The sequence below is a fragment of the Triplophysa dalaica genome, chromosome 21, assembly GCF_015846415.1.
Source record: "Triplophysa dalaica isolate WHDGS20190420 chromosome 21, ASM1584641v1, whole genome shotgun sequence".
Taxonomy (NCBI): domain Eukaryota; kingdom Metazoa; phylum Chordata; class Actinopteri; order Cypriniformes; family Nemacheilidae; genus Triplophysa; species Triplophysa dalaica.
Window position 1 is genome coordinate 411019 of NC_079562.1, and position 128982 is coordinate 540000.

General features: G+C 41.1%; 15 protein-coding genes and 1 long non-coding RNA gene across 28 annotated transcripts in view; 8 read left to right on the forward strand and 8 right to left on the reverse strand.

The window, feature by feature from the left end:
• mafgb (v-maf avian musculoaponeurotic fibrosarcoma oncogene homolog Gb) overlaps positions 1-6865 on the reverse strand; it is a 31743-nt gene extending 24878 nt beyond the window's left edge. Inside the window, exons 1-3 of one of the 6 annotated variants that reach the window (XM_056734115.1) lie at positions 6842-6865; positions 4274-4419; positions 3505-3901 (exon numbers count right to left, since the gene is read on the reverse strand). The gene's annotated coding sequence lies outside the window, so the exon portion shown is untranslated. Of the gene's footprint in view, positions 1-2114; positions 2380-2405; positions 2774-3504; positions 3938-4273; positions 4605-6540; positions 6703-6841 lie in introns of those variants that run through there. The other 5 variants (XM_056734112.1, XM_056734114.1, XM_056734113.1 and 2 more) reach the window with 5 other exon arrangements.
• A 426-nt stretch (positions 6866-7291) lies between these two features.
• On the reverse strand, positions 7292-11911 carry pycr1b (pyrroline-5-carboxylate reductase 1b). Its single transcript, XM_056734110.1, has 8 exons — positions 11445-11911; positions 10778-10860; positions 10586-10656; positions 10119-10298; positions 9486-9707; positions 9118-9210; positions 8651-8814; positions 7292-8543 (listed from the first exon to the last, which is right to left on the reverse strand). The coding sequence occupies exons 2-8, from the start codon at positions 10842-10844 to the stop codon at positions 8381-8383; spliced, it is 960 nt and encodes a 319-aa protein (XP_056590088.1). The 5' UTR covers positions 10845-10860; positions 11445-11911; the 3' UTR covers positions 7292-8380.
• On the forward strand, positions 10863-13007 carry LOC130409909 (uncharacterized). Its single transcript, XR_008904942.1, has 2 exons — positions 10863-10978; positions 11904-13007. It is a non-coding gene; the product is annotated as an uncharacterized LOC130409909 (long non-coding RNA).
• Positions 13008-15498: 2491 nt separating this feature from the next.
• LOC130410592 (myeloid-associated differentiation marker-like protein 2) lies at positions 15499-16413 on the reverse strand. The gene has a single exon (XM_056735352.1). The coding sequence runs from the start codon at positions 16411-16413 to the stop codon at positions 15499-15501; it is 915 nt and encodes a 304-aa protein (XP_056591330.1).
• A 7222-nt stretch (positions 16414-23635) lies between these two features.
• aspscr1 (ASPSCR1 tether for SLC2A4, UBX domain containing) lies at positions 23636-33049 on the reverse strand. The gene is made up of 16 exons (XM_056735373.1): positions 32950-33049; positions 32409-32464; positions 32140-32254; positions 30918-31018; positions 30560-30602; positions 30382-30455; positions 29673-30138; positions 29111-29247; positions 28925-29006; positions 28755-28821; positions 28501-28563; positions 28217-28269; positions 26141-26192; positions 25871-25940; positions 24159-24355; positions 23636-23751 (listed from the first exon to the last, which is right to left on the reverse strand). Exons 1-16 carry the CDS (start codon positions 33037-33039, stop codon positions 23741-23743), a joined length of 1677 nt encoding a protein of 558 aa, XP_056591351.1. The 5' UTR covers positions 33040-33049; the 3' UTR covers positions 23636-23740.
• A 5241-nt stretch (positions 33050-38290) lies between these two features.
• On the forward strand, positions 38291-43769 carry notum1b (notum, palmitoleoyl-protein carboxylesterase b). Its single transcript, XM_056735109.1, has 11 exons — positions 38291-38633; positions 41022-41074; positions 41147-41242; positions 41813-41873; positions 41953-42011; positions 42100-42202; positions 42615-42806; positions 42914-43011; positions 43094-43241; positions 43326-43373; positions 43444-43769. Exons 1-11 carry the CDS (start codon positions 38344-38346, stop codon positions 43766-43768), a joined length of 1473 nt encoding a protein of 490 aa, XP_056591087.1. The 5' UTR covers positions 38291-38343; the 3' UTR covers position 43769.
• Positions 43770-44548: 779 nt separating this feature from the next.
• On the reverse strand, positions 44549-66144 carry tmc6b (transmembrane channel-like 6b). The gene is made up of 21 exons (XM_056734978.1): positions 65878-66144; positions 62814-62930; positions 60588-60706; positions 60353-60496; positions 59792-59953; positions 59606-59714; positions 59291-59375; positions 57444-57698; positions 57175-57362; positions 56948-57092; positions 56604-56759; positions 48892-49067; positions 48713-48803; positions 48537-48634; positions 48354-48449; positions 48193-48268; positions 47962-48095; positions 46486-46662; positions 46325-46403; positions 46143-46238; positions 44549-44936 (listed from the first exon to the last, which is right to left on the reverse strand). Exons 2-21 carry the CDS (start codon positions 62861-62863, stop codon positions 44919-44921), a joined length of 2454 nt encoding a protein of 817 aa, XP_056590956.1. The 5' UTR covers positions 62864-62930; positions 65878-66144; the 3' UTR covers positions 44549-44918.
• A 1115-nt stretch (positions 66145-67259) lies between these two features.
• Positions 67260-73482, forward strand: tmc8 (transmembrane channel-like 8). The gene is made up of 15 exons (XM_056734495.1): positions 67260-67406; positions 68958-69162; positions 69241-69389; positions 69587-69706; positions 69789-69841; positions 69942-70087; positions 70279-70594; positions 70679-70833; positions 70922-70997; positions 71245-71342; positions 71741-71921; positions 72565-72695; positions 72767-72919; positions 73010-73088; positions 73346-73482. Exons 1-15 carry the CDS (start codon positions 67355-67357, stop codon positions 73430-73432), a joined length of 2001 nt encoding a protein of 666 aa, XP_056590473.1. The 5' UTR covers positions 67260-67354; the 3' UTR covers positions 73433-73482.
• Positions 73483-73681: 199 nt separating this feature from the next.
• On the forward strand, positions 73682-83051 carry LOC130410088 (Fc receptor-like protein 5). 5 transcript variants are annotated; one of them, XM_056734500.1, is made up of 9 exons: positions 73682-73789; positions 74083-74109; positions 78430-78687; positions 78949-79245; positions 79580-79849; positions 80535-80837; positions 80974-81105; positions 81184-81211; positions 81303-83051. In XM_056734500.1, the coding sequence occupies exons 1-9, from the start codon at positions 73750-73752 to the stop codon at positions 81385-81387; spliced, it is 1440 nt and encodes a 479-aa protein (XP_056590478.1). In that variant the 5' UTR covers positions 73682-73749; the 3' UTR covers positions 81388-83051. The 5 variants fall into 5 exon arrangements, with proteins under 5 accessions (XP_056590478.1, XP_056590480.1, XP_056590479.1 ...); XM_056734502.1 differs by having other exon boundaries at positions 81187-81211; XM_056734501.1 differs by having other exon boundaries at positions 80977-81105; positions 81303-83050.
• A 534-nt stretch (positions 83052-83585) lies between these two features.
• Positions 83586-87005, forward strand: si:dkey-93h22.7 (cell adhesion molecule DSCAML1). 3 transcript variants are annotated; one of them, XM_056734497.1, is made up of 12 exons: positions 83586-83793; positions 83892-83967; positions 84057-84083; positions 84387-84686; positions 84766-85047; positions 85137-85409; positions 85722-86021; positions 86092-86193; positions 86280-86304; positions 86394-86454; positions 86755-86817; positions 86919-87005. In XM_056734497.1, exons 1-12 carry the CDS (start codon positions 83785-83787, stop codon positions 86973-86975), a joined length of 1575 nt encoding a protein of 524 aa, XP_056590475.1. In that variant the 5' UTR covers positions 83586-83784; the 3' UTR covers positions 86976-87005. The 3 variants fall into 3 exon arrangements, with proteins under 3 accessions (XP_056590475.1, XP_056590474.1, XP_056590476.1); XM_056734496.1 differs by having other exon boundaries at positions 83587-83793; positions 84054-84083; XM_056734498.1 differs by having other exon boundaries at positions 83594-83793; positions 83892-84164; positions 84263-84686.
• A 643-nt stretch (positions 87006-87648) lies between these two features.
• Positions 87649-91114, forward strand: syngr2b (synaptogyrin 2b). The gene is made up of 4 exons (XM_056734505.1): positions 87649-88205; positions 89856-90093; positions 90225-90361; positions 90435-91114. Exons 1-4 carry the CDS (start codon positions 87951-87953, stop codon positions 90660-90662), a joined length of 858 nt encoding a protein of 285 aa, XP_056590483.1. The 5' UTR covers positions 87649-87950; the 3' UTR covers positions 90663-91114.
• A 2122-nt stretch (positions 91115-93236) lies between these two features.
• tk1 (thymidine kinase 1, soluble) lies at positions 93237-95644 on the reverse strand. Its single transcript, XM_056734624.1, has 7 exons — positions 95500-95644; positions 95261-95292; positions 94823-94936; positions 94640-94733; positions 94071-94160; positions 93785-93904; positions 93237-93703 (listed from the first exon to the last, which is right to left on the reverse strand). The coding sequence occupies exons 1-7, from the start codon at positions 95563-95565 to the stop codon at positions 93527-93529; spliced, it is 693 nt and encodes a 230-aa protein (XP_056590602.1). The 5' UTR covers positions 95566-95644; the 3' UTR covers positions 93237-93526.
• A 119-nt stretch (positions 95645-95763) lies between these two features.
• Positions 95764-101613, forward strand: afmid (arylformamidase). The gene is made up of 11 exons (XM_056734623.1): positions 95764-96136; positions 97002-97092; positions 97594-97698; positions 99563-99611; positions 99802-99887; positions 100021-100093; positions 100212-100309; positions 100449-100527; positions 100613-100742; positions 100994-101098; positions 101187-101613. Exons 1-11 carry the CDS (start codon positions 96107-96109, stop codon positions 101214-101216), a joined length of 876 nt encoding a protein of 291 aa, XP_056590601.1. The 5' UTR covers positions 95764-96106; the 3' UTR covers positions 101217-101613.
• A 187-nt stretch (positions 101614-101800) lies between these two features.
• On the forward strand, positions 101801-108742 carry cant1b (calcium activated nucleotidase 1b). Of its 2 annotated transcripts, none has more exons than XM_056734622.1 (4): positions 101801-102141; positions 106648-107268; positions 107544-107747; positions 107875-108742. In XM_056734622.1, the coding sequence occupies exons 2-4, from the start codon at positions 106692-106694 to the stop codon at positions 108243-108245; spliced, it is 1152 nt and encodes a 383-aa protein (XP_056590600.1). In that variant the 5' UTR covers positions 101801-102141; positions 106648-106691; the 3' UTR covers positions 108246-108742. The 2 variants fall into 2 exon arrangements, with proteins under 2 accessions (XP_056590600.1, XP_056590599.1); XM_056734621.1 differs by lacking the exon at positions 101801-102141 and adding an exon at positions 103503-103869.
• Positions 108743-108744: 2 nt separating this feature from the next.
• On the reverse strand, positions 108745-112824 carry ogal (O-GlcNAcase like). The gene is made up of 16 exons (XM_056734619.1): positions 112607-112824; positions 112131-112182; positions 111925-112022; positions 111727-111857; positions 111468-111639; positions 111205-111303; positions 110803-111081; positions 110626-110724; positions 110289-110554; positions 110022-110196; positions 109864-109949; positions 109698-109790; positions 109543-109613; positions 109324-109444; positions 109121-109244; positions 108745-109045 (listed from the first exon to the last, which is right to left on the reverse strand). The coding sequence occupies exons 1-16, from the start codon at positions 112647-112649 to the stop codon at positions 108909-108911; spliced, it is 2046 nt and encodes a 681-aa protein (XP_056590597.1). The 5' UTR covers positions 112650-112824; the 3' UTR covers positions 108745-108908.
• Positions 112825-113375: 551 nt separating this feature from the next.
• Positions 113376-121603, reverse strand: LOC130410134 (peroxisome proliferator-activated receptor gamma coactivator-related protein 1-like). Its single transcript, XM_056734617.1, has 13 exons — positions 121328-121603; positions 119316-119426; positions 119099-119248; positions 118935-118991; positions 117498-118692; positions 117371-117421; positions 116547-116633; positions 115353-115869; positions 115077-115259; positions 114927-114993; positions 114731-114852; positions 114486-114637; positions 113376-113881 (listed from the first exon to the last, which is right to left on the reverse strand). Exons 1-13 carry the CDS (start codon positions 121412-121414, stop codon positions 113793-113795), a joined length of 2868 nt encoding a protein of 955 aa, XP_056590595.1. The 5' UTR covers positions 121415-121603; the 3' UTR covers positions 113376-113792.
• Between the last annotated feature and the right edge of the window lie 7379 nt (positions 121604-128982).

A 128982-nucleotide genomic window follows, 5' to 3' on the forward strand; every position in this document is an offset into this window, starting at 1 on the left:
TCCTCGATGATCAGCAGTTTTCACTCGTAAGCGTTGGTCGGCGCTCAATAACATTCCGTTTCAAGTACAGAATTGATCACATTACACTCTTTCACCACAGCACATCACAATTGAATTGCCCGACTATCACAATTAGCTGGAATTTTTATTGCCTGATTTCCGGTTAATGATGTAAACAGACTCTTAAAAGGGTCTAAACGACCACTTTCATGGTTACCCTGGAAATCAAACACAAACCTCACTAACAAAACACCACATCACATACCATCAATATGGAATCACTAAACCATCACATACCATCACTATTTAATCACATACCATCACTATTTAATCACATACCATCACTATGGAATCACTAAACCATCACATACCATCACTATTTAATCACAAACCATCACTATAAAATCACATACCATCACTATAAAATCACATACCATCACTGTGGAATCACTAAACCATCACATACCATCACTATAAAATCACATACCATCACTATAAAATCACATACCATCAGTATGGAATAACATAACATCACTATAAAATCACATACCATCACTATGGAATAACATACCATCACTATAAAATCACATACCATCACTGTGGAATCACTAAACCATCACTATAAAATCACATACCATCACTATTAAATCACATACCATCACTATGGAATAACATACCATCACTATGGAATCACATACCATCACGATATAATCACAAACCATCACCATAGAATTACATACCATCATATACCATCAAATAGCATCACTATAGAATCACATACCATCATTATTGAATCACATAGCATCACTTTAGAATCACATACCATCATATACCATCACATACCATCACTATGGAATAACATACAATCACTATGGAATCACATAGCATCACTTTAGAATCACATACCATCATATACCATCACATACCATCACTATGGAATAACATACCATCACTATAAAATCACATACCATCACTATGGAATCACATACCATCACGATATAATCACAAACCATCACCATATAATTACATACCATCATATACCATCAAATAGCATCACTTTAGAATCACATACCATCATATCCATCACATACCATCACTATAGAATCACATACCATCATATACCATCACATACCATCACTATAGAAATTAAATACGAAGAATTATTAAAATACAAACAAATAAACAAACATACAAACAATTCTGAATTTATTCACACTGTGATAACTGCAAGTGATGGTCAATTATTTTCTCATTTATTAAACAGTAAGGATGGTAAAGCTTGCGTCAGCATGTCTCAATGTTACCGAAATGCATCATAATATCTACATCTCAAGGCCTGCGATATTTATATTACATTAGAGAAATTGTTTAAAATGATTTAGTGGTGAAATCTTAAGCTTTTGTTGCAGAGGTGACTGGGGAAACTGGATATATTATTAATAAATAACATTCTCATTTATAAATGATAACATGTTGAATATTATAAAATATATTTATTTTTAAATGTAAATCTTCAGTTTTAGATTCCCTTGGTAAAATATGACGAATAGATGTGAACGCGCAGGTCTGATGTTATTGATTGGACGCTCTCTCTCTCTCTCTCTCTCTCTCTCTCTCTCTCTCTCTCTCTCTGCGCCTCGAAAGCTCGTCGGTCTCGAGCCCGTGGATGTTCGGTGTTGCCATGACTCCCCGGTGCCCGGGCTCACGTCAAACAAATATCAGCGATTGATGAATCAGCATCTCGCTCATCCGTTAATATCGCTGATGTGATCGTTTCCTCACAACACCGCGAGCGCGGTAACGGAATTTAATCCCGCCTGTTATATGCAGCGATTTACCAGAAGAAGATCAAGTGCATAAATCACAAAAATGACCCGCAGGATGAATTAATCTGACATGAAAACATGTGCGCTTTTACCGGTGGTATAATGTCTTATTTTGATTTTAGCCGCTGACGTTATAGTAATGACGTGTTTTTCTGTGAAGTCCCGTGCAAATACTACATGCACCTATAAGCGTCTACCATTACTATACCGTGGGACTTTTGGGTACTTTTCCTTCGTGTCCTTCACTCAAACTGTTGGCCGTATCTCCAAATTTAGCGCGCTCCCTACCTAGACAGCATCAAGAGAACATTTCGAGTCAGCGCCTCGGAGCGCGCGCGCCGATGACCCAAAATGCCGCTGGTTCGAAACGACTCTGATGTCCATCAATTTCTCTCTCTACGAGTACAAGATAAATGTCAGTAAATGCATATGATCAATACTCACTAGAACAATACTCATCAGAGTGCCATTACCACCTGACAGCATCAGCGCACTGTGGTAAGAGCGCAGTAGTTTAGTAAACCTGTGGAAATGTTCCGCTACTCTCGTCTAAAAAGCACAAAAATAGCAACGTGTTACCTCGAGCCCGGACGATCCGTGTCCCGCGCAGACGATTCTGATGAACCAGCAGGTTCCGATTATTTACAGATCTGGAGATCCGCGCGCGCGTGTGTGTGTGTGTGTCTAACCTCTGCTTTACAATACACACTCGTTCGCTCTCTCTCTCTCTCTCTCTCTCTCTCTCTCGAATCACACCGATATCTGCAAATGTTTTTATATCGTAAGCGACGATCAGAGCCGATGAAATCAGCCGCCGGGTGACTGATCACAGATCAGTGTGCGAGTGTGTGTATCGATGAGCCCTTTGTCTGCTCGCTGTCATCATGGCTCTCTCACTCTCTCTCTCTCTCTCTCTGTCTCTCTCTCTCTCTCTCACTCACTCTCTTTCTGTGTGTGTGTGTGTGTGTGTGTGTGTGTGTGTGTGTGTGTGTGTTTGAGCGGAATGACCCGATCGCGATGATTCAGCACGAGGCGAGCCCTTTAAAACGCGCGTCCCGCTCAACGCGCACACCGGCGTCATGTCGCCGAGCGTCGCAGAAACGCACATGAGCATTCATAAACACTGGTCAAAATGCAACGACTATAAACTTATATAATAGTAAAACATCCAGAGCTTTACAGTGTGTCAGTAAACTGGCACAGGTGCATGTCACTTTATTATTATTATATTGTAATAGCAGAGCATAGTAGCCTACTATTATAGTATTATAGTATTTTCATCCAAATTGTCATATTTTGTTAAAATAATACGTAACTAGGGCCTACAGTAATTTATAACGAATAACAATCTTAATGAACATAAAGCTAACATTTATGAATATAAAACAGTTATCTGTTATAGGGTTTATTTCGATGTTTTATAATTATTTTAAACCAGTTGTTTCTAATTATATTGAAAACGTGTATAATAACTTGATTACTTTTTAAGACAATTTTTTAATTAAATGTTAGTCTTGATAACAGTAAATTAGCTAATTCTTAACAATTAAAAGCACATAAATAGCCTCACACGCACGCGCACACACACAGTGCCGTGCACACTCAGCAAAACAGATCGCAGAACTGACGGATCTCGTCTCGCTCGAACAAGCGCGTTCTGAAACGCGAGCGCGCTTACCGGAGGCGTCACGACGCGTCTGGAGCAGCGGATGACGGTCCCCGGAAAACCGGACAGAATTCCGCGAGAGTTTGTTGCTGTTGTCGGCGAATTTGTGACCGTGTTGATCCTCCTCCTCTCGCGCTGGACCCAGACGTCATATGATGTTTGGTCACGTGGCTTCATTCATGAAGGATCTACGCAACGGGCAGCGCGACTCTTAAAGACACATTAACACACAATATTGGTATAACATAAGTAAACAATCATTTAACGGAACTGTAGAGTAAAGAGCTGTGTGTGTCTGTCATGTGTAGATTTGTGTGTTTGTGGTGGTCCACAGGAGGAAGTCAGTGTGATGATTCACAGCGGTCAGTTTGTCTTCCTGTCCACAGCTGCAGATGTATGGCGATGATATCTGTGTGAACACACCTCTCATTCCTTCACTGAACACCTTTTAGGAGAACATCAGTGACTTTTAAACAGACGTCTGGATCACTGAATCTTCAATTCAGAGTTGTTGAATTCAAAGTTTTGTCAAGTCAAATGATGGATGTGTGAGGACCTCCTATTGTATAAAGTGTGTCAATGGACATTCTCTGAACGCTCTGAATATAAGATCTGTGTTTGACACGAGGGCGAGTTATAAGAAAACTGAGTGAAAAAGTAATTTTTCAAAAGTAATTTTAAGTCACAAAAATGATTCACAAACAGGCAAAAGCCACTGGAGAATATCTGAAAGAATCCCGTATGTTTCCAGAAACATGAGCGAGGAGTTATCAGGAATTACCTTTGGAATAAAAGGAGGATTATGGACCTCTTCAGCGCCTCCTCGACTTCCAATCATACATAGAAATAAACAGCGGACCTGAGAACACACAACACAAGAGCAACAACAGTCTTCGTCTCACAACTCTGGAACTAATCCTGCTCATCCTGAAACACAGAGAGAGGGAGAAAGAGAGAGACAGACGGAGAGATTGAGAGAGGCAGTGTGTGTGAGAGAGACAGAGAGAAAGAGAGAGAGAGAGAGAGAGAGAGAGAGAATGAAGGTGTAAATTTAGCAGTAGACAGGATTAACCAAATTTTTACAATATCTGCAACCCTATCTGACCTAAAACCCACTAACACAAAACCAAACAAAAAGCCTGTAAATGAGAAATGGTTTGATAAGGAGTGTAAAAACCTTAGAAAAGAAGTAAGAATTCTATCAAATCAGAAACACAGAGATGCTGACAATGTAAACACACGCCAACTCTACCATGAAAAAGTGAAACAATATAAGGACACACTAAGGAAGAAAAAGAAACAAGATACACAAAACCAGATAAAAGCAATTGAACAATCTCTAGAAACAAATCGCTTCTGGGAACATTGGAACACACTTAACAAACCCCACCATGAAGATCTTCCCATTCAGAACGGAGACGTATGGATAAAGCACTTCTCAAACCTCTATAGTAAAATAACCAAGAACCATGAACAAACAAACCTACACAACAAACTATGCACTCTGGAGTCAACAATTAAAGATTACCAAAACCCTTTAGACTATCCAATTACACTCGCTGAGCTAGAACAAAATATACCAAAACTTAAATCCCAAAAAGCAAGTGGTATCGACGGTATCCTAAACGAGATGATTAAACACGCAGACCAAAAACTTACACTCGCCATCCTCAAACTGTTTAATATCATCTTTAGTACAGGTATATTTCCCACAATCTGGAACCAAGGTCTCATAACTCCAATCCATAAAAGTGGAAACAAATTCCACCCTAATAATTACTGCAGAATATGTGTAAACAGCAAATACTGCACATCCGATCATATATACACTCTTCGTACCTTAATTGACAAAGAAACAAACCAAAATAAAAGAAAGCTCTACTCATGCTTTGTTAACTTCAAAAAAGCTTTTGACTCAATCTGGCATGAGGGACTTTTTCTTCAGTTGATTCAATGCGGCATTGGAGGGAAAACCTACGACATCATCAAATCAATATACACCAATAACACACTTGCAGTTAAAATTGGCAACAAGCACACAGACTTTCTCTCCCAGAGTCGTGGAGTGAGACAGGGCTGTAGTCTAAGTCCTACACTATTTAACATTTACATCAATGAACTAGCTGGAGCTCTAGAACAGTCACCAGCACCCGGCCCGACCTTACAAGACACCGAAGTGAAATGTCTCCTGTTTGCAGACGATCTGGTGCTGCTGTCACCCACAAAAGAGGGTCTACAGCAACATCTGGACACCCTGCACACTTTCTGCCAAACATGGGCCCTATCGGTTAACCTTAAGAAGACTCGAGTCATGATATTCCAAAAAAAGCCCAGTAGCCAAAACCAACATCACCGTTTCAAACTAAACAACGTGCCCCTAGAACACACCAAGAACTACACATATCTCGCTATAAACATTAGTAAAACCGGAAACTTAAACAAGGCTGTGAATGACCTGAGAGACAAGGCACGAAGAGCCTTTTACGCAATCAAAAAGAATATTAAAATTGACATCCCAACCGTAATCTGGCTGAAAATAATACAATCAATTATAGAACCAATCGCGCTGTATGGAAGTGAGGTTTGGGGTCCTCTCGCCCACCAAGAGTTCAGCAGATGGGACAAACACCCAATAGAGATTCTGCAAACAGAAATTTGTAAAAACATTCTACGGGTACAGAGAAAAACTCCAAACAACGCCTGCAGAGCAGAATTAGGACTGTATCCTCTAATCATTAAAATACAAAAAAGAGCTTTAAAATTCTACACACACCTTAAGAACAGCGACACAGACACACTCCATCACAAAGCCTTAAGTCATCAAGAGCTGAGCCCAGAGAGAAACCCCTTCATCCAACTGATCTCACAACTAACTCTACAACCCCAAACATGCCCAAGTCAACGCCAAACCCCAGCCAGACTAAACCAAATGATCAAAAGACAAAAAGAGAAATATCTCCAACACTGGACAGAAGCAACAGCTCAGTAAAGTAAACTGGAATGCTATCTGTCACTAAAGAGAGAATATAAAGTGTCAGAATAGCTCACAAGCGTATCAGACCCTAAACTAAGAAAAGTGTTGAGCATGTACAGACTCAGTGATCACCAGCTCACTGTAGAGACGGGCAGACACAGACACACATGGACACCGAGAGAAGAGCGACTGTGTCCACACTGCACACACAATCAAGTGGAAACAGAGCTGCACTTTCTCCTCTCCTGTCCCAACTACACACACATCAGAGAAACATTCTTCCCCCAGTTTACAAACTTACACAAAGACTTTGACCAGTTTCAACAAAAGGACAAGATCTCATACATACTGGGAGAAAAGTCAAGAAGCTCAAACCTGCTGCAAGATATGTCAAGTCCTGCCACGACCAAAGAACAACCAGCACAACACAACACAACACTGACAGGACAACACACACAAACTGACACTGTCACCCTCATTGAGAACTTTAATTAAAACTCTTTTTCTGTTTATATTGAGATGTATATATATAGATTTTTACTTATAGACTTTTAATTTTATTCTATCTTATATTTTATCTTAATCTGTATTTATGCATGTTTATATTTAATCTTGTGCTTTGGCAATGTACATTTTCTTTTATCATGCCAATAAAGCTCCTTTGAATCTTGAGAGACAGGGTGAGAGAGAAAGAGAGAGAGAGAGAGAGAGAGAGAGAGTGTGAGGGAGAGAGTTTGATTACATACTTGCACTATTTGTAAAGCAAATGTTTTGGCAAAACCAATGTACGAGTGATACTTTGTGTCCAAAAAACATTTTGTTCACTGCCTTTGACCACATTTACGTTTATTCATTTGGAAGACGCCTTTATCCAAAGCGATTTACAAGTAGGAGAGCGTTTTTAAATACTTATTTGCAAAACACACCGATAAACATGAAGGTAAATTTGTAAAAAAACTAGCAAGGTTTCATTCCGAAGGTCACAGAATGTTTATTTTAGTGTTTAGATGATGGTTTGAGAGCAACGGCAAACGGCAGCAGATTATAACATATTCATTAGCTGTAAGGTATAGACCTTATAAACATGCTGTAAAAACTAAAGTTCTGAACTGATAAAGTAACTGTTTACTAATCGTGATTAAACTTTTGAGCAAAATAATGGTGATGATGATTTGACTCATAACCCTACAGCTTGAATTGAGACTCCAGAACAGATTGAGATCATTTAACTGTGAAGCAGGAGGGGAAAACCCTTGTTTGGTGCTAATGGAGGTCACGATGATGCTGTTAGATAACACAGTTTAAAAAAAAAAAACGTTTTAATTGTGTTATTTTGTGTTAGTTAGCTGTATTTGTTGAGTAAGTATGTCTTAAATCAAAACAAACCAAATACAGTTTGAATGATATTATCTGGAATGCACAATAAAATTCAAAAGAGATCTCATTTTGGAACCAAACTCTTCATTTGTTCTTGTCGTGAATAACACGTTCATCCTTCACTCTTGCTTTAATGAAACACAAACTGTTTCTCAGCGGAAACACAATTCAGCCATGAACAGAACGGACATCAAGCAAAAACAGACACAAGTGCATTATACACTCCTGTCTTATATCATAAGATGCACCATTTTCAAACATGACAGCGATATGAGTTCTTGAGGTCATTCTGACATCACTTCCTGCAGCTGTTCATTGGTGCGCTGAGATCCTGAGACTGTGTTTGACTCAACAGGTCTGTTGTGTGTGTGTGTGTGTTAACACTTAACTGGTTTGAAACTGTTTACATTGTGAAGATCAACTAACTACAGAAGCAGACACACGACCCATAATGCACTTCAGTTCACTCTGTGTGTTTGTGAATAGACTTCACTCCTGGATCATTTTGTGTTTTGTGGTGATGAGAGACGATGTGTGTTAGTTCTTCTTGACTCCAGTTCTGTTATTGAACAGATTGACTCTGCCCTTGGTGTTGACAGACGTTGAGGAGACGCCCGGCTGCTGCAGAACCTGATCCAGCGTCGTCTTCTTGATGGCAGCAGGTGAGATGTTCTCCTGGTCAGCCAGACTCTGAAGCTCCCTGAGCACAAAAAAACAACACAAAACATGAGATGTCACACGACCTTTCACCTTATGACACACGTGATGTCACAATGGGTGAAGGAGCTGATGACGTGAATGTTTTACTTGGTTCGGATGCAGGACGCTTCCACGGCGTTGATGAGGAGACTGCGGAACCCTCCGCTCTCCAGAAAGTGAAGCGCGTGGATGGTGGCGCCCCCTGGTGAACAGACGTTATCTTTCAACTGACCCGGATGCTGTTCTGAGTCCAGAAGCATTTTAGCTGCACCCTGAAAACAAAACAAGAGCAGAAATCACGGAAGATCAAAAACACAAGCTTTACAGTTCTATCTCTGTTTCTGAAAACAGCTGAAGTATTTAAAGATAGACTGACATGTAGCACAAACAATGACATAGACATGCTGAGTGTCATTTTAAAACAACTCTCCAGATTATAATTCTGTTTTTTGAACCTTAAGGTCCATCACAACATTTGACATCATCACAACTTTCTTTTCATGAAACGTTCAAGCACACGTCGTGAACCTTTATTAAAACATGACGCTACGTCTGTGAAGTAACATGTTTCATACCAGTAGCGCCTGTGCTCCCAGTCTCAGTGCCAGTCTCCGTGGCAACCCCATCTTCACCCCACCATCAGCGAGAGCATCGAGCGCTGTGAAAGCCTGTAAAATAAACACACCTTTCAGCCCGCACTCACTCCCAACATGATATATTAAACATCAAGTGTCTTCAGATCCTGGTGGACAGTGACACAATGACGGCGCTCAAGTCATGTCAAAGCCGTTTGAGTTTCTCTCTTCTGCAGAACACAAAAGAAGATATTTGGAAGAACAACACTGAACTCCACTGACTTCCACGAAACCATTTCTCAAAACATCTTCTGCTGTGTTCCACTGAAGATAGATTTACATCTGACTGGAACTTTATTCACACTCACGTAAGCCGGTCCGCTACCACTGAGACCTGTCACAGCATCGATGAGGTCTTCCTCCACCTCCGTACAGAAACCCACGCTGGCCATCAGCTGCTCCAGGAGTTTGCCGTCCTCCACGTCTGCATGTGTTCCTGTGGCGTAAACCGTCGCCCCCTCTCGCACCACCACTGGAGTGTTGGTCATACAGCGCATCACCTTCGGTGCCGTCCGATACTGAAGCAGTTTCTACAGAAAACACACAACATCATCAGTCAGAGAACAACTGCTCTACACTGTGTGTTAACACATCCACAACCTCAAAGTGCTCTCATGACACACAATAATGATGAAAGAGTCAGAGAGAGAAAGAACAAGAGAGAGAGAGAGAGAACATGAACGGATTCTCATCAAGACCTGTCAGAAAACACGTGTCCACCTCACAGCTCAAGAAAACACAACAATAATAATGAAAAAAAGATGAAAGCACATGAACTTTCTTTACATTTGGGACTCAAAGCTTAGATGCACCAAATAAAATAGAAAATAGATTTGTATGTTCCACAGAAAAAGTTTAGAAATAACACTCAAAACACAGCCGTGGCATTCTGTCTCATAAACACAACTGTAATGTTCACTGGTGATGTCAGAATCTCTCACCTTCTCAATAGAGCTGATGGTGACCCCGGCAGCACAGGAGACGATGAGATGCCGATCCTCAATATCTGGACCGATTTCATCCAGAACGAAGGGAATGATGTGAGGTTTGACCGCCAGGAACAGAACGTCACTCTTGTGCGCCGCTTCTTTGTTACTTGTGGTCAAATAGACACCCATTTTCTAAAGAAATCCATTAAAAAAGATGTTACAACTGTCAAATACACACACATTGACAGACACGCACACAGGCGCACACACACAGGCACACACACACAGGCACACAAACAGGCATGCACACACACAGACAGACACAGACAGACACAGACAGACACAGACACACACAGACACACACAGACACACACAGACAGACACAGACACACACAGACACAGACAGACACACACAGGCACACACAGGCACGCACTCACACACACAGACACACACAGAGACAGTGTTGAGTGTGACAGACCCTCAGACCGGAGACGGTGGGCAGATCCATGTCAGGAGCACTGGCTGTGATACGACCGGCAGTGATCACACCTGAAAAACACAAACACACTTCTTAAGTCCTCGCTCTCGTATGCTGAATGTAAACACACGGCTGACGATTCACGAGGTTAAAGTTCATCTGTGAGTACGGTCAGTACGACACGACTCTTACCGGCCGCTGTGAAACCTTTGACCAGCGCGTGTGCCAGCTGACCCGCTCCGATAAACCCAACACTCATTGTGCTGATGTCACACCTGCACAACACAACAACACACACACTGAATGATTATTCATCTAATCAATCAACAAGCTTTTGATGAGAAGTACCAACTTGTAAGTCGCTTCGGCGTCTGCTAAATGACGAAATATAATGTAAGTATGCCGTCACACTCACACAAGTTACAAAATATTCACAAACACAGACACAAATGTGATGTTTACAACACCATTGTGCCAAGGTTGTGTAATATGTACAATATATATTACATTGCATGTGTATTTATTTGTAAGATTTTAATCCTGTATACAAATACAGACTACGTGTAATGTGTTGTTTTTACATTTACGTTATAATGATTAAAGCACACTAGTGTTTCAGTTTATCACTCCAGTAAAGTTCATTTTATAGAATATTGACATTATGTGTGTCAACAGTGTAACGTTAATCACAGTTGTGTTGTGTTATTGTCAAACTGTTACAGGTTTATGTTAGACATGATTACAGCATCACTCACAGTCGTACTGACACGTCACATTGTCGCGTCACTTTAAATGAATAATCGTCGTATTCTTCATCATTCGTTAAACATCTGATGACAGTAAATGAATGTTTTCTCACCTTCAACGACACAACGAACGGAAGATTCTGTTCTGCTCGAGGTTTCAAGCGGTAAAACGTTAATTGTTGTCAACGTGGCTTCCCTCCACCATGTGCAACGGTAGCGCGCTCTGACTGACACACGAATCCACCAATGAGAGAAAGGACGTGGTCGCGTCGGTCCAATCATCAGTAGCATAGCGATATGAGGGCTGGGCATATGAGATAGCGACATCATTGCATCAGTTCCTCCACAATAAGTGACAGAAAGAACCAGAAGAGCCTCCCAAATATTTGGAATATTTGGGAAAAAACATAATAAAATAAAAAATATGACAAAAAGTGTAAGAGACACAAGAAAATATTTGAGTATGATTTTACTGTAGTGTAGTGAGAGTAATGCCAAGACTGTGGTGGACTTGTGTATGTATGTCTCTCTCTCTCTCTCTCTCTCTCTCTCATTAGTGTATGTTTCTATAGGACACTATACATCTGTCATACTGAAACCATCAAGGTCAGTGTGGTAACTTAAGAGTTATTTAACTATGTGTCTCCAACTGAAGTTATACTAATGTGAATAATACCATTGAGTTCATGCATACAAAAACACATTCTCAAGATATTCATCGAAATGCTTTTTTTCTGTTTACAGATGAAAGTGAAAGCAGTGGTCCTCAGCTTTCATTCGGTATCAATCTGTTACATTTGTGTATGTCGGCCGGGGGTCTTCAGAATCCAGGAGACCCTCCAGACGCACACACGCTCCAGACTGCATCACTCAACACAAATACCTTCAAAGCACATCACAATCCATCATACACGTATGATCCTGAAGGAACTCAAAGTCTGTTTATCAGTAGAGCATACTTCTCATGAATTATTAATCAAAGCATCTCTCATTCAAAGATCTCAGTAATGGTCCAAAATGCAGAAAAACACAGCACGTCCAAAGAAGATTTTTCAACAAAAACAAAACATGTGTTATTTTCCCCTAAGAAACACACAAAAAAGAATCAAATTGTCTAAAGTGTAATTTTGACACAGTGAAGGTGAACAATGAATGAGATAAACCAAACAAGAAAGAATCCTAATCTTCTCTAGGAATATTCAGGAAATCAGATACATTTGTAATAATATAATATAATTTTATTGGCACAAACCCTACTACAGTAAATCTGAAAATGAAGAGTTTGTTTGCAATGAAAATGTAAATTGCTTTTTTATTTATTTTTGTTTTGATTTGTTATTGCCCAAACTGCATTTGGGTTGTTTTGGTAAAGTCATAATAACAAAAAAAAAAATGTTTAACATACGAAGAAACTTTCTGTGTCACAAAATGTTATTTAGATTATAAAGAAGGAAAAAAAGAATGGTTCTATAGGAATCTTTCAGTAAATTCTTCTTTGGGAAACTACTGTGTGAAGAACCTTTTGTAACATTGTAACATTTCTGTAAACTCGCTCAGTTGTTATCAATCTTTTTTTTTTTTTAATCTAAAGTCATTAAGTGCCTCAAGTGTGTGTTGATTTAAGAATGTTTAGATGTTTATACTGAAAGACAAGAATAAAGAATAAGGGAGTTGTGTTTGAGTGTGTGTGTGTGTATATGTGTGTGTGTGTGAATAGTGTTCATGCCTGTGTGCTATATATACACCAGCACGCAGACAGCAGCTGTCTAACACATCTGATCCAGAGCCGTCTGTCTGCTCATGACTGTCTCACCTCACGCTCACTCAAGTTCAGACCTCGTGCGCTTCTTTTTAAATGAGTTCATTAAAGTCCGGCGCGTGGGCCTGCCAGAGCGTACCGCAACTCAATCGCTTTCTCTCTCAAATCCCCTCAGATTTATTAAAAATACCCAAATACATGAATCACTTCTGTGTGAAAGAGAAGGCAGGCGAAGCGTGGACGATTTCTGTCACTGTGATTACATACGGAGCGCGTGTGTCGACAGGGACAAATCCACAGATTGACGGCTTTTCTACAGAGGCTCATTTAGCTCGGAACAAAGTGTGTGTGTGTGTCTATATTCAGGCCGTATCTCCCGTGAACGGGGAAATGAAGTGCGGTGGCGGCCGGATTAAATGCTGCGACACAATGGAGCCAGTAAAGAGCTCTTGACATTCCCAGGCCGCACGTGTTTCCTCTCATGTGATGTGGGGTCTTCACTCCTGCTGTGGGGTCTTTTGTGTTGTCTGTACAGTCGACGGTCGGTCCAGTGATACTGGTTCTGGTAGGTTTGGATGAATAATGCCTTTAGTTTGTTAAGCATTCATTTGTATTCATTCATCTTGACTGGCTTTACTAATTAAACATATTCATGAAAGTCAGAGTCGGTCACCCATGATCAGTGTTTACGCTATTATAATCTGTGTCATCATTATTATTAGTATGCTTTTACCGTAGAGAGCAGAGTTAAGTGTGGTAAAACCATGTGGGGATCTGGTGGGCTTCGTTGGCTTCATCTCTTCACATCATGAACTGATCTGGTGTGACAGGTACTGAAGTGAAGCGCTCGCAGCCGTGCGTCCTCGGCCTATGATTGACAGCTGTCACCAGAGATCTCACTCACACTGTGACGTCTCCCTGCTGTGAAGACGCCAGCACCAACCATAACATGATCTACACGCCGGTCCCCCTCGGCGTCCGGCTCCGCTGAATCTGAAGTAGAATAGACGGACCTGAGGGATAAAACACACACACGTGGACACACACACACACTGTTGATGTCTAAGACTGATGAAGAGAGTCAGTGGCTTCGAGTCGCTTCTGGGAATGATGGGAAATGAAGGTGATGCTGTGGCACGCTGAGGCTCAGCTCAATAGCGGTCTGATCTGGACTCCTCAGAGCTTCATACGGTGATAATCAATGAAGTTTGGATCAAAATCTAAAAATGCAAAGATGTTTCAGAGATTGTTACAGCAGCAGATCCCAACCAAACCTCCTCTGTCCATAAATCCTGTACGATTCATTTCCAAACAATTCCACATTGAGAGAGCGAGATAGAGAGAGAGAGAGAGAGATAGAGAGAGAGAGACAGAGAGTGAGAGAGAGAGAGAGAGAGAGAGAGAGAGAGAGAGAGAGAGAGAGAGAGAGAGAGAGAGAGAGAGAGAGTGAAAGAGAGAGGGCGAACAAGCAAAAGGAGCGCAGAGTGATTCAGAAAAATCTACATCAGCCTTAAAAAAATGAGTGATTTTGTACATGATGGAGTCAGCACTCTGCTGTGCACACACACACACACTTCTATAAAGACCAAATGACACAAGTCTTATTTTATTACACAAAAACACATGTAAAAAAGAAATCATTGTTTCAGAATCATCTGAACCTAGCTAAACTAAACATTCACATGAGTGCAGTAAAGTGAGTGAGATGTGATCAGAACATCAGACAGATGAAGCAGGAGAAACATGACAAACACGAGAGAAGAAGAAGAGCAGAAGGTGTGTGTGTGTGTGTGTGTGTGTGTGTGTGTGTGTGTGTGAGAGAGAGAGAGATGTGATGAGTTTGATGTTTTGAGCTTCACTCCTGCCGGAGATCTGCTGATGGATCACAACATTCTCACAGAATCACAGCCCTCACTCATCTCATCATCTCATCGACTTCTGCTGTGTGTCCATCAATAAACAACAAATAATCAGCAATTAAAACCTTACTATACATTACTGATTTAACAAAACATTACAACAAAATATAAAAACCCATTGGATTTCCAGCAACTACTGAAATGTTTCTCCTGAGAAAAAGAGTCAGAAATGTGTCTGTCATGAGAGTTTGAGAAGAGATGTCAACAATCTGTCAAACTGAAAGATCTCAACATCAACTCAAACATTTCTCATCACATTTACTTAAAATCCAGATTATTTGATGTGTCCAATCTACACTAACTCACACCTCCAGACGTGTTTACACAATCACACTCTCGTTTATTTGAGGAGAAACATCTGAGACTTGGTTGAGACACAACTGAGATCATGAACAGCCACAACAGTCATCGATCAAACCGCGGTATGAGAATAGTCTTTATTTGTGGCGAATGAACATGATCTGAGAATGACGTGTTATGATGTGGACTCTACATGCGTGGAAACTGCCTCACAGATGTTTTCCTCTGGGAACAGACGAGGTCAGCGATGTACAGCGCGAGGTTAACAAAGCAGAGGACGGTCACGCCGAGTTTCACGTCCCATGAGCACTTGCCTCTGGGACAGCCCTGCGGTCTGAGGGGTTTTCCATACTTTTTGTCGAAACAGAAGATTGGCCAAAGGACGGCCGTGCTGAGGTACAGCAACACCGCCGTGAACGTGTACACCGCCACAAACCGCTGGAAGGGCAGCGGCAGGAGAGCGGTGCGTCCGGAGACGGTCAGAACCACCACCAGTACAGTCACGCTGAAACACAACACGAACACCACCACGCAGAAGATGGTCCCGCCGTGGCTCGTAAAATCACTCCCGTTGGCCAGCAACCCAAAAATGAGACATCCCGTGAAGCTCTGCACCACCTTCAGGATCCCAGACGCCGTCGCCATGTAACCCGCGGCGTGACCCGGTTTACCTCGGGACAGGTGCACCTCCGCTCCGTACGCCACACAAGCCGCCCAAGAGCACACGGTGACCGCGATCCGGAAGTTCCTTATCTCGCAGCTGTCGCGAGGACACTCGGAGCTCAAGAAGTACACGGGATAGACCGTGGAGGCCGTGAGGGTGAGCAGGATGGCCAGAGCAGCGAAGGTCACGGTGGCGTTCTCCCAGGACAGGGGAAGACACGTGTGAAGACGTGTCACGTCCAACACAAAAACCACTCCTGTGACGGCGAAGCATGAACTCCAGACCGCCAGGCAGAATGTCCCGTAGGTGGCGCTGTATCCGGCAGTGTGAACGACCAATGAGATGACGGCACAGCCCAGAGTCAGCTGACACATACGGGCCACTCCTGTAGGAGACAGAACTGCAGCTCTGTTTAACTGACGGCCGTCTGAAGCGTTCATGGCTCTGGATTTCTCCTCATCAAGAGCACATCAAGACTTTTGTCAATCACCAACTCTGAAAAAGGTTTTCTCTCAAAGTTCTTCTTTCAAAGTTCTTCTTTCAAAGTTCTTCTCTCAAAGTTCTTCTCTCAAATGTCTTCTCTCACCGGTCAGAAGGATGTTTAGTAAGATCTTTATGAAGAAACTGGTCGTTGAATTGAATCTGTTGGTCTGGAGATTCACACAATTGGCCTCCAGTGGTTTCAATGCGGCCCTCTCCTTCTGTCTCGTTTTGAAGCAAGTGACTCGAGTGTCACAAACCATAACTGTCAAAATCACCGGAGACTTTTCGTCTGATCACAGACACAATACATGTGCATCACTCCTCCATCCATCCGGTTTCTTTGGAGATGTTAGCAGCAGTCGATGTGAGACACGAGTGTTCTTCATGTGGCCGTACTGACTGCAGGACTTTCTCTCGTGGATGTCTGGGGGGGAGTTATTCCGTGAGGGGTGTGGCAGGGTGGAATGTGTGTAGGGTGAGCAGATGCCATCTATAGTCAAGCCTTCATAAAGATGGACACTCACAGGCTTTATATATAGACTCATCAGAGAGTCTCTCAGGGATTCCTCCTCACACACACTCGATGAACAACCTTTGGGCCATTCAGACAGAACGCGTCTCTGCGTCTAAAAACACGCTCAGAATTTATTTATTTTAAGCGCAGCCTAGATTGCAAGGGTCTCGAGACGTGTGTATCCGGACACGGCCACTAGTAATTAATGACCTTTTCAGAGTAACTTACCCAACACTGTTGTCATGACAACTTGATTCTGTAAACAGAAGCTGGCGTCGCTTGTCCCGTCTCCAAATTCTTCTGATTGGTTCGCTGCTTTTGGAACTGACATTGATGAGCAGCTCTGAATGCAAAAGGTTTTTTTTTCTTTAACTTGATGCCGTGTTCAGATTTGACTTCTTTATGACAAGAAAAAGTTGACAAAGGTGCGTTTTTTTAGCAACATAAAAAGCGCCATGAGTTCGGAGGCAGCGTCTGTCATCTAAGGCAGCCCATAGAAACATATAGGCAGCGGAAGTCTATTTAAATTACAAACAAAGAGCATCTTTGCAATAATTAATCACACATATAAAAACCACAATGCTAATTTATCGCTACACGTGCAACCAGAAGTTGTTAAAAGTGAAAATTAAACCTACATTTATACAAAACTATGCTCCACCGGGCGTTACGGCCGCCATTTTTTTATCGAGCTTGATCCTTGTCGGCCAAACACATTCCTCGCATGTTGTTATGGAAACGACAGGTTTCTGTCATTGGTTAGCTGTAAAAAGGAGTTTGACGTAGAGCGTTTTTTAGAAAAGCTGTATTTTATTCAACCCGAAAAGACGCTCTGAGCTGCAGAAAAAGACGCCGGCGCTGGCGTTTAAAAAAGCGCCCAGTACGATTTTTGAAAACACGGTTTACTCAATAGGATTATAATTTAAAACACACTCTAGCAGCTTGAAAAATGAAGTCAAGTCTGATCATGGCCTGACGTGGCGCTCGTGTACGAGACGCTTCTAAAGGCGCGAGCGTACAATCATGCACGTCCAACCGTGTGTTTACATAAAGAAACAATGGGAAAGATAGCGCTTTGGAATGGAAAAACGCGTTCTGTCTGATTGACCCCTAAAGAACCTTTGACTTCTGTTTCACAAAAGGTTCTTTGTGGAACTAAAAATGGTTCTTCTATGGCATCGCCGTGAATGATTTATAAGAGTGCACAAATATCGGAAAGAGTTCTTAAGAAACCTTCACGAGGAGTTGGACAACTCCTGTGACTGACATCTGTCAATCATTCTACTGCAATAAATGTTTAGAGACAGTTTGCATGACACAGCACAGGTGTGAACATAAAAAGAGTTTCTTTATTCTTCAGAACACAAATGAAGAGGTTTTGAAGAACAACACTGAACCCCATTGACTTCCATTTAGACATTTTTTTAAATATCTTCTTCTGTCTTCCAGTGAAGAAAGATTTGTCATACAGGTTGAAAAACACGTGAGAGAGAATCAACGTTGACAAAATTTTAACCAAAGTCTATACACAAGCTAGGGAGTTGTGAACTCATATTTAGAACAAAAACATTTGATCTAGAACCATAGAACATTTACTCAACACTCTAAACAGAACCGATAGTTTACAAGCCCTGTCAGTAGGAGGATTACAGCTGAAGCAAGGGAGAATGTGAACAACGCGAAAGACATTTTTATTAAAACATAGTGTAACACATCTCCATAAAAGGGAAGGAAGGAGTCGGGAACCGGAAGACATTTTAAACATTTAATAAATTAATATAACAGCCGGTGGCCCCTCACGGACGGCCGGGCGAACACGAACACGAACACGAACACGAACACGAACACGAACACGAACACGAACACGAACACGAACACGAACACGAACACGAACACGAACACGAACACGAACACGAACACGAACACGAACACGAACACGAACACGAACACGAACACAAGTTCGGGCCCGGTCCTCTCTCTTCGACGGTCCGGTCGCTCGTTCCTTTTATATGCTCCCTATCTCCTACGTGATTCGAGCCTGGTGTGCGCACAGCTGGCGCTAATTCACAATTACTCACCGGACTCGAACCACGGTCTCGCCCCGCCTACTCTACTACACATAGCCAGTTATTGGTTAGTCAAATAAGAGTTTTTTTTAAGTTGTGAAGGATGCTGAGGCTCAAGTGGACGATGACAGTTCATTCCACCACAGAGAAACCAAACGAGTGAAAGTTTTTGCAAGTGATTTGATGCCTCGCTGAGATTAAACAAGCACAGACTGAAGATGAAGGGAGGGGATGAAGACCTGAGCTCTGAGTTTAAGGGGTAGTTCACCCAAAAATGAAAATTCTGTCATCATTCACTAACCCTCAGGTCATGTCAGGCCTGTATAAATGAAAGATATTTGGAAGAACGTTGGTAATTTTCATCATTGACTTCCGTGGAAAGAGTTAAATGGTAGTCAAAGGTGCTGAGGGCTCTTTTGTCCCCTAACTGCTTCAAAATATCTCATTATGTGTTCAACAGAACAATAAAATACAATATTTTAATATTTGACTATGAAAGTGGATGATGTCCCAGAACTGAAAGTTGCTAAGATTCTACCAAATATCTTTCTCTGTGTTCACTGGAACAAACGCATTCAAACATGTGTGAAACACCCTGAGGGGTGTAACAGATGACAGATTTTTAGTTTTGGATCAACTGTCCCTTTAAGATAAACGGGTCCGGCAGCCGATGAAGTGAAATCTTCTTTCAGGACGATTGAACACCAGACGTGCTGCTGCTATTCAACAACAATTGAGTGAAATTAGGTGTAAAATACATCAAACAATGATGATGTTTCTCTCGACAGGTGACAATCAAATAACATCTTAATTCAACAGTTGTATGCTGGCCGGATGATGTTCTCAGTGTGATGTTGTGGTGTGTACTGCCATCTGTCGGACATCCTCAGAACACTCACACACCACCAGAGGGACATTCAGAATCTGCACACAAACCACACACATGCACACAAACCACACACATTGACACAAAACTCACAATAACACACGACATGTTTCATCAGATCGAAGGCAAGATTTCAGCTCTTCACTTATTTACTCTTGCATTCCTTTACAGTTTATTTAAATGTGGCAATGGTGTACTTAAAAACTAAATAGTACTTTATGTACTTGTCAAAAATATACTTAAATATGACTTTTACTATTACTGACCGAAAAAATGTCTGTTTATTTGCTCTATATTTGTATTCGATCTTAAATGGAGCTTCACTCTGTAATGAGGTTGGCTGTAAGCACTGATGTGTGTCACTAGTTACTAAGTTGTTATTTACTGTAATTAAATGACTTTTCCCTGGAAAATGTAAAGTAAGGGATTACTCTTATTTTTCTGTAATTTAATTACAGTTACTTCTGATGTAATTAAACTAAATAATGTATAATGTAATATATTCAATAGTGGAAATGACTCAAAATTATAAGTCTAACTTTAAAATGCATACTTTTCACATTTGTATAGTTTGGTCAGTTAATAAGAATCATTTATGAAGTTGTTTATTATTTATTTTAATGAATGAAATAAGACGTTTCATGTCTATTCTTGAATCAATTCTAATCAATGTTGACATAGGATATAGAAAGTTAATTTAAGTTATACAAAGGTCTTGTGTCAATAATAGTAATTTCTTTCATGGCCTTCAGTGTAGGGACAGTTGCAACATGTTATGATAACAGTGATGAAAAAACTGCTCATATTAACATAATACAATTGGAATTTTATGGAATAATAAAGAACTCTTCCAATAGCCTCCTGTACTCTCAGACTAGACCACAATGTAGCCTTCATTAAAAACAGCCTAAATATAATAATAATAATACAAAATAATAAACATAGTTAATTTCTCATTACTTGGAAATATGTTTTTCCATTTAGTCTTTATACAGTCAATTCAACTGTTCACACACAAACAAACAACACAGTTTAGAGAAGTGCGCTCAAGTATTTCAGTGCATTTTCAGTATCTTGTTTATTTTAAAACATTTTGCCAGTTTAAATTTATATGTGATTTGAACTAGTGGTGGGCCGTTAACGCCGTTAACGCAGTGAGCCTCTTATCGCGCGTTAAAAAAAATGTCGCCGTTAATCTATTCTCAAAGTTGGGTTGTGAGCTGGGTCTATACTACGCAAGCTATGATGACTTTCACCTTGATATTTTAGCGCGGATGTATACCAGCTTAACTGCACTGTACGGAGCGAGAACGAGATTTTTCAACACACGTGATTCGCGTCATTCGCGGAAGCAGAAGCCGCCTCATCATCTCATAAGCAGGGCTTCATTCGCGCGATTCGCGCAGCAAGTAGGTCTATTGGCTCTTTGCATTAACATATAAATCACTCGCGCTTGACACGCCATTCGCGTTTGGTCTGAACACAACATAACGTTACTGTGAAATTACCGCATCAAACGTGACGTGCTAACATGGATGCAGCTATGAAGCCGCCGGGTTTGCTTCAGGGAATATTAATTTTTAAGAAGCTTCCCAATAGAAACATCGACAAGACTAAGGTTGTTTGCACCTTGTGCAATGCGGAATTGGTTTAAAAAAAAACACTTTCTCTCAACAGGTAGTGGTCTAGCTTTAGTTGAAACCAGTAACTTTGTATTGAGATCTAATGTATTATGGCTCCTGTATGACATATCGCTTGTTGCTCCCTCACTCTTTGTAAGTCGCTTTGGATAAAAGCGTCTGCTAAATGACTAAATGTAAATGTACTGTAGGAGCTCTTCCAGTCTCAAGTACCACCTAAACGCAAATCATCCCTTAGCTAATGCGGAAGTAAACACAAGTTCATCTTATTGAACATAATTTAATTTTCATCACCAATTATCATAGTAGAACAGTTTTCTCAAGCAGTTTGTGATGCATTTTGGAAACAGGAGATGAGGCCCTGGTCTAATGCGCCACCTGGCTTGAGAAACCCGTTCTCAAAGACTTACTTTTAGTCATTATTTGGGTAGCACACATATTCTGAATGCCTTCGGCAGAATTCAAATGAGCCATTTTAATCTAGATTAAAAAAATTAATCTATGCCCACCACTAATTTGAACACAACTAAAGAGAAGAAATTGCAAAATTATGACATGGGATATTTGTATTACATTTGAATGAATGTTGCAACTGTTTCCACATATGAGAGTGTGTCATATGTGCGCATGTTACAGCAGTGTACGGTAACTGAAGGAAATACAAAAGTGTTGCAACCGTCTCCAGTCTGCCCAACTTTACTTGTAGTTGTTTTGATAATGAAATACTTGATTCACATAGTTTGAGATGCTGTTGTATTAATTGGCGGGTTTAAGTTTAAACAGTAACATGTTCAGCTTTAAACTGGAATAGTTTAGAGTAAATCAAACACCTACAGTATACGAAGTCGAATCTGACCTTCTTCATACACACACTGATCAAAGACATTTACTTAAAAAAAGTAAAACTAGTGTTCGCAGTAGAACACCTAAACATTTACTTTATGAATGCTAAACTATAAGTATGATGTCAAGTTCACTCAAACTCTTACAAAAATGAACCACGTTTTTTTGGTGTTAAAAGTTTAACCATGTAGGTTTATGTGCATTGATTACTATTGGCACATCCACTGAATTATACCATGGTAACCATGGTTTTACTACAGGAACCTTGTTTTTTAACAATAGTAAAACCATGTTTTTGGAGATGCTGGTCTAGTGGGTTAAACCACTGAACTGGTAAATCAAAGGTTGCTGGTTCAATCCCAGCAGCCACCACCAGTGTGTCCTTGAGCAAGACACTTTACTCCATGTTGCTCCAGGGGGATTGTCCCTTTAATAAGTGCACTGTAAGTCGCTTTGGATAAAAGCGTCTGCCAAATGCCTAAATGTAAAAAAATTTGTTTTAAACCACGGTTCATTTTTGTAAGGGAATAAAGAATTGATAAGTTTATAAAACATCTAGTTATCTTCAGTGTAGTTAACTTTTAGGCGTTCTTTCATCCATGAATAAAATGTGCTAATACAAGACTGTCAGCATCAGTAATAGTGTAGTTGCAAATGAAAAGTATTTGTAAATGAGCTCTTTCAATTAAAGTAGACTTCAAAGTGTTTTAAAAAGTAAAATGTGGGTCAATGTATTCTCAATCACTATTCATTCACTATTGCTGTTTAGGGCCCTTCACATGGTCAGCAGGTGCATTCAGTGTCTTCAGTTCTTCATCAAACGCATCGCTCCGTCTTCACAGAGCCGTCACAGCTGGACATTATTAACACTGAATTACACTGCTGGGGGCACAGACTTATAAACTGACCCCCACCACCACCCAGCGGACACTTTCAAGTGCTCTCAGACGGGCAGTGTGTTTGTGTGAGCATGAACACATCTACTGAAGAATGAAAGTGAAGAATGAATGAATGAATGAGAAATGCGGCTGCCGTTTCATTGGTAAATGACCCTCAACATACTGACATTAAGATCAGATCTTAATCACATCTGTCCAGATCCATCAAACACATATACAGTATTCATACTGATCAGACCGTGAGCCTGAGACGCTCAACAGCTCAAGAAAAAAAAAAAAAACTGTACAACAAAACACACGAGAGACAAAAAAAAAAGAGCAAATTTGATCGCCAATTGACATCAGGATTTTATTTGTCACACGGTGAATTATAGTGAAAATATGAATGTACATCTGTCATGGCACAGCTGTCCAGACATCAGTCACGTCTCCACGGTCACTTCTTACCTGAAAACACATGAAACACTCACCAGAGTCAGACACTCATGTGAAGAAGAGATATCAAGAGATCTAAGTGAGGGATAATCCACAGCTAGCCTTTAATGGGCCAAGAACCACCCCACCCAAAGCCGTGGATTATCACGCTTATACCATGGTCATTTGTCAAGTGAAAGGTGTTATTGATGTTAACAGTGTCATTGATCAGACAGGTGAAAGTGAGTTATTCTCGTCAGTCCATTTCAAACATTGATCAAACTGACTGGAGCTACCCGTGTATTCAACCGTTTTAAAGCACATCTTCCAGCCAATCAGAATCCAGTATGAAACATCATCACACTGGAGAAATAAAACAGTACACAATAACAGAATGTGTAAAACAGAATAAAGTGAGAGTCCTTATGAGATAAACACACCTGGCAGTTTCAGCCACTTGGGTACTTGACTGGGATCTGTTTTCACCGGTTTGTGCGCTGAGCTTTGAGAGTCTGACTCGTCCTCCACTGCCCTCTGCTGACCGGAGGAACCAGATGATGACACATCGTCTTCAAGAACATCTTCAGAGGTCACAGATGAAGAGAGGAGGAGAGGAGGAGGAGAGCGCGGCATACAGCTGTCAAACACAGACAGAGAGAATCTGGATTGAGAGGAAAATCACTTCATCATTCCTCATGTGTGTGTGTTTAAGAGGAAGTGCATGTGTTCAGCTCTGACCGCTTTCATGTGACTGATACAGGTCAAAGGTCATGACCTCTGGAGCGTCACGCCGGTGAAAATGCTTTCATCTCTCAGAAGAGACTTCCTGTGGGACTTTAATCTCATGTGAATTCATGTGTGTCAGGATGCTTGTGTAGTCCTCATGAACTGAGTTTATCTTCAACACTTTCTCATCGGACTGATGGGACGTCTCTTGTGTGTGTGTGTGTGTGTAAGACAGCGTGTCAAGATAAAAACAAGTTCAAAGTTGTGTTGCGTCTGAATGGCATCTGGTGTCACAACAGCACAATTATACACACGACCGGCCACAACTCAAGAGCTCTGTGTGTGTATGTGTTTACACATCAGACACAACAGGAAACAACATCTGCTTTGATGTGTAAGTGTGTGTGTGTGCTGGAGGGGTTTCTAGGAAAGCAGTCGCTATCTTTAGAGCGGATGTTAGAGGAAACAACCATCGGAATGTCACATTGTTCCGGAACCTCAAAGGAATTCCAGTGGGAAGAATGACGACGCTCCCAGAAAGAACACAATTATGTATGTCCGTGTGAGTAGTGAGTAGTAAGCAGTGTGTGTGTTTGTGTGTGTGTGTGTGTGTGTGTGTGTGTGTGTAGTAAGGAATGTGTCCGTGTGTGTGTAGTAAGGAATGTGTGAGTACTTGTACATCTATCTTTATGAGGACCAGTTTGAATTTTAGACCAGCAGAGTGAGGACTAAGAGAGTAAAGTGAGGACATTTAGGCCGGTCCTCACTTTCTGAGACCCCTTTAAAGAGCTGTTAGAGGGTCAAGACCTGGTTTTAGGGTTTAGGTTATAATCAGGTTTAGGTTATAATCAGGTTTAGGTTATAATCAGGTTTAGGGTAAGGGTCAGGTACTCACTTCTGATGGTTTGGGTAAGGGGCTAGAGATTGCATTGAGTCAATGTATGTCCTCATAAAGATAGCTGTACAAACATGTGTGTGTGTGTGTGTGTGTGTGGACTTGGCTTTTATATGTTAGTGGGGACCTAAACCTGAATGCAAACCAACTCATGGGGACCCAAACTGAGGTCCCCACAGGCACAAAAGCTTATAAATTGTACAGATTCATAATTTATGAAAATCAAAAAATGCAAAAGGATTTCTATGATCTTAAGGTTTAGGGGATAAAATATACAGTTTGTACAGTATACAACACATTACACCTATGGACTGTCCCCACAGAGATAATATAACATACGTGTGTGTGTGTGTGTGTGTTTGTGGTGTGATTCTCTTCTGCAGAGTTTTAAATGTTCATCATTCACTCATGTAGCGGAACATGTGCAGCTGTAGAATCTCATCAGATCGCTGGTGATACACATCCACAGAATTCTCTGCTCTGTCTGTTGTGAGCAGCTAACATTAGAAATACATTGAGATGGAGATTTACCCCGTGATGACCTCATCTGCCAGCTGGGCGGAGACACTGCCATCCAGCAAATCACTGCGCAGATAACACTCTGTGAAAACACACACACACCTGACTGTAAATGAATCTGAACTACACACTGAAGCTCCAGCCTCACAACATCACAACACTTGAACTATATCAGATGAATGAGAATCCCTCTGTTACCCAGAATGCACTCTGTGCTTCCAGTAACTGAGATTAAGTTGATGTCATTGGTTTGGACAGCAGATGAAAGAGATGTTAACAAACCTGTTCTCACATCAGAGCCAAAATACACCACAGCAGCGGGGAAAAGACTCGCCTGAGACACACAGACAAAGGATTTATGAGTCAGAGAATCTCATTAATGAAAATATTATAATTACATGATGATCAATCGTTTTTCACATTTTTTTTTTAACAATCCAAACACACACACACGTGAGCTTTAGCGGGGAGTGTGTTCTCTGACTGTGTGTGTGTAACATTCCTTCCATTGCATGATGGAAAATGAATACACAGTCTGTCAGCGGCTCAACAATTCTGACACACACACAGAGACAGAGAGACAGCTGTAGCGGTGTGTGTGTCTGTGGGGGGTGAATTCAGGAGTCAATCTCATGATGATGATGATGTTCAAATGAATGACAGAAATGTGAATCTGTTTAAAAATCTGGAAAATAGAGAAAAATATACATATATACAGTTGTGTTCAAAATTATTCAACCCCCACTGAAATTGATTGTTTTGGTCGGTTTGACATTGATTATGATCATTCAGTCATCCTGCTTACAATTAAATCAAAGAGGCACGTGTAGGTCAGACAAATATAACATAACATTTATAATGAAATAACCACAAATGTCTTTTCTGAGCTCACATCATTATCAGTTTTATTCAACCCCCAAGTGACATTCAATCTTAGTACTTAGTACAACATCCTTTTACAGTTATAACAGCTTTTAAACGTGAAGCATAGCTTGACACAAGTGTCTTGCAGCGATCTACGGGTATCTTCGCCCATTCATCATGGGCAAAAGCCTCCAGTTCAGTCACATTCTTAGGCTTGCGCACTGCAACTGCTTTCTTTAAGTCCCACCAGAGGTTCTCAATTGGATTTAAGTCTGGTGACTGCGATGGCCACTTCAAAATGTTCCAGCCTTTAATCTGCAACCATGCTCTAGTGGACTTGGAGGTATGCTTGGGATCATTGTCCTGTTGAAAGGTCCAACGTCTTCCAAGCCTCAGGTTTGTGACGGACTGCATCACATTGTCATCCAATATCTCCTGGTACTGAAGAGAATTCATGGTACCTTGCACACGCTGAAGCTTCCCAGTACCTGCAGAAGCAAAACAGCCCCAAAGCATGATTGACCCCCCGCCATGCTTCACAGTAGGCAAGGTGTTCTTTTCTTCATAGGCCTTGTTCTTCCTCCTCCAAACATAGCGTTGATCCATGGGCCCAAACAGTTCTAATTTTGTTTCATCAGTCCACAGAACACTTCTGTGGTTTGTCCACATGACTTTTGGCATACTGCAGTCGACTCTTCTTATTCTTTGGGGACAGCAAGGGGGTGCGCCTGGGAGTTCTGGCATGGAGGCCTTCATTACGCAGGGTGCGCCGTATTGTCTGAGCAGAAACTTCAGTACCCACATCTGACAAATCTTTTCTCAGTTCCTCAGCAGTCACACGGGGACTTTTCTCCACTTTACGCTTCAGGTAACGCACAGCAGTCGAAGTCAGCATCTTCTTTCGGCCACGACCAGGTAGCGTTTCAACAGTGCCCTTTGCCTTGAATTTGCGAATGATGCTTCCTATGGTGTCTCTTGGTATGTTTAACATCTTTGCAATCTTCTTATAGCCATTGCCCTTCCTGTGAAGAGTAATCACCTGTTCTCTTGTCTTCCTGGACCATTCTCTTGACCTCACCATGTTTGTAACCACACCAGTAAATGTCTAGAAGGAGCTGAGTATCACAGTCATTTTAAAGCTGCCTAATTGGTGCTTATTAGGCTTTATTGCTGCTCCCTGATATCCACAGGTGTTTTCAATACCTGATTGAAAACACTTCATTGAACCTCTGTTCTTCAGAGTGGTAGTCTTTAAGGCGTTGAATAATTATGTCAATGAAGAATTCACAAAAGAAACATTTACTACTGTATTACAAAACTAATTGATGTCATTTTAGTTGCATATGGTTCTTTAAGAAGTCCTTGTAGGATTTCATTCTGAATACAATTACAAATGTACACTAAATTCCCTAAAACCATTTACAGCATTGGGGGTTGAATAATTTTGAACACAACTGTAGATGACTATCCACACACACACACACACACACACACCTGAAACAGTGTGACACTGGGAGCCTCCAGAATGGTTTTAGGTGGAGCAACAACTAGAAGAGAAAAGAAACCCAAATTATACACAGACACACACCATTTGAGAAAATATCAGTGTGTGCCCTTGTGTGCATGCACGTGTGTGTGTATGTGCGTTTATGTTTGTTGCGTGCGTGTGTATGTTTTATGTGTGTGCATGTATGTTTGTATGTGCGTTTGTCCACCTGTTTGTGTTTGTGTGTGTGTGTTTTCTGTTTGTTTGTTTGAGTGTGTGTGTGTGTACTCACACAGGTAAAACTTCATTAGTGGGTCCTGCAGGTGAGATGTGATGAAATGTCTCAGATCACCGACTGAAGAAAACAAAATCAACATCACAGAACACTGAGACGGTGTTAATAAATCCATGAGTGCTGTTAATGTGCCAGTAAAAGATCACACTGAACTTTAATCAGTGACTAATTTATAAAGTATTCATCAATAAGATAAACAATATTTCAAATACGATGTCAAAGATTCAAGACAATCAAAAGTCCATTCTGACTTGTTTCCAGAGGTGTGAAGAAGCCCTGCAGAACCTGCCGGTCGGGAAACTGAACCCTTAACACCACCTGACACACACACATAGTGACATCACACGATCATATACCACCACCAATCACAGCAGCAGAACATCACATTATGATGTCATGATGATGCGTACAGGTGTCTCACCTTTGGATACCTGTCCAGCTTCTCCTTCATCTGAGCCTCTCTGAGAGATTTAGTCATGAGAGGAGATTCTTCAAGAGCTCTCCTAACACACACACACACACACACACACACACACAGGAAAGGGTTTCAGGTATATGTGGTGAAATCAATATGTTGCAGGAGAACTTGTGTGTGTGTGTTATTTACCTCTCACTCTTCAGCTGTGCAAATCTCTTCCTCACGTCATCCACCGTCACCTCAAAAAACTCATCAGGAAGTTCTGTGTTGTCATGGCGACGGGACCCTGAGTCCAGATGAAAGATCAGCGGCTCCCTGTCAACAGACTGAACAGAGCACATGTGACAGGTCTCATCCAATACCAGCACAGAGAGAGATGACATCATCAGAAATACAGCCAAACCAATCACATCCACAGGCCTGTGTGAGGGTTTAGACGGAATGATCTAGTAAATGTTATCATCATATTGTCTATGTGAAGTCCTCATAAACACAGCTTGTAAATGTGTGTGTGTTTGTGCGTGTGTGTGTTTAGAGAGAAACAAACACAAGATGTCTGGAAACTGTGAGTGCTTGTGTGACGTGATGCGTGATTGAATTCAGACACAATAAAAACACACCGTCTTTCTCTCCAAACAAATGGACAGCAGATGATATGAGAGACAGATGCATGAAATGAAAACAACAAACAAACAAACAAACAAACAGACATTATTTCAATCAAAGAAAGGGAAAGACTCCCGAGTCTCACTTTGACTTCATGGTTTGGTTTGGGTTTTTTGGCTTTAGGTGGGCTGGCGGACACAGATGATGTCCATGATGTGGGGGTCTTCGGTCCGCTCGTCCCTGCTCCCCCCAGACGCTGACCGCCTCCAGAAAATGGCACAAAGTTAGTGGGCGTGGCCGGGTGGGCGGAGCCGTGCTGTTGTTGGGATGTACCTGGCCGCTCTTCGTCTGTTTGTGTCACCAGATCCCGCCGGTCAGCAGCCGGTCTAGTTTTGGGTCGCACGCTTTGCTCTTGGACTTTTTTAGGCTCCTCCTCTTCCTGTTTGACAGGAAGTGTCTGGTTCACCGGGGGCAAGGCCTCCGGGGGTGGAGCATGAGTTTCCACATAAACAGGGAGGATGGATGTTTCTGGAGGAGGAGACAGCGATTCGGTTGCTTTGGGGACGGCATCAGTGAGGTCATCTGAAGCAGAGGCGGTTTTGAGCACGTATCTATCAGACAGAAACAAACCCACGGTTATTGAGGTTATCATCATTTACATTTAGACATTTATGCATTTGGCAGATGCTTTTATACAAAGCGACTTACATTGCTTTATCCTATACATTTGTTTTTTAAGTATGTGCAATCCCCTGGGATCGAACCCACGACATTGCATTGTTAACACAATGCTCTTACCACTGAGCTACAGGAATGCTACGATAACATGACAACCATATGACCTCACAGCTCACCGTATGATGGCACTTCCTCCCGTGAGACCCAGAGACTTCAGAGAGGTTTTCTTCAGCGCCGCCTCACCGCTGATCTGCAGAAGTGAACATCATGAAGCACACATCATCCTGTAAGTGTTTGATCCAATTTAGAGAGCGCATGTGAGCATGTCAAACAGCAGGCGACATGTAAACACACCTCATCTCTCATGTATACACACACTGGTGTGACTCCAGAAGGCCTGTGAAGAGAACACACGTCAGGAAGAGAACACACACGTATCTGCCTCAGCATGCTAAAATAAAACACAGTTGGACAAGATGAACCAGGGCGGAGTGTTTGGAAACAAAGCGAGGAGTCTGCAGGCTGGGGGAGGGGCCTCGGGACACAAGAGGTGTGTGGAAGCTTGGGGAACATGTTGAAAGAACTTGGCAGCAGTGTCTGGAGATCAGAAAAAGGCCCACAGAGCTTTCACACTTTAAAACCACAACTGGATTCTGTTCCGGGAGAGGAATGTGTCCAAGTCAACAAACTACAACACGTATTCACAGCACACCTGATCTGAGGAAAGTGTGTCAGGAGATCCCATAAAGTCTGCCCGCTGGAGAAATTCCCCTGAAGACGTGAGCCGTCCTCTAACTGCAGCGCGATACGAACCTGAATCACAACAAACCCAAAAAAAACCTTCATGAGAAACCTCCACTGGAGTGATCGTGATACATGTCATATGTATGGACAGTGTGCAGGGAAGTGAGTGTCGTCCAGCTGATCCAAACTACACTCTTTATGCCTGACACATGAGTGAGAAACACTGGCAGGAGGGTGAGGATACAGGTTACCCATCATGCTCTATGATCGCGCTCTTTCATCTCAGCGCTGTAAACACAGTCTTGTGAGTGAGACAGTGCAGATGTGAACAAAGCTATGACTGCACATCTTAGACGGAGACGGCCGGGTGTGTTTGGCCGTGGGTGGCCCAGACGACACGTGTGGATGACACCGGGGGCAGAGGGCGCTGAGCACTAATGATGTCATCGGTCAGTGGCCTACCGCAGACCCCCGAGCTCTGATGTCATACAGCACTTCCTGTGAACTCCACAACCATCAACAACACACCTCATCCATCACACGCTGAGGTAAATAAAAGTGTGACAGGAGGTAAACAACATCAGGAAAGTGTTGATGTTTCAGCTCCAATGTAAACAACAGGAATCAGACTCAGAGTCAAGATTTATGAACAGTTCATATAACAAATCATGACAAGAAAAGAAAATGAAAATAAACTAGACGTAAGGTAAATAAATCCTAAGGTTTTTGGACAAAAGCGTCCTCTAAATGACTGAATGTGTATAATCACCTATGTTGCAGAAGAGTGTGTGTCTGTGTGTGTGTGAGGGATAACTGTTTCACTCACAAATAAATGAAGATAAATAGATCAATGTTTTTTTTAAGTAAGAAACAAGGTTCTGAATATTTTTATATGATATTAAACCTCTTCTCTGAAAATAAGCCACGCACAAATCAGCGATGAACACAACACATCATTTCATAAAGATCTAATATGCACTGAACCATCGTATAACATATCATAACATCACACACGAGCGCCTTCTGACAGATGTAGTCCAATCAAATACACACAATTAAACAACACGTTTCTTCATTTGAAGACTAAACTCCACGTGTTTAATAGAGCATCTACACCGATGATGACAGAAAGCTCTTGACTCGTGTATGATGATGATGATGATGATGATGATGATGAAGGTAACACACACCACACTCTCTGCTCCTGGCTGATGACGTAAACATGGCACAACCTCCAGTTTGGCATTATTTGGCAGACTGGCAAACCGCCACTGGAGAGTTAAATCCACAACATTCCTCTGAAACCTGCAGATAAAGAGAGAGAGACAATGAGCTGGAAACACACGTGCTGCACAGACGTGACAGGAACATGTCAGTAAAAGTGAAAAACAGACACAAACACACTTATTTCAACACAATTCTATTGTGTGATGATGATATATGTTCAGTTTAAACTCACTTGAGTCCATATTCATCAGGATTAAAGCCGTGTTTCTTGCACACATCCTCAAGAACCTGAAGACAGAAATATGGCAGAAGTGGTATTAATATATTTCATTTTCGCTCATTTATCTCGTGTCACGCCGGCTCTGTCTCCTACACAATGTCACAACACTGTCTGACACTTGTCAAACACTATTCCTAAAGTGTGCATCTAACACGCGCGGTGGTTTGTGGGGACTTTTCTTTCTCTCCCCCCCACATCTAAACACTGTAGTTTGAGACGACAATAAATCATCAGTCATGACACATCAGATTTTCGTGTCATATCTTCTTATTACAGGTATGGTTATAATGATTATACAATTCTGTGATTGCGATGAACACGTATGATTGTGTATGGTAAGAAAACATGTGTTCATTGTTGTGTGATCGTGTGGATGAGTCAACAGCTCGTGTGTTTATAAAAGTCACTGTGAGTGTAATGCTAATGCTAAAGCTCTTGTCATGTCAAGCACATGTATGTTAAGTGTCTGTGTGTTGAATAAAGTATCTCTCACCTGCAGTAACGGGGTGTTTGGAGACACTTTCACTGTCTGTCTTCTGCCGTTCGGAGTTAAAACTGACACAGCTGCACCGCTCGCCGCCATGACACCGTGACGTCACCGATGTTTGTTTGACAAAACTTTATGCGTTTCTTCCGCTCCGACATGACGTCACTCGCCGTCTATCTTTTTTTTTTTTTTGTAATTTGCTATATATGTGTTAAAACACTTGATAGGTTTGATGTCGCTGAATTATTTACTATCGCTGGCTAACTTCGTAGAAACATGATTTTCAGAATTAAAGGGACAGTTCACCCAAAAATGAAAATGAAACCCTTTACATTTCATTGTTCTGATGAACGCAAAGAAAGATATTTGGAAGAATGTGAGCAACTCTCTGGTTGAACACAAAGAAAGACATTTCTTGGCCATTACTGACTACCGTAGTAGGATATTTATATATAAATTTATATATATATTGGTCCTGTTTAACACAAAATAAGATATTTGGAGGAATTTAGGAAAGCAAAAGTTAATGGTTTAACTACAACTTTTTACTATACTCTCAGAAATGTTAGAAATTGCGTTCAAACAAGTAAAGAAATGTATACAAGTTTGGAACAACTAGAGAGTCAATAATTCTGATTCATGACTTTGCATTGACTTGAGTGAATAAACAAACTGTTTCTTGTTCTTGTTGATCTTTCTACACGGGGTTATTTGCAGGATGCCTTTGTGTATATCAATGAATCTTTGAGTCAAACCTTCTTATCAGTTCCTTATTACCTTCTCATAAAGTCAGCAGAGCCTTTTCCAACACAAAGAACCCTTGTGCAACGAAACGCTTTTGTGGATTAAACATTATTCAACTACAGAGCCCAACATAGAGCCTTTGAGGGAATTTTACTGTAAAATGAAAACCTGACAGAGAGAGAGAGACTAAACTAAACTAAAGACTAATAGACTAAACTAAACAACGTGCCCCTAGAACACACCAAGAACTACACATATCTCGCTATAAACATTAGTAACACCGGAAACTTAAACAAGGCTGTGAATGACCTGAGAGACAAGGCACGAAGAGCCTTTTACGCCATCAAAAAGAATATCAAAATTGACATCCCAACCGTAATCTGTCTGAAAATAATACAATCAATTATAGAACCAATGGCGCTGTATGGAAGTGAGGTTTGGGGTCCTCTCGCCAACCAAGAGTTCAGCAGATGGGACAAACACCCAATAGAGATTCTGCAAACAGAAATGTGTAAAAACATTCTACGGGTACAGAGAAAAACTCCAAACAACGCCTGCAGAGCAGAATTAGGACTGTATCCTCTAATCATTAAAATACAAAAAAGAGCTTTAAAATTCTACACACACCTTAAGAACAGCGACACAGACACACTCCATCACAAAGCCTTAAGTCATCAAGAGCTGAGCCCAGAGAGAAACCCCTTCATCCAACTGATCTCACAACTAACTCTACAACCCCAAACATGCCCAAGTCAACCCCAAACCCCAGCCAGACTAAACCAAATGATGAAAAGACAAAAAGAGAAATATCTCAAACACTGGACAGAAGCAACAGCTCAGCAAAGTAAAGTGGAATGCTATCTGTCACTAAAGAGAGAATATAAAGTGTCAGAATACCTCACAAGCGTATCAGACCCTAAAGTAAGAAAAGTGTTGAGCATGTACAGACTCAGTGATCACCAGCTCACTGTAGAGATGGGCAGACACAGACACACATGGACACCGAGAGAAGAGCGACTGTGTCCACACTGCACACACAATCAAGTGGAAACAGAGCTGCACTTTCTCCTCTCCTGTCCCAACTACACACACATCAGAGAAACATTCTTCCCCCAGTTTACAAACTTACACAAAGACTTTGACCAGTTTCAACAAAAGGACAAGATCTCATACATACTGGGAGAAAAGTCAAGAAGCTCAAACCTGCTGCAAGATATGTCAAGTCCTGCCACGACCAAAGAACAAGCAGCACAACACAACACAACACTGACAGGACAACACACACAAACTGACACTATCACCCTCATTGAGAACTTTAATTAAAACTGTTTTTCTGTTTATATTGAGATGTATATATATATAGATTTTTACTTATAGACTTTTAATTTTATTCTATCTTATTTTTGATCTTAATCTGTATTTCTGCATGTTTATATTTAATCTTGTGCTTTGGCAATGTACATTTTCTTTTATCATGACAATAAAGCTCCTTTGAATCTTGAATCTTGAATCTTGAGAGAGAGACAGAGAGAGAGAGAGAGAGAGAGAGAGAGAGGGAGGGAGAGAGAGAGACAGAGAGAGAGAGACAGAGAGAGAGACAGAGAGAGACAGAGAGAGAGAGAGAGAGAGAGGGAGAGAGAGAGAGAGAGAGAGAGAGACAGAGGAAGAATGTGCGTGTGTACTTCTCTTGAATGGAGCAGGTCTCTCTGTTAAAGATTATAACTGGCACCGTTTGGTCTGATTGGAAAGAGATGCCACTGTGAGAGAGTTTGAAATAAATACACACAGACACTTGAGATTTGAGCTGTTTTACTGAAGGTGAGCTTGTTCACCTGTAGCTGATGATCAGTTCTCTCTCTCTCTCTCTCTCTCTCTCTCTCTCTCTCTCTCTCTCTCTCTCTCTGTCTCTCTCTGGTCTGTCACTCTCTCTCTCTCTCTCTCTCTGTCTCTCTCTCTCTCTCTCTCTCTCTCTCTCTCTCTCTCTCTCTCTCTCTCTCTCTCTCTCTGTCTCTCTCTCTCTCTCTGTCTCTCTCTCTCTCTCTCTCTCTCTCTCTCTGTCTGTCTCTCTCTCTCTCTCTCTCTCTCTCTGTCTCTCTCTCTCTCTCTCTCTCTCTTTGATGTCAGAAGATCAAAAGAATATAAATAAGTGAGGTGGAGGCCCCGGCCGCCCGTGTGATGAGGGAATGGGGGCACAGCGGCGGGTGAAGGGTGATGTTGTGGGTGTCAGTGTTAGAGATGATCACACTGATGGCTTTGAACAAACATGAAGTCATGAAGAGATTCAGCTGAGTGTGAAGACGGGCGAGTCACATTTGAAGAGGTGAATGTGAAGGCTCTTGTGAATCTTGTCTTGGTGTTTGTGGCCCTCAGGCGTTTGCTGTCGCGTTGCTGTTGTCCATCTGCAAGTCATTTAAGCGCATGTTTTTCCTCTTAACAGGATGGATTGTGATAGAACAGGAGGTATATGTCAAAGAGACTGAATCAGGGACAGATCCTCTGGAGGTGTGTGTGTGTGTGTGTGAGGGGGAGACTCTGCATCCCTTTGAAGTGCTGTGGAATGAATTCCACCCGGCCGGGTGTGACTCCCTCTCACAAGGATCTGTTCGGGCGTTTAACAACACAAACTGCAACAGCATTGGATCAAATGATGAACATTTGTGGTACACACCAACAAGTGTGTTTATTATTGTGATATTGTAAGTGAATGTGCAGCAACTAAAAAAATGACAAGATTGTTATACACTTTTTTTTTTGTGTGGAAATTATCTTTTATATTGTGTTGTTATGTTGATGATTGTTGTGCTATGTATGTGTTGTGTTGTATGCGTGTTGTGTTACATGCGTGTTGTGTCTGTTGCGTGTGTGTGTTGCATGAGTGTGTGTTCTGTGTGTGTTGTGTATGTTCTGTGTGTGTGTTGCATGGGTGAGTGTGTGTGTTGTATATGTCTTGTGTGTGTGTGTTGCGTGGGTGAGTGTGTGTGTTGTGTTGCCTGTGTGTATTGAGTGTGTTGTGTGTGTGTTGTGTATGTTTGTGATGTGTGCGGTTATCAGCACAGGAAATCAAAGTTCTGTTTGAACGCTTGTGTTTGTTTGACCTCACAGAGAAAGTCATTTAAACAAATTCATCTCATGTAAGTTTTTCCATTTCATTTAAAGCGTCTCCGTTAGTTTTGTGTTATTTGACTTGGAAATGTCCAGCAGAACACAAACTGTACAAACACACAGAGCTGACGCATCACATCCACTTCATATCTCACTTCAATCATCAGCTCTTCATAATGAACAGCAGTATTTCTACACAACACACAAACAGAAGCTTCTCAAACATCTCAACACACTACAGTGTGTGTGTAGACACTATAACTGGATGAATGACACATTCAATATAAACACAGAATCAAAACACATTCATCCCACTGACTGTAGAATGATTGAATGTCTGTAAGGTCTTCCTGAGATGAACATTCTCATGCTCATTTGTGTGTATTTATATTTGAGATAATTATTCACTCAAAAATGAGTTTTAATCAATCATTATAGTTTGATATAACACGTTTTATTGGTTTCTTCTTGTTCAAGGACATTTCAATGTGTAAAAATAGTGACATAAATCACAACGTTTGGACATAACTTAGTCCTTTTGTGTAGGGGCGACATCATTTTCATTGACTTTCAGTTCCCAGCATGCTTTGCTCTTATGACTGGATTTAGATTTTAAAAGTTGAATTGTGTCTTTTTGCAGTATGAACGATGTGGAGACTTGTTGGTGTTTATTGTTCTGTAATGTTCAAATTCAGAAGATGGAGGTCAGGGACGAGAACATTTATGTTGTTTGTGCATGCATGCAGCTTTACTCAGTGATGTAATTCTCTGCATATGCAGTAATATAAATGCATCACAATACATGTGTAAAAGTGTGTTTATTTGGATTATTAGGTGTTGCACTGAAGCATTCACCTTTAATTGGTTTATTTACACAAATGAATTGGGTAGAATGCCCAAGAAATGTAGATGAGCTTGTCTGTACAATTCACCCTGTTTGAGTTCAGATAAAGCGGTTCAATCGTGTGGAAGTGGGTGTCATAATAAAATTCAGTTAATCAAACCAATCGCTTGTGTTGCTTAGATGCATTGATATCATATTTCTATCAATAGCTTTATAATTGTTTTTATCGTGTTGATTTGTATTTTCTTTCTGTTGTTATTAAGGTTCATCTGACCTCAGTTTTAGTTCAGGTAATATTTCAAACTTAAAAGACAACGTTTCTGGGTTTTGTTTCTGGTTTATGTTTGGGAAACATCATTCAAGTAAGATATCTGACTGATTGATCATAATGAGACCTGCTTCAGTCGACAACACAACATTAGACATGTACAGTAGAGTCTGAGAGTCTTCACGCATTACTCCACACACTGAAGATCAAAGGGACACATGTGTCACTGAGCCCAGCCCCTTTTGACCAGCCCTCACTGCCGATTGGCTGACAGGAAGTGACCGCTCCCCCATCCCCAGCCTTCTGTGCTGATTGGCTGACAGGACAGCAATAAAGCAGCTGAAACAATAAAGCAGCCGAAACATCAGCCAGAGAGAGCAAGGCTGGATTCATGTCAGGATTCAAGTGTTGAGGAGCTCCAGATGATTGAAACCCATTAGTGATGAAGATGATGAAGATGATGAGTCGAGCTCTCCTGCTTGTGTTTCTCTTCAGCTCTGTGGACAGCCGGAGGGTTCGAGGACACCGGGCTCAGAGCCGACAGTCAGAGACGCCCGAGAGTTTTCCTCTGGATTTCACGGCGGTGGAGGGAAACATGGACAGTTTCATGACTCAGGTGAAGAACTTGGCTCAGTCTCTCTATCCCTGCTCGACTCAAAAACTGGAGCAGGAGATGAAGCTTCAGTTCTTGATCAACTCATCCGTCACCTGTAATGATGGGTCACCTGCTGGGTATGTCATGTCCTGTTTCTTCAAGCTTGTCCTTTCAAATGAAAAAGTCTTTTGTTGTGTTGTGATGAAAGGCTCGTGAGTTTAGTGTGTTTGTGGTGAAGATGTTTTATGACATGAAAAAGATCTTAAAGTGAAAGATTCCTGAACAGTTCTTAGTCCAGTCGTGTGTCCCCATAAAGCACCTTCACCATCCACACGATCATCCTTCTTAACGGTTTTCTGTGAAACCTAAGATGGGTTTTCTATGTCATGGCTGTGAAGAATCCATTGTGCCTCCGTACTGGCTGGATTTCATTTAAGCGTCTCTCGAGATGTCTGAGTTAAATCATATGAAGGAGCTGATAATTCAGGCAAACAGACAGTGTTATTGCTCACATTCCTAGACAACAGGACATATATGAATTATCCGTCTGGAAGAATCCTTGCGGTTCAGTTCATCTCTCCATGTTTTAAAACACCAAAAATAGCAGGTGAAGGCGACACGAGCTCGCTCACGCTGGCCGCAGGTGAGATGAGTGATGTCACACACTCATTTAAGCTCATTTAAACTGGGTCTCTATCTATATGTCACTTGTTTCTCCAAAACATCAGTTATGAAACGGAGAGTGAGAAGTTTGCAAAGAACTTTTTAAAGTTTAAAATACGTGTCAGATGTTTCTCCTGAGAGAAATGTGTCTGTCATTAGAGTTTCATGAGAGATGTCAGCAATGTGTCAAACTGAGCTCAGATTTGTCTTCTCAATATCAACTCAAACATTTCTCATCACATTGACTCAAATCCAGATGATTTCACCTCTATGATCTACATTCATTGAGATTGTAAATGAATGTGCAGCAACTAAAAACATGACAAGATTTTTATACACTGTTTTTATTTCAGAGTAGAAATTATTTTTATATTGTGTTGTGTATGATAAATGTGTTGATGTTGTGCGTGTGTGTGGTGTGCTTGTTGCTTGTGTTGTGTGTTTGTGTACCTGGTAAACCCTACGGAAGGGGGACAAAATGTCCCCATATAGATGGCAATATTAATATAACCTTGTGGGACATTGTTTGGTCCCCATGAGGAAACAAGCTTATAAATCATACAGAATTAACTTTTTTGGAAAATCTAAAAAAAAAGAGAGAGTCTGTTCATACAGATACTATGTGGATTATTGTAATAAAACCTTAACTGTTGAACGATGAGAGAAGTGTAAGAGATGTTGAGTGGTCACATTTTGTGGTGTTTAAATTTAAACTAAAGTCTACAACATATTAATTGTTGTGTTTTCATGTATATACGTCTGCGATATTAAATGACCGAGATCCAGAAACAGTTAAATGGGTTTGAGTTTGTGCACATCAAAGGGATTCCAGTGCACTACACACACACACACCACACACACTCGACCGCACAAAAACAAACAGAGGACAACCACATATACCCTCATATAGACTTCTGGCCACATCTGAGGAGCCTCAAACACACACAACATGATCAATGGACAGAAAATAGTTCTGCTGTCTGTGTAAAGATCATGTCTCTGTATTTATAGACCTTCGGCTACATTTAATTGTTTGTTGTCTCTTTAACTCTTTTCCTGCTGTCTCTCTCTCTCATGTCTATATTCTGGATCTTTTCCCGCTCTGCTTTAATGTCTGTGATGAATGTGTGAGGATGAGTTGAGATCAGCAGACAGTTGTGACATGAACAAATCTTTAAATGTCAATGATTCAGTTCAATTGATTTACAAAGCATGACTTTAAACTCCTGCATCAATGATGATCCAAATGAATGATTCACTTGATTAATATATCAAGAAGATTTATTCCATATGCTGTGGCCATTAGAGAGAGAGAAAGATAGAGAGACAGCGAGACAGAGAGAGAGAGGGGTTGAGATGGAGAGGGAGAGAAGTTCAAACTCAAGAAGCTCAAACCTGCTGCAAGATATGTCAAGTCCTGCCACGACCAAAGAACAACCAGCACAACACAACACAACACTGACAGGACAACACACACAAACTGACACTATCACCCTCATTGACAACTTTAATTTAAACTCTTTTTCTGTTTATATTGAAATATATTGAGAGAGAGAGACAGAGAGAGAGAGAGTTTAGGCCTGAAATCAAAGCCAAGTGTTTCTTTAAAATGCTCAAAATATGGAGCACATGATGTGTTGCTTTCTGTGGGGGTTTGTTTGGAAATAATCAGACGTGACAGCTACAGAAATTCGGTGGTTAATAACATACTCTGATAAACATTAGAATAATAAACATAAATCAGGTAACGGATTGGTTTTAGTTAGTTACCCTGAGCTGATGTTATTGTACATGACCTCACTGTGATGTGAGATGTTGAATGTAAATCACACTTACATCTGCACATAATGTATATTTTTCAGTTATTATATAAAGGAGTCTCGGGGAAGCCGCAGGTGGTTGATCTTTCTGGAGGGTGAGTGATGATGATGATGATGATTTTCTAAAGATGTTGATGAAGTTTTTAACGGTGTGTGATGTTCTTCAGGTGGATGGTACTGCTTCAGCAAACAAACCTGTGACAGCAGATATGAGACCATGAGACGTCTCATGAGCTCCAGTACATGGCCTCTGACACGGACAGGTCAGTTTTAAACGTGTGGAAACATCTACTGTTTCATCTGTAATACACATGGTGTCATGAGACTTCAGAGGGAGACTCTATTCAAATGAGACAATAAACAACTACCTGACAAACACCCAGAACATCTACAACAACCAGCTCTAGACTCGCCTACAACACAGACACAAACAAAGAGATGATGTTGTGTTGAGAAAACACCAGACTCCCTGATATCACACTCCATCTGGCTGAAGTCTATTTGATGTCTGCGTTTACATCTGCAATACATAGTTTGCTCATCTGTACGTCTGTAAGACGTCTGCTAAAGATCTGGAAAACATCTGCTGTGTAAACATCAGCTAAACATCTCAGAAAGAGCTGTTGGACATCCATCCTGAATCATAAACATTTGAAATACATCTTCTAGAGGTCTATATGACATCTGACAGCAGAAATCTCCACGAGGTGTGGCAGATGAGCAAATTATGTATTGAGATGTCTTGCAGATGTAAACGCAGATGTCAAATAGTCAGACAGACCTGACACACACACAAACACACAATAAATAAATCCACTGACTGTTTGTTTCAGGCACAGGGATTCTGTCACCACAGCCTGAGGAGAATCCACACTGGTGGAACGCAAACAGAGTGTAAGATCACACGCACACACACACACACATGCACACAAACACATTTGCTTGAATGATGTTGTGATGTGTGTTTGTGCAGGTTTGTGCCGTACTGCTCCAGTGATGCGTGGAGTGGCACCACAATGAAGACAGAACAGAGTAAAATCATCATGATTTACACTCATCCATGTGTATGTGTGCGCGTGTATATAACACACATGTGTTTGTGTCTCGCTCTTGTGTTCAGATGATTATGTGTTCATGGGCTCTCTGATCATTCAGGAGGTTGTGAAGGAGCTTTTAACTAAAGGACTGGAGAACGCCAAAGTTCTTCTGCTGGCGGGGAGCAGGTGTGTGTGTGTGTGTGTGTGTGTGTGTGTGTCATAGAGAATGAATGAATGAATGGATAAAGTGAAATCATGTCTTCATGATGAATTATATGCCTGTTAAAAACATAACATTAAAACATTTATGCATGTATAAATACCTCGATGATTCAGGTTAGTCTTTTCTCCAGTTGATCAAGAATTTGTCACCTTGGATTTCCTTGGTTTGCATCACATTTGGCTGCGCAATTAAAACCATCTCATTTTCTAAAAAAGTCCTAAAACGTTCACAACATTAAGAATAAAAGATTACATATTGTAAATGTCAGAAAAAAACTTCAAGATGAGTTGAAGAGTAATTTTGTGATTATATTGTATATTACTGTATATCTGATCTGTTGTCACAACATCGTGTGTGTGTGTGTGTGTGTAACAGTGCTGGTGGTACAGGTGTTCTGTTAAATGTGGACCGTGTGGCGGAGCTTCTGAAGGATCTGAGTCACACGTCGCTTCAGGTGCGAGGTCTGGCAGACTCAGGCTGGTTTCTAGATAATAAACAGTCTCGTAACACTGACTGTATCGACACTGTGAGCTGTGACCCGACAGAAGCCATCAGGAGAGGAATCAGGTGACGTACACACGCACACGCACACACACACGCACACGCACGCACGCGCACACACACACGCACAAGAGAGAGAGAGAGATTTAAACACATTGTGTTGTGTGATTCAGGTACTGGGGCAGTGTGGTACCAGAACAATGCGGTCGACTGTATGAAGGTGAAGAGTGGAACTGTTTCTTTGGATATAAAGTTCATCCCACTCTGAAGAGTAAGTCATCACACACAAGACATGAAGAATGATTCACACATGTGTGTAAAACCTTGAGAAGCATCATGTGTGTGTGTGTCAGGGCCGGTGTTTGTGGTGCAGTGGTTGTTTGATGAAGCTCAGATGATGGTTGATAACATTCATCTGAGCGGTCAGCCCGTGCAGGAGGGACAGTGGAGATACATTCAGAACCTGGCCACTGAACTCAGAAACACTCTGAAGAACGTCCCGTAAGCAGGAACACCGCCGATATAAAAGACCAGGTCGTGTGTTCCACTAATTTCTGATTGGCTCTCTCATGCTTTGATTGACAGGGGTATGTTTGCACCGGCGTGTTTGTCTCATGAGATCATCACTAGAAGGTGAGCACTCGGCGTCTCTCTCGTCTTGTTCTGTGAAGAGCGCAGTGACCCATGTGTGTTTCTCCAACAGTTACTGGACGGACATCCAGGTGAAGGGGACATCCCTCCCGCGAGCGCTTCAGTGCTGGGACCGCAGTCTCCAGAACGGCCTCCGTAACCACGGCAACAGCAGCATCACTCGGACTCCGCCCAAGGGCTGTCCCCTGCACCTGATTGACAGCTGTCCGTGGCCTCACTGTAACCCCACGTGTCCCGCGATCAGAGATCAGCTGACGGGTCAGGAGATGAGCGTCATTCAGTTTCTCACACACTTGGGCTTTGACGTCCAGCGCATGGCGCAGCAGCAGGGCATGGAGCCCAACAAACTACTGGGCATGCTCAGTAACGGCACCTGAGAGAGAGAGAGGGAGAGGGAGAGGGAGAGGGAGAGGGAGAGGGAGAGGGAGAGAGAGAGAGAGAGAGAGAGAGAGAGGGAGAGGGAGAGGGAGAGGGAGAGGGAGAGAGAGAGAGAGAGAGAGAGGGGGAGAGAGGGAGAAAGAGAGAACAGCACGATGCAAATGTTGGAATCAGGAGAAGTTCAGGATCAGTTCTCTCAAAAATGAAATCTGTTTTCCTTTCTTAGACTAAAGGATGTTTTCTTCTGCGCTCAGTTTTAAAGACTTTATAACAACAGGTGACAAAAGACTTTCTGTGATGATCATGACAGTAAAAACAAACCGGACTTTTGTGCGTCTCTGAAGATGACGGACAGATGCAGAACTGAGAACAGGAGAAATACTGGAACACGATGATGTTGTTGATGGAGACATTGAAGAATAACAGATTTTGCTCCTTTTATATTTCACCACAAAACCACTTCATATCCAGAAGACTCATTATTGTGATGATTAGTTTCAACACGTCTCTTTTTGCCAAATATTGATTTTGGTTGGATTTGAAGGATCTATGATCTTTGTCGTTATTTGCCTTTATAACCACAAATTAAGCTACGTTATGTTATTTATTTTCTGTAAATCATATTTATGGAAGAGATGTAAAGTGTACATATCTGCATATGCTGTTTTTCTGCATGACTTCATAAAATAAAGGAACAATACATGACAATCCAGATCAGACCTTTTCTGACAGAGATGATGTTTTATTATCACAGATTGAAAATAAAACTGAAGGCAGGATTTCATGTAAAAAAGGTTTATTTTAAAATGAAAATGTAAAAGATGTCCAGTTGTTAACACCAGTGAGTATTAAACATTCCCTCTTTTCACAGTAAAAATAAAAGTGTCTCCAAACAAAAGACGTCACCAGGGGGAGTTTTCACAGATTTACTAAACAAACAAACAATTCATCAAATCAGTGAAAAGCGTCTGCTTAAGATCCCTTTAATCCAGTAGTTGAGGCTGATCTTCCTCTAGAGATCAACATCTATATCATGTGAAGTGTGATCAGACTCTTCTCTGTACATGTGTGTGATTCTGGCCCGTTCACAGTTTTTCTGTCCCTTCCAGTTTGTTTTTAGATTCTCCTCATGAGAAATGTTCACTCGTCTCATGAATTGCTGGTGTTCTGAAGCGACACAAACATCATAACATCAAATTACACAAACGTAAACATTATCATAAACAACACCAACATGTCAGAAAGTCACATCACCTGGGGCCAGTTTCAATAAGGAAGTTCCACCAACACAGAGTTAAAATCTGAATTCTTGAAATCTGAGTTTTCAGTTTAAGACCAGCTGATTTGAGTTCAATCCAGTTCACTCTAGGTTACGCGCGTGTGTAGCATGGGAATGAAAAGCCATCATCAATTGAGTGAAGATAGCATGATTCACCATGGCAATGGCACGTGACAAAAAACGCTCTGTTCATTTCTGGCCAATCGAATTGAAGGAACTGTTACAAGCATATGGTGAATATGAGCACATATTCATATAAAAGAGCAACACAGCCGCAGCAGCAAAAGAAAGAGAGTTGCCGTGGTTGGAAATTGATGTAGGTGCAATCCTTCTGCAATAAAAAGATCTTGGCAGCAGCTGAATATGAAATACAATAACATCATTCATTCAGGAAAGTTTAAAGAAATAAAATGCTCTTGCTAGTAGGATGCTAGATTGGTTAAATACTTAAACTGGCCTTAAAAGTTAAGATAAAACGTCCAAACCGTGCCTCACAATTCTCTCCCAACATACATGTAACTCTCTGCGAATTAATGCAGCTTCCTCATCTACGGGTTCCTGAATAAACAGACATGTTATTATAAGGTCTGTGTGACTAAATAGAGCGCGATTAGGAACACAAATCAATAAACAAATGACATATGCAATTTCAACACCGCTCGCGCTTCTTAAAGGGGTGCAGATTGTAACAAACCAGGTTTGCGGAATAAAACCTCCTCCTGACCAGGTTAGGTTCACAGAGTATGTTACTCTGTTTACTCACTCGTAGTATAAGATACCTCATTTCTGCGGTCGCGGGTTTGACATACCTCGCGTTCTGAAACCAAAAACCCTGAGTATTCCGTTTTCTGGGGTTGACTTACTCTAAGTTTGCACTTACCCTGCTTTCTGAAACGGGCCCCAGGAAGTTAAATCATACAACCCATGAGTTTATTATCATATTGAGAAAAATATAACAGAGCAAAATGTTTATTGGTGTGTGTGTGTCATCTGTGTGTGCGTGTTGATGTGTGTGCATGTGTTGGTGTTTGTGTGCGGGTGTGTGTGTGTGTGCATATTTGTACTTGGGTGCGTTGGTGTGTGTGTGTGCATACCTCACTGGTTCCTCTCACTCGTCGTGATGAGATCGCACGTCTCTGTTCATGGATGTCCTGCAGTCGTGTGATGAGGAACTTTTTATCATCTCCCTCCTGAACACAGAAAGGAAATGATGTCATGATGACACGTCCAGAATCAGACATGAACGCTTCTATCATTGCTTGTTCTTGTGTGTTACGTTTTCAATCTGTTCCTGTAGAAGTTCAATGATCTTCCTCTGACCATCCACCACCTGACTGTGAAAGTAAATCACGATCCTGCAGACAGAGAGAGCAGACATTCATTCACTCATTCAGTGTGTTGTTCTGGAGAGAACGGGCAGAAGGAAGAGAGACTCACAGGAAGACACCTGCCGACAGGAAGAGGAAGAGAGGATTCTCCACCAGGGAAGTGTGAACCCAGGTGAGCCAGGTCAGATCAGAGTTTGTTTTGGCCAAATGTTTCACCCAAAGTTTTCCTGCCTGGAACATCGTGTTTAAACCCCGGAACGGACCGCAGCTGATGGATGGCTTGATCCTGATACACACACACAATCATGTCTCAGAGAGAATCAATCACACATGAACACACTGACAGATGCTTAAGGCAACGTTTACACAATGAAAAATGTTTTTGAAATGTTTCATGTGCTTATGACAGCGTTGTCAAAACTGTCTGCATTTACACGGGTCCAGGACGACAGATAAGACACTGTAGTGCAGGGCTATTCAAATCTTACCCTGGAGGGCCGGAGCACTGCAGAGTTTAGATCCAACCCTGATCAAACTTGCACACCTGTGATTTTCTAGCGATACTGAACAGCTTGATTAGCTTGCTCAGGTGTGTTTGATCAGGGCTGGAGCAAAACTCTGCAGTGCTCCGGCCCTCCAGGGTAAGATTTGAATAGCCCTGCTGTAGTGTGTGGAGTGGATGATGATGTTGTTGTGTAAAGAAACAGGATGTGCCTTGGCACACACACACATGCACAGTTGTAAGGCAAAAGTCCCGTTGGTCGACGTATATGTGGAGCAGTCGTGGTGTTAAGGTTAGACAGTCTGACGCTAGATTCTCAGGGCCAGCGGGTGATGACTGAGGTGCGCTTACTCAAGGCATCTTACCCCTTCTTGCTCCCGCGTGCTGCAGGGATATCTGCCCACTGATCCGGATGTGCGTGTGTTCATCACTTGTGTGTTCACTACGGGTATGGGTCACCATATCTGACTCATAGGCCACTTTCACTTAAAGTCTGGTGAATGTAAACAGTGAGTCTCCGCTGGTCTTATTGGTCCATCAAATCCACATTTTGCTGAGGAAACGTTCAAACATAGTCCAGCAGTGAGAGCTCACAGGACAGGACGCCGCCATTTTGTATTGGCTACACTCGCACAACCACTCACGTAATACGCATGCGCGTGACGTCCCCTAGAAAGCTCTGTCTTGAAGTTTACATGGAAACAACAAAGGCCCATTTTCAAAAAGGTTGTACTGTGAGACCTGTCTGCAAAATTTGCGTTTTCAGTCCCCCAAACACTGTTTCCGTCTAAACGAACGGCCGAGATACATCGTTGTTTTGCTTTTCGGTTGAAAACGGTCTCTAAGTTTCATCAGGTCTGTGGCGACAAACTGTTGCTTAGTCTAACAGAGTGAGAAAAACATATTGTGGTGCTGATGGCCGCTCCCCACAACTCAAATAGATTATTCAATATAACTAAAACGATGAAATTATGTTTATTTGAAAACGTGTAAATGCAGAATGTTTTCTGTGATGGTTGGGTTATGGAAAGTCCCCATGATGTATAGAAACCTAACATGTGTGTGTGTATGTTTAACACTCACGTCCACATGGTGTATGTCACACACACAGCAGCACTGAGGAATGATGGGAAACACAACAGCGTGATGAAGATGGTGGTCATCTGACAGGCTCGCCAGGGCTTCCCAGACGCCTGACAGTTCATCATTAGACTCACCTACACATACACACATCATCCGATACACAAACATAACACACACATCATCAGATACACACACTAACTCGCCTCCACACATGAAAATAACCACACAGACCTTCTTGATGTTGAAGAGAAGCAGTAGTTTCATCATCTGAACAGCAGGGAGGAGTGGAGAGAACAGAACACCCAACCTACACAAGCACACACAATATCTACATGAACTTCTATCATGAGGTGTAATCATCAGGAGATGAGAGTATTCTGGGATATGTTTACCAGGCGAGAGTTTGTCCATAGATGAGCTCTAGAACATTCCTGGCGATATCAAACACGGGTTTCCTCTTCCTCTTCAGAGCTTTCTGAGAAAACAACCTGAGACACAAACGACACACACCACACAATCAATCCACACACTTCAACACCGAGTTTGTGTTCGAGAGCTTCATTTCTGTGTCTTACCTCCACAAAAACTCTCCACAGAAAGTGTCCAGAAGAGAGAAGATGAAGTCCATCAGCAGAAAGCGATACAACTCCTGCCCTACAAAACTCTCCCAACACTAACACAACAAAACACGTCACACACACACACACACCTGTAGACCTGGAAATAACACAACATCTGCAGCAGGTCTCACCTGGACACCGAGACTCTCAGGATCTGACGGCACTCGACCAAGCCAATGATAACACAACACACCCAACAGGCTCACTTTCAACAACAGATTCCTGTCAGAAACACACATAACACACGCATGACTTCACAATCTGTGGCTTCACAATCATTTACGGTCCAGCGCTCCACACGCCTAATTACCTGCTGATGGAGATGTAATTCAGCACACTTGGAGAATCATATTCCTCCATCCAGGCCACAGCATTGAAGAAACCCGGCAGGAGCAGATTGATGCTCGACACCATCACAGGAAGAGCCAACTGACTCGCATCCTTCAGACTGACGGAAGAGTTTGAGCTAGCAAGCTTCTTCAGATTCTGAGGGACACCACACGAAACGAGAGAGAGAGAGAATTTATACTGAGATGTATATACAGTGAGGAAAATAAGTATTTGAACACCCTGATATTTTGCATGTTCTCCGACTTAGAAATCATGAAGGGGTCTGAAATTGTCATCGTAGGTGCATGTCCACTGTGAGAGACATAATCTAAAAAAAAATCCAGAAATCACAATGTATGATTTTTGTAACTATTTATTTGTATGATACAGCTGCAAATAAGTATTCGAACACCCGTCTATCAGCTAGAATTCTGACCCTCAAAGACCTGTTAGTCTGCCTTTAAAATGTCCACTCCATTTATTATCCTAAATCAGATGCATCTGTTTGAGGTCGTTGGCTGCATAAAGACACCTGTCCACCCCATACAATCAGTAAGAATCCAACTACTCACATGGCCAAGACCAAAGAGCTGTCCAAAGACACTAGAGACAAAATTGTACACCTCCACAAGGCTGGAAAGGGCTACGGGGAAATTGCCAAGCAGCTTGGTGAAAAAAGGTCCACTGTTGGAGCAATCATTAGAAAATGGAAGAAGCTAAACATGACTGTCAATCTCCCTCTGACTGGGGCTCCATGCAAGATCTCAATGATCCTAAGAAAGGTGAGAAATCAACCCAGAACTACACAGGAGGAGCTGGTCAATGACCTGAAAAGAGCTGGGACCACCGTTTCCAAGGTTACTGTTGGTAATACACTAAGACGTCATGGTTTGAAATCATGCATGGCACGGAAGGTTCCCCTGCTTAAACCAGCACATGTCCAGGCCCATTTTAAGATTGCCAATGACCATTTGGATGATCCAGAGGAGTCATGGGAGAAAGTCATGTGGTCAGATGAGACCAAAATATAACTTTTTGGTCATAATTCCACTACAAGTGTTTGTAGGAAGAAGAATGATGAGAACGATCCCAAGAACACCATCCCTACTGTGAAGAATGGGGGTGGTAGCATCATGCTTTGGAGGTGTTTTTCTGCACATGGGACAGGGTGACTGCACTGTATTAAGGAGAGGATGACCGGGGCCATGTATTGCGAGATTTTGGGGAACAACCTCCTTCCCTCAGTTAGAGCATTGAAGATGGGTCGAGGCTGGGTCTTCCAACATGACAATGACCCAAAGCACACAGCCAGGATAACCAAGGAGTGGCTCTGTAAGAAGCATATCAAGGTTCTGGCGTGGCCTAACCAGTCTCCAGACCTAAACCCAATACAGAATCTTTGGAGGGAGCTCAAACTCCTTGTTTCTCAGCGACTGGATAGAAACCTGACTTATCTAGAGAAGATCTGTGTGGAGGAGTGGGCCAAAATCCCTCCTGCAGTGTGTGCAAACCTGGTGAAAAACTACAGGAAACGTTTCACCTCTGTAATTAGAAACAAAGGCTACTGTACCAAATATTAACATTGATTTTCTCAGGTGCTCAAATACTTATTTGCAGCTGTGTCATACAAATAAATAGTTAAATAATCATACATTGTGATTTCTGGATTTTTTTTAGATTATGTCTCTCACAGTGGACATGCACCTACGATGACAATTTCAGACCCCTTCATGATTTCTAAGTGGGAGAACATGCAAAATAGCAGGGTGTTCAAATACTTATTTTCCTCACTGTATATATATATTTACTTATAGACTTTATAGATTTTAATTCTATTTTATTTTTTATCTTAATCTGTATTTCTGCATGTTTATATTTAATCTTGTGCTTTGGCAATGTACATTTTCTTTTATCATGCCAATAAAGCTCCTTTGAATCTTGAGAGATAGAGAGTGAGAGAGCGAGAGAAAGAGATAGAGAGAGATAGAGAGAGAGAGAGAGAGAGAGAGAGAGAGAGAAGAGAAAGAGAAAGAGAAAGAGAAAGAGAAAGAGAAAGAGAGAGAGATGGCAGTTGGCAGCGAAGTCATCAGCTCCTGATTTTGCATATTTTTTTTGCCAGATAATGTATGTTTTTTCGACTAAAACATAGTGTATGTGATTGGATACTAACTCAAGAATAAAAGAGGCAGAAGATTATTAGGGTAAGACCTCAAATTACATTTTTGGAAACATCTAAAGTTTATATAGAGTCAGTACACTCTAGTCATGACAGTTAAAACTGTTGAAGCAGAGGCATCTTTTAAAAATGAAGAGGAGCTGGATATATTATATTCAGCGGATGTTAAATCAACGAAAGAAAAGAGGAAGATAAAAGAAATAATCCTACAAGAAAACCCAGAGATGCTGTTGTCAGACTATACTGGAGCAGAAGAGAACAGAGTTCGCTGTAACCTGCTGTTCTTCACTGAACACCCTTCAGTCTGGCACACAGTCCTCTCATCTAACATGACCTGCTGCAGAAGAGGAGGAATCAGTAAAGGTAGACAGCTCACAATGGAGGGAGAAAATGACTTCAAGATTATTGTAAATCTGTATCACAATGGGACAGTCATGGTTCAGGGACCAGAGTCCAGTCTAGAGGAATTTCAAAGGAACTTCAAAAACTTGAAAATGGAGGTTCAAAAAGTAAAGAAAGATCCTGAAGTGAAGAACATCACACCAGATGAGACGTGCACCACAGCGGACAACAACACTGATCAAAGATCATATTCTGCTCCAACATACAGAGACATCAGCACTCCAACCTCACCTAAAATAAAGATCCTGAGAGACAACCTGTCAGAACTGGAGCAGGACTACTGTCTGTTTAAAGAGGAAACCAGCAACAGTCTTCACCAACTCCAGAGTCTGATCAACCATCCCAACACACAACACATGAAACAACTACACTACATCATCATAGAGAGACAGACAGACGAGATGAGGAGACAATTAAACACACTCATACAACACAACAAACACAACACCTCATCCACTGAGAACACAGCACAACATCAGCCTGAAGTCAACACACTATCACAGAGCATCTCTTCTGCTGAGGAGACACAACGTCTGCAAGACATCCTCCCATCAACACAGAGCATATCTACTGAGAGGAACAGCACAAACACAACACAACATGGACAGAACATCGGCACACAAAGAAAGAGCATCTCTTCTGCTACAATCACACAAACATTTAATTCACAAGACAACATGAGGAAGAAGAGCAGCGTCAGACAGAGCAATCCACTGACAACAACATCACCCAACAGCACCAACAGAGAAGAGATGAGAAAAGAGAACATCGTCATCCTGTGTGACTCCACTGTCATCACCTCCATCAGAGACGACTGTTTCCAGGAAGAAACGTGAAGAAGTTTTGGTGTCCCACCTCCCAGTCTGCACTGAATCTACTGAGAGAAGATGTGCTGGGCGCACCAACACACATCATACTCCACACTGGAACCAACGACCTCACCGGAAGAAGAACAGACGTCACCAAAGCTCTGTCAGATGTACTGAGGACAGCCTGCAGGATCTACCCCAGCGCTAAAGTCATCTTCTCAACCCTTCTGCCCCGTTGAGACATTCCACAAAACATCATTTACCAAATTAACGGAGAGTTAGCAAGAGTCTGTGCCCAACTGAAGAACGTCTCCATCGCAAACCATCAGCGCATCAGTCATGACCATCTGTACGATCACATCCACATCCATAGAGACGGCATGAGACTGTTCGCACAAACACTAAAGGAGGCAACTTTAAGAAGTCCTCACACAACACATCATGTCCATGAGGAGAGAGTCAGACAGACGGTCAGTTACACCACAGCAGACAACAGAGACCTCCATCAGATCAAACACATGCTGAAACTCATATGTGACAACTTCTTACACTAAATATGTAATGATAGTTAGGTACATTCATCTATTCATTTAAATATTTATTTTTCATGATTTATATTATGCACATGTTTATTTCTTTCTACATTTACTTTACTTAATATTTACTCTGCAATATTACCTTTTATCTGCACAACGTGATCGAGAAATCATACATTATTTCTGGTTAAAGAAAACAATAACATGTCCTCCCTTAAAATAACATGCTATAACATTCAGGGAATGTATTCTTCTGTTTTTGGAGAGAAACACAGAAACCCTGATCTTGTAAATATTGTACAGAGACCTGGAGTCGGTTAGAATGTCAGATCTCCGCTCCTTTAAACTACAAAGAAATATTTGTACCATCAGTTAAGCGTCCTCATGTGAAAGTTGGACGGGATTCTGGAGGAATAATTGTGTGGTTTAAAGAACAACTGCTGCATTACATTCAGCCTGTTAAACAAGGGAAAACACATATCTGGCTAAAAATGAAAAGAGAACTCATGTGTTCAGATAAGGACACATACATGTGTGCCGCATACATCCCTCCACACGAGTCTCCATATTATGATGAAGACATTTTCCCAACATTACAGTCGGAGATCATTCAGTTCCAGTCTTTAGGATCAGTTCTGTTAATGGGGGACTTCAATGCAAGAACTGGGAAAGAACTGGACTTCATTAGTTCTACTGGAGATAAATATATCAAGATTTCAAATGTACAGCAAAACAAAGTTAAAACTAAACCCCGTCAGAACTATGATGAGACAATTAACAAAAATGGTAAACAAGTCATACAGATGTGCAAAAGTCTGGGTCTATATATAGTTAATGGGCGAACAAAAGGTGATTCTATGGGTCAGTTTACATACAGCTCACGTCTGGGCAGCAGCACCGTTGACTATGTCATCACAGATTTACAACAAAACAAGATCAATTATTTCACAGTCATGCCACAGTTACCTTTATCAGACCACTGCCACATAGTCATTAGTTTAAACAAATCCCTCCATCCTTTACCAGCTTCACATCACAAACACAAACTGTTTCCCCTGCCGAGAAGATTTTACTGGTTTGGATTTTTGCCCAAACAAAGGACTACTGATCATATATACACATTACATACACTTATAAAGAAACATGTTCATCAAACAAAACAAGGAAAAATATTTGGTTGCTTTATAGATTTAAAAAGGCCTTTGATTCGGTTTGGCACAACGGGCTCTTTCTAAAACTCATCCAGAGTGGAATAGGGGGAAAAGTTTATGATGTAATTAAGAACATGTATAAGGACAACAAGTATTTCATCAAAATCAACAACGAAAGAACTGACTATTTTAGACAGACTAAAGGAGTTCGCCAAGGATGTTCTCTAAGCTCGACTTTATTCAATATTTATATCAACGAATTGGCCACAAAGCTTGAAGAATCCTCTAGTCCTGGTTTAACTCTTGAGGACAGAGAAATAAAATGTCTTTTGTATGCGGACGACCTTCTGCTATTGTCACCAAATGAAGAAGGTTTGTGTGAACATCTGTCAGTTCTAGAACATCACTGCAGTGAATGGGCCTTCCCAATAAACATGGACAACACCAAAATAATCATATTTCCAAAGAAAAGTCGTTTTACAGAGAAAAAATACATTTTTACACTTGGGGGATCAATTCTTAGTCATGTGACAAACTATAACTATTTGGGTCTGACCATCTCTGCTTCAGGTCAATTTAACATGGCAATTAAAGAACTTGCTGAGAAAGACCGTAGAGTTTATTATGGTCTAAGAAAAACACTTTTTCAGTTGAACCTCCCTATTAGACTGTGGCTGAAAATCTTTGATTCTTCTATATGGTAGTGAAATCTGGGGCCCCAAATTCCAACTGAGCTATGAATCCTGGGACAAATGTCCAATGGAAATTTTCCAACTTGAGTTTTGCAAAAACATCCTGGGAACTCACAGAAATACCTCAAATCTGGGATGTAGAGCAGAACTTGGAAAGTTTCCTCTCCTGTCTGAAATCCAGAAGAGGGCATCTAAGTTCTGGTTTCACTTATCTGAGAGTTCACCAGACAACTACCATCATAGTGCTTTCAGACATAATACATCACATCCAGAGAACGATCCTTTCCTACACCTCCTGAACAAACATCAGCTGAACACATCAGATCAGTTCAGACAGTCTAAACTCAGACACATTTTAAACACGACTCAAGAAGAATATCTTCTTTACTGGCAAAATAAGATCAATGACGTAAACAAATTAACTTGCTTCCAGAAAATAAGAACCGATTACAAATTGGCACCATACCTAATAAAACTGAAAGATTACAGGCAGAGAAAGCTTGTGTCCAAATATCGCCTCAGTGATCACAGTCTGTGTATAGAGACCGGTCGACACAGACAGAACTGGACATCCAGAGATCATAGATTGTGTTCAAACTGCACTGATGCTGTTGTGGAGGATGAACTTCACTTTCTCACTCAATGTAGTAAATATCAATCCATCAGACAGAAGTACTTTACTTTAATAGGAAATGTTTATCCTGAATTCCATAGAGTGAATGATATAGAAAAACTATCATATCTTTTGGGAGAAATGGTGGAATGTATTGATCTGTCTGCACAATACTTGTTCTGTTGTCATAACATGAGAGATAAAAACTAAATCGTATTGAGACCACTGTTAGTTTGGGTCCTTGTACATGTATTTATTTATTTTTATTGTTGCAATGTATCATTATTATTTTTATTTTATTTTATTTTTTGCTTTCTTTTTTAATGTTCATACTGTATGTCTTATTATTACTCAATGCCTTGGCAATATTTGTGTTTGTTCACAGTCATGCCAATAAAGCTCATTTGAATTTGAATTTGAATTTGAAACAGAGAGAGAGAGAGAGAGAGAGTGAGTGAGTGAGTGAGTGAGTGAGTGAGTGAGTGAGTGAGTGAGAGAGAGAGAGAGAGAGAGAGAGAGAGAAAGCGAGAGAAAGAGAAAGAGATAGACACACACAAACTGACACTATCACCCTCATTGAGAACTTTAATTAAAACTCTTTTTCTGTTTATATTGAGATGTATATATATATAGATTTTTACTTATAGACTTTTAATTTTATTCTATCTTATTTTTTATCTTAATCTGTATTTCTGCATGTTTATATTTAATCTTGTGCTTTGGCAATGTACATTTTCTTTTATCATGCCAATAAAGCTCCTTTCAATCTTGAATCTTGAGAGAGAGAGAGAGAGAGAGAGAGAGAGAGAGTGAGACACAGACAGAGAGAGACAAACAGATAGAGAGAGAGAAACAGATAGAGAGAGAGAAACAGAGAGAGAGAAACAGAGAGAGAGAGAGAAACAGATAGAGAGAGAGAAACAGAGAGAGAGAGAGAGAGAGAAACAGATAGAGAGAGAGAAACAGATAGAGAGAGAGAAACAGAGAGAGAGAGAGAGAAACAGATAGAGAGAGAGAGAAACAGATAGAGAGAGAGAAACAGATAGAGAGAGAGAAACAGAGAGAGAGAGAGAGAGAGAAACAGATAGAGAGAGAGAGAAACAGATAGAGAGAGAGAAACAGATAGAGAGAGAGAAACAGATAGAGAGAGAGAAACAGATAGAGAGAGAGAAACAGATAGAGAGAGAGAGACAGAGATAGTGAGAGACAGAGAGAGTTAAATGTCTAACAGGTTCAATTGAGGACAAATATCTCAATGTGTGTGTGTGTGTGAGTGTGTGTGTGTAGGTGAGTGAGTGAGTTTGTTGTTGTACCATGTATGTATATTCAGAGAAGTAATAGACAGCAAGAACGCAAAACAACGTGCTGCCCAAACACATGATCCACGCCAACATGTGAATGAAGATCCGCCACAAACGCTGAAGAACAGGAAACTCCAACTCCTGACGGTTCACCTCCGCCACCAGCTCCTGCACACACCACACAACACATACACTATACACACACATTTGTGTTCTTATTTTTATTCCCTCACACACACGCATGCACAAGAGAAAACACACCACACACACACACAAGAACACGTTTCACACACATACACTATACACACACGTTTGTGTTCTAATTTGTATTCAATCGCACACATTTGTGTTCTTACTTTGAGTTGTGTGCCAATGTTCTCACGCTGGAGTCTCACTGAAGTTTTCTTGCTCACTTTAAAATCCCAGGAGCTTAAAACCTTGATGGCCAACAGTCCTTTAGATTTATCGATGCGAAAACTCTGACCGAAGGACTTTGACATGCTGGAGGATGAAAACACAAAGTCCAGCGAGTTTCTCACGATGATGACGACTGTACATGTGAAGAGACGCGGCTGAAGCTCACCTGTAGACGAGGATGATGCAGGTGACGAAGAACACCGCACCGATAGTGAAGAAATACACCAGAGGCATGTTATATGAGAATGAAGAAGTGCAGGACGTCCCGTTCTCTGACTGAGCCATCCATGAGCAACGGCTCAGTGTGTGGTTACTATAGTAACCGTAATACAGCAGAGACTCAGAGAAATAACCCTGATACACACACACACAGACAGGATTACTACGGTCTGTGAGACTTGAAATGAAATGTAAAGTGAGAAGAGTGAAACCTACGGCCCCCGTGAGGATCTCGAGACCCCAGGTGCTGGTGATCTGCTCATGATGTGGGGGCGTCACAGCCTGAGGAACAACCAGAAGCAAACCGGTCACCAGGAACAGGAAGACGTTAAAGAAGACGAGAGTTCTGAGGAAGACGAAGTAGGAGAGAACGCCCGTCCCGAAGCGACCGCCGACACACTTCAGAGCCGTCTGCCACAACTGCAGCGACGACAGAAACGACAGCCAGTTGAACCAGCCGTGTCTCACAGCCTGACAGACACACACACAGATGACACACAGGTCAGAGGTCACACTGCATACTACAAGATCTGCATATCACCACTCACTCCTTCACTAGTCCCTATGACATCTGAGTGCACTATATGAGGAAGTCACTTAAACTAAATATGTCAGAGAGCATGAGCGGGATATTATCATTATTACACGGCTCATTTGAATGCTTGATTCTGATTGGCCAGTCGCGACATTCCAAGGGTTGTTATATTTTCAAATAATAAGCTCTCAAAACTAATAACACCCCGTGACACTGATGCTGCAAATCATATGAGAGTTTAATATTACACAAACATGTTGTTAGATATTATTTTCCCCATAGATAAATAAGCCCACATGAATGAATGAATAAGTGTAGCCTATGTGTGGTTTTAAGGCTCACAGAGTGGATAGCTGCTAGCAGAGTGAACAGCTGGCTAAAAGTGGAGGTAGAGGATTTATTTAAAGCTAAACATTCTTTGTCTGACATGCTATGTTAGCTATACCTTGTTTGGAATAACCAGTGTCTTATGGCACATTATATAAAGATGTTTCTTCCACATAGTTCTATACCTTATTTGGTATAACAGGTGTCATATTGTGCAGTATATAAGGATTTGTCTTCCCTGAAATAAATGAGTTCAAAAGCTGGATGCCTTTGTGTCTAGTTCTTGTGCTCCCAGATCTGCAGAAGAATTCATTCACAACATCCAACGTATTTCTGATTTGATTTTAAGTGTAATCCGAAACACAGAAAGAAACTTAGTGTTCGAAAGGAACCTGAGGTTTAACACATGTATTATAAATATGTCTTTTAATAACATATATGACATTATATTTACAAATGATGAAACCAATTTGCCTGTTTGTGACGTTTGAGCATCATTTCTTACTATAAAACTGAAACTAAACGGCTTTTCCTCACAGAAGGTCTGCATTCAATAAAAATGAGCTAATCAAATATTTCAAATTCATATTTCATGTCCAGTTTTTTTTCTCATGTGGCAAGAAGCCGTGTAATAAGTGGGATAATGTACAAGCAGCTGAGTGTTATCATGAATTAAGCCCCTTCAGAGAGACACAAGACCCTAAACACAAACACATCTCAAATAAATCTTTATTGTCCCTCACATTCATCAAGCTGACTGCAGGCAGGTGGTCGACTCACGGTGCATCTTGGGAACTACTACTAATTGTCTTTGCCTTGTTTTCTATTACGAATATCTAAACATTCTCAAATCAAAATATAATTACTTGACAAGAAAAGCGACCAAAGGTTTTTGATCTTGTTTTATGAAAAATAATTTAAGAATTAAGTAAGTTTATTTACTTTTCTTGTCCAGTCTTCGTATTTTGATTTAAGAAGTTTTAGATATTTTCACCAAAAACAAGACAATAATGCTTTGATTTTTTGCAGTGTGGGAAAACATGAGGTGGCATCAGATGCACAATCAGAGTGCACTGTGGGTAAAAGAGTGAAGTAACATATGAGGAATGAAGTTATTTTGGTGGACACCCATTATAGTGCACTAGACTACAGGAGACGGTGAGGGCGAATGATGACGTCATAATGCATGTGATGGACTCACAGTGATGATGTAATACTTGAACTGACTACAGCAGGGGATTTGACTCTGAGACAATGAGTGTTCCACTTTATTCATGGCCAACATCCTGAAAAACACATCACACACACTGATGAACACAAATACAATAAACAGACAACATCTGTGTGATGGTACTTGTGTATTCATATGTGTATTTATTCATTCCTGCATTCATATCATTTTGTACAATAAGTTGCAATGGGTGCGTCCCAAATCGCGCACTTATGCACTATTCTACGCCCTTTTGTAGCATAAATAGTGGGTTTCGTGTGTGTGTGTGTGTGTGTGTGTGTGTACCTGAGCTCTTTCTTCTCAGCCAGACACAGAGGCATCGCTCTCAACATACGCACACGATCACTGACGGACAGATTCTGCAGATTGTTCACCAAACGCTCCCTCTTACTCTCTACACACACACATGAGATGAGCAAAAAACACTCAACATGAACTCACGATTGTTTCAAACATGCGTGTGTTTTTTACCTCCTTCTTCAAAACCAGCGCCGTCTATTTCCACGCGATATCCACGGATGCTGGGACGAGCAGATCGAGGAAAGTGCTGGATGGAGGGTCTGCTCTGTCTGCGTCTGCGCAGCTGCATCGTGCGGTTATAATACTGAGAGATGATCGCCCCGCGACTGCGACCTGCGCAGAGAGAGATCTTCAGTATCACAACTGTTCCTCTGAGGCCCGTTTACATTTCACTTATTTTGAGCAGTTATTTTAAATGCAGACACGTGGTGGGCACGCGGGATGTGCATGCGGTGCAGCGCGCACATTATTGCAGGCCTGTATTTCACCTGAGAAAGACTGTCTTTAAAGAGAACTCTCTAGTCTCTCATAGATCATGAGGTGTGATTGAATGCAGATTGTAGAGGTGAGAAATGTTTGTGTTGATATTGAGATCTTCACTGTATTGACTTTTGATTGCAGACAAGACGAATGTGAGCTCAGTTTGACACATTATCTCTTCTCAAACTCTTATGACAGACACATTTCTGAGATTTCTGAGTCTCAGGAGAAACATCTAAGACACATACACACCGATGGTTCGACTGGGCATAGATGAGAGAACTCGGAGTGTGTCAGATGACCAGCGTTCTCCAATCAGAGAATCCGTCTGCTGCTGTTCGTCACTGAACTCTGTAACTGGACAAAACATTGGACCCTCCAGACCCATGACATCATCTGTGACACGTACAGCAGAAACACATTCACATCACACACAGACATCACAAAGAAAAACAATGTGTGTGTGTGTTTGTGTGAGAGATCTGACCTTCCTCCTCCTTCTGGTCAAGTGCGGTCATCTCTATGACATCAGCATGAAGGTCATGATTCTGTTCATTAATCAGCTGACTGAATGAATCATGAACACCAAATTCATCAGCCGGACTCCTGAAACACACACACGCACACATCATGACATTACTGTGAGATCAATGTCAGTAGAATATGAATAACAGCAATAAATGTAAAACCACATCACACATCATAACTCAATGAGACACTTCCATCGAAAACAAAGAATGTGGAAATGAACCAGTGATGACATCACCATAACTGTGATCACATGATCAAAGAAAGACTTTTTAACATTTAAAAACATTTAATGTGATTTATGAGCGGTGAATGACGCACTTGTGATAAGTGCACTGCAGGGAAGAGCGAGCAGAGAGCTTGTACTCCATCTGTCTCCAAACTAAAGTGTGTGTTTGTCTTCACTCCGTGTTGCGCAGACCGACAGCCCCCTCAAATTCAGTCCCCTTTAGGATCCCGACTGATACAAAAATTCTTATTTGTGTGAATGTTTGGTAAGTGCTAGTCTAGCTTCTTTTCACAAGCCCTAGCTGACCACACAGTTCTATTTGTCTGGGAATAATGTGGATCTACTGTGTTGAGCCTTCCATACCAGATTAGTTTCCTTTGTGTAGTTATTGATGACATTTTGTTGTATTAAAAATTTGTACTCGATAACAAAACAAAAAAAACACGTAGTTCAATGCTATGCTAGTTGATAGGTAAGCTAACTTAAACAGTAAGAATGAGATTTGTTTGACATCACTACCCATAGACTCATGTACATACTAGCATAGCAAGCACTTCATGTCAAAGACTTTAATGGTCATTTTAGTATAGTTCTAGTGACGTGTATCACGATGTAATCTTGTAAGAGCTGCAATCAGGCGCTAAAAGAGTACCCAAATAGACGTTCTTTCAGCCAATAGAATCACTCGGGGTCCTAAAGGGGACGGAATTCGAGGGGGGACTCGATACCTCAGACAGACATATGGTTTTAAAACGCTCTCACGGAACATTGATGTCATGTTCTGATCGTTGTGTGCAGTGATTAATGGAGTGGAACACAGTGGATTCGGAACTGTCTCTCCCACACACTTTAATCAAAAGCAAGGTCTGTAGACAGAATCAATGTTTCACATGGAGAATATTTTGACCATTATTACATCAAAAACATGTCGCCGGATGCTTTTTCTTCCCTGACATGTGTTCCGCACATCAGCTGACACAAAGGAAAACTTCTGTCCAGTGAGCTGAAGTCTTTTGCTTTTTAACTCGTATCTTTTGCGATGTCCTAACATACTATTGCAGTGTCCGCTGATTTGCGACGTTATGACTCATTTGAACCGATTCTTTTTGCTGAAACAACTCGTATGTCAAACACTGAACTCCCGAGACTCACTGATTGAAAACCATCAAATCAGTCACTCGAAAAACATCAGAACACAAGTGAGCAGAGACCATTCAACAAGAGTGGTTACCATTTAGTATTTAATGTTTACTTATGTATATCAATAATTTATGATATACAACTTGAATATAAAACAAAGTTACAAAGTTTCTTTGCAATTATTTGGGATTTATTGGGCTCGCAAGTGTTAAAGTTCAAATATGTAGTCGACTATTTTAAAAGACTGAGTGACAAATTAACAAAATGATACATCAACTGAGGTCATTATGATTACTATAAAAAAGTGTGCGACCAAATTGTAAGTTGGTTTGACCAACTGAGAAAGTGCGAAAATGAGTCTAGAGCCCTGTTCATGTGTAACCGTTTTTGAAATCTAAGAATCAAATGGACACAAACACACATACCGACAAATGGACACGCACACACACACATGTATGTTTTATTATCTCTGTGGGGACAGTCCATAAGTGTAATGAGTTGTATACTGTACAAACTGTATATTTTGTCCTCTAAAAAAAACCCTAAACCTAAAGATCGTAGAAAACTTTTTGCATTTTTAGATTTTCAAAATGATCGTTCTGTACAATTTATAAGCTTTTGTGCCCGTGGGGACACGAGTCCCCGTGAGTTGGTGTGCATTCAGGTTTAGGTCCCCACTAACGTATTTAAACCAAGTCCACACACACACACACACACTGAAAACAGGAAGGGCGAGAATAGGGAATGGTGAAACAACACATGAAATTACTAATTAGTGACATCATAACAGAGTAGAAGACAGTAAATGTGACTTACTCCAGATCAATGATCCGATGAGGAGACTGAAAACTGTTTCCTGCGGCCATGATCTGTGTCACGACTCATGAACCCGTCAAAGAAACACGGACTGCCGTCATGCTGCTGCTGCTGCTGCTACACACACACACACACAAAAAGAAAGAATTTCAGCTTCATCATGTCACAGCAGGTCTGTAACTACACACACAGAGTGATATGGAGCTGAAGGTGTGTCCGCTCAAAACCTTTCAGCACACCAACAAAAGCATTTTCACAAAACAAACACACAACTCAAACACACACCACTGCCTTCAAGCCTTCCACTCGCTCTTACATGAGCTCAAGTTCACAACACTCCCATTTTAATTCAAGTGAAATGTGCGGTCGTGGGGGTACAGCAGCAGGTTGTGTTGTCACAGGGATGATCAGCCACATTCTGACATGAATTACTCAACTTGGTCCAATCCTGCACACATTTATTTATTTCTCTGAACAATTTCAGGGAACTCAACGGTGCCCCAGAAATGTTATTTGCTACCAAATATCTTCTGTGTTCAACAGAACAAAGAAATGTCTACAGGTTCAGACCAACTTGAGGGTGATTAAACCATGACAAATTTTTGTCTCAGCTATCCCTTTAAAGTCCATGAAATCAAACAGGAATATTGTGTGTTTCACAAAGTGTTGCAGTGATTATTATAAATAACTCATCCATGCACTGCACACCATTATTATTTCAATTCATTTGCACTTGTGATCTTTAATCAAGACATGAAGCTCCTCCCCCTCTCAACAACAACTCTTCACCACAAGACATGAGCAACAGAAAAGGGGTGGAGCTATAGTGACTGTCCATTGGCCAGACATCTTCACCAGGCCCTCCACAAGAGACTGTGAACTGCCAATCAAACCTGCCTCCATTTTGTAATGACTAACTAACACCAAACCAATCAAGAAGGGAAGGGCAAAATAAAGCCCACCGCTATTTAGTTTCTCATTTCAGAAGCCCTTGCACTCAATCTCAACATCCATTTCATGTTGACTTTAAAGCCCCGGTGAAATCCAAATGTACTTTGTGAAGTCACAATTAGTTATTAATTCATCAGTGCAGTCCATCCACACTCAGAAACATGTCTATTTTTCACTCAGATTCACATACGCCCTTATTTTACTACAGATAAAAGCCAAAACCACAAAGCCATACTTCCCCCAAAAAAAACATGCACTTACTGCACTTTGACTGTGAATAAAGCTTTGCTAATCTCAGGAAAGAGATCTTTTGAACGTTGGGTTACATCTGAATTTTATTAAGACACAACTGCTTTTTAATTTGATTTAGTTTTAATTTATTTTACTTTATTGGCTTGTCATCAATACTTTCACAGACATACATTTTATTCATTTTATTTATTTTCAAATCAAATGACATGAAATGTGTAGGCTTTTATTATTGGTTTTCTCCTCCACACACAATAAAAAAAATCTATTGTGCAAAATCATCATCATGTCATAAACTTTCATACACAAACACGCTCTTAATCTAAACTCCTCATAGTTGTGCTTCTAGAGAAACGTCTTCATCGGTCCATGCAGATGTCTTTTGCGTGTAAGCGCATACATGATGAGTTTGATTCAGCGTTTAAAGCTGGCGACCGGCGTCATGAAACAGATGAACACAAAATAACACAGTTTGAAGTCGTCAGCTTTCTGAGATCAACTCGTTTCATGTAACAGATGAAGTGAGTGGGTGGAGGAACATCTTCAGTCTGCGGTCACAGACACGTCAAAAGCCTTCCATAAAAGACCTTTAACCCTCAAGAGACACATGTGTGCGTTTGAGTCTTTCACATTATGAGTCATTAACAAAGAAATGGATGACTATCTCTCTTAATGCAGCAGTGCGATGCAAACAATAGCAGTAAACGAATCATCAACAATTTCATCAGCATATGATCATTCAGATTTATCTCACACACAGGATTCATATCATGATGATAGTGTAGAAAAGCATATCTGTTTGTGTGTGTGTGTGTGTGTGTGTGTGTGTGAGACACTGGGCCCGTTTCAATAAGCAGGTTCAACCAACTGTAGGTTAAACCTTGAACTCAGAGTTGGTTTACTTAGCTGATTTGAGTTACTTCAATAGTCTTATCCTGGGTTAAGTGTGCACCACGACTATAAGAAGCCATCATCAATGGAGCTCTGATATTACCATTCACCATGGCAACGGCACCCAAACAAAGGACCCAAACAACTCATCTCAGCAGCCCAGCAGAGCAGAATAAGAGGAGCAAACACAAGTCCAACACACACAAACACACACAAACAGTGTGAAGAATCATTGGACCCAGCACACGTTCTCACATCTGGAAACAGAACAACAGAGATTCTGGTTGTGTTCACTCCCAATGACCTCAGTTTCCGGCCTCAATGCATGCTGGGTAAAATACCAACAGAATCTGATCCAAACACTTCCCCACAATCCCACACTACACAACAGAAAACATTCCTCTTCACACGCGTGTTTCTGTGTATGCTTCCATTCACAGTTCATTCAAAACAACATGTGTGATGTTCATGTGCAACATCAACAAATGACAACATGACACAAACACCTGCTGTCAGGAAACACGTCACGTCACGAAAAACACGGCAGTACACTTTAATAGTTACTACGGTGAGGTAATGATATTGATTACACAACAGTTTCAATTGTTACTAGAGTTCACAGTATGTGTAACAGTCACTTCAGACATAAAGACAAAGAGTTTGAAGTGTTGTCTGTCGATCAGTGAGTGTGTGGAGAGGTGCACTGATCCCTACAGTTGTCCACTAGAAAGGGAACATTTAGTTCAGGAGTCAAAGCAGTTTGCAGTTAAGTTTGTGAAGATGACACGAACAACACAACCGCTTAAACATGTATCACCGTATTAAAACAACACAATATGTTCATCGTTCACACCTGCTGAAGTTTCGTCCCCTGATTCTATCTCGTATTAAAACACATAACAACTTTTATTCATGTCGTTCATCGATACTTTGATCAGCATGAATGAATAAATAAATACGAGTCGTTACTCACCGCGCTCGCGCTCGTCTGACAAAAATGCCTCTGCGTGTAACAACAACGAATAAGTGACGAAACACTCAAACATTCCTGTGAATCGTTCGAAAAACCGGTTTCAAGATTCATTAATTCGTTTGAATCGTCACTCAAAAGCGCTCACAGAAGTCTGCGCGGTATTTAATGTTTAAGTTAAGCCATGTTTCGTATGATTTATGATTTATCACGTATCCTCTGTTTTAGATTCAGAACGCTGGTTCTCTCCCTCAGAGTCCGCGCGAGTCGTTCCCGTGTGATTCAGTTCACATGAATCATCACTCGGTTCTCAAGAACAATTCGCACGCGCGGTGGACAAAGTGCGAAGCGCTTGGTTTCCGGTGGGATGTGAAGTCTGTCCACTCGAACACACAAATAAACACACAAACTCTCTCTCTCACACGAGGGTGTAATCGCTTTAAACGTGTACTTAATTAGTAAAAAGTACAATTTTAGATCTAAATCCAGTGAAGAATTACGAAAATGGTTTGATATAATTCACAGATGGGGGCTGTTCGAAACTTCGGCAGCAGCTGAGATTCAGTTCACGAATCAGACTGACTCATGAATCAACTTATGATCAGAAAGAAAGAATGACGAGAACATTGTGAAACTCTACACACAGCACTGAAGACTCTGGACGAGAAACACAGAGATCTCGATTGTTCTCCAGTTGAACTCATTGCTGACTATAATCAGAGATATGAGTGAGATCTGGTGGTTTGTGATAGTTTGACATCAGGGTTTTGTGTGTCGCTTCACACATTTGTTCGGTTTTTGTGTTAAGAGTAAATGAGGAAGTTGCTGTTTCACACACTGAACCCAGAGAGAGGATGTGTGTGTTTGTGTGTTTGGAGGGGTATTTTAGAGACAAGTTTGAACCCAAATAACCGGAGATAAACCTTCTTCTTTTAACTGCCAAAATGTTTTCTGTCAGGCTTAAAGTATTTACAACTTGCTCTGTATAAAAACAATACAAGTTTGTGGAACATCATCATTTATATAAGCTACATATATTACCATATTAATGTTTGTGTGTGAGAGAGAGTGTGTTACTTGAGAAAGCGAGAGAATGTGTCGAACAAAAGCACTTTATTATGTGACAGTGGGCAAAAGTAGAATGAAATGACAACATTCACACAAGTTCACAAATACTGATCATAAGTCTATGACATCTCACGAGCATCAAATGTTCATCAATGTGTACGTCAGTGTCAAAATTCCCAAAAGTCAAACTGTCGACCATTGAAAGAGAATGTTGTCGCTTAGATTTCCACACTCTACTCAAGACATTGTGTTAAGATGTTCTTCATGATGTTGAGTGACACCCACTCCATCACATGACTTCCTGCAGTGATGCATGGTCTTCTCAGAAGAGCGCACAGTGAACGTCAACGTTTTAGTTGTGGAGTTGTGTGTGTTTGTTGGGCTGTGTGTGTTTGTGTATTTGTGAGGACGCATGATGGAGGAGGAAGAACCAGGGACACCACACTTCCAGAGACTCATATCAGGTACAGTACCTGTTTGAAACACAAAGACCTGTGTGTGTTGTTGTGATCGTGCGTGTTGGTGATGATGTAACAGTCTTTGGTTGTGTCAGAGGGATAAAGTGAATGATTGTGATCGTCAGCATCATTGATGTGTTCAGTGTGATTGTGCAGCTCTTTCCTCAGATTTAGACCAGAGGTTTTGCTTCCGTCTTCTGTGTTGTGTTGTCAGAATTCATCACTCCTCTCTGATACGTGTAACAACCCCTGATAGCACTCACACATCTGGGAGGGGTCTGTATTTACATCTGCAAGACACATTTTTAATTGTTTGCTCATCTACAATACGTCTATGGGACGGCTGCTGTATAACAGTTGTACTTAAAACTTTCTAAAACATTTATTGGATGTTTTCACACAGAAGATATTTTCCAGAACTTTAGCAGATGTATCTGTGCATTGAGTTTGTGTAACAGGAAGTATCTGTGAGCGTGTGTTTATGTGTCTGTTTACGCTTATTATCCTGACACCACACCACATTTACATGTGCAATACATCTGTAAAACAAAGTGTGCTCATCTGTAAGACCTCTTGGAGATGTCTGCTGTCAGATGTCATATAGACCTCTAGAAGATGTCTGTAAGATGTTTATGATTCAGAATGGATGTCCAACAGCTCTTTCTGAGATGTTTACCAGTTTTTTAGCAGACGTCTTACAGATGTACGTTATGGACGTGACATAAAAAATGCTCAGAGAATAAATTTGTTATGATTATATTGAACCATCTGTTTATATTTCACTGAACCCTTGTTGATAGAGCCTAAACATTAGAAAAATGTCAATCCAAAAAATCTATTTAAAAAAAAATAGGGGGAAATAAACATGCGTTATGGATGTGACAGAAAAAGGACGCGTTTTTTGGGAGACGATAAACTTTTTAGGATTTCTGTGAAATAAAATGCACAATCCTGAAGCACTAATACCCAATGAATGGAGAAGTGATGCCTCTTTAAAGAACATCAAATAGTGACTTTATATTCATTTTCATTTGTCCATTTATGAGGAATATGTAGCGTTATGGATGTGACAATCCTGAAAATGGCTCTTACCTGACCATGAAAAATCATGAACTAAAAATAAACAAAAGTTTTACAAATTTGAAGAGAGATTTGAGTGACCAAATGTTGATATCTGTGCGGTTACCAGAGTAAAAACCGCTGGTAAATTTTTTTTCGTGGTAAGGTTGACATTTTCACAGAATTGTCCATTTACATCTGGAAGACATCTGCAATACATAGTTTGCTCATCTACAATGAAAACGTCTGCTGTCAGATACACCTCTAGAAGATGTCTGTAAGATGTTTATGATTCAGGATGGATGTCCAACAGCTCTTTCTGAGATGTCAAGCAGATGTTTTTACACAGCAGATGTTTTCCAGATCTTTAGCAAACGTCATACAGACGTATGTGTGCTGGCTGGGTCTCACAGAAAAGCACGTTTGCGGTGTTGTGAAGTTCACTGGAGTCACACACACACACAGTGAGTGTTTTATGTTGTGTGTTTGTGTGTTCAGATGAGAGCGTGAGCTCGGTTCAGTCGAGTGACTCGTGCGACTATCATCACACTGAGATCTTTGCACAGTTACCCAGCTCACTGGCTCACCGACAACAGCAACACGACCTTCATCCGGATGATGAGCAGCGGATGCTGGAGAGCAGTGTACCGCCACAAGCTCTGCTGGTGTGTATGAAGATCAAGAGACACATCCACTCCGAGAGGTAACACGTCTGACCTGAGAACACTTTCACAATGTGACACACAGGTGATTTAACTTGAAAACTGACTGTGTGAAACAGAGCTGAGCGATGGCAACAGAAACACCCTGCTGGCAGCTGGGACTCATGGAGGAAGAAACAACAGATCACCAGACGCCATTTGAAGGAGCACATCAGCCAGAAGTTGTCGGGACTGTTGCTATGGGGACACACACTGCACAAGATCCAAGGTGAGAGGTGATGGAGGTCTCAGATGTTTCACCTAAAGTTGCGTGAATGAGACGGTAAGAGTCTTGAGGTGTACATGAATGTAGATCGTTGATGTGAAATCATCTGGATGTAATGTTCAATAAACTTGAGATGTCTGAGCTCAGTTTGTGAGCCGCGGATGAACGAGGTTGTGAATGATGTTGTGTTTTGTCCGCAGGTCGGTTCGGCGTTGGAGTCAAAGCTTATTTTGTGTTTCTGCGATATCTGTTGTGTTTGAATGTGTTGTATTGTGTGATCATCGGTGGATCTGTGCTGACACCGACACTGATGTTCTCAGGTGAGACGGCCGAGAGACTTGATTTTAACATTAGAGAGTTAGCGCTCATAAACATCACCACCTCATGTCTCTCTTCCTTTAGAGAAACCCGTGAGCAACCAGACATTTGGATTCAAAGACATTTTCGTAGGATCAGTGAGTGGGTTTATGTCTCTCTGTCATCTCCAGGTGGTTTTAACTCGTGTACGTTCCTTCTCTTCTCTTCAGTTCTCAATCTCCTTTTTGTGTTTTCCAGGGTGTTCTTGAAGGGTCTCACTCTCCTGTGTTTCACAGCTTCTACGCACGCGGCTCTCTTGATTTCCCCTGTATGAACATTCCCATTCTCTTTCTTCTCGGCATGATGTCAGTCCTCCTCCTCAGCATCATCATGGTGGTCCGCAGGTCAGATCTTCTCTCTTTATTTTCTCACCCTCATGACGTTCCACACCACTTCATTTCTTCAGTTGAACACGATTGCTTAAACGCAGCGAATCATAATCGTTCTTGTTCGGCTGAAGAACAGAGCTGATGACGGATATCTTTCTCATATAATCCTGATGGTGTCTCAGTGACGCTGTGGCTCATTTCTTCAGAACCGGGGTGGGCTACAAACACGTGTGGTTGACTGGAAATCGCTTCAGTTCTAACTTGAGCTATAAGGTCTTTTGTGGATGGGACTTCAGCATTCAGAATGAAAAAGCAGCCGCTTTGAAACACACGTTTATCAGTGACGATCTGAAGATGGATCTGGAAGAGCAAAAGTTTCATGAGGATGTCCAGAAGCGAACGATAAAGCGCTGGATTCAGCTCATCCTCCTGCGGGTCGTTCTCAACATCCTTGTGCTGCTTCTCCTGGCCGGTTCCTTTATTCTCATATATTACACCATCACTGAGTCACACAGTCAGAAGGTATGAAATCCTGAAAAATTAAACTAGAAACCCCTCCAAATAATACCATTATCACATCTCTCTCTCTGCCTCTCTCTCTTCTAGTATCAGAACCTTGACTGGATTCAATCACTGTTGTTGGAGTATCTTCCTCCAGTGACCATGACAATAGTGAACTATGTGTTGCCGCACATCTTCAGTGAGATGTCAAAATTTGAAGATTACTCGCACGCTACTCACCTGAATCTCACTCTGATCAGGTCAGACGGCTCATGACCTTTGACCTCTGAAGTAAGTTACATGAAGTCTGCAGTGAGTACTAACTGAGAACTGTTTGTGTGTGTGCAGGAGTATTTTTCTCAAGCTGGCGTCTTTGGGCATCTATCTGTTCTTTTTCATCCGATCACCGGATCCTAAACAAAAGGTTTGTTTTCTTGTTTGTATGTCTTTGTATAAACACAAACACCTAAGAACTTTCCTGTGGCTCAGTGGTTCGAGCGTGGCACTAGCAACCCCAATGTCATGGGTTGAATCCCAGGGATTGCACGTACTCTGATACAAATGTATAGTATCAAACAATGTAAGTGGCATGGGATAATAGCATCTGGCAAATGCATAAAAGTAAAGTAAGTAACTTGTTCAGCAGTTTTCTCTTTGTGTGTTTGTTTCAGTGTCCAGAGAACGCCTTCGGGAAGGAAATGTACAAACTGACTGTCTTTAACTTCCTTGAGAGTTTCTTCAGCGTGTTCTGTGTGGCCTACCCGAGGATGTGAGAACTTCTTTAAATACACTAAACTTCATTACGGCTTCTGTTGTGTTAGTTCAAAACCCCCAGCTAGACTCACACATGACCAAAGAAAATCAAAACAGCTAACTGTAGTTCAAGAAAACCTAAAGCAGGAATCACTCTCCATAAGATCACAGATGTGATTTCTTCAATATCTCTGTTAGTTCTCACAGATGTCAATGAGATTCAAAGAAACAGAGATTTTGAGACTCAGCACAGATTTCTTTGTCAAGTCTGCAATCAAAAGTCAATATTATTAATCACATGACTTTCTTCACCAAATTAGCTCAAATCCAACAATCCGGTCTCATTTGAGACACAACTGAGTGTCATTCAATCTCCTGAGCTGTGAGCTATAACATTCTTCTGTCTGTGTGAAGGTTATTGGTGAAGAGATGTTTGTGGCTGAAGCAGAAGTTAGGCCTGCCTCAGTTTGATATCTCCTCTAATGTTTTGGATCTGGTGAACAGTCAGACGGTCACGTGGGTGGGTGTGTTCTACTGCCCCCTGCTGCCCGCCATCAGCGCCGTCCGGCTTCTGCTGCTCCTGTACATCAAGAAGGTGTGTGTGACTGATGAGTGTTCAGAAACAAGCGTTGTGGTCAAGACCACCAAAAGACAAGACCAGAGTGTATCAAGATCATGACCGAGACCAAAGCAGGCGAGACCAAGACCAGCACTCCCATACTTCATTCAAACGCTCCACAAAACCCTAGAAAGTCATATAAAGTAATAATAGACGTAACTTGGTGATTTATTGTGCAGAAATATATGTGTAGGATGTTTTATGTTCAATGTTTTATCACTCACCTACTCTAACATATTACAATATTTGTGCAGGTAAAAATTCCAACAACTAAACATAAAAAAATAATGATAAATAACCAAGATAAGTTTGATCTGTGACCTTCAAGCAAACAAAACATTCAAAAACTGAATTGGTTTCATTGCTTTTTCATCTTATCAATAGCAAAATAGCTCTGTGTCGCTCAGAAATGCACAGAAATTCAGATTTGTTTGGGACAAGCCAAAATAGAACAAATAAAATCCTGAGACCACTAAATCTGAGACCACGACAAGTCCGAGACCAAAGACAGTTGAGACCGAGACAAAACCAAGACCATCAAAAAGTGGTCTTGAGACCAGTCTCGAGTACAACAGATTATAAAACAGTGACTTTATTCTTTAATCTCTCTCTTTCTCAGTTCACATTAATACATTGTTGTGTCCGGGCTCAGAGAATATTCCGGGTGGCCAGTTCATCGGTTCTCTTTCATTTCACTCTGATGTTGGGTCTCTTCATGTCTGTCATCGTTCTGGGTGTCAACATCAACAGGTGTTTGTTGTCACTAATAAAGTCAAATGACAGATGTTTAACATCCATATTAAAGTCGAGCTCTTGTTCAGGTTTGTTCCGGGCGGCTGCGGTCCGTTTGAAGGCAACAGAAGTGTGTTTAATGTGACGGCTCAGTGTGTAGAGACGCTGCCCGCTCCCGCGCAGAGCGCCATCAGTTACGTCACATCTAATGCCTTTGCGTTCGCTCTCATACTGGCTGAAATGTAAGTACAGGTGTACATGCACAACACACAGATAACAAGCACAAATGTTTGACTGCGTGTTCTCCTGACCTGCTCTCTTCTACCTCACAGGGTCATACTGACGTCATACATGTCTCGCGGACGAGCGAACAGTAAAGCCATCGAGAGATGGAAGGAGATGTTGGTGATGGTGAGTGAGGGAAGCCCTTGTCATTCCTGTAACATACAAAATGTACACAATTAATTGGCCAAAACATTTACATGTATTTTATACATGTGTATAACATGTGTAATACATGACAATTTTACTACATTTCGTTACACTGTACTTGTATATGTGTAATGACAATAAAGTTGAATCTAATCTAAAAATACAAAATGATATTAACAGTGAATGTAAAATCCCTCTGAAGGTCAGTTTTAAACGGCTGTTTATTTCTCTTACAGTGCAGTTCTGATAAGCGCTTTCTGGCGAAGAAGCACAACACGATGCAACGACAGAAGACACCACGCAACAAGCATGTACAACACTGATGCATAAAATGACTGATCTCAGATCAGAGTTTGTATTAGCGAAGTCAGAGGCTGATCATGTCGACTTATAAAGTGTTCTTTTTGTTCTTTTCCTCTCTGACACGCGTTCACTTTAATCAGTTTTATACAGCAATTTCTGCAATCTTGTTATGTTTGTATGTTTTTTAAATAAAGCATTTTAATGTGAACACGATTGTCACGTGCAGCTGTAAACAGTTATCTCTGAAAAACATACACACATGCTGCCTCGAGCTCTCTCACGTGAGCGCGCGCACTGACAAGACTCACAATGTGCTATATGAGTGAAGATCTGTAGAATGGAAGAAAGCGTTTATTTCCTCTTTATGTCACTCTTTGGTAAGTTTAATTCAATTCAAGTTTATTTATATTGCACTATTCACAATTTGTATTGTTCCAAAGCAGCTTTACAGGAGCAAATAAAAAAATCACAGAAAGATAAAACGCAGCCCAGTGTATTGTGTTTATAGAGCAAGGAAGATCATTCTATAAAATAATATCTTATAAACAAATAATTAAATAAATGTGTTGTAAGTTTAGCCTACTCATATATTTACTACAGTAAAGCCTTGATTAGACAGTAATGATTCTCACATCACGTTAATTCACTGCCGTTTTCTGTTGCGTTTCAGTTTTGATGGGTCTTTTGACACAAACTGGTATGTTTCATTCTTTTAAATATTATTTAAATCAGTCACACTGTTCTGATTGAATGAGTTTAGTTTGATGATGAAGAAACTACGATAAACCCAGACAATGACTGTGAAATCTGTTTTATTGTGGCATTGTTTTTTATTAATAACACAAACACACTGAAACTAAACAAACTAAATATAACGCATTTTTGGTGTGTTGATGTGTTTATTTCAATCTGTGTGTGTAACCGGCCCAATTCTAGCGACTGTTCGAGCTCTGCGTTGTGTAATAGAAGACAAGGAACAACTGGCACTGTTGCTGATGGAGATTTTATTATGGTGCTGGATGGATTAAAGACAGTACAGCATAAGGAAACGTTTCGTCTGTGATTTTTGAATAGTGGTTGTCGACACTGTAAAATTTGGTATTGATCCGATACAAAGTAAATGCAGGGCCAGTATTGCAGATATACAGCTGAAAGAAAAAGTATGTGAACCCTTTGGGCTTACTTGGATTTCTTCATAAATTGGTCATAAAATGTGTTCTGATCTTCATCTAAGTCACAACAATAGAGAAACACAGTCTGCTTAAACTAATACCGCACAAACATTAAACGTTTTCATGTTTATATTGAACACAACATGTAAACATTCATAGTGCAGGGTGGAGAAAGTATGTGAAACCCTAGGCTAATGACTTCTCCAAGAGCTAACTGGAGCCAGGAGTCAGCCAACCTGGGGTCCAATCAATGTGATGAGATTGGATGTGTTGATTAAAGCTGGCCTGTCCAATAAAAAACACACACCAGTTTTGAATTTGCTGTTCTGAAGAAGCGTTGTCTGATGTGAACCATGCCTCGCACAAAAGAGCTCTCAGAAGACCTACGATCAAGAATTGTTGACTTACATAAAGCTGGAAAGGGCTACAAAAGTATATCTAAAAGCCTTGATGTCCATGTGTCCACGGTAAGACAGATTGTCTACAAATGGAGAAAGTTCAGCACTGTTGCTACACTCCCTAGGCGTGGTCGTCCTGTAAAGATGACTGCAAGAGCACAGCGCAGAATGCTCAATGAGGTGAAGAAGAATCCTAGAGTGTCAGCTAAACACTTACAGAAACCTGGATGTTCCACAGCACTACTGGCAAAACATTCTGTGGACAGATGAAACCAAAATTGAGTTGTTTGGAAAGAACACACAACGCTATGTGTGGAGAACAAAAGGCACAGCACACCAACATCAAAACCTCATCCCAACTGTGAAATATGGTGGAGGGGGCATCATGGTTTGGGTCTGCTTTGCTGCCTCAGGCCCTGGACGGATTACTGTCATCGATGGAAAAATGAATTCCAAAGTTTATCAAGACATTTTGCAGGAAAACTTAAGACCATCTGTCCGCCAACTGAAGCTTAACAGAGGATGGACGATGCAACAGGACAACGACCCAAAGCGTAGAAGTAAATCAACAACAGAATGGCTTCAACAGAAGAAAATACGCCTTCTGGAGTGGCCCAGTCAGAGTCCTGACCTCAACCCGATTGAGATGATGTGGCATGACCTCAAGAGAGCGATTCACACCAGACATCCCAAGAATATTGCTGAACTGAAACACTTTTGTAAAGAGGAATGGTCCAAAATTTCTCCTGACCGTTGTGCAGGTCTGATCTGCAACTATAGGAAACGTTTGGTTGAGGTTATTGCTGTCAAAGGAGGGTCAACCAGTTATTAAACCCAAAGGTTCACATACTTTTTCCACCCTGCACTATGAATGTTTACATGTTGTGTTCAATATAAACATGAAAACGTATAATGTTTGTGCGGTATTAGTTTAAGCAGACTGTGTTTTTCTATTGTTGTGACTTAGATGAAGATCAGAACACATTTTATGAAGAATGATTTATGAAGAAATCCAAGTAAGCCCAAAGGGTTCACATACTTTTTCTTTCTACTGTAGAAGCATTCACATTTACTTTCCTGTGGATGTAATGTCATAATTTATCAGATGAATGCATCATTAATTTGCTTAATCTGAATACATTTTCATGACCACTAAAATATTTTGTGATTTGTGCTCTTAATGTGCCTATAGGCGAATTAATCATGTAGATGTTAAACCACGGGACCTAATTTAAACCAAATAAATATATTTATTTAGTTATTTATTCCTGTAATAGAATTTGCAAGCATGAACTTTGCACCAAATTTTTACTGGAAAATCGTAACAATAACAGATTAACAGAACAGAAAACCGATATATAACAAAACAATTTCTCTCTATCCTAGCACTACTTCTCTAGCTTTAAAAAAAAGAAAGTGCACAAAATAATTACTGAACAACAAAGTTTTAAAACTGCTTTTCCGTTTTAGTTCAGTGTTATGTTTAGACACAATAATATAACAAATTCAATTTCCCTTTCATTACATTTTAGAAGTGAATTTATAAACAAAGCGCACACAATTCTTTAAGTAAATAAAGAGTTTAAATAATAAAGTACTTTTAATCTTTGTCTTTTTACCTTCAATGGTCCACTGCCATATATCGATGTTTGCATTGTTTTTATTCTTTTCGCTGGCTGCAGCTGCGACTGCGTCTGCGTGCTCGCGCTGGGCGCTGCTGAGTCACGTGATAGCGGTCTACAAAACACAGCAGGACAGAGAGAAGTCACGTGTGCAAAACTAGGTGTATGGGAAATAAATAGTTCTTCTTTATTATACAATTATTAGCTGTATTAGTAAATAAATAAAATCTGTAGTAAAACACATTAGTATCGATCAGGAGAGTGTGGAAGTAAGCCGGTGCAGATCCAGTGATAGTCCTGTAGGCAAGCGTTAGTGACTTGAATCTGATACGGGCTGCAACCGGTAGCCAGTGAAGAGAGATGAAAAGGGGAGTCACGTGAGCCCTTTTGGGCTGATTGGAAGGCGAGGCGTGCTGCTGCGTTCTGAACAAGCTGAAGTGGTTTGATAGCCTTTGCAGGAAGACCAGCAAGGAGAGCATTGCAGTAGTCCAACCTTGAGATTACCAGGGCCTGGACAAGGAGTTGTGCCGCATGCTCCGTGAGATATGGTCTGATCTTTCTAATGTTGAATAAGGCATATCGGCATGACCGTGTTGTCTTTGCAATGTGATCATTGAAGGACAACTGTTCATCAAATATGACTCCGATGTTCCTGGTTGTTTTGGAATTGGTGATTGTGGTATTGCCAAGATGGATGTTGAAATCGTGTTGGACCATAGGGTGTGCCGGAAACACGAGTAGTTCGGTCTTGGCAGGGTTCAGCTGGAGGTGATGGTCTTTCATCCAAGCTGAGATGTCCTCGAGGCAGGATGTAATGCGAGCTGCTACAGTGGTATCGTCTGGGTGAACCGAGATGTAGATCTGGGTGTCGTCGGCATAGCAGTGATATGAGAAGCCATGTGCCTGAATGATGGGTCCCAGTGATGTCGTGTAGATGGAAAAAAGCAGCGGTCCAAGCACCGACCCCTGAGGGACCCCAGTGATCATGTGCTGAGCCGTGGACAGCGAGCCCCTCCATGACACCCTGAAGGATCTGTCGGAGAGGTAGGATTTGAACCAGCAGAGGGTAGAGCCTGTGATTCCTAGTGATGACAGGGTTGCTAGCAGTATCTGGTGATTGACAGTGTCAAACGCTGCAGATAAGTCTAGCAGAATCAGGACCGAGGATTTAGCTTCCGCCTTTGCTAGCCGCAGTGCTTCTGTGACCGATAGCAGTGCAGTCTCAGTGGAGTGGTTTGTTTTGAAGCCAGACTGCTTGTCATCCAGTAGTTTATTCTGGAACATGTAGGAAGACACCTGGTTGAAAGCTGCCCTTTCAAGTGTTTTTGCTATAAATGGGAGAAGAGAGACAGGTCTGTAACTGTCGGGAGTAGAAGGGTCCAATGTTGGTTTCTTCAGTAGGGGCGTGACCTGGGCCTGTTTAAATGTGGATTGAACACCTGTACAGATTAAAAACAGTTATTTAATCAGTTAAAATCACAACGTTATATTAATACAATCCATCGATTTCTAAAACATTTCTAATACATACATAACACTGTGAAAAACATACAATTGGCTTAATCAAACTTTTAGGAACTTTTACAGACATATACTGAGAAAGCTCCGCTAACTGCTTACGTCTCCTCAGCACCCTCATAGCAATCTGACTACTCAGCGCGAGCTTGCCAGAAATGACGTCAACACGTAATAAAGATTAAAAAAACACTTTTCCCAAAACAACAAAAATAAGATACAAAACTAAATTATAATGTTTTTTGTGGAAAAATTATTACTTAGTAAATGAGTAAAAAAATACTCATTAACATCCGTCACATGTGTGCAGGTAGATCTCACTTTCAGCCGGTTCTATCTGGACCCAGCCGGGCCTATCTGAGATCTCGAGTTCACTTTCACTGTGAGGTTCCGGGGTGGACTTCACCTCTGACCTATGAACTCAGAAAAGATGACGGATATCTGATTACCACAGAGGTCAACACCATGGTCACATTCAGCCTGAAGGTCACGGAGGAGTCAAAGGGCAAATACTACTGTAGACTGACCACAGGGGGCCAAAGCAACACTGTACACTTACAAGTAGTGAGTAAGTGAAATGAGATGTGATATAACATTAAAGCTCTCATACTTCATTCATTCATTTATCTCTATATTCTCTTATACAATAAACAAAGAAGCATAACAGCGCTTTCAACTGATATAATCTTCCATGGTCGATGCCTCACCATGTGTTTCTAACGTAATGTTGCTCATTCCATGATGGCAGTCGATGTGTTCAGAGCGTCAGTAACATCTACATGTGTTATTAAATTCAGAAGCTTGTGGAAACTGACTGAATGTGTGTTAGTCCCTGTGCAGGGTACGAGTGTGACTTCAGAGCCCGATCCACCTGTCATCTACGAGAGAGAACCACTCGTACTGCGCTGTTTCGTCTCCAGAGGAACACATCTGTCCTTCATGTGGTATCATAACAGACAGGAAGTGACATCATCATCCTCCGAACTCTACCGCCTGTCCGAAAGCACACTGACGGTGGACAGGGCAGGTGAACAGCATGCTGGGACATATTCATGCACGGCCCAAAACCAAATGGATGACGACACAAGATATTCCAGCAGCCGGAATCTGGAAGTCGTTGTGAAGAGTAAGAATTCATCACTTCATCGTCACGTTCATGTTCTCTGTCAATCCAAACAAACGTCACGTGATGAAAGGAAATCACCCTGTGAATGGTTAACCTAAAAATACAAATCTATTATTCACCCTCATGTCATTTCAAACCTGTGTGAGTTTCTTTTTTCTGCAGAACACAAAAGAAGATATTTTGAAGAACAACTCCGAACCCCATTGACTTCTGTTGTACGGACATTTCTAAAAATATCTTCTTGTGTGTTCACTGAAAAAAGCCTCGCATAAATATTCACGACAGACACAATATCTCCAGTACCGATGTAAGGATGAAGCTTTATGATTCACAGAATTCATCTCGTCACCCAGATTGACATTCACAGTGTTGTGTGACGGGTCTGATCTGCTGGCTAACATCAGCTGCGCTGTGGAGCGTGGAAGTCCTCCGCTGACGTTTCTCCTGCTGGTGGACGAGGTGGAGATTCAGGAGAAGCAGGTCTCTACGCTGACTGCGTGGTTCCTTCAGCCCGTCTCTGTGCGTGGGAATATGACAGCAGCTCGATGTAAAGCCAAGACAGAAACACAACTGCTCACGTCTGATCCTGTCAATCTGGCAGTGGGTGTGTCAGAGTTATAATATTCCTCCCTGCTGCTGGTCTGTGAACGACTCTGTCGAAAACGGAAGAAATTATCAGAAAACTTGATTTATCTGTTGACAAGACAAAGATTGATGACAAAGATTTCTGATCATTTCTTCAGTTTTTCTTTATAGAGACCACACAGATACATATTGTAATTATGAATAAGAATTTATTAACTCTGGTTTATAACTGAATGTCTTAAAGGACTAGATCGCCCTCTCAAGGAACATTCTGTCATCATTTACTCATTTACTCTTTTATCATTTTAAATCTGTGTGACTTTCTTTCTTGTGCAGAACACAAAAGAAGATATTTTAAAAAATGTTGTTTACAGCCCCCCATTTTCTTGCATTGGATTTATGTCCATCTAATAGAAGTGAATGAGGGGATTTTACCAACATTTTTGAAAATATCTTCTTTTGTGTTCTGCCGAAGAAATAAAGTCACACAGATTTAAAATGATCAGAGGACGGAATTTTCCTTATGAAGGTAAACTTCTCCTTTAAACGAAACTCCTCTAAAGGAGTCATTCTGCCTCGTCGGCTCGAGCATGACCCGATGGCTCTCTGATGTTTAGAAGATGATTTTAATCTGTTAGTTTTGCGAATGAAGTTCATCAGTAAACAGACTAACCTTCATGTGTTCTCAATGGATTTGACATCAGTTCCAGTAGGGGGCGTTGTGGAAGTGATGGTCACGTACCTCTATGATGCTGATGGAGGTGTGACAGCGGCCCGTTTGAGATGTGTCCCGGGCAGAGGAACATTTCCAGCGTTCTCCTGGTCTCTGAATCACACATCTCTACCAGCAGAGAGCGACTCTCACGCTCTCGCTCAAAACGCTCAGATTCTCATCACCACACACATTACCGCGGTGACCTCTGGATATTACCGGTGTGCCGTGAGGGACAGTTTTAATCACAACTCAACGTGGCTGGAGAGTTCAGACATCCACATACAGAAGACAGGTGACATTATTTCACTCTTAAGATGTGTGAGACAGAAATCATTGTTTCAAAAGTTACAAGTCACAAGTGTGTTTACTGCACACAGACAGATGTAGACATGTATGACGTTTGAAAGTCACGATCGTAAATTTTTCAGCAGGTTTCAGAGTCGTGCCTATGGAGATCGTTGCATTGGTTTTCTGTGGGTTCTTGTCGATGGTGATAGTTGGAGGAACGTTTTGTCTCCTGTGGAACCGCAGCAGTGGCATTGAAACACACCGCAGTAAAGGTGAGTTCTTGGTTTCCATTTGACCATCTTTCTATAAGTGACGTTTTCATCACATTCTGTTTTTTCTTCTCATGTCAGAAGAAGTTCATCAAACTGACCCGATAATGTGAGTATAGCTGTGTGAAGTCTGGAATACAATGTTTTTTTTGTTGGATAAAATGTGTGTGCGGTAAACAATGTTCTTCTGTCCATCACAGAGATTCAGGACTTCCAGGAGCTGATGTTTGTCTCGAAACACAAAGTATAGAAATGAAAACCCTGGTTGTGGGATTAGAGGTCTAGAGGTGCATGTGTTGAGTCATTTACTCAATAAAGTCCCTTTAGTTTGTGTCTGTGATAATAAGAACATGTGTTTGTTTTCCTCTCATCTTAACATCTTTAGGGATGAGAGCAGATCTCTTTACATCATTCACTACAGCAGACACATGTCACTCAAACCACACGGAAGACAAATCACAGATGACAAATCTTTAATATCTCAGTTATTTCTCCTATAAATATCAACGAGATTAAATGTAGAACAAATGGAAAAGGAGGAAAGAGTCAGAAATCTCCAAAATGTCTCTGTCATTAGAAGTTCAGAAGTGAATCACATTGATATAGAAGCATTGTTATATTGTAATTGTGTGACTTTTACATATCAAGAAATATATTTCTAACAGATGTTTCTAAAAAAATATTTGATTGCATTAAAAAGGCAAATCAGGAAATACATCAGAAACATGTGTTGAGATTCCCTCATTGAACCCAGAATGAATGAATGAATAAGGCATTGATATAGTGCTTCTGTCACGGGCCTTCCAGTCGTGAGTATTCGGGCCTTGGGGACAGATCCGTGACAATATCATGTCTTGTGTGTTTGTGTTTCATCTTGTGTGTTTGTGTTTCGTCTTGTGTGGAGACACGTGGTGGTTTGTTTTGACATTTCGCCGCGTGTCTTCCGTGTAGCTCCGCCCCCTCGTCTCTCTGTCGAGCGTCATCAGTGTTTTCATCAGTGTTTCTCACCTGTCTGTCTCTCTTCCTGCTAGTCGCACTCATTGTTAAGTCTTGTGACCTGCCCGTCCAGATCCCTTTGTCATCGCTCCTCATTAGTTTCCCTTTATTTAATGTCCCTGATTCCCTTGCTGTTTGTCGGTTCATTGTATTTACTACTTACTCCGTGTTCGTTATTACCTTGTTCCTGCTTCCCTTGTGTTTAGATTTATTATTTAGATTATCCTGAACTTTGTTTTGCCCCCTCGTGGGAAGTTTTCTGTTTGTTTAGTTTCTTGTTTGCCCCATCGTGGGTTTATTATTTTGTGCCTTAATAAATATTGTTTAACCCCTTCACTTCTGCCTGCATCTGGGTTCTGTCCGACCGGACGTGACCGATCCATTATGGATCTCTCTCTCTCCTCAACCACCACAAGTTTTTATTAAGGAAGGAAAATCCCATTGAGACTTTACAGTCTCTTCTTCCAGGGAGACCTGGTCAAGATGGCCGCACATAAAGTTACATTGACAATCAATTACAATACAAGACAGTTAATAAAGGTTACATCAAGCAAAACATGTACAAGACTCTTTTAAAACGGATTGCAGAAGACCTTTAAAAGTACCCAGAGATGGTAAAGACTCTGATTTGACTGTACTTTGCAGATCGTTCCAAGCCGGGAGGCATATAAGGAGAAAGCACATTTTCCCAGTGTTTGATCTGAACCCGATTAAAGTAATAATAGTAATACATTTTCATAGTTAACACATGTTTAGTGACATACAAAGAGTTCAGGGAGCAATAAAGCGATGTGTCATACAGTGATATTTCAATGATTTTAATTTCAATGAATCTAAACGTGGCAGATCCGGCAGTCTGATGTCACAGGAATTTGTAAGCGTTTCATGAGCTGGATCACACAAATGTTTCAAAATTCTACAAATTGAATGATTAGAAAATAGCCCAAATGAAGCCGCATCAAACCATCACTGCTGTGAACATCATTCACATTTATATGAATCATTACCTCATGAAATTAGAACTGTTGTGAGATTGTGTTACATCTCATGGTCTCATTCTTATTGAGCAGAATGTTCTGAAGTTATAATAGACATCAATCACATGAATGCTCTATATATACTGTAGATATTTATATCATTTCAACGTAAGTTCACCCAAAGATTATTCCAAATGTGTATAAATGTGTTTGTTCTGATGAACACAGAGAAGCTATTTGGAAGAATGCTTATAACCAGACAGATTTTTCCCCCCATTGACTCCCATAGTAGGAAAAATGTCTTTATCTTTTATTTTTGTTCTGTTAAACACAAAAGAAGATATTTTGAAGAATGTTGGACAGCAAATAGTTCTGACTATCATTGTGTGTTTCCTACTATGGGAGTCAATGGGGGGGCAAGATCTGTCTGCTTATAAGCATTCTTCCAAATATCTTCTCTGTGTTCATCAGAACAAACACATTTATACACATCTGGAATGTGACGAAATACATTTTTGGGTGACGCCTCCCTTTATTAGAAGTGTAGTGTTGAAAGTGTTTGAGTTGTTGTGGGGGGAGTTTGTCCTATCTGTGTCGACCATATGAATGAATGTTCAGGGTGTGGTTTATCACTTCTCTGTAGTGTCAGTCGTTTGCTTCTCTCTGTGTAAGTGAACGTGTTTAAACTGTTGCGTGTTGTCTGTTGAGTATGAAGCAGGTAAGTTCTCTCTCACGTCTGATTGGGTTGTTTTCAGCTGTCATGTTTGTGTCTGGGGTCAGAGAGACATTCTTTCTATTGTGTGTTTCTCATCACAGTTCAGATTTCTGCAGACTGGATGTTCTCTGAGGAGATCTTCAGACAGAATGAGAGCGTCGCTTCTCATTCTCATAGGTGAAGAGAATTAAATGTGTGTACATGTCATCTGTTGACAGATCTCTTGTCATGTTGTGTGTGTGTGTGTGTGTGTGTGTGTTTAGCAGGTGTTTCTGTCTGGTGTCCAGTGGCAGGTAACAGACTTTACCATCTCACTATTATCTCACAGTTCACCCAACAACCATTTCTTCACCCTCACGTCATGTCAAACCTGTGTGAGTTTCCTTCTTCTCCAGAGCACAACAGAAGATATTTTTGAGACATAACCAATTGAGACATTTCTCAAAATATCTTCTTTCGTGTTCCACTGCAGAAAGACTCACACACAGATTGAGAAAGAATGCCTGTCAGAATTGTAGTTTTTGGGTGAACTGGTCACTTTAAAGCAGAGTTCTGGATGTCATTGCTCTGTTGATCTGCGGATGTTCTCACGTCAGGTGTTCGGCTTGATAAACCTCATCTTTCTGGTCCTTCCACCGCATTAGAAGGTTCAGTGGAGGACTTCACCTGCAAAATGCCCTGGACTCCCACAAACGTGTCTGTGGTCCTCAAGCTTTACGCTGAGGGGAATCTGAACAAGTCCATTGGTTATCACACTGTACTCTTTGAAGAACTGGCAGTATTCCCTCTGGTGGTCAATGAGAAACATGACGGACGACTCATCTGTGAAGCCAGCGGGAACAATAACACGGAGATCGAACACACGTTCAGTGACAGCCTGGACCTTCAAGTCATATGTGAGTGATGTGACACGAGACGACTGTGTGTGACGTCAGCTTCAGAAGAGCAATGAATGAATGATGTTGTGTGTTTCAGCTCCGGTGGAGGGTGCCACGATCGTCTCTCATCTGTCCAGCAATGACCTGTGGGTGGGACGGACTTTAACCCTGCGATGTGACATCACTAGAGGAACACACGTCTCTTATGATTGGCTCAAGGATGGATCCCCGCTTCACAGCAGTCTGCGCACGTCCAGACTGACCATTCCCTCTCTCTCTCTTCATCACACGGGAGATTATCAGTGTGTCGCATCAAACCGGTTAAACGACACCACCGTGTATAACTCCAGCAGTGATGTCATATCCGTACAGGTCAAAGGTCAGACTGCTCATTCATCTCTTATAAGTCACATTCAATATGTAACTCGAGCAGAAAGAGTGATGCTGTGGGTGTTCTGTTGTTTCTAGAACACATATCAAAGCCTGAGATCTCTCTGGATGTTGTGAAGAGTGCCGCGGGAGATTTGACAGCGATCGTCAGGTGTCGGTGTGATACAGGAACGCCTCTCAATACCTTCAGTCTGTTGAATGACACAGACATCATCGCCGTGGAAACCACGGACAGACTTCAGGCTCTCTTTAACGTGTCCATTCAGCTCAATCGAGACATGGGCTGGGTGCGATGTAACGCCAGTAACCACGGCAACTGGATGCTGAGCAACGCAAAGAGTCTGAGCGTGGGTACGTATGTTGTGTTTGCTCAGGGGTTGCTCAGGCCTGCTTCATTGAAGGCTCAAGTGAGTGTTTAAAGAGCAAATTAATGTCGATTTTCGAGGTGAAATCATCTGGATTTAATGAAATGTGATGAGAAATGTTTGTGTCGGTATTGAGATCTTCACTAATATTGACTTTAATCACAGACATTTGTGAGATTTTTTCTCAGGAGAAATATCTGAGACACACACGAGACGTTTCCATTTGCCTCATCTTGTCGACGTCTGTGATGACTGTAAACATGAGAAGAGTCTGAAAGTGTTTGTTCATGTTGCTCAGAGTCTGTAGGTGGCGCTGTGACGGTGACGCTCTTCAAACACGTGGCTGTAGACTTTCAGGTGTTTGGTGTGGTGATGCGCTGTCAGGTGGAGCGAGGAACGTTTCCTCAGTATCACTGGTATCTGAATAACAGCAGACTGGAGGGCAGAGGGTCTTTCTACGCTGTGGGTGGGACACACAACTCGTCTCTCTCTCTGTCTGTGGGTCCACACAGCTCCGGCTTCTATCACTGTCATGCTTCGGACACATTCGACAACGCCAACACAGTCAGAAGTCTGAAGATACCGATCAACAGAGACGGTACACAAACTTCAGGTGATTTGAACACCACGTTGTCTTGTGTTTGAATGATGGTGTTGTTTCTCTTCAGCGCTGAACAGAGTCTCCACTTCAGTGCTGGTTGTTGTTTTCTCGTGTTTGATTCTGCTGGTGGTCTCTGTCACCTCCTGCTGTGTTTCTGGAGCTGTCTTAAGTGAGTTCAGCAGTCTCTTCTACACCATCACATCCATGACAGCAGACCACCTCTTTCATTTAAACACGTCACATTTATCTTCGCAGGGAGAAGATATTCCAGGAAATATCTGTGAGCTCGCTTTCTTTCTCTTTGTGGTGGTGATTTCATGAAGGAAAGGTGTGATGTAGGATCATGTTGAACTCTGTGTTGTTTTTAAGAGCGGGAGAAACAGACGTCACATCTACACATGAGGATGAAGATGATGAACAAGATTTTCTAGTGAGGATGGTTCATAAATAAACCCGAGTGTGCTGTTTCGTTGCTCTCTTAACAACGTCTCTCAGTGTCCACTGAAATATGTTTATGATTGTCTGGATAGATGGAATCGTGTATTTTCACCAAGCTCGACTGCAGTGCATTCTGGGATTGCATGATATGACACGATTTAATAGACGCTTCTGTACAGTTTGGCTCAAATATAGATTTTTTGAGAAATGCACATACGGTGTCTAAAAAGATTGTCTAGGTAGGCAGCACACTTGTTTTTGTTAATGTATCGTGTTTTGTTCTTGTGTTCAGCTGCTGTCGGGTTATGAGGAGGATGTCATCCACGCTGAAAGAACGAGTGATCTTCATTCTGAGGTGCATGTCATTACATCCTCATGATATTTACAGATATTGATCAAATGAGATCAGAATACCACCTTGAATCAACTTGACTGTCATTTTGTTCTGTTTGACAGGAGGACGAGTCGTCGGTCGATGAAACCGTCCTGTATGATGGAGCTGTCTCAAAATAATGTCACACTAATGAATCTTTTTTTGTCTGAGTTTGTCTGTGTGGTTCTGCTCTCTCTCTCTCTCTCTCTCTCTCTCACACACACACACACACATATAAGGTTTCAATGTTTTATGGGGACATTCGATAGACGCAGTGGTTTTTATACCTTACAAACTGTAAATCATATTCCCTACCCTAATCTAACAATCACAAAAAAAGTTACTTCTGTGTGATTTATAAGGTTGTCAAGGATTTTGGATATTGCCATATTTCTCCCCATACCGTAGTGTTTACCAGGTACACACACACACACACAAGTGTATCTTCATATGTTGTGGACATTCCTGCATTCAGTATTATGTGATGGTCAGACAAAGGTTTTATTCAAACAGAGACAAAGGACAAACGCTCATGTGATGCTCTGTGACCAATCAGAAACAGCGAGCAGTCAACAATGTGTCTACTGTCAGATTCAAATGAATGTGCCACATTCAAATTTAATAGGCGTGTGTGTTGTGTTTTGGTTGTGTGAGTGTGGTTTTGTGAAAGAAAAGAACTAAATAAATGAATAAATATTATTTTAAAAAATAGATTACTTGAGTGAAAAATGCTAGTCTAATAAAATCTACATCTTATGCTGTAGTACAGATCAAACTTAACTTATCTGATGAATTGTATGTTTGAAATCAAATCATTTGTGTTTATCTGAAATGTTTAGGATTTGTATAAGATTTTAGTATGAAAGCATCAATTGTCCAATTCACTTCGTGTGAAAGGTTCCTTTCAATAGGGTTCGAAATGAACCGATTCAGACAGACATGGACTGTTTTCCCAAAAAAACACGTTATTTTACGTTTTATCGTTTGTCAATCAATATTTGTTTAGTCAGTTAAACTCCTTCTTTTCAACGCCACTTTAGATTAAGCTACACACATTCAGTGTATAAAATGAACGGAGTCGAGGTCAACCGAAACAATTAAAAGAACCTGTTCAAATGAATCGTTCCTTCGCGAATCAGACATCGATCTGTCAGCAAACAGCGCTGTGTGAGTCAGTGAGTTGTGTTTCAGCTGTCCTGTGTGAGTGTGTGTGTTTGTGTTCTTCAGCTGTCGCGTGTGTTCTTGTGTTTCGAGTATTACACACACAGATGGAGTCGAGCACTGTGTACGGAGCGTCTCTGGCCGGATCGGGATTTGATCTCGTTAAATTCATCAAACAACCTCAAACTATCACGCGCGTCCTCAGCTGGGTGAGTGACATGTGTCAATCAACGGTACAGTAGGTTTAAAACTTTCAGTCCCGAGTTACTTTGTGACACCGCGACTCATCGTTCATTCGTCTTCATGGTGGCTTTTTATTTCACATTTGTTTGAATAAAGTCTCGTTGTATTCGTGTTCACCTGTAAACCGAGATAATGTGTGGTTATCAAGTTTAATGCGAATTGTTATTTTCAAAAGGACGAATATGGAAGTGAATCTGCATCACTTTAGTCTTCGGTTGCACAACTTAATTCATCTTAACGTGCATCTGTTTTTGTAATGGAGCACATTAATCGATCTTCCACATAATTCATTTGTAAATAATATAGTGTCTGTTCATGTTTGAAGGGACTTTCCACAGTGAAATGAAACTGTAAATGCTGATTCTCATCTCCCTCAGCGTGTTTTTGAGTCATTGAATCAGTCTTGAACGAGTTGTTGTTGAACGGGTCTGTCTTGTGTGGTGTGGTATGATGAGCGAGTGTTGGTGTCTACATGAGGACAGAATGTGCCCCTCACCTCACCCTCCTCTCACGGTGTTGACATGTCAACACAACAGATGGCAGGTAACAGGAGAGGCCTGTGACCCCTCAGCACACATGACTGTGTCATAGCTCAGTCTGTCCTACATTCATTCTGCAGTCCGAGCTTTCAGGTGCACCATCTCCTGCGTGACACATTTGCATGAAACACGTCAACAGAAGCGTGTGGTTGTGACCTCTTCCTCTTGTGTTTCCATCTTCCTGTCTCTCAAGATTTCACTTCATGTATTAATGACTCATGTATGAATACAAGATGATTCAAGAATCATGAATACTTGTGTTACAGTAAATGGGCATGTTAAGAAAAAGGTTGAATTAGATTTTTGTTCAGTTCAAAGTCAACGTCTGCTTCATTTTCAATTCTGCCACTTACAGCACATACATATAGTGGATTGATGTTTGGTTATTCTCAGACCCACGGTGCATACCAATAACACAACACAAAGTAAATAAAATACAGATTATACATGTATTAAAATAGAAAAATATATTTAATATATAAAAAAAGAAGTTAGTGTGTTGAGCAAGCAGAACTTTGACTGATGTTATAGTTAGAAAAATAATCTCTCTAATATCTCGATTATTTCTCCTCGACATTAAATGGAGACGAAACGGAAACTTCTCATGTGTGTCTCAGATATTTCTCATGAGAAAAAGAGTCTGAAATCTGACACATGTCATGAGAGTTTGAGAAGAGATGTCAACAGCTCAGATTTGTCTCGTCTGTGATCAAAAGTCAATATGAGTGAAGACCTCAATATCAATTCAAACATTTCTCATCACATTTACTCAAATCCAGATGATTTCACCTCGAAAATCTACATTTATTCACACTTCCAGACTCTTCAAGTTTTTACACAATTACACTCTCGTTTGATTCTCTTATTTTATTCAAACCGATTTTAGGAGAAAAATCTGAGTCACAAATGAAAACTCGACTCATGGAATCTCCTGAGCTCTGATGAGATCTTCTCCTGGTTGTTTCACGTGATGAGTCACATGCGGGAGGGTTTGGGCCCTAGCAACACCTTAGGAACAGTGGTGTTAAGGAAGCTCCTCCCCGTGTTTGATGGATGTTTGTGTTCTGTGTGTCACAGGTGTTTGCTATCGTGGTATTCTCCTCTATAACAGCTGAAGGTTACGTGAACCCCACCACTCAATCTGAAGTCAAGTGTATCTTCAACAGAATCGATGGCATCTGTCATTATGGGGTGGGCATTGGTGTCATCGCCTTCCTGGCATGTGCAGCCTTCCTATTGGCTGACGCTTTCCTGCCTTCCATGAGCAACGCTCAGGAGAGAAAATACATTGTGATGGGTGATCTGACACTGTCAGGTTAGAGAGTTCTCATATTCTCTCTTGTGTATCTTCTGGTTTAGATCTCGCCACGTAAAGGTTTCATCTGAATCTTAGATGTGCTCGTCTGAAGTTAAGACTCTAATGTCATTGTTTCTTTTCTGGATCAGGATCCTGGACGTTCCTGTGGTTCGTGTGTTTCTGTCTGACCGCAGATCAGTGGTCGAAGACCTTAGACACGCATGGCATCCCGTCGGACGCAGCTCACGCCGTCATTGCCTTCTCATTCTTCTCCATCGGTTCATGGGTGAGTGTGTGGCATCTCTCGGGATCACGGCTCCTTTGGAGACTTGTTAAATAACTCTCGGTTTCTCTTCTAGGGTGCGCTAACTTATTTCGCTCTGGTGAGGTTACGTCAGGGTTTTGGAGACGTGACCCAGAACAACCTGGAGGCGCCCGCCGATCCGGTCGAGCCCTACCCCACGACATACACCCCACCCACATATCCGTCCTTCCAGAACGACAGCCAAGACGTCTACCAGCAACCACCCTTCACATCAAACAACGATACGATCGGACAGAGCAACTATCAGCAACCCACCTACTGACACACCACAGAGAGAAACGTCACATAGCTCATGATATGGGCGGAGCTTAAACAGCCAATAGGAGGACTGACTGTTAGCTGTTAGATGAGATACTTCCACATGTGATGAGAAAAACTGTCAATATTTTTCTTGTTTTCTTATTTCTTATGTTTTTTCGATTGATTTGATCGTGAGATCAGATTTGCAGTAAAGAGATGTGAAACCACCGACGGGTGTACGGCTCAGACGGTGCGATGTCTTTGTTGTGTTTCCTGGCTGGAATGACGGCGGTGTTTAGTGTTTTCAGTTGGAATGTGGTGTGTTGGACAGAAACAGACAAACGCTGTGTGTTCATGACCCCGCTCATTGTGCTCATGAACAACAGAAGAATGCTTGTATGAGCATCAGTTCATTTTCCAGATGACAGATTTCTCATCTCCTGATCATGGAAATAAAAGCGGTTTGACTGTGAACGAGCTCATGTGTAAATGTTTTTTCAAGTAAGTTTCAATTGCATTTTACAAAAAAAGCGAAAAAATGATTTGGTGTTGAACTTGAGTTACAGTGACTGTTGTGATGGGAATACTCAGACATATAAAGTTTCATCTGAATTCATGCATCTGTTAAGTGTTTCTGGAGGCTTGAAGGCCAGAGTCCTCCTCAACGTTAAGGGCGAGAGACAGTCTAGTAGGGGTCCATGACAGCGACATAATGGTTCACGCTAGGGATACAATTTAGGTAGTTATATTCTGGCAGATAAATCATTTCTTCTAAAACTTCTTCAACTGCACGCTGCTCATTGTTAAGATACATTACAGTACAGTACTGTCTGTCTGTCTGTCATGATCAGTCACTTACTGCAGTGAGCAAAACATTGTTGATGTAGGTTTATGTAGATATTGTGTAAATTACATGAAGAAAAGCATATTGTTTGGATCAGACTGCTGTCTGAATGCTTTCTTTCTTAAAACCGGTTAGACATGTGACTATTGAGAACATATCTCTGGTTTGCACTGGAAGAATGTCTATCATTTCTTTATTTGATAAAAATATACTTGAAAAGTGTAAAGTTGGCTTGGTAGATGATTTTCAGGGGAAAGGAGAGAACTAATGTTTAGCTTGTTTTCTGCAGTGAATGTTAATAAATAAAAGCAGTTTTTGCCTTTTGTCTTAGGGAATTTTATAGTAATATTTAGATACTGTGGTGATATATCGGTTATCGGCTTCCAATGTTAAAGAACTATCGGCCCCCGTTATCGGCCAAAATCTACATATATACCCTAGTTCACGCCCCACAATCACAACATGAGAACTATATTCACATTTAGCAGACGCTTTTATTCAAAGTGATTTACAGATGAGGTAAACAATGGAAGAAATTGGGACAACATAAGGACAACAAAAAGCATAAGTGCAATCAAAAAGATTGGTCTCAGATAGCCTACCATAGTATACAGAGCTTTTATTGAAAGAGTAGAAAAGAGATAGAAGTCAGAACTTATCGGTCAGGTGTTGATGGAAGAAATGCATTTAAGACTCTTCTTAAAGATGTCTATAGAATCTGCAGATCTTGTAGCAGCGGGCAGATCATTCCACAAATGTTGAACCGATCCAGAGAAGGTACGTGAAAGACTTTTGACCTTTTTGAGAAGAACTCATCCATTCGCAGAGCGCAGGGGCGGACTGGCCATCTGGTGTACGGGACGTTTTCCCTACGGGCCACTAAAATATGAGGCCGGATCGGACACTTTTGCCGCTCAGACAGATATATTATAAATTCAGATGCACGCAATGTGAATGCAGAAGAAATGTATGCATGCAACCCTCCCCCCTTAGGCTTAGCCATGCACCATGCACTTACCCCCCCCGGTGACAAAAATATTGGAGGGCCGATGTGGGCCAATTTTTCTTCCCAGGCCATCCGTCTGAGAAGTTTCCATTAATGAAGCATTGCTTAATACGAATCATATACTGGATCAACTGCATACATTCATCCACGTGCCTGTTTGTTCTGGATCAGTATTATTGAACTCTCCACCTGATCAAACATGTATTGTTGGCTTCATTATCTCTTACAAATCTATGTTTTACTTTACAGCGAGATGAGCTGTGAAAGTTTACATAATACGTTAGAATTTATGCTTTAGGGTTGTTTTTGATTTGGTACACATGTTCTTTATAGGTGCTCTCCTTAGGACACATTCACGAAAATAATTTCTAAACTCGTTCCCGTTTTTTTTGCTGCTGCCAATATGAGCTTTAGACCACAGGCAAAATGAAAGGGAATTGAAGCCTCTTGTTGGTGAACCAACAGGTTTAGATTTCATGTTACGATCCAAGAAATTATTTATATTCCTCTAGCTCATGTGAATGCTCTTGTGAAGTTGACCACCTTTAGGGATGTAAGGGTTTGCGCTGTATACACACACACACACTACAAATTTGTCATCCTGGAATTAGTTTTGACATTCTTGTTCAAATGGAGTTATTCACAAGTTGTGTACATTTTGGCAAAAAAAATTAGGAAACTCAAATGGAATCACTCAAAACTGCTCTGAACGCAGATGAAGCAAGGTGATGAATTGTTATGTGCTGTTAAGAATATTTAAGTAAATGTTTTTATTGAACTGTACATTAATCATAACACATCACATGTGTTTTTTGGCAGTGTTTTATAACATTCGCTGGTTGTTTTTGTCAGACAATTAAATTAAAATCATTTAAAACAAACATACCTAGAGTAAAAACAAACTTGTGTTCCAATCATCACAAGATAAAAACAAACAATTTTGCTAGACCCACCAAAACTAGATGTGATTATATACACAGGAAAAGTTAATTTCCATCTATACAGTGACGTTTTACTTCACAACACAAGACGATCATCAGAGATGCAGGGAAGAGAAGAGTTTACGTGGAGCGCTTCGGTCCAGCTGTTTTGAGTTCAGATGTGGTGGCGTCTCTTCTCTCAGAGGATCACGATTCTCTTTCCCGCCCACCAGACCCCCGTAACACCCTCGACACACGGCCTGATACTTATCAGCCCCTCCGATCACCTCCACCTGAGGAAGAGAAGGAAACAACAGACGTCACGAGAGGGAATTCACTTCTTCCTGAAGTGAATCAATGTCCTCGAGACTCACTTCTTTCTCTGATCCAAGCCTCTTGGTGTAAGCGGCTTCTTTGTAACACTCCATGCAGACGGCGTTTAGTTTGACAACACTCTCAGCCAATGGAATCAGATTCAGAATGTTACCAAACGGCTGCAGATAGAACAGAGGTTAAAGGTCATCGTCAACACTGCTAAATGTTACTACACAAATATTTAATGTAGTGTAGTTTCACATTAAAAAGGGATGATGTTTGCCACGCTTTCTTAGAATGTTTACACAATTCTGAAATTCATGATGAAGATAAACACGCGTGTACCTTCCTCTGGAAAGTTCCATCCAGAGCAGCTACGATGATGGTTTTGCCCATGTTGGCCATCTCCTCACAAAACTCAACTGTGTCTGGAAACTGAACACACAAAAGTAAATAAACCATTAAAACTAACCCTAACTTAAAATGAACGCCAAACATGAGGACTGGACCTCTGCTGCTTTATCAAACACTAGAAAAGGTTCTTCTCAAATCTGTTGTTCGGTTATGCAAAGCACCTTTCAGTCAAATGTTTTTAAAGAACTTGACTCTTTTCGTTTTGTGCAATTCTTTTACCATGGTTTCTTATTGTTATTTGTATACATGCTGTACAGTGTAAAGAACAAATTAAGAGTTTGGTACCAAAATGAGATAACTCGTGTGCAGACCAATCAATATCACTTAAACTGCAGTTGGTTTGTTTTGATTAAGCCATAACAAAAAAAAAACACAGCTAATTTACACATGATATTATTTATTGTGTAATGTTATGATAACATAAAAAATCTCATTTTGGAACCAAACTTTTCAAATAAAGTCTGTCAACTGGCGATTGAATAATTAATCAGGACTCGTACAAACTGGCCCTCGTCGATGCCGATGACGCAGGCCTGCTGCGCCAGACTCTTGACGTCACTCAGCCGGTTCGCAGGCACCGCCTCCATTGTGCTCCTACAGCAGATGTCACAAAACCCGTCGGTCAATGACACCTCAACAGCTTTATTCGTGTATATACAAAATAAATTAATCTGTAGTCTTACATGTCGTGTGTCGCCATCCCCGTCTGTGAGTATCGCGTGTCTTTGGCGTATTTAATGAGCAAACAGGAATACTGCGCGACCTGGAAGCGTCTGACGCGACGCATCAGTTCAGTGCTGCCAAACGGAATAAAGTTGATTATATCACAAAGCTGTTTGTGTTACTGTGTGTGTGCAACAATTGTTAAATCCGCCTCATCAGCGCCTTCACTATCTTGCACAGCAGTTACGAAGAAAAATGCATTAGTGACTTATTTTGATCAATGGCATAAGTTACAGTTTGTATGTTAGAATTGTGAACAATGTAACAGATGTATTTGCGCGCTAACTGTATTTGGCGCCACCGGATCCGCGGAACCAAACACACACAGATTGACAGTAATGTTATTTCTTAAATGTTTCTTCAGCTTTCGATCACGAATAACACGTTTTCTGACTCACCTTTTTCCCGAAAACATCGGTCCGAAAACAACCTGAGAACAAAGAGACAATTTTGACATTTTCCTTTTACACGCTTAAATACTTCACATTGACACGAACAATACAATCACACAAGAGAACCGAAGCATTTCGACATGTTTTATATATAAAAACACGAGCAAAACCGCACAGTATCACTGCATTTAACATTCACTGATTAAACGGAAATGTATTAACTGTTTACTGCATTCACTTCTCACCTGTATTTGTCCCCTCACTTTCCGAGGTGAATTGGGTAAAATACGTGCCACTCCCAAACAATCCATCTTGTAGTTTTTATTAATATGTTTAAAAACTCACTTTACTACTGTACTGTGACACTTCGAATGTCCCGCCAGAGCTGGTTTTTCTCCGTCTTTATTACAACTGCGTCGTGACGTCACTCAAAGGACCAATAAGGCTGCGGGGCACGCGCAGCCTCTCTCGCGCACAGATCTACCAAAAACACCGGATTTACCTTTTCGGTTATTCGATCGGTGTTCGGCCATCCGCTGTGTTTATAAAGCAGCCATGACGTCACGTTCAAGAAAAGCCGGGCGGGAATGTGGAGAGATGAATGGATTTTATTAAGTGAATGAAATCGTTCAAATCTTTCCTTCTGAAGTTATGCTGTTTAACACCAGTGTCGTGTTAATATGCGCGTTCAGTAAACACGCGCGGAGTAAACAACGCGTTGGGCAGTGCACGTGTTTTTCACTCTTGTGAGCGTTTGTAAATCACATTTATTGGCTGACTTTGTGTTTACTTACGTTAGTTCTCAGCTGGTTCAAAGGTCTTGTTCAAGTTTCTGAGCAGCAGTAGATCATCATGAGCGAGTGGAAGAATATGAGCAGAGATGTGAGTGTTTAATAACAAATCCGGTGAGATTATTGATCAAACATGAACAGTGATTGTTAGGTAATGAGGTTCTAATTGTATCATAAACGGTCTCGGTCGAAACTGAACTGTGTACGTTAAAATGGCTGCCATTATTAATATTATTATAAAAAGGTTTAATGTGAAAGGGGAGGAAAAATACAAGTAGTGTCATTTATTGTCACGTGACCCTCGGTTAATCTAACGCTGCGTTAAATGTTGACAGTTAAAAGGTATAGTAAAGAATTTCGCCTCGCTTGATAATTCTTCCTGAAAATAAAGGTTTAAGACACACAATATGGTGTAGTATGCATTTAGTATTGAATGTAGCAGGTCATCCAGTCTGAAATATACATGTTCACAGTATACATTCATGCTGCAGATATGTTTGCCTTTATATCTAGATATGTGTGCTGCTAATGTGTAGTCCATCCAACAGAGGACGCTGTGTGTGTTTATCTCAGTAACGTCAAAGATTATGAATGTTAACAGACTCAAGGCTGCTACTGTGAATGAAGTAAAAGTGCAGTCTTTCTGGCCAGAGGAGTCGTGTTTGTGTCGAGTGCTTTTCGCATGCGCAGTAGTTTGAGCACGTATTTTTGTGCAATTTGAAGCGCGTCTTATGATACAGATGATGTCAGGTCTAATCATTGGCGGGAAGTATGTTAAATTATTACGACCTTCGCGAGTTATTTTACAGATCTTTGTCTTAATTTCCCCATTTAAGTGGCTACGTCTTGTATGACTGGAAAAGCTGGAAATATGGGGGTGTAGTGCGGAGACTTTAACTGAAGGGACTTTGGTGGAGTTGTGCGCTTGTGGGTAAATGTTTGTTTACATTTGACAGGTGCTCGAGCACCAATATTCACCGAGCCGCTGGTCTCACAGGATGTCCGCCGATGATGTCATCAAAGCCCATGTGGCCGCTTTAAAGTCAGGTGTGTTTATAACATGTCTGCTGTGATCCGTGTGTTTTATGTTTAAATGTACTTTACAGATGACTTCCTACCCTGTGTCACAGTAACGTTATTGAGCTATATGAGCACGTGACTGTCATCCGCTCGAGTAGCACCAATAAAGCATTCTATTCTGTACTTTCAATGAGCTTTGAGCACGTGACCTACATAAGCATGAGCAAGTAATTGTGTGCTGTGTGTGTTCATAAAACAACATTGAGCATCTCTAGTTTGTTATGTGGAGATGTCAACATATGAAGAAATAAAGGTGTGTGTGTGTGTGTGATGTGTGGCCTTGTTTTTATATCACAGGGGGGTCCTAAACCTGTAAACCCACCTACTCATGGGAACTCGTGCTGGTCCCCACAGCCAAAAAAGCTTATACATTGTACAGAACAATGTTTTTTTTTTAATGTTAAAAGGTTTCTATGATCTGACCGTGTGTGTCTGTGTGTGTCTCTGTATGTCTCTGTGTATTTGTAGGCACTGAGAAGGCTCGAGCTGTTACTCAGACTTTGCTGGACTTCCCGTACGGTGATGGAGAGGAAGAGAAACTGGATGTTTATGTTCCCAACATCTCGTCTCCAGGTGAGAGCCATTAGACGGTCAAACAACATAAATCCAGTGTTATATACAGTTGTTCAAAATTATTCAACCCCCACTGAAATTGATTGTTTTGGTCGGTTTGACATTGATTATGATCATTCAGTCATCCTGCTTACAATTAAATCAAAGAGGCACGTGTAGGTCAGACAAATATAACATAACATTTATAATGAAATAACCACAAATGTCTTTTCTGAGCTCACATCATTATCAGTTTTATTCAACCCCCAAGTGACATTCAATCTTAGTACTTAGTACAACATCCTTTTACAGTTATAACAGCTTTTAAACGTGAAGCATAGCTTGACACAAGTGTCTTGCAGCGATCTACGGGTATCTTCGCCCATTCATCATGGGCAAAAGCCTCCAGTTCAGTCACATTCTTAGGCTTGCGCACTGCAACTGCTTTCTTTAAGTCCCACCAGAGGTTCTCAATTGGATTTAAGTCTGGTGACTGCGATGGCCACTTCAAAATGTTCCAGCCTTTAATCTGCAACCATGCTCTAGTGGACTTGGAGGTATGCTTGGGATCATTGTCCTGTTGAAAGGTCCAACGTCTTCCAAGCCTCAGGTTTGTGACGGACTGCATCACATTGTCATCCAATATCTCCTGGTACTGAAGAGAATTCATGGTACCTTGCACACGCTGAAGCGTCCCAGTACCTGCAGAAGCAAAACAGCCCCAAAGCATGATTGACCCCCCGCCATGCTTCACAGTAGGCAAGGTGTTCTTTTCTTCATAGGCCTTGTTCTTCCTCCTCCAAACATAGCGTTGATCCATGGGCCCAAACAGTTCTAATTTTGTTTCATCAGTCCACAGAACACTATCCCAAAACTTCTGTGGTTTGTCCACATGACTTTTGGCATACTGCAGTCGACTCTTCTTATTCTTTGGGGACAAGAGAGGGGTAAGCCTTAATCAAGGGGGTGCGCCTGGGAGTTCTGGCATGGAGGCCTTCATTACGCAGGGTGCGCCGTATTGTCTGAGCAGAAACTTCAGTACCCACATCTGACAAATCTTTTCTCAGTTCCTCAGCAGTCACACGGGGACTTTTCTCCACTTTACGCTTCAGGTAACGCACAGCAGTCGAAGTCAGCATCTTCTTTCGGCCACGACCAGGTAGCGTTTCAACAGTGCCCTTTGCCTTGAATTTGCGAATGATGCTTCCTATGGTGTCTCTTGGTATGTTTAACATCTTTGCAATCTTCTTATAGCCATTGCCCTTCCTGTGAAGAATAATCACCTGTTTTCTTGTCTTCCTGGACCATTCTCTTGACCTCACCATGTTTGTAACCACACCAGTAAATGTCTAGAAGGAGCTGAGTATCACAGTCATTTTAAAGCTGCCTAATTGGTGCTTATTAGGCTTTATTGCTGCTCCCTGATATCCACAGGTGTTTTCAATACCTGATTGAAAACACTTCATTGAACCTCTGTTCTTCAGAGTGGTAGTCTTTAAGGCGTTGAATAATTATGTCAATGAAGAATTCACAAAAGAAACATTTACTACTGTATTACAAAACTAATTGATGTCATTTTAGTTGCATATGGTTCTTTAAGAAGTCCTTGTAGGATTTCATTCTGAATACAATTACAAATGTACACTAAATTCCCTAAAACCATTTACAGCATTGGGGGTTGAATAATTTTGAACACAACTGTACTTTAACACACTGATCTAAGCATCAGACAAAAGAACTATGTATACTACACTAAAATACTGCCATGGTGGTTCTTAAAATTAGCTTTTCAATTTATCTTTTTTATTTTCGAATTAAAATAATGAGATGCACAGCAAACATTCCACTGATTGATATATGAAGCTCTGAATGTGGAATGTTTCAGATGTTCCACTGCTGATCTACTTTCATGGTGGCTACTGGCAGTTTCTCAGGTATCTTTCCATGTATTCGGAATGTTTTGTGTGTCCGTGTCATTTACTTGTGTGCATAGCTTTGAATATGAGGATTTCTCCTCATATTCTCAGAAACACATGTACAGATAAATATATGGTTTAATAGTCACTTTGGTTCTGCACATGAAGAATGGGTTCAGGTATATTTTTGATCTCTTGTCACTCACAGTAAAGATGAGTCTGGGTTTCTGGTCATCCCGTTGGTCCAGAAAGGAGTGGTGGTGGTTGCCGTGGGTTACAGCATCGCCCCCAAAGGTACAGGAGACTTATGATGGTTTAAACAGAAAGAGTAACAGCAAATGTGTTTTTGAGCGTTAAAGATCGGTCAAGATTTATCAAGGATTTATTTAATATTGAAATATTTATGCTTGTTTGTTTATCTCATTAGGAAATATGGATCTGATGGTGTCACAGGTGCGGCGAAGCATTGTGTCTGTTCTTCAGCAGTATTCACATATCAGGTCACATATGTTTTCTGTTTGTGTCTCAGTAGAGTGCTGCTTTATCTGTGCTGACCTCTCACGCTCTATATATCTCTCTCTCTCTCTCTCTCTCTCTCTCTCTCTCTCTCTCTCTCAGTGGGCTCTATCTGTGTGGTCATTCTGCAGGAGCACACCTGGCTGCTATGGTTCTGTCCACTGACTGGTCCCAATATGACATATCACCTCAACTCAAAGGTGACTTTACACCTGCTGTGTTTAATAAGATGACTGTTTGTGGATTCTTCTCAGATTCAGATCAATTATTAGCATGTGTATGAATGTTATATGAACTGTATATCTATGGTTTAGTCTGTGTTTCTCATGTATTTCTCAGGTGTGTTTCTCGTCAGTGGTATTTATGACCTACAGCCAATTCTGTCCACCTACGTGAACGAGCCGCTGAAGATGACAGAGTCAGTGTTTCATCTGTTCAGCATGACATCGTTATATCTTCATTCAGATGAGTTGCATTGTTAATACGTGTGTTAAAAATCACAGGGAAGTGGCTTTAAGGAACAGCCCGAGTCAGCTGGTGTCACGGCTCAGCGTCTCATCGTGTGATATAGTGATCGCTGTAGCACAGGACGACTCGCCCGAGTTCCGCAAACAGTCTGAGGAATATTTCAAAGTAAGATTTTAGACTTTATTACTATTTTTTACTAAGACATATTATTACTAAGACATATTGTTACTAAGACATATTATTACTAAGACATATTGCAGTACGCCGTCTGTACTGCAAACATGTAAAGACCATCATTAGAAACATTGTAACAGTGAAAGACTTTATATTCATTCATTCACATGACACTTTCAACTTGCTGGAAACATGTTTAATAAAATAAATTGATGATGATGTTTGTGTGTGTTTTGTTTTAGCTGTTGGTGTCGGCTGGGTTTAAAGTGTCTTTTGAAGATGTTCCCAACACGGATCATTTTAGCATCATAGAGCAGCTGGTGGATGAGAATTATCACCTCACACAGGTACAGTCACACACAACAGAGTAATTCTCATATTAAACTCATTTCACATACTGTATTTTACTAACTGAACAGCTCTTATCTTCTAAAGCTCCTGCTAAAGATGATGGGGAAAAGCTGACTCACCCAAATAACCCATAATGCACTGCTCCCGCACAAAGTATTTAAAATCAGACACGTTTATTTCAGTCACTCAATCAAATGTGTATGTGTTTGTTTGATGAACGTTTTGTGTACTTGTTTTCATTCAAAGGTGTTTTGTTTTGTTGGGAGTACAGAACATTTAAATGTTTGTTGTTTAAATGTTTCCAAATAGACAAACTGTGTTTTTGTTGTTTTTTATGATTTAATGAACGCAAAAGTGAAACTGATCAATCAGTTGTTGAAACTGTAGTCACAAATGAATGTAGCAACTAAATAACTTTAAATGATTTTAATTGAACTTAATGCACCTAAATTAGTCACAGCCATCATTTAAAAAGTGTTTGTAGAATATGTCTTAATAAAATATAACTATATGAAGGTTGTATTTGTTTGTCGTAGACTGATACAAGAGTCTGTCAATAGAGGAACTGTTCTATTAACACAATACAGTCTCTGTGTGGAAAAGTAGTGGGACACAAATCATGTGTTCCATCAATGACACAAAGACAGAGCGCAAACGCGACTTATTGTTGTTTTCTTAGCATCATTTAAAATCAACTTTAACATCTAACGCGCAAATCATAATCTGTGGCAAACGTTCGGTTATACATTTTATCAGATGACGCGAACAGGAACCGGAGATAAAATAACTCAATTAATATTTATGAACCGTCGGAATGCAAGGTTCGTGACGTCTTCGCTCATCCAATCATATAGGCATATTCGCCGAACGTGGCACTACGTCATTAATATTCATTAGGCGGGCGGGGCTGTGAGGAGAGTTTCGGTGCAGCCGGTTTGTTGGCACCCGGGCGGAGGGTTACAACGTTTCTCACGGGATGAATCGCGGGTGAAATAACACCGGACTGGATAAAATAAATCACCGGAACTGGAGAACTACAGTGAGTTTGAGTTTATATATCATATATAATCGTGTTAACGCAGCCAATGCGAGATTGTTGGTTTAAACAATGTAACGTTAGCAGTTTAACAGCGATATTGAGGCGAGTTTTCTGAAGCTGTTGTGTTAACTATGCGTCAGTACATTAATAACCAACGAATCTTCCAGAAACACAGCGGGTCAGATAAACACGCAGTGATTTAATCTCGTTTTTAAGGGTTTTTAGTGGAGGGAGTGAATCGTAAATAAAGCAGCTCGCTCCAAGAGCAGCGCATGCGCACATCGGGACACTTCCGGTTAATGGTGAGGTTTTTAATATATTAAATAAGAACACAGACAAACGTAATGATTTATAAAAGATAAAACATTTTATGGCGTAGTGAAATTAAATATTTAAGTAAACAAATTGAAGTAACTTTTTACCTCAAGTCTTTAGCTTTGAATTTCAGTTTAAAGTCCCAATGAAATAAAAAATGACAATGCCTATTTTTTCATGAAATATTGCAGCGTTTATTTTAAATAGTTTATTACTGTGGGTCTTTTAAAAATTCGTTTGCCCTCATAATCTAGATGCTTCCAACACCAAATAAAATTCCTTGTGTGTGCAAGAACACTTGGCAATAAAGCTCTTCTTTGGCTGTGTCCAAATACTTGTGTGTCCAATGTCTTAACAATGCCACAGGGCGTTTAACACACACTAAACCCACACTGGCTTGAATATCGCTTCGCTTATCATATCCCATCATGTTCTGGATATGGATCATGAGACTTTTTGCTCGGGTCTCGCGAGATGTTGCGGAAAGCTTTCCAGTGTACGTTAGGGTTGGGTTTGTCTTTATTTATTCTATGTTTGGCCAACATCTGTTTTACTTTATTTTTTTATGGGCTAAAGCTGCTTTGATACAATACAAATAAAGCGCTATAGAAATAAATCTGACTTGACTATATAATTACAAATCATTTCGTAGTAAAACGTAGTGTTATATATTTTATTGGTGAAAACTTTAGTTATGTATTTTGTAAAACTACTTCGTGTTTTAAAGTGATTTGCTTTTGATTTGATGTATACCAGTTTATACCAAAGGTGAAACATATGAATACAAAATGACTCTTAATACATTTTGTTTTTTTGAGGTCACATTCACAATCATCGTTTATAAATGATATTTAAAAGCAACATGCCATCACTGCTAGAACACAACTAAACAACCATTCTCATGAATTAAACATGCTCTTTATTAGGCCTAACAGATCATTTACTTTTATATTTCATTTGTGTTTATGTGATGTGTTTGTGTATTGTTTGTTAATGATTGATTGAATGAGTGACAGATCAAGTAACATGTTTGGTTTGAGAGTTCACTTCTGTCATATAGTGAGTTTGAGCAGAAAGAACAGCGTGTTCACTCTCACTGGTGTTCATTTCCATTCAAACAAATCTTCATGAGCCGCTGAGACTCAACCTCAGATTAACAAACACACAATTACACAATGAACCCTTGCGGATCAGAAACTCTGGACTTTCACTGAGAACATGTTCATGTGTAACCTGTGACACAGAACCATCAGTGGCTTCTTGTGTGTTGGTAAGGGTTCGCTCTCTTGAGTTTTTTTGCCGTGTCACCGTTGCGAGGTTCAGTGATCTCATGAGACGCTGACAGAGAAAGGCTTTACGTGAAAACTCACATCAGAAAGAGAAAGACGTCAGACATGAGGGAGAGAAGACGAGGTGAGAATGACTCTTTAGTTCTATGATGAACGTGACACACACACTGTGAGAGTGTAAGAACTGAAAGAACGATTCTGTTTGGATGATTATCTATTATTTGATCTAATGATCCTCTGTTTCTGGCATGTAGTAACCAGGAGTAAGATCCATGAGATCGAGTGAAGAAGCCGTGGTTACATAAAGATGTCTGTGATTGTGTGGATGAAGTAAAGTGTTGTGTGTTTTTGTGATCATGAATGCAGATGTTGTGTGTGTGTGTGTGTGTGTGTGTGTAATGAAGCGTGTTGTTATGATTCATACGACTCATTAAACGTTGTGTTGAGTATTTCACGAGTGTCTCAGACAGGTATGGTGTTGTTGTTTTATTAGTGTTTGTTTATTGTACATTACCACTAATGTTGTGTAGGGCTGTGTAATTAATTGAAAATGAATTGTCAATTTTGGCCATCAAATATCACTGAAACAAAATATTCAAATAACGAGTTACTGTAATTTAATTACTTTACCCTTGGAAAAGTGAAGTAAGGGATTACTCTTATTTTTTCTTTTATTTAATTACAGTTATTCTATAATATATATATCTATTCTGATGTAATTGAACTTAATACTGTGTTATATATTTAATAGTGGAAATGACATCAAAATTATGATTCTAACTTTAAAATGTATGCTTTAATGCAGGGGTGTCCAATGTCGGTTCTGGGGGGCTACAGTCCTGCAGAGTTTAGCTCCAACTTGGCTCAACACACCTGTTTGAAAGTTTTGATTAGATGTTCAGGTGTGTTTGATTAGGGTTGAAGCTAAACTTTGTAGGACACAGGCCCTCCAGGACTGACTTTGGACAACCCTGCTTTAATGTATCTTTCTCACATTTGTATACTTTGGTCAGTTAATAAGAATAATTAATGTAGTTATTTATTTTAATAAATTAAATAAGCAGTTTCATGTCTATCCTTGAATCAAAGTTGATGTAGGATATAGATAGAAATAAGTCATTAAATACTTTTTTGGAGAGAGTCGTTTTGCAGTAATGTAATGACACTATTGAAAATGTAACTAGTAATTCATTACTTTTCTAGATTAAGTTACACAACACTGTTAATGAGTAATCCTGTTAAATAATCGGGATCTCAATATTGGCCAAAATAAATGTTTGTCATAATCGAGGAGCCCTAATGTAGTGTACACTTATGACATGAAATAGGTGTGTATTTTGGTAGGCAAAAGATATTTACATGTTTGTGTTTTGACTTGTGCTACACATACTGATTCCTTCAAGAGATTTTTCACTGCAGGTTGGAGAATGATTTAAAGTGTCACGTTAGAAGCGTTAAGGGTTCATTGAGCAGATATCAGAGAAACTCTCGAGCCGAGTACACAGATCACGTGTCTGTCAATCATGAGCTCATTCAGTACACCAGATCTGACAAACAGGTCAAAAGAAGAAAAAGATCTGCACCCGTATACTTAAAGCTTCTAAGACTCCTCTAAGAAAGATCTTAATTTAGCTTGAAAATGTCACCGTAGGAGTCTTGGCTTAAAAGTCATTCCGGATCAGTCTGAGAGAAACTCTGAGCAAGGAAAAGAGGATAGAGTATATCTTGGTGAGGAGGCGGGGCTGACCCCGTTGCTATGGATGACACAGTCTTTTAGAGAGTGTGATTGGTTGGTTGGCCAAGAAGGAAAAAAGGGTGCTGTTAAGTATGGGGTCGTTCGTTCGAAATTGCATAACAATTTTTTTCAGTTCTACAATATTCTTGCACACACATGCACTATATATATATATATATAGCATTTGTTCATGCTGTTATGTGTGTATATCTATATATATATATATATTTGTTCATGCTGTTAATATCAACATATTTGATAGAAAATGAACAGTGACACAGTAAGTTTGTGTACATGCTGTAATTGTTTGTGTGATCATTATTGACGTTTGTGACAGAACCAAATCATCTCTACTGCACAGCTGCATTTCTCCAGTGGCCAAATATGTAAATATGATTTCTTCTATTTCTGGCACTATGGCTTTTCTGCACTGTGTTGGAGATGTTAGCGTGATGTTAGTGTGTCTCTATTACGATCGATCACAAACATGAACCCTGCACGATCTTATGTGTTGTGTCTTGTTAACTCGCTGTCATTCAATTAAATTTAATATACGTTAGCGCTTTAACATTTTGCTTTGCATCAAAGCAGCTGTACAAGAAAACCAAAACTAATGTTGAACACATTAAACAAACCTTGAAAGTATTATGGAGAGAGTCATGCATTGCTACACATTTCTTTTCACTTTACGTGTTTCGTCCATTTTCTCTGCTGCTAAAGAAATGATAAAGTCCTCCTCGCTACTCCTAACAATTTTTGACCTTAAGAGCTCTTTTAAGGGTTAAGATGCTTTATTTATATATTTTTCCTTACTAGGATCTTTTCTGTGAACGTCCACATTTCTAAGAATTTTGTCACCAGAAGCAACTCTTTGCGCTAAGTTTTTTCATAAATATGTGCTCTGATGTTGAATACTGCAAAGAAAAGAGGTTTTACGTGTATTTAAGCGTCGGTTTAAAATGAATATTTGATGAAATAAGCCTGTCTTGGTATTCTCTCAGTCTTTCGCGCTGCTGTGGGTAACTTTGTCATTTCTGAGCATTGTTTCTGGACTGAAGTATTTTAGCGTGCAACGTTGATCACCAGACAGACTCTTCATGACTTCTCATTCTGTAGTTTTGTATATCGTCAGATTTTTTTTAATTCAGATGATTTCTGTGTCAACAGCGAGCCGTGACTCCTCCACACCTGAACCTGTTCACGGCGTCTCCATGTTCTCCTCCATCGCCAGCACAGGTCCTGACCCCCGCTTCCGCTTCAGATGGCGGGCCATTACAGTGGTGGCCCTGCTGACCCTGGCTCTGCTCTTCTACGTGCACCATACACTTACAGACTCCAGCGACTACAGCTCGGGCATCAGATCCGGCCGGGAGGTGTCCCGTGGCATGGCGGCCGCCGCATCCTTGGGGTCCGGTTACAATGACACGTACCCGCTCAGTCCCCCGGAACACACGGCTGACGGGATCCGCTACCGGATCGGAGTGATAGCCGATCTGGACACCAACTCGCAAAGCAGGAAGAACAACACGTGGTTCAGTTACCTGAAACGAGGACACCTGCTGGTGTCTGACAGCGGTGACAGGGTGTCTGTGGAGTGGGACGAAGACAAGGTGGTCCTGGAAAGTCATCTGTCAGAGAAGGGGCGGGGCATGGAGCTGTCTGAGCTGGTGACTTTTAACGGTCATCTGTACAGTGTAGATGACCGGACGGGTGTGGTGTACCGTATAGAGGGTGATCGGGCCGTGCCGTGGGTCATACTGCCTGACGGAGATGGCAGCGTTTCTAAAGGTACTAAAGGACTGTAACAACAACTTTTTTTGCCATTTTGTTTATTTGCTTTCATGATTTTTTTTCATGCTACATAATTAATAGTTGTTTTAGTTTCGTTAACTTTTATAGTATAGTTCCAGCTGATTATTTTATATTTCTGTCATGTTTTATGTGACCCAAAACTGCTCTCAGAACAGTGCATTCCCAGCTAGATGTTGACGATGCTCAAAACATATCTCCGTATTTTTACATTTGCTCTAGAAGAATTAAAATAGATTTTGATTTCTTGTCAGGTTTCAAAGCTGAGTGGATGGCTGTGAAAGATGAGCGTCTGTATGTCGGTGGCCTTGGGAAGGAATGGACGACCATCACCGGCGAGTTTGTCAACAATAATCCCGAGTGGGTGAAGGTGATCGGTTTCCATGGAGACGTGGAACATGAGAATTGGGTGCCGCATTATAACTCGCTCAAAAGGGCAGCTGGGATCAACCCGCCAGGTGAGTGCGTTTCTGTGGGAGGAGCCACGAGAGTTTGCTGTGTGCTGATTGGCCATTTAGATGTTTGGGCCGAACATTTACTTTTTTTTAATTATTATTAAAATTGTTTTTCTCATTTTCGTCTCAGGTTATCTTATCCACGAATCGGCCGCCTGGAGCGAGCGGCTGCAGCGCTGGTTCTTTCTCCCACGCCGTGCAAGTTCCGAACGTTACGACGAGACGGCGGACGAGCGCCGCGGCACGAACCTCATGCTGAGATGCTCATCTGACTTTGGTCAGATCTCCATGTCCCGCGTCGGCCCTTTAAATCTCACCCACGGATTTTCCTCCTTCAAGTTCGTCCCGGACACAGATGATCAGATTATAGTAGCGCTGAAATCAGAGGAGGACGCGGGGCGGATCGCCACCTACATCACCGCCTTCACACTGGACGGCCGCGTCCTTCTGCCCGAAACTAAAATCGGAGACGTCAAGTTTGAGGGTCTGGAGTTTATATAGACTGAGAGTGAATGTGCTGGTGTGAAATGAACTCAGTGGATTGTTCGTGGAGTTGTCGAGCAGTCTTACCCGAGCAGACACCTGTCACCCAAGATGCCGTGAGCAAAATGGAAGAAATGTAATCATTTCTAGTGTATATTGATTGACAGGACATTAACACATAAGGACAGTGACGTCACATGTTGAAGATTTTACTACAGGATCTCAGGGAACTACATGCAATAATTGAGACTCTAACCCAAACATATGCATTGGAAAATGCAATAAGTGTCTTCATTTAAAAGAGATATCAACCATTTTGTGTGTAGAATGCAAAACCTCTAAATATATTTATATTTTAGTGTTTGGTTTTAGGGTTTTATAGTGTATGAACTACACTGAAGAATTTTATATGATTTAATGTCATTGATTTCTGACATTAATGAAAAGATAATACTTTATGTCTCAGGCATGCATATTCAATTAAATATGCAAATAAAGACTTAATATTCAAGAAATGTTGATGTTTTGTTATATATTTTTTTATTTAATACAGATTTTAAAATCATAACGAGTGACATTCGCAGTTTAAAGCAAAGATCAAACACTCTAGAAATTTTTTACATAATTAAATAAACATGATTTGAATCAACTGGAGGTTTTATCATTTAAATGTAGATGATGTCATAGTTTAGTTCCCATAACAACCAGGTTGGCCGGAAGCCCTTCGACTCTGAGCACATGGAAGAAGTTGAGCGTCTTGAGGAAGTCCATCATTCTTCTGTCATTGGACCTGAACTCTAAGTAAACCCCTTGAGAACCTGTGACACGCAATGACAGATACTGATCAAAAACTGATCTGTTTGATGTTAATGATCCTGTGCTGTTAAACTCACCGCTCTCTCTCAGCGATGACAACACTTGTCCAATCAGACGCTTGGCTAACGTGGGGTCAGGAACCTTCGGGTGGATCTGAACGCTCATGACGGATGGGAAATCACGCAGCATTGCTTCTGGATACTTGAAGAAAGCAAACAGATATGAAGGTTAAAAACAGGAGCTGTATGTCTCCAGTAATTTGTGTTTGAGAGTTCAGCACCTGAGCTTTAGTCATGAGAGATTTAGCATCGGCGAGAGCAAACACGTAACCGCAGAGACCAGTCTCATCCTCTAGAATCACGTTACAGTTTGAGGTGGACGGCACGAGACCCTCCACCAGCCTGACACCAAAACACACATCATCACAGATGCGTCAGGAGCAGAACTACATTTAAAAGCTGAACATTAAAATGTCTTAAATTCAGATCAAGACACTCGCCTGTCTCCAATCAGCTCCACGCTCTGTTGTGTTTCAGCATTCATTTCTTTAAAGAGCTTCATCACCGCCAGCTGTGATACACACACACTTATCATTGACAATCAGTGACACGGTCACACTGTGATGTTAACATGTGGAGTGTGTGTGTTTGTGACCTGATCTTCAGCAGTACTCGGGCGGATGGTGTACACGCGTGTTGCAGGAGGAGTGCGGAACAGATCTCTGTTGCCATGACACGGCAGCATTCTCTAAACAACACATGCATCATGAGGAAGTGAAGAGGTCACAGGTCACAGATTTCAGGTCAGTGTTTAAGTGTACCTGGAACTCTCCAGAAAGACCTCCTCTGAAACCCCACGGCTCAGGATCATCATTTATAATCATGCACGGGTGAGGGGTTCCACCTCCTGAGAATAGTGTTCATTATGTGTATCAGAGACTTTTATTATGTATTTCAGTTTGATGTCTAGAGAATGTACCGAGTGTTTTGACGAAGGCTCTGGCCAGAGAGACTCCGCTCTTGATGTCACAGATGTAGTTGTAGAGGTCGTAGAGGATCCGTCTGTTTGGGACGTTTGACAGTCTGTTGAACATCTGAACGACAGCGGCACACATGTCATCAAACTTCTCGGCTCTCTGACGCCACTCGATAACCTGCAGGAAAACACAAACACGCAAAGATTCGGTAGTCCGGATGCTGTCATTTCAATGCTTTTACAGAATAAACTCGACATTATCTCGCCGACCTTTTCACATTCGGATGTGACGGCACCGGTCGTGGCGACGGCGCTGTTGCTGCGGAGCCAGTGGAGTTGGTTCAACATGGCTACGGCGGTCGGGCCGTGTTCATACGGCAGATAGAAGAGCTCCGAGAGCAGGGTGAGATCCTCCAGCGTCAGCGGTTCGGCCGTGTACAGCGGGTTGTCTTTGGGTCCGGGAACATGCCCGTCCGTCTGCATGGGTTCTTCATCAGACGCCTCTCGTTTAGAGCGAGCGCTGCGGGATGGAGAGTCTGCAGATGACAGACGTTGAGATTCGGCGCCGGCCACAGACACAGAAATCACACAAGAGTTCAGTTCTTACCGTCGGGGGAATCTGCTCTACCGAACTCAAGCAACCATTCAGTGAGCGCCAGCTGCAGAGCCTCATGGGGGTCGTAGTCGGAACTTTGATCTTCACCATCTGTGAATGAATATATCAGATGTCAATGAATGGCAGATGATGTGACACGATATTGAGACACGTGCATGACTACGTTACCCATGGAGACATCTTTCTGTCCGGGGCCGGACTTGCACCAGGTGGCCAGCGTGTGAACCGCAACCAAATTGGGCTCGAATTCACAGTTGGGGTTTGTGAGAACTCCTCTGAGTTTAGGGATCAGTTCTGCCGGGCGGTTCTTGAATGGTCCCAGAAAGATTCTCTGTGGGTCGTAATCATTGGCATGAATGTTGTCCCAAATCACCGGCGGTCTCTTGAGAACAGCAGACACCTCATCGATGGACGCCACACTGATGTCATTCGACACGACCTTTGGCCCTGACGAGAATGAAAAAAACAATGGAGCACAATGATATGAACAGATGATATGGGTCGTATGTTTCCATTTAAAAGTTTGCAAAGTTTAGAGATGTTTATGTGTCTATCAGTAGATGATTTCACCTGTCCAGAGGACGTCGACTCCCGGATGGAGTTTCTCTCCGACCGTGTTTAAATACTTGGATAGTTGGACACTAGGAGTGCAGAACGCAGCGCAGTAATCTACAGAAACAAGAGAAAACATTTCAAAAGCGACGAGCAAAAATAGCCAAATTTTTTATCTTCCGTCCCATAGGTGGCGCTGTGTTGGCGAAGACCCTCAGTCCTGGGTGTCGCTGAGGCGTACAAAGTCTAGTACCAATAGATCGAAGAATGTGTCAACATACCTGTGGGACAGAAGAGGAAGATCTGCGGCTCCTTCAGGTGCTGAAACACTTCATTGGTGATGGACACTTGAGCATCAGCGAATGAGCTGAAAGCTTCTTTATCTGCCCCACACATTTCTGCCTCGATGTCGTCAAACAGCAGCGCGAACGAGCGACAGCCAAACTCACTAACCTGCCCTCGAAAAACACACATGTGACGGAGATAAAATCACAGCGAGAGAGTTTCTTCACCTCAATCTGACTGATGTCAGACACACACCTGGCTCAGTTTTCTCTTCAGCGCTGCCACCTCTTTAGGGTTGGAGAAGGTGATGTCCAGACCCGGAGAGATGGCGTAGATGAACTCAACACAATGCTCCTTAGCAGCGGAGATGAGAGCCATCAGTTGATCTGAAAGACACGATAAAGGAGTCATGAGAATGGTAAAGTGCGAGAGGGACTTTCACTCGTTCCTCACCTGCTTCTTCCAGAGAATAAAGATCTCTCCAGTACATTCTGTGTTTATAATCATCTTTCGGGGCGTACAGATAAGTGTTCAATCCCCATTTCTCCTCCCTAGATATATGACAACAAACACACAGTATACCAGCGTGAGATAAACATCAGCACTTATCAGATAACACATGATGAGAGAGAGCTGATATCAGTCTTCAGTTTCTTTACCTCCTGAAGAGCTCCATCCTCTGGTTCATAGTCCACGGCCGTCCATAAAACCCTAAAAAACACAAAGGTCACTTTTAACAGAGCAAAATCAGCTGAGATGCTTTAACATGATGATCGTAAAATAGAGAACAAGAACACATGCAATGAAATACCAGTTGAACCAGTATACTTTCAACATCTTTTGTGTATGTTTCTCTTTCTATCTCAATTTATACATATCTGTGATTCTCAATGTAAAGGTACTTTTTTGGCATGATAGTGTTTAGTTACAATACTGCCAGAGCATTACACATAAAGTATATATGCTAATACAACAATAAAAACAAACAATAACCTGATTAATAAGGTGAATACAATATATAAACCTGGATCTATCGATCTCCTTTACGTGCACACTGATCGCATTCATTCATATATTCATTTAAAGTAATGATATCTTGTATACATGTGTCACGTGTGTATTTTCGTGCACTCACCCTCGACTACACCGCTCAGGAAGATCTTGGATTTCTCTGACATGATTTAATGATGAATATAATGTGATCGATCAGATGACAGCTCGTCTTCAGCTCTGTGTCGATGTCTCTCCTCGATCGCCTGACAAACTGCCGTCTGGATTAATGTTTATGTTTAGAATCTCTCCCATTTCCTTATTGTGCTCGTGTACTAAGCGCGCACGCGCACTTCACTCCTGTCAGTGAAGCCACGCCCACCAGCGCGAGCTCGTGACTGCTGCCGCTTTGAGGAGTGAAGAGCTCGAGCGAGGTATGAAAGTGCTACACAACATTAAGACAATTACAAAAATACATCATTTAATGTCTTGAAGGTTAGGACACACACTTTAAATATCTGTATGTCACAAAATAACACGACTGGAGCTTCTCGTAGATTCATTTTATGAGGAAAAAGTCTGCGAGGTTCACTCGTGTAAATAATCACGGAAAAATACGTTAACAAAACGTTTAAACAAATGTAATAATAAAGAATGACGCTATAGAAAAAATATCGATTATAGAAAATATTCAAGGACAAACCCAAAAATACATTTAAAAAAATCAGTAAACTTGATTAAGAATTGTATTCGTTTAATTAAGTAATTTATTTATTTTCGTATTATTGTTTATATTAATTTATTGCCAGTTTGGTCCTTTATCAACCATGATATGTTTAGGAGTATAAATCGACTAATCCCTTATGCAAAACCATGATTTGTTAAAAAAGAGACTTCAGGCATGAATATGTAAAGCATTTTTATTCATGTAAAGTAACCTCATTACAACCAGGACAGAGGAAAGAAAGTTTTTGGTATAACTATAAAATACCCACACTATACACTTCATATATTTAAACCGATGAACAATACACAAGTTGAATTTTCTTCTTTAACAATTATTCTTGTAATGTCATTCATATGTACATTAAAAGTCCTTCAACAGAAAGATTTGACTGTCAGGAGGTGAACCTTACTTCAGTTTAGTGAATTGATGTGCAGGTGTTTCTGACAAAGAAAACCTTTATAGAACGTGTTCCAGATGTGAAAGTGCTTTAAACATGTGATATACTGGAAACCAGTAATGAGATGTTGATCTGATGTGTACAACAGCAGACTGATCTCAGACTGATGTCTTCAGCAGGTGAATCTCAGTTCATCTCTTCTTCCTGTCACCTCCTGTTTCCTCTCTGGGCCTGTCTCAACAGCGTATCAAAGTCCAGCGAGTCACTGGACACACGGTTAATGTCCCTGCTGGAATCTAAAGGACACACAGAGTATCAAAGTGAGATAAAGTGCATCCAAAAATGAAACTTCTGTAATTATTCACACAGCCTCATGTCATTTCATACCCTGTTTAAATGAAGAAAGATATTTAGAAGAATGTTAGCAATTTTCAATTCTGTGACATAATTATATATTCTTCACAAAATCTCACTTTGTGTTCAAAAGAACAAAAAAGATTTGAAAAAAAAAACATACTATGGTAGAACACAATCACAGAACTGAAAATGGCTCACATTCTTACAAATATCTTCCTTTGTGTTTAACAGAACAAGGAAATGTACATACGTTTGAAACTATCTGAAGGTGAGTAAACGATGACAGAATTTTCTTTTTTTTGTGATCTATTCAATTCAATAAATTAATTACAGGAGCAAATAAGAAAAACAAAAAAAGTTAAAACACAGGACAGTGCATGGTGTTTACAGACCAAGCAAGACCATTCTAATAAATAATATCTAATAAATAAATGCAGTCTCGCGGTGAGCAAGCCAACACTGCCCTGCTGTGGCGAGGAACCCAAACTCCAATGATGAATAAATGGAGAACTAAGCACATCCTATAATAACTCAACAACCGACCTAAATCTGCGTAGTCAGACTTGCAGAACTGCCGTCGACCACCGAAGCAGATGTCGAACGGATGCTCATCCGCACGCCTCAGTCTGCTTCCGTTCTCGATGGCTGCGAAAGCGTCGTCTGTATTGTAATACGTAACAAAACCGAAGTTATCTCTGAAAGAGAGAATAATCGTGAGATATTAACGTCAACATGCTTCATATGAGCAAAGCCAAAGCTCTTACAGTTTGTATCACAGTAAATCTTACCCATGAGTCCTGATGTGCACTGTACTATCCTCAACCTTCCCAAAGAGTGAAAATCTTTCTTTGAGGTCAGAGGGCAGCATACTTGCACGGATTCCACCCACATACACCACCCTGCGCTCCTCCTGGAGATAATGAGGAACTAACATCACAAGACAGTTCATTCCGATAACAGAGAGGTGAATGTTTGGACACCTACGATAGCTTTCTGTTGACACATTTTATGAGCCTCTTCCTGTCTGCGGTGGCGGTTCAACTCCCTCGATCTATGAAGACACACGATGACATTATCGCATTCAGTGAAGAAGATAAACTGGAGTCAATCCATTAAGGTTGCGCTCACACTAACCTTTGCCATCTGCATCGATCCTCGTTCCAATTTTTAGGTGACCTGGACCCAGAACCCGAGCGACATAAAGATCGGGATCGTGATCTGGTACAGTGTCGTATACGCTTGCGTGGAGGGGAGTGAGAAGGCGACCGTGAACTAGAGCGTGAGGAGGAGCTGCTCCCAGAATGCCTGAGCCGACACCTGAAAATAATCCATGATAGTCACAATCATTTAAATGCTTTTCTGGGCTTTATTGTCCAGCTCTACTTCTGTGGGGTGACGACTTATATTGACCTTTTTCTAGCTGGCGAGCGAGATCTGGAACGAGAAGACGACGATGAGGATGAAGAACAAGATGAGCAAGACGATCTTGAACTGGAGTTTGAACATTGGTAGCTGTCGCTGTAACCCCGCCTCCGCGTCCTGCCCCGGTCCTGAGGGCTGGGAGACCGTGAGGAAAACTGTAAGGACTCAAAACCATCCGTCCTGCAGGGCGAGGTGTCTGGAGACAGCAGAACCGATCCAGACAGATGCTCCGTCCTGTCATCTAATCGAGCCTTCGACGGCACACGTGTATCAGTGTATGAGGTGCTGCAGTAATCGTGATCTATACACGCCCGATTTGGGCTCAGTGTAGGAGTGAAGCAGGGCAACGGAGGCTTTGAGTGAGTTTTGCTGGGCGGTAGGGGACGAGGGTCAATAATCTGAATGGTTTTACTGGGTGACGGCTTCATCGATTCATGTTTCGTCCCTTTGACTGGTAGAAGTCGTTTACACGTCTGATGTGGAGGCGTCGCTGGTGGTGTCAGACCTACAGAAAAATACATTGATACAAATCATTTATTCTCAGAAATGTTATACAGGACAGTTTAACCAAAAATGAGAATTCTGTCATCATTTATTCACTCTCACGTCATGTCAAACCTGTATTAGTTTCTTTCTTCTTCAGAACACAAAAGAAGAGGTTTTGAAGAATTTTGATCATCGAACAACACTGAACTCCAAACTGAGCACAAAAATAGGGCCGTAACATGATTAATTATGACTAATCATTTGCAAATGTTTTTGTTGACATAAAATATGTGTGTGTACTGTATAAAAACACACAGATCAATGTATAATTTTAAATGGTATTTGTATATATAAAATATTTATGTTTATATACAATACAAATTACATATGTATATACATTTTTATATTTATGTGTAAATATTTCTTAATATATACATGTATGTGTGTGTATTTATATATTCATAATTATGACGTACAGTGTACACACACATTTTATGTAAACAAAAACTTTTATTTTGCAAATAATTGTCGTGTGACAGCCCTACACAAAACCACAGAGACATTTCTCAAATCATCTTCTGTCGTGTTCCACTGAAGAAAAGTCGCGAATTACATCCACATGAGAGAGAATGAATGCTGAGAGACGTTAGATGTTTAGTTGAACTTTCTGTTTACTGGCATCTTTTTAAAACATACCCGCGGTACTTCCGAGGTCCATCAGCCGGTTGTGAGGTGACCACAGATCCTGACACTTGTCTGTGGATGTCATCTGTCCTTTACACGCTGCAGAGAGAGCCAACTCTTTTTATACAGTTCCTCTCTCTCAATTACACTCACACAACGTGAAAATAAACATACGCTTACTAGGGATGCATGATATATTATCGGCCATATCTGTATTGATAGTAAAATGTAGGACGATAAATTATAGCGTCATAAATAATCTGTATGACATATCGCTTGTTGCTCCCCAAAATCTCTGTAAATCGCTTTGGATAAAAGCGTCGACTAAATGTAAATAATTTCCTCTGTTTGAACTTCTTCAGCTGCACGCTGCTCACTGTTAAAATACAGTACAGTACTCGCTTTCTGCCGTGATCAGTCACTTACTGTACCTAGTGGTGCAACTGGGTAACTACTACCTTACATGCATAACAACCTGTGTTAAAAATGGCTCTTTTGGTCCCAAAGGTTGAGGACCCCTGCACTAGAAGCACATCTATAATTTTCTATTAAACAAAAAATATAACAGAAAAGGTTGACGGTTAAAGAATGGTTAACTAGTGTAAAGTAGGCTTGTTACATGATTTTCAGGGGAAACAAGAGAAGTAATGTTTTCTACAGTGAATGCTTTCAAATAAATGCAGTTGAACACCTTTTGCCTTTTGTTTCAGTCTTAGGGAATTTCATATTATTATTTAGATACGGTGTGTCGGCCAATATATCGGTTATCGGCTTCCAATGTTAAAGAATTATCGGTAACTGTTATCGGCCAAAATGTACTCATCCATAGTTCTTACCTTGTGTTTCAAACTGCTCCAGAAGGCTGGTCAAGTCTGTGGCCTCTATTCCTGTAAAACACAACACAACGTTAGAACACAAAACACACACAAACACACCATATGTCGGCAAAAACTATAAACTCGCCGATTTCTCCTGCTGTCGTCTGGATGGGTTCTTCTTCTTCTTGTCTGACTATTTGAGGTGAAGACATTTGGGGTTTTGACCCTGACGTGATTGTCACAGGTTCAAGTTCAGGATGTCGAGCATCATCACAAGAAGAACAAACATCAGGTTTTGATTCAAAAGAGTGTGAAATAAGCGGTTCTGATGTGTCGTGTGTTGCTGGATGTGTTTGGGGTGGCTGGGTCCGAACCTCAGACGTGGCTGTGCTTGAGGTTGGCTTGTGTTGATTGGCCTTCAGGGTCACTACAGTGGGATTCGGTGGATCAACACAAATATTTGCACACCTCCTCTCCGTACTTTTGACTTTTGCAGTGTTTCTGCAGGAGGAACGACTACCTTCGCTTGACCTGGCATCTGTTTTCTCATCAGGAGGTGTTTTGAGAGTCAGCTGTGGCAGGATGGGCAGAAGTTCGCTGGGAATGTCGAGAAGCGAGGGCCATTTAGTTCGATGGTCCATCCTTCTCTCATCCAGAGGAAGTTGTTTGTTTTGTCTGAGGAGACGGTACTGCTGCAGACTGAGTGATTTGGGCTTTTGAGGGGATGTGATGTCACACATCCTCTCACTTTTCGAGGATAAGGTTTCCGGGTCGTCGCATCCAGGACTGAAACATTCATCCACATGGTCTTCCAAAGCTGACGGTCCGGGCGAATCAGAATCCAACTCCTCGGGTGGAATCTCATAAACTAAAGTTAAATGCACAGCAAAACTCACTCTTTTCTTTGTTCGACTTGTTTCGCTCTTCTTTACCAAAGCGCTGCGTTGTGGCATCTTATTACCATCTCTGTGCAAAGATGTGATGTTGTTTTCTTCTGATACAGAGTCAAGATCAGAGTCTTTCCCTGGGAGTTCTGCAACGTTCTCTTCCTGTTCGTCATATCCTTCAACATCAACAAACTCCTCCTCATCCGAGGACACGTGGACGTCATTGTTCCTGATGTCTTTCTCCCCATGAGTCCTGAGGCAGTACGGGTGCATGTGTCTTACTAAATCTAAAAGAAACTCAAGTTCATCTTGAGGGAACATGGGGTCCGATTCGATCTGGAAGGTTCTTCCGGAGTGCCTCTTGGACTGTCTCAGGTTCTTCTCACCGTCAGTATGCTGTGATGTGACAGTCTGGCGACGGGGCCGGAGCTGTCTGTCTGAAATGACAAGATCCTGGTGGAAAACACCAGACCAAACATTAACACTATACACGATCAACACCACATGAGAATTCTTCTCGCTGTCTTTAATCTCCTACAACTGTTGCTCATGTTTTACCCCATTTCAGCTTCCTGCTTTGAAACCCAAAACATTGAGTTTCATGAGAACAGTGATGTGTTGGGTGGAACAGGAACTCTACAGAGAATACGGCACATTCATCTGCTCAGTAATGGGATCAAACAAAGGAAACTTACTTTTCCTGACTTTGACACCGGCGATTGTGAGATTTTGATGTCTGGAAACAAGTGCTGCTACAGAAACAAGTTACACACAATCAACAGACAAGAATATAATGAACTGTGAATTCATGCAAGTATCAGAGAACAGAGAATCGACATGAACACATCAGCAAACTAACCCTGTCATCTGAAACCATCTGATGCGAAAAAATGCCAGAGTCTGGCAGCGTGTCGAACGGTGATAACGTCTCAACATCCACACTGTCAAGAATCTCAGTCAGAGCAGAAAGCAACGACGCTTCGTTTTCCGCGTCCAACCGGCTGTACGGCTGAGAAAAAATGAAATCAAATAAATGAAATACACAGATTCACAAACACAGTCGTGACATGAAATACCTCTCCAGTCTTCTCCTGAAAGATGGACAGAATGGAAGGTTCCAGACTTCCATCGGAGGTCTTTTCAACATCCAGCTCGAAGACGGGAAAATCACTTTTCCCAGATTCACCCTGTGAACAAAAACAAAACTTTTATCTCATCGTCGCAGCTACACATTACTCATTGACAACTGTTTGGTGTATAAAAGGATACGGATGTTACACGATGCCCTCTTAACCAACATGTGACAATTAAGGCTGCAATACACTATTGGACTTGAAAAACTAGACATCGCACACTACACAATAAAATCTGCAGACTGGCGCAGACTGAAAATCTGTGCAAAAGTCTTCTAGTGTATTAAGTTCAGTTTATACTTGAGCGTCTGACCTACGCCTGACGTGCACCTCTCCAAAAATGTAACAACGTGTCAACTCAAGCCGGACCCTACGTGGACCGCAAGCGATGTGATTGGTCTGTTTGAACCCCTCCCTCTGGTCAAAAAACTCAGCGATAGAGTCATCTTTACTCAAACGCATTTCAGAATGATTTATATAAGTAAAATCTCAAATCTGAAACAAAATTGACTTTTTACTTGCTGCTATCACTGATAATGCTTCTCACGCGAGCTGCTTCTTCTTCTTCTTCTTCTTCAGCTCTTGTCTTGGTTACACAAGCAACACGCATGTGGATTCTGACACATAGTGGTCATTGCCTGTCAACGCGGACAACGGCGTAGAACTATAAATGAATCGAGTATAAACCCAGTTTTACAGCCTTAACTCAGTTTGTATGACTAAGGATAGTGTCAATGGCTTCAAAACATCTTTAGAAAAACACCACAGTAACTATCATCTTTATAAGTCAAAATATAAAAAATATATGAACTTAACTCACTGTTCATCATACAAGAGCAAAACTGTGGTTTAGTCATGGGTTTATTTTAGCAAACAGATTAACATTTCTATAACCACAGTTTAGTAACTGTAGAAAACAGTCTTTTATTTGCGTGATGAATATTATTTGGCTTGAATATTTAACCACTTCAAATCTACTTACATTTTAGGCATTTGGCAGACGCTTTTATCCGAAGCGACTCACATGGCTTTATCCTATACATTTTACATAGGTATTTGCAATCCCCTGGAATCGAACCCACAACCTTGCGATGTTAACCCAATGCTCTTACCACTGAGCTACAGGGAAGCTTTAAATGAAATATATCATGTTTAGTACACCACAGAACTTAACAAACGGTCGTCTGCCCCACACACTCAACACCATTAAACTCGTCTTTTGATTTCATGATGTTTTAATAGAGTAAAGATGAATAAAGACACGATTCTGTTTGTTCTTCATTCACATGCACTGATGTTGGAGAACAGGCAGAACGTGTGCGCGAGACACGTCAGCGACGTTTGAACTACTGGACAACCGGAAGCACGAGCTTGAGGAACAGGATTCAGTTACACATTCATTCATTCATTCATTCACTCGCTCACTCATTTATTCAATCATTTTTACATGTGTTATGTTTTAACTCCACTAGAAATATATCAAATACAAGCAAAAGACTGATATGTTATACATTTACATGTAACGGTGTCTAACACTGACCTGAGAAGAGACGTTCTTTTTACCATCGCGACAATTTAATTTTGTAATTTGTGTTTTTTTTGTATTTTATAAAGAGTTTATACTAGTTCTTTTAATTTCCTGTTTAATAAAATAATGCCCGTAGTATATTTTCGAACCGTTTCCGTGCCGTATACACATGAAATCAGAACTAAGAAAACACATTTAAACTGCACCTGTTTGTCGTCGATCACGTAACTAAATAATAATTGAGCCGTTGATACGTTTAAAATCAATCGGTTGTCGAGATTTAAACGAGATTTGTAACTTCACATCCGCCTTGAGCACGCGCGCACATCCACGTGTTCACAAACTGTCTGCTCAAACGGCGCTTTCTCATCGTCACAACACGTTCATTTAAACATCTGCAGATACAGAAGAGTAAAACATATAAGACCTGCGCATCCAGAGACGCGTCTGATTCGATATTTCCCGTAAACCGGCACTTTGAATTCTTCGGTTCAACGCCATGCGGCGGCGCCATTTTGGATCGAAGAGAAGAGTATCGCACGAGGCGCCGGGTCAGTCACGTGGTGCGGCATTCCTGGGAAAATGACAGCTCGAAATGTAAAAAACGGGATTGTTCACTGTTGCTAGGCGACAACTTGCAGTTGTCTCAGTTTTACCACAAACTGCTTTTACAGTGACGATTTATTCTGGTTAAATGGTGGTCAGTTTGTGCAGGTCAGGTATATTTTTCTGTCACTGTAATAAATTACATCGTAAGACACTCTGTCAAGTCTTCTTGACCTACTTATTAAGGAGCCAATGTACAATATTAACACGATAGTATAATAGTTCACTGGAAAACATCTTTACTGGGAAAAATACGTATTTATTGTTTTATACGCAATTAATATTTTTCTGTTTTAACTTTCAATATTTCTTGTCCTTATACATAAGCTTCATGATTAATTTTTCATCAAATTCACTGTGTGTCTCTCTCTCTGTGTGTGTCTCTCTCTCTCTCTCTCTCTCACTCTCTCTCCCTCCATCTCCCTGACTCACTAACTCACTCTCTCTCTCTCTGTGTCTCTCTCTCTCTCTCTCTCTCTCTCTCTCTCTGTGTGTGTCTCTCTCTCTCTCTCTCTCTCACTCTCTCTCCCTCCATCTCCCTGACTCACTAACTCACTCTCTCTCTCTCTGTGTCTCTCTCTCTCTCTGTCTCTGTCTCTCTCTCTCTCTCTCTCTCTCTCTCTCTCTCTCTCTCTCTCTCTCTCTCTCTCTCTCTCTCTCTCTCTCTCTCTCTCTCTCTCTCTGTGTCTCTCTCTGTCTCTGTCTGTCTCTCTCTGTCTGTCTCTCTCTCTCTCTCTCTCCCACATCAAGAACACATCAAGTAGAAATGCTCATGATATGTCATCTCTGTCAACATGTGTGTGTGTGTTTGCTGTTGTATGTGTTGACATTTTCCGTGTGTGTGTTTCTTCTCTGTGTGTGACTGTATTTATACACAGAGCTCAGGAACTCTGACCTTTAACCTGACACCACATCAGCCGTTACCAGTATAGTATGCAAAAATCAGTAGGCGAGAAATAACAGGACGGTCTTCTACTTCCACTGAGATTGGTGAGTGTGGATCGGATGGACAAATATAGCGGAAAACTTTAAGGCAGACTTCTGTTTCTGTTGTAAGTGCCAATAAATGAATTTCTCTTCACTAAATTATGTTTTTATCAACACTTATGTGCATGTAGTTAATAGGTCATAGATCAAAGATCATACAGGTCACATGACCATAAAACATGGCGGACCCCGTTTATGTCCAAAATATAGAGAGCTATATAGTTAGCTATAGAACTATATAGAACGATCTGTTTTAATGGCCGACAGGAGGGAACTTATTTACATTCAGTATGTACTGTCACAGTATGCCATTTCAGACGCAGCCTGTAAATCATTCAACTGACCCAGGATCAGTGTGGTGACCACACTGAAGTGTATCACAGTGACCTCTCTGTCTGTTCTTTCACACCCTGTGACTGTTGTTCTCAGAGGCTGAATCTAATACTCATGTCACATTCACACCAGAACCGTTTACACAACCAAGAAAAGAAACGAAAGATTCAAACAACACAATTATTCTGTTTAGCTAAACTTTTTACCTTTGAACTCCTCTCCCTTTCTTGACCCCCCCACCCCCTGATTATTGATGTGTAAATAAGAATCACATCTTTTCTTAGTAAAAGCATCACAGATGAAACCGACAGTGCATGTGCTCATTACAGTGTCTTCAGGTATAATTGACTTGTCAGTGTGACTGTCAAGGGCAAACGTGTGTGTTTGTAATACTGGAAGTATGATCAGAGATCTGCCACATCGCCATGGTGACGGTCCCCTCGGTGGGTGACCCCCCCCCCACTGCTCTCTCTCTCTCTCTGTTTCTGCTGTAATGAGCTCTATCCCCGTGTCTCTCTCTACAAACACAGACAGACAGACAGACAGACAGAGGTCCTGTGAGTGTGTTCTATAGCTTTCCTGTAGCTCAGTGGTAAGAGTATTGTGTTAACAACGCAAAGTTGTGGGTTCGATCCCTGGGGATTGCAAATACCTATGTAAAATGTATAGGATAAAGCAATGTAAGTCGCTTTGGATAAAAGCGTCTGCCAAATGCCTAAATGTTCTCTGTTCTCTTCCCTTCATCTCTCATCGAACAGTGGTTAGCATCCCATATCTGACCATATCAACTCAATATGAACTCACTGTTCATCCCACAAGAGCAAAACAACTGAGATATGCCACCCACAGTGATTAACATGGCTCTGTAATGTATGTAAAAATTAATTTGTGACTATTTCATCTCTCCAAAGGTTTTATGATGTCAGTGACACGCAGTATAAGAGTGAAAATGGCAGAACAGAATAAAGCCGAGCTTCAGAGAGACGACTCACGATGACATCAGGCTTCAGACACTGTAGAGAACATCTGCAGGTGACACGCTCGTGAGGTCAGTCTTGTTACGCTCTCTTCGACACACATCTGTGAAGCTTCATATATCACGTGAACTATAAATAACAGGCAAGAAATTAGGGCAAAATAGAATGTGGTGCTTCTTTTGACTTGACATGCTGTCTTACAACCCCAGAGCTCACGGTGGGAGACGCTGAAAAACACAGAGAGACGACTGTCAAACATGTGTTCAGACAGAAAAACAACTGTACAGAAACACACAAGAACACGTCCTGTGTGATCAGCCTCCCTCACTGGGTCTCTCTCTCTCTCTCTCTCTCTCTCTCTCTCTCTCTCTATTTCTCTCGCCCTCTCTCTCTCTTCATCTCCCTTTCTCCCTTTCTCTCTCTCTCTCTCTCTCTCTCTCTCTCTATTTCTCTCTCTCTCTCTCTCTCTCTCTCTCTCTCTCTCTGTCTCTCTCTCTCTCTCCCTGTGCTGATATCTGCACACTAATGAGAGCTTGAACTGCAGCTCCCCACGTCTCTCTCTCACTCTGTCTCTCTGCTCTCATTCCTTTGTGCTCATTCTTTTTTTAACCTTTCTCTCTCTCTCTCTCTCTCTCTCTCTCTCTCTCTCTCTCTCTCTCTCTCTCTCTCTCTCTCTCTCTCTCTCTCTCTCTCTCTCTCTCTCTCTCTCTCTCTCTCGCTCTCGCTCTCGCTCTCTCTCTCTCTCTCTCTCTCTCTCTCTCTCTCGCTCTCGCTCTCGCTCTCTCTCTCTCTCTCTCTCACTCTCGCTCTCTCTCTCTCTCTCTCGCTCTCTCACTGCTGAGTGTGTGTGAAAAACAGACGTCCATGTGAGGAGCGGTGGTGGTCCGGAGCGTCAGCGCCAGAGAAAGCTCAACGGCACTATTCCAGCGTTCTGCTGCGGCTCAGGCGACGGGCATGTGAGAAGATGTCTGTGGGAGGCTGCGCGTGTCCCGGTAAGGTCGCCGTGACTACCGCCCGTTGGCGAGAGAGACGAAGCGTGTCCGTGGCGTCTGAGTATCTTCTTGCAGTGACATATGGGGTTTAGATGGAAACATGGCCGCTGGTGTTTTGACGTTTGAAAATGGAGGAGTTCAGTCCTGCTTTTCATTTGAACAAACAGCTGGTTTGCATTGGTGACATTTTCAGTCGAGGTTTTCACCGCCAGCGTGTGTCGCCTTGTTGTGGTCGATCGTTCTGTGGCCTACATTTCTAACAGGCTGAGAGGGAGATGAAGGTTTGTTATGAGTGCACATCAGATGTGAAGGGAGTTTTGTGACGTGGGATGATTAAAGCCTAAAGGTCATGTTAGGTTTAAAGTCGACCCCTGATGTCTGCTGCACTTCTATCATCAAAAGATTTCTCTCTTGCGTTTCAGACGGGAAGGTGATGATGAAGTTTAAGCGTGTTGTTGCAGAAGAAAGAAGAACAGTTCTAAAAGTATTAAAAGATATTAAATGTTCAACATCATGAATCTAAGAGTAACGTGCGTTTCTATAGATCAACAAGTGCTCACATCTTCATTCTTTTTGATCCAGCAAAACTACATCTCTTTATTCATGGCTTCATTATATTAATCGAATAGTTTACTCAATCAGATTGACTCCGAGCTCAGTTTGTGACATTATTGAGATGTCTTCTCAACGGGGTGTAACTACTTCCTTGTTTTTATATGGATTCTGACCTCAGATGATGGTCAAAACAAAACCATCTTTGCATTTGTATTTATTTTGTAACATTTTTAGTGACATCACAGAAGCCTCCTCTTCTAGAGACAGATTTATCATTCAGTCCGTGTGTAGTTTTATCTCTGTATTAATGCATGATGGATTTATTTACCTCTTATGAAGTTCTTCTTCCTCCAGCAGATCAGCAGAAACTAAAATTGTCCGGCGAGTCTGTGGAGATTGTGGCTGGACTTGTGTTTCACAGGAAAGTCAAGAGTGAAAGTGTGTTTGTGAGTCCAGTGTGTTTACATTCCTGTGTGGTCTGTCACACACGCTGATGTTTTACAAGTCATGAAATATAATTCAACCAACACGCTACATTCACACCTTAAGCCCAACGTTGCCCATATCAGTCTATACGAGATCAGATGTCTTGGATATCTGTTATTTCTCCTGGACATCAATGAGATTAACTGACAAGCACACGGAAAGTTTTGCTCAAGTCAGAAATCTGAGAGTTTGAGTAGAGACGTCAACACTGTGTCAAACTGAGCTTAGATTTGTCTCGTCTGTGATCAAAATTCAATATTAGTGAAGATATCGATATCAACAATTTCTCATCACAATTACTCAAATCCTGATGATCCACATTCATACGTACTCTTTAAACTCTCATTTGATTTTCTCTTTATTTCTCCTGAGCAATTTTAAGAGAACCAAGTTGATATTTTAATGCACAATCTGCTTAGATATGACAGAGAAACCTGTGAGCAATAACAGTCTCCTCTAAGTGCGGTATCACCATTTATTGTAATGTCTTTTGTCAGTGATAAAAGCAAATCCTGTGGTCTCAACAATCTGAATTCTGATTTGAGCCACATTCGTCCGTCTAACGGTTAACTAGAACACTTAAAGATTTAAAAAAAATTGTGCCTATTTATATTTTCAGACTGTGCGTCTCCTCTGTTCATCTCTGTCTCTCTTTCTGTCTGTGAGAACAAACCTCTTCTCATACAGAAAGAGTGTCACATGGTCTCCTTGATTGGAGGAAAATCACTTCAGAGCGCTGGCAACATGGCAACAGCAGTTACACAAGCGCAGACAGACAGACAGACAGACAGAAGGAGCGAGCGGGTGAGCGGTGAGGGTGTTTGAGAGTGAAGGAGGGGAGGTCGTTGAGCATTACTGTGTGTCTGAGCGTGTTCACAAGCAGACTGATCTGTCATTGGTCAGACTGTTTCTGCACATCAGACCTGCTCTCCTGCTCACCACCACAGATCTGGAACAAAATGGCTTCTTGTGCAGGGAAAACGGCAGCATCAGGGCAATGTGACGTACCCATCAGCCACCACACACACACACACACACAGCAACAAACCCTGACACTGACAAACACATCCTGTTATATCATCATTAGAGTTTAGTAGAAAGATTTCAAACATTAACAGTTTTAAACAGTTTGCTTATGTTAGGAGTATTTTTTTTCATCTCTCTCATGTGGTTGTGAATCTGTATGCGAGTCTTTCTTCAGTGGGACACATCAGAAGATATTTTGTGTTCGTTCAATGGAAGCCAATGGATTTCAGTTTTGTTAGATTATGAACATTCTTCAAAATATCTTCTTTTGTGTTCTGCAGTAGAAGGGAATGCTACTAAGGATGTCACAGAAGCAGATTGTCAATGCTTAATATAAAAACACTATAACAGCAGTTGTTTCTACAGTATCGGTGCTAAACACTGACTGACAGGCAGCTGTGCTCATCTTACAGTAATACATCGGTGGGGCAATTCTTCAAAATAGTTTTAAACACACTCGTTTATGTGTGAAGAATATTTCATCTGTTGCCTAATACACCATCTGATGTCTGTTATGTTATTAATAATAATAATAATATTGACGACGAAAGAGAAAATGTACTCCATTGTTCTTAAAAAAGAATATGATATATTGATAATTGCATACCACTCGCCAAATGAACCACTTTTATAGTTGTTTGATTTGTAACATTTCTTTATTGTCCTGTCATCATCTGACCACAAGGTGACGTGTTACAGCAGACAGTCAGACATCTAGAGATGTGTTCGGTTCACATCTGAGTGTCCTCTGTGATCATTGTATGTGTCACCTGACATCTCTTCTGTCTGTGATCAGCGCTTTAGACCTGCATTGATTTACAGCTTAGCACAACAGATATGCCCCAGGCCCGAGGGACACCTGTCAATCATTCCAGTGCCACACCCACCTCTTTGTGTCATTGGTGGGAGGAGGGATTAACTGGTCAGAGCTGGGAATTCTCCTCCATTCTGTGGTTCAGAGCGCTTCTGTTTATTATATCTGTGAGCGTGTTCGCGCGTGTCTGTTTCGTTTGAGCTGCTTTGAATTATGGTTAATGCTTTCAGTGGTGAAATAAAACAATAATGCCCCTTTTTTTGGTTTGAAACAATAATACTGATTTGATATTACATATGCATGAGTTTATTTTTGTGTCCCAGTGGATTATCAGGAATATCATTGTCTCATTTGAAAAGTGAAAATAATACAAGTTAAAGCACATTTTTAAATAGCATCAATCTTATCAATATTACATTTATTTAAATTGTCTGTGCTCTAATAGTAGAGTTGTTTAGAATAGTATAGGATATAATAGAATAGTGTAGCATAGAAAGAGAAGTATAGAGCAGTATAATATAGAATAGTGAAGTAAAGTGTAGTATAGAGTAGAAAAGAATAGTATAGAACAGTGAGGTATAGAACAGTATAGTACAGTACGGTATAGTATAGAATGGAATAGTCTTTAATGACTTTGTTAAAAAAAAATTAAAGACTGTTGAGCAGCTCTAACAAGGATGAACAGTGTCACTGACATAAAAGACTCAAATGTTTAATAAACTGTTAAAGGGGGAAAAAACGAATTATAAGACATCAATTTGAAGAATAAACGCAGTCAAATGAATACACTGTGTGTCATATGTAATAACATGTGAGTTCATATTGACATTTTTCAATGTTTTATAATGCTGCTGATGGGGACATTGCTTTGGGGCAGTTTTTTGGGGGGGGGCAGGGGGCATTAGTGTGTGTGTGTTATCAAGCTGAGACAGATGTATAGCTCTTGACTTCCTGTTGACTAGAGAACACAGAGGGGTTAGATATTCCCCAGCCTCCCCCATCAACCAACAGCCTGGACAGCCCAGATACCCCCCCACACACACGCACAGACACACTCACACACGCACACGCACACACACAAACACTCCCTCACACACACAAACCTGTGCTTTACATCAGAACGTGTGGACATAACGGGTGAACTAGAAGCAGATCTCTGTACTCATTCGAGTCTGTTTGATATTTTAATTTGATCAAGTTAAAGTGTGTGGATATCAGTCGTGTTGAGAAGCGTCTTTGTGCGTCTTCCATGATCTACTAGAGTTAAACACAGGTCTGGTATGCAACATTTGACACAGCGTTCAAA

What these genes read in the sequence shown, in the direction of transcription:
- tk1 (XM_056734624.1), bottom strand. Translation starts at nt 95,565, where the DNA reads ATGGATTGTTTGGGAGTGGCACGTATTTTACCCAATTCACCTCGGAAA. An exon ending in CCGATGTTTTCGGGAAAAAG is followed by an intron (nt 94,937 to 95,260) that starts GTGAGTCAGAAA and finishes TCCGTTTGGCAG; the next exon opens with CACTGAACTGATGCGTCGCG. An exon ending in GGCTTGGATCAGAGAAAGAA is followed by an intron (nt 93,704 to 93,784) that starts GTGAGTCTCGAG and finishes TCTCTTCCTCAG; the next exon opens with GTGGAGGTGATCGGAGGGGC.
- afmid (XM_056734623.1), top strand. Translation starts at nt 96,107, where the DNA reads ATGAGCGAGTGGAAGAATATGAGCAGAGAT. An exon ending in TCCCAACATCTCGTCTCCAG is followed by an intron (nt 97,699 to 99,562) that starts GTGAGAGCCATT and finishes GGAATGTTTCAG; the next exon opens with ATGTTCCACTGCTGATCTAC. An exon ending in GAGCCGCTGAAGATGACAGA is followed by an intron (nt 100,528 to 100,612) that starts GTCAGTGTTTCA and finishes TAAAAATCACAG; the next exon opens with GGAAGTGGCTTTAAGGAACA.
- notum1b (XM_056735109.1), top strand. Translation starts at nt 38,344, where the DNA reads ATGAAGATGATGAAGATGATGAGTCGAGCTCTCCTGCTTGTGTTTCTC. An exon ending in CTTCTGCTGGCGGGGAGCAG is followed by an intron (nt 42,203 to 42,614) that starts GTGTGTGTGTGT and finishes TGTGTGTAACAG; the next exon opens with TGCTGGTGGTACAGGTGTTC. An exon ending in GCCATCAGGAGAGGAATCAG is followed by an intron (nt 42,807 to 42,913) that starts GTGACGTACACA and finishes TGTGTGATTCAG; the next exon opens with GTACTGGGGCAGTGTGGTAC.
- si:dkey-93h22.7 (XM_056734496.1), top strand. An exon ending in TGTTTCTGGAGCTGTCTTAA is followed by an intron (nt 86,194 to 86,279) that starts GTGAGTTCAGCA and finishes TTATCTTCGCAG; the next exon opens with GGAGAAGATATTCCAGGAAA. An exon ending in AGATATTCCAGGAAATATCT is followed by an intron (nt 86,305 to 86,393) that starts GTGAGCTCGCTT and finishes GTTGTTTTTAAG; the next exon opens with AGCGGGAGAAACAGACGTCA.
- LOC130410592 (XM_056735352.1), bottom strand. Translation starts at nt 16,413, where the DNA reads ATGAACGCTTCAGACGGCCGTCAGTTAAACAGAGCTGCAGTTCTGTCT.
- cant1b (XM_056734621.1), top strand. An exon ending in AGATGGCAGCGTTTCTAAAG is followed by an intron (nt 107,269 to 107,543) that starts GTACTAAAGGAC and finishes ATTTCTTGTCAG; the next exon opens with GTTTCAAAGCTGAGTGGATG. An exon ending in AGCTGGGATCAACCCGCCAG is followed by an intron (nt 107,748 to 107,874) that starts GTGAGTGCGTTT and finishes TTTTCGTCTCAG; the next exon opens with GTTATCTTATCCACGAATCG.
- syngr2b (XM_056734505.1), top strand. Translation starts at nt 87,951, where the DNA reads ATGAATCGTTCCTTCGCGAATCAGACATCGATCTGTCAGCAAACAGCG. An exon ending in GGGTGATCTGACACTGTCAG is followed by an intron (nt 90,094 to 90,224) that starts GTTAGAGAGTTC and finishes TTTCTGGATCAG; the next exon opens with GATCCTGGACGTTCCTGTGG. An exon ending in TCTTCTCCATCGGTTCATGG is followed by an intron (nt 90,362 to 90,434) that starts GTGAGTGTGTGG and finishes TTTCTCTTCTAG; the next exon opens with GGTGCGCTAACTTATTTCGC.
- aspscr1 (XM_056735373.1), bottom strand. Translation starts at nt 33,039, where the DNA reads ATGGCGGCGAGCGGTGCAGCTGTGTCAGTTTTAACTCCGAACGGCAGA. An exon ending in CAAACACCCCGTTACTGCAG is followed by an intron (nt 32,465 to 32,949) that starts GTGAGAGATACT and finishes TTCTGTCTTCAG; the next exon opens with GTTCTTGAGGATGTGTGCAA. An exon ending in GGAGGAAGTGCCATCATACG is followed by an intron (nt 30,139 to 30,381) that starts GTGAGCTGTGAG and finishes TCTGTCTGATAG; the next exon opens with ATACGTGCTCAAAACCGCCT.
- tmc8 (XM_056734495.1), top strand. Translation starts at nt 67,355, where the DNA reads ATGATGGAGGAGGAAGAACCAGGGACACCACACTTCCAGAGACTCATA. An exon ending in ATCATCATGGTGGTCCGCAG is followed by an intron (nt 70,088 to 70,278) that starts GTCAGATCTTCT and finishes TCATTTCTTCAG; the next exon opens with AACCGGGGTGGGCTACAAAC. An exon ending in GCTCTCATACTGGCTGAAAT is followed by an intron (nt 72,920 to 73,009) that starts GTAAGTACAGGT and finishes TCTACCTCACAG; the next exon opens with GGTCATACTGACGTCATACA.
- pycr1b (XM_056734110.1), bottom strand. Translation starts at nt 10,844, where the DNA reads ATGAGTGTTGGGTTTATCGGAGCGGGTCAGCTGGCACACGCGCTGGTC. An exon ending in CAAAGGTTTCACAGCGGCCG is followed by an intron (nt 10,657 to 10,777) that starts GTAAGAGTCGTG and finishes TGTGTTTTTCAG; the next exon opens with GTGTGATCACTGCCGGTCGT. An exon ending in GTGGTAGCGGACCGGCTTAC is followed by an intron (nt 9,211 to 9,485) that starts GTGAGTGTGAAT and finishes TTTATTTTACAG; the next exon opens with GCTTTCACAGCGCTCGATGC.
- LOC130410088 (XM_056734500.1), top strand. Translation starts at nt 73,750, where the DNA reads ATGGAAGAAAGCGTTTATTTCCTCTTTATGTCACTCTTTG. An exon ending in TGAAACACACCGCAGTAAAG is followed by an intron (nt 81,106 to 81,183) that starts GTGAGTTCTTGG and finishes TTCTCATGTCAG; the next exon opens with AAGAAGTTCATCAAACTGAC. An exon ending in CATCAAACTGACCCGATAAT is followed by an intron (nt 81,212 to 81,302) that starts GTGAGTATAGCT and finishes TGTCCATCACAG; the next exon opens with AGATTCAGGACTTCCAGGAG.
- tmc6b (XM_056734978.1), bottom strand. Translation starts at nt 62,863, where the DNA reads ATGGCCGCAGGAAACAGTTTTCAGTCTCCTCATCGGATCATTGATCTG. An exon ending in TGACCAGAAGGAGGAGGAAG is followed by an intron (nt 60,497 to 60,587) that starts GTCAGATCTCTC and finishes TACGTGTCACAG; the next exon opens with ATGATGTCATGGGTCTGGAG. An exon ending in TTCTCTTCAACATCAAGAAG is followed by an intron (nt 48,096 to 48,192) that starts GTCTGTGTGGTT and finishes GTGTATGTGTAG; the next exon opens with GTGAGTCTAATGATGAACTG.
- ogal (XM_056734619.1), bottom strand. Translation starts at nt 112,649, where the DNA reads ATGTCAGAGAAATCCAAGATCTTCCTGAGCGGTGTAGTCGAGG. An exon ending in CCTGAGCGGTGTAGTCGAGG is followed by an intron (nt 112,183 to 112,606) that starts GTGAGTGCACGA and finishes TGTGTTTTTTAG; the next exon opens with GGTTTTATGGACGGCCGTGG. An exon ending in CTTCCTCTTCTGTCCCACAG is followed by an intron (nt 111,304 to 111,467) that starts GTATGTTGACAC and finishes TTGTTTCTGTAG; the next exon opens with ATTACTGCGCTGCGTTCTGC.
- LOC130410134 (XM_056734617.1), bottom strand. Translation starts at nt 121,414, where the DNA reads ATGGCGCCGCCGCATGGCGTTGAACCGAAGAATTCAAAGTGCCGGTTT. An exon ending in GACGACAGCAGGAGAAATCG is followed by an intron (nt 117,422 to 117,497) that starts GCGAGTTTATAG and finishes TGTGTTTTACAG; the next exon opens with GAATAGAGGCCACAGACTTG. An exon ending in CGCTCGCCAGCTAGAAAAAG is followed by an intron (nt 115,260 to 115,352) that starts GTCAATATAAGT and finishes GATTATTTTCAG; the next exon opens with GTGTCGGCTCAGGCATTCTG.